At 43.3% G+C, this 144,179-nt stretch overlaps 1 protein-coding gene across 1 annotated transcript; it reads right to left on the bottom strand.

Moving 5' to 3' along the window:
• Positions 1-72,106: 72,106 nt before the first annotated feature.
• On the bottom strand, positions 72,107-128,215 carry LOC147465250 (uncharacterized). Its single transcript, XM_086519081.1, has 10 exons — positions 127,918-128,215; positions 75,396-75,828; positions 74,631-74,805; positions 74,424-74,534; positions 74,135-74,203; positions 73,252-73,885; positions 73,017-73,095; positions 72,766-72,947; positions 72,600-72,675; positions 72,107-72,529 (listed from the first exon to the last, which is right to left on the bottom strand). Exons 1-10 carry the CDS (start codon positions 128,041-128,043, stop codon positions 72,369-72,371), a joined length of 2,046 nt encoding a protein of 681 aa, XP_086375207.1. The 5' UTR covers positions 128,044-128,215; the 3' UTR covers positions 72,107-72,368.
• Between the last annotated feature and the right edge of the window lie 15,964 nt (positions 128,216-144,179).

The following is a 144,179-nucleotide window of genomic DNA, read 5'->3' as shown; positions in this document are numbered from 1 at the left end:
TGATGTGCTAAACTCACAGCTATTTTTACTTTTTGATTCTGACACCTATAGGTTGGTCAAATGATCAAGAATCTGTTCCAGAAGCCTGATGTCTGTTCTGATGAATTTCCAAGTCAAATCAGCTCCAAATTGGACCAAATTTGACTAGGAGGCTTATCTAAGGCTATATGACACCCTGCTATGTCCACAGTTTGAATTTGGACTCTAAATCATGCCTTAGACATCCTACGTGTAGGATGTCTAACTGCTCAAATTTGCCCCAAATTTGAACCACGGACTCTCCTTAAGGTGCTGATCACTGTGGTTTGCTCAAAATTAAGTTTGGAGTGCAAAATCACACATATGACATCCTACGCGTAGGATGTCTTTTTGGCCTGTTTGACCCCAGACTTGACCCAAAGCTTCCCCTTGATGTCAGCAATCTAGTGGTATGCTCAGATTTTGGTTTGGATTTCAAAAGACCCCAATTTTAGCTGTTATAGTCTTTTTCAGTCAAAAGTGCTAAAGTCTGCTTAGGACCCCCTTTTCTTCCCCAAATGAGATGAAAACTCTCTCAGTCACTCAATATATCATGCAGATCATGCTCCTGCAGCCATCCTATGGTTTTGGTCTTGGAATAATGCCTTGGCACAATTTGGGTAGGATGTTTGGCAATTTTCGTCTATTTGGCCTTATCCTGTCAAGATATGGTCAAGTTCACCCTTCCATGTGAAAGTAGGGTAAAACCTACCTTCTGAACACACTGGTCAACTCAGAATTTCAAAATTTCCACCAGATCACCCTGTAGACATCCTACGCGTAGGATGTCTTTTTTTCTCAGAATGGACTTCTGTTTCTACCCAAGGTGCTTCTTGATGCATATAACAAGATTATGTGATCACAGCAAATTTTGGATGTCCAAATTGCTCAGAATCACCACTTTTGGGAAAATATTTCTTTGAAAGAGTAACCTCCCCTTAACTCTCGGTCTATATGTCCAAATGACATGAGCTTTGGTGTGTGTGTCCAACACAACATGCAGAATATGGGTATGATGCCAAAACTTGATTTTTGCTTCCAGAATCACTCTCTAGACATCCTACGCGTAGGATGTCTACTCATGAAATTTGTGGCAGAATTCATCCACATGCATCCCCAAGTCTTGAGCACTACAAGCATTCCTACCAGTTTTTATGCAAAATTGTGCTCAGAATCTTAAGTTTCTTGTTTTCGCGTTTTTGACACTCCGTCTTTGGTCTTTTGGGTGTCAAGAGTTGGTCAAAACTTTAGTTTCAATGTATACTTAGGGTAAACCCCCCCTTTTGAACACACTGGTAACATCAGTTTTCCCAAATTCCCTGCCAAAAGTGCCCTAGAGACATCCTACGCGTAGGATGTCTACTGTTTTAAAATGCAGATTTTTTCTGGCAGTAGTACTCCCTATGCTCTGTAGAGCACTCAGCAATAATCACAGAAAATTTTGGACTCAAAATCAGCTTCCAAACACAACTTACAGTCTTTCCTACTTAGCATTTTCCACTTCTCTGATGAGCCTAACAGCAAATAAGACATGCATAAAGTACTCTAGATCAACAATCAAGATATCCTACTTACCCTACTCCTACTCATCAATGTGAGATGGTGATTTTGATGTCTTGGTTGCTTCCTGGCCTCACACGGACTCTCAAGTCAACCTACCACCACATCTACCACTCCAACTCCTACTCTCTACACCACTACCTACTACTACCTAAGACGAAGGATCTAGGCAAGATACACGCTCCCTAGACTCCCTCTAAGACCAAAAGAGTCCACCACTCTCCGATCCTATCTAAATGAATGAATATACTCTGGCAAGCCAGAGGGACCTCTATCCTCAAGGACTAGTCTCGGTCACCTACTTAGGGCTTTATTACCCCTCACGGCTCACAGACACCCCATCACCTACGACGGACGTGTATTATATATTTGGTAGAGTCAGGTACCGGGCTTGTCGGACCAATAGGAAAAGGGTAAGAGTGATCGCCGATGAGGGGCGCACTCTAACTGGGACATTCAAGGGATTAGTTGGCTAAGCATGGGCGCTCAAGTGTGAATGGGGTGAGCTCATATAAAAGCCAACTAAACCTAAAATTCACTCATTCTCTCATTTGTGCAATAGAAGAGTGCTCTTGCTCCATCTCCATCTCCATCTTCTTCTTCTTCACCTCCTCGTGTGTGTGTGTGTGTGTGTGTGTGTGTGTGTGTGTGTGTGTGTGTGTGTGTGTGTGTGTGTGTGTATGTGAGAGAGAGAGAGAGGGAGAGTGTGTGTGCGATCGAGCATTACGAAGGCACGACGGCGGCGAAGCGGTTGAGCGCGGCACGACTGCAGCTTCTTCTTCATCGCGGTGAGGAATCCTCCACGGCAGGAGCATAGAGCGGTGAGTGACACACCATTGCCTTCTTTTGAGCTTGCTAGATTAGTCTTGTTGTGTGCTTGGAGCCATTTGTGGCTCGCACACGGTGTATCGGCAAGTCCCTTGCTTCGACAGTGCGGCAAGGAGTGCACATTTTTGGCGCCGCTGCCGGGGAATCGCCCTGCACTAAGCCCAAGAGGCACTTTGTGCTTCTCCTATGAGTTGTTTGTAGTAGGAAAGAAGAGGAAGAGGAAGAGGAATGAGTTGTTTTTCTGTATGTTGTTAATTTCTGTGTTGTCTGAAAGTTCTGTGATTTCTGCATAATGTTGTATTTTCTGTTTGCACACAGTCTTTGCACAATTAGTAGTCGTTAGCTTGGTTGCAGTGAATGAATAAGCAGGAAGGCAGTTAGCAATTTCTGTTTGCACACAGTTTTCTGTCAAGGTTTGGCTGCACACAGTGTTTGCACAGCAAGTAGTGAGAGAGGAAGCAGGTGGACAGTTAGCTCACTGTCAGCAAGCAGTTAACAGATTAGTTAGTGGTTAGCAGCACAGTTAGTAAATAAATTAAATTAAAAAAAAACCCGAAAATATTTAAGCGTGAGTGACTGGGCGGCCACACTAAAATTTTGATCGGGATCGGGATCATTTGCCCAAGCCCAAGCCCAAGCCCAAGCCCAAGCCCAGGCCCAAGCCTCAGTCCTCAGTCTTATGACATATACTAGACTCACTCTTATATATATACCGTACTCCCTCAAGAGGGAATGAGAGCATGTGGGGCAAGTCCTCCACTCTCCTCCCTTCTCTTCCCACTTGCACCCTTAGACTTTCTAATACAGGCCTAGTTCCCTACTAGAAATTGACGGTTTTAGGGATTCCGAGGGCATAAAGTGACCAAACGGAGGGCTGTAACGCACGACACGTCCCTCTGACCGAGACGCTCATTTTGAGCTATCATACATTCTATTCTATAGCTGGGTCAGAAGAAAAGGACCAAAAAATCAAAAAATAAGAAAAGACTTGGGTTGCAAAACACCCAAAATTACTAGGTGAGCAGCCTTCACGAGCCCTCACTGACACTTCTAGGGGATTCAAGTCATATGAACCTATGCTCCGGACGAGTGTTAGAGCACGAGCATATTGGTAGTGCCTCCATTTACGCGGGCACCCATTATTCCTCCACCCTAGGTTCTGGACCTTCGGCCGGGACTCAAGGTAGCACGACCCAAGATCCTCATATCGCGTCTAGTGATTCTTCCTCTAACTACGAAGTCATGGAGGGGTATCCTACACCAAACCCTGATAGTTCAAGTCAAGACATGCATGCCATGGGCCCACAGCCCGGGTCCAGCGTGTTTAGCCGCTTAAAAGAGACCCTTAGTAGAGCTACTCGCTCCGAACATGCGGTTAATGAAATAAATGAAGGGAGTGGGGAAGTAAATTCGTCATTCATGCCTAAAATGGACCCTATGCTTCTTGAGAGTGTGCATGTGAATGTTCCATCCACTGCACCTCCTGATCCTTTAGGACTATCTTCCTCTGAGGTTTTACTACCCGACGGTAGGAGTCTTGCCGAAGTGCAAGAGATCGAACGCTATATGCAAGCAACAAGGGAGAGGGAAATTGAGAACCTACGAGGGCTAGAACAAAGTCGAGCCCTGAAAGCAAAGGCTCCTATGACAACAATCATGCCAGCCGAGCAACCGAGTGCTCCCAAGGTAGCAGTCACGGGGGGGCAAGCTATGGGGAGCAATAATGCTTCCACTTCCAGGGAAACCTCCAGCACGCCAGGCCTAGATGGGATATTCCTAAACAAAAATTGGGAGTATGACCTACAAGCAGAAGCTTTAACTGACCGGTACACAGGACACACCTATCATGTGGGTTGGTTAGATGTTCTACAATCCACATCGGGTGCTACTAGCATAGATGAGCAACAACAGAAACTCTGTGATGTCCTCCATAGGATTGTCGAGTTAGAAAGACAGAACACAGGGATCAACATGCCTTCAATAGGCCTAATGAGATTCTTGGATACGGGAAAGGCCAACCAACCAACCCTGTCACAAATGGAGACTCCCTCAGTGAGCCCCATTGATCCTCCATATGTTGTTTCGCCAGGAGCCTCAGTACAATCTGAGACCACAAGTGGCAGCTTTACCTTTCTAGATCTAGCTCATCTTTCTCTTAATGACACTACGGCTACCATGCATATCCCAATGGTGAGCATGACAAGAAGTACACCATGGAGTTCATTTGTTAACACTGCGTCGATGCCTAGTAGCACAGTGCCCCCAACTATACCTACATGTATGTATCAATCATGTGCACCTGTCGTACCTCAGCCTCATGTAGCTCCTACACCTCCGATTATTCCAAGAGCTTACAATCCACAATGGCATTATCCAAGCTCTTATACAAGTGGAGCCATGCCATTTAATAATAACATGCCATATCAGGCACCCCCTATGCCTAGGGCCACGCCTGTAAACTTTGGACCACCGTCTGGTACACCACCATATGAAATTTGGGACCCAAGAGCCGCGCGTATGCCTAGGCCAAGGCCAACTCCCATCTCACATGTGGTTCCAGGATCACATACACCCATTATACCTGCTCAAATAGGAGATTTGGCAGCATTTGCTCAAACTATCGGTCGCTCTATTGCGGAAAACATGCGTAGTGCACCTGATAGAGACCCTAGGAGCAAGGCAGTTCAAGTAGCTAAGCTCACACAGAAATTCAATGGAGACGGAGATGCTAGAAAGCATATGGAAGTCTTTGAACATGTGTGCGATTCCTTGGAAGAGCACAATGAGCTACATAAGTGTAAGGCTTTGAGTTTGACCCTAAGCGGAAAGGCTGGAGATTGGTATAGAACCTTAAGAGTAGAAGAAAAAACGATCTACTCTACTCTTAGGAGACTGTTCTTAAAAGAATACATACGAGAGGGAGTACTTTGGGGTGTAGCCTCTCAGCTCCAGAAAGCCCAACAAGAAGAAGGTGAATCCGTGAGAGACTTCATTAGTCGCCTAAAGAATTTGAATTCTCGATGCAATCCAAACGAGCGATTCAACAACAACCAATTGCTCGATAGATTCATTAGGGGACTACGACATGAAAGTATTTATAATGGCCTAGTCATTAGAGGTATCACTACTTGGGAAGCAGTCACCATGAATGCAATCCAATTGGAGGATAATTTAATGATTGCAGGAGAAAGAGTGTCTACCGAGCCGAAGTCGAGTAGCTCGCAAGCATCAGGGCATGAGCCAATGAAGATAAAGCCAATCGTGAAAGAGCAAACGATATCTGAGATGACTTTGGCAGATCTCACAAAGGCCATCCAAGAAAGCCTTAGGGGTAATCGTGCTCCACAGAACACTCATATGTATCCAAGAAGGGAGCAACAATGGTGCTCAATTTGCTTGGGCCCACATACTACGAGTGAATGCCCTACTTTCAGAGTAAAGTTTAACGGGACTTGTAACGCGTGTGGTAGGTATGGCCATCAAGCGAAGGATTGCCTAATGCTTAAACGCATCATGGAAAATAGACCGCCTATAGCTTGGGCAGACTCACCTTGAGTTCCTGCATTGATGCCTACCCCACCCATGGAGCAACAGTTGCCATTACAGCACATGGTCCCTAGAACCTAAAATGTGGTCCAAACCACACCGTTGCCACCTCCAGTGCTAGGACCGCAACCCCCTCATCCAAGAGTTACACCTATGAACCAAATAGATTGCGAGTCATCTAATACTTATGTAGATTGCGAAGAGGACATAGACTCTAGTATCACCTATGGAGTCGACATGCTTGAGGAGTGTCCCATGTACTATATGGAAGACCATTGGGGACAAATCAAACCGGTATATCAAGCTACTGCGCTAGCAACAAGAGGCCAAAACATTAATAGTTTTACCAAGAGACCACCTCTTCAGTGCTACGAATGTGGTGGACCACATCAAGTAGCTGAGTGCCCCATTAGAATGCAAAAGAATGCTGCACTAATGCAAACAAGTCAAGGGAATGCATTGGCAATGCCCATACTCACTTGTAATCGTTGTGGCATAGATCATTTGATCGCACAGTGTCCTAACAATCCAAACGCACCGAAAATCACACCATTGAACATAATAGAGATTGTTGATGGGACACCACCAACTATAAACATAGCACCAATGAATGCACTCACACAGTCGATGCTCCAAAAGCAAAATGACATCCTCGAAGAGAGAGATGCTGCATCCATTGGCCGAGTGAGAAAGAAGAAAACACAAAGAAAGAAATCCCTTAATGCTTCTAGCTCAAAACCTAGTTCAAAGACTAACATAGGGACAGGAGAGGATCCCGTGTATATGAATGACCCTGAGGATGACTCAGATTCGATAGAGACCACGGAGACCAAAACTGTTACTACAAAGGAAAAAGCCAGTGAGGAGGATCACAAGAGGAAATTACGACGAACACCAAAAGAGTATTCAAAGTTAAACTACCCAGTTGCGAACCCCCAAGATAAGCCACGAGAGACAAAAAATGAGGATTGCAAGAGAAAGATTGGAACCTATCCAAACCCAACAGTGGAAATTGAACGAGTCCAACAACTGAGGGGTTTGGTGGAAGAAACTCAACGAACATTAGAACCTAAACCCAAACATATCCAGATGTCGGACACAGTGTTTCCCACACAAGTTCAACCTCACAAGAACTACAGGCCGTTAGCTATACCCAATATCATTCGGGAAGAGAGTGAGGGTAGGACATCTGAAAGTGGACACACACCTTTCCTACTAGAGAGAATGTTTGGTGAGGGAATGCCCGACCCCCTTGAGGAAGTGGAGATTCCATCTTCACCATTCTCTTGTCAAGGTCCTACGTCCCACAAGATGCCATTAAATGTTGCCAAATTGCTGGATTTCATGTCTTCGGAAGTTAGAACCACCATCATGTCCAAACTATATAAAGACCCCGAGCTAGTCTCAGCTCTTCGAGCCTTCCTCAATGGAGAATTACAGGCTGGATTACCATAGTTTGCACATATGAACAAACCTGACTTGGTAATGAATGATGAGGAACATTTAGCACCACCATCTGACCTAGCGGGACATAAATCTGTAATTAAAGTACCCGTTAACAAGTTGGGGCAATACTTTGAAGGTGATGAATCTAATGCTACTCTGCCAATCACTACTAAAGGATTAAGTGTAAAGGGAGTCCTTGACGGTGGTGCGGGAGTCAGCATGGTGACAAAGAGTTGTTGGGAGTCTATGGGGCGACCTCACCTTGAAGCCACAAGCGTAGTGGTAAAAATGGCTAATGGATCTATTGTTACGCCTATTGGAATGCTAAAGGATCTCAGAATCAAGGTCTTGGGACACAAGGTAAGACAGACTTTCATTGTTATGGATTTTTCCAAGCATCCTATGTCATTTGAGATGATCTTAGGGCGTCCATTCATGAGGGAAGCAAAAATGGTGCATGACTGGTCCAAAAACCACGTCTACTTACAGTTCTAAGACTTTGTCATTCGAGTTGATCTTTTAAGTGGTCGAATGCATCCTCTAGGAAATAAATTCATCATTGATAATCGATCAGACACAACAATTCACTCAGCTCCATTACAGTATTGTTACACGTGTAACGAAGACACGGATATTGGGGAGAACTCTCCTTATATGGATATCCTACCCGGAATGGCTCAGTCAGACAATGTCGATTGGGTACACCTAGCGGAAACTATAGATACATGGGGAGCTAGAGGAACAAGCTGGGTAACACCAGATGGGGAAGAGATACCACACATTGCACCAGTAAACATGTTAGGTGTAGCGCATGTAACATCCGATGATAAGAAAGAGGCACACCTACCTGAGAGTGAAACCGATGATTCCTCAAAGGCTTCAGGCCAATACACATCCGAAACAGAATCTCAGGGAGAAATGGATTTAGAACCTGAGGAAACATCGAGTGAGCCAAGTATAGAAACTGAACACTCAAGGTCTAGTACGACCATCTATGGTAATTTATATGAGAGTGAAGAAGATACAAGCGAAGACCTATCAAGCTAGTCGAGTTCAAACATTTACCAAAATCAAAACCTTAACAAGAAACAAAGGTCATATAAGAGACGACGATATCAAGCAAATGTGAGAGCTAGGATAAACAAGGAAAGGTCTACTGCAGAATGGCTTAGCTATCTAGGGGCATGTGATGCTCATCGAAAGCTAGTAGACAATTGGGGTGAACATCTCCAGAGTGTCATGTGGTGCAGCCCGCGACCCATTGACCTCGCTCAATTGGAGGTTACAGAGCCGAAATTGAGTCGAACTATAAGAAGACATCAAAGCCGAGAGTTAGCACAACAACAAAAGGAGGCAGAACTAAAAGAAAGGTCTCCGTCAGGGCAAGAGCCTGCTGACTTACAGATGGCTCCTGAACATTTGAAATCTTATACCACGGGGGAGCGAAAGGTTGTGTATGCCAAAGCCCAACGAATACCTACCAATGGAAGCAGTGGAGTCTATGATGGTCCAGCTGTAGTTAAAGAGATAGAATTAGCAGAACCAGGTGAGGAGTCTAAACCAGTCTTTATTGCTCAAGACCTTACCAAAACTGAAGAGGCTGTACTTAAGGAGCTCCTCAAGGAATACAAGGATATCTTTGCTTGGACATATCATGACATGAAGGGCGTTCCACCTTCTGTGGTGCAACATACAATTCCCATGATCAACACTGCTAAACCCGTCGAGCAACGACCCTATCCAATGAATCCTAAGTACGCCAAAATTGTACAAGAGGAAATTGAAAAACTTATCCAATGTGGATTCATATACCCTATTGAGCACTCAGAATGGGTTTCTCCAATAGTCATTGTGCCAAAAAAGAATGGGAAACTAAGAGTGTGCGTGGACCTCAAGAAAGTTAATGCAGCTACTAGGAGAGATCATTATCCCTTGCCATATTCAGAACATGTGCTTGAAAGAGTTGCGGGAAAGGAAGCTTATAGCTTTTTAGATGGGTACTCTGGTTACAATCAAATCACAATTGCATTAAAGGACCAAGCTAAAACTGCTTTTATCACAGAGTTTGGAGTGTTTGCATCGTGTTATGGCTTTTGGCCTAACGAATGCCCCTGCTACATTCCAACGATTAATAAACACTGCGTTTAAAGAATTTCTAAGGGAGTTTTGTGAAGCTTTCATAGACGACCTTTGTGTTTATTCTTCTTGGGAGAAGCATTTGTTATATCTACGAAAAATATTTAAAAGGTGCAGATTTTATTGCATCTCATTGAACCCTTTCAAATGCCAATTTTGGGTTAAGCATGGAGTCATTCTAGGGCATATAGTGTCCAAGAACGGGATATCCACAAATGAGAGTAAGATTAAAGCCATTGCCGATTTGCCACCACCTACGAACTATAAAGGAGTTCAAAGATTTATGGGCCATGTTGGTTATTATCGAAGATTTATTTTAAAGGCTTTGCCGAGATAGCGCGTCCATTGTACAAGCTTCTTATCGAGTTTCACTGGACGGAAGAATGTCATCAATCTTATGAGTTATTAAAGAAGGCCCTAACAAGTGCTCCAATCCTGCGAACACCTGATTGGAATGTACCTTTTCATGTGCATATTGATGCATCAAATTTTGCTATTGGGTGTGTTCTAACTCAACCAGGAGAACATAAATTGGACTACCCTATTAGCTTTGCAAGTCACCAATTAAATGATGTCGAGATGAACTACACTACTACAGAGCGCGAAGGTCTAGCTATGATTTACGCAATAAAGAAATTTCGCTATTACCTTCTTGCTACCAAGTTTGTGTTTTATGTTGATCATCAAACATTGCTATATTTGGTAAACAAGCCGTGTTCCACAGGTCGAATTACACGATGGTTGTTAATTCTTCTTGAGTTTGACTTCACCGTTGTTGTGAGGCCTGGGAGGAAACATGTCATGGCGGATCATTTATCTCGTAACCCTAATGGCGAAGCTCCTACGGGGGTTGATGATGAATTGCCTGATACTCCTTTGTTCATTGTTGAGACAATGCCTGAATGGAGTGAAAAGATTGTTAACTTCTTAGTTAATGGTTTTCCACCCAAAGAGCTGCGAAAAGATATAGCTCGAAAATTAATCAAGGAATGCGAACCCTATTGCTTACTGGCTGGAACTCTCTATAAGAGAGGAAAAGATGATGTTCTTAGACGCTGTGCCCGCGAGGATGAGTATTTATATATTCTACAAGAGGCACACATGGGCGTAGCTGGTGGTCACTTTTCAGGAAACTTGACTGCCCGAAAGCTCTTACAGTCAGGCTATTGGTGGCCCACTCTGTTTAAGGATGCATCACTTTTTGCAAAGGGATGTGATGAATGCCAACGCTTCAACAAGCCACAAAGAAGGGATAGGATGCCTCTACATCCCATCAAGGTAACCCAACCATTTGAAAAGTGGGGCTTAGACTTTGTAGGACCGATTAGTCCGGCTGCACGTAACACGCAATCACGATATATCATTGTGGCTACCGACTATGTAACCAAATGGGCTGAAGCAAAAGCAACACGGAAGGCGGATGCAAAAACAACAGCTAAGTTCCTCTTTGAGAACATTATCACACGTTTTGGATGCCCCTTTGAACTTGTGAGTGACAATGGAACTCATTTTATAAATGAAGTAATAAAAGAACTCACATCAAACTTCATGATATCTCACCACAAGTCTACACCCTATTATCCCCAAGCAAATGGACAAGCTGAAAGTACCAACAAAACTCTCATTTCCATTTTGACAAAGACAGTTGAGGCTCATCGCACTGATTGGGACCTAAAGCTTACATCAGGTTTATGGGCTTATCGTACTGCGTATAAAGTTGCTATTAATTGCACACCGTTTAAGATGGTGTATGGCCAAGAAGCAGTTATGCCATGGGAGTTTGTCATTCCTAGTCTTCGAGTAGCTTCTCAAGAAGGTTGGGATGGTAACCCCTTAGTGGAGCAATTATATATCCTGGAAAGGCTAGATGAAGAAAGGCAATTAGCTGTGCGAAATGCTCTAGTGGAGAAGGATAGGAGAAAGAAGTGTTTTGATAGCCATTTAAAGGATAAAGACGTCAAGGTTGGTGATAAAGTTCTTATGTACGGGGTACGTCATGAAAAGAAGAAATTGAAATACGCTGGTAAGGGGCCATATCGAGTGTGTGAAATTACCCCGCAAGGTACCATTCGTGTGGAGACTCTAGATGGAGTTGAAACCATTGGATTCCTTAATGGGAGTAAATTCAAAAGATATTATGATCCTCTAAGCCAGGAAGAGTTGCAAGCCATCCATCAAAAGAAGGCTGCCAAGGAACAAGCAGAGCTTAAAAAAATCCAAGCAAGAGTTGAGGCTCGAGAACGACAACAACATCTTAGACGCCAACGAGAGGCTAATCTGGGAATCACGCAAGCATTTTTCGAGGACACAGATGACGACTCATTAGAATTTGAGCCACCCCTACGATACCCAATTGAGCTAAATAGCCCCTATGGGAAAGTACTATACAATGCCTTATTAGATACGGAAGCTAAACACAATTTGTTATCCTATGGAATTTGGTGTCAATTAGGGAAACCGACCCTATCCCCGAGTACGATGCAAGTCAAGGGCATTAATAAAAATAAAACTGCTATTCTTGGAGTCCTTCAGACCCCTATTGTCTATGACAATGGAAGCATAGTGAAGAGGTTTCTAGTGATGCCCGCGGGAGCTATGGAAGGCAACGTAAACCTGGGACGCACGTGGATGTTGGCAACCAAATGCACTATTGATTGAGATACTGTTAGTGTCACGGCGCGACCACCAACTCTTACCCCTATCATTCAAGCAAAGTCACCTACGTTGCAAACTCTAGCAAAGTTGAAGGATAGCCAACATTCACAAGCCAAGGTGGTTAACTCGTCTTTGCCTGCTACCCATGAACCTAGCACTTCAACACTTGTAGTTGCAGCAAGCAGTAATATTGCAAGTACTCATCCACGACCTAAGAGTACATATGATTGGGTCCCCAAGGCCTTACTTCCAACTACCTCAACCCTCCCATCCATTCCAAGAAAACATTTCCTGGGAAAACCAAGAGCGCGCCCTAGGAGAGTCAAGACCAAATCACGATGGATTCCAAAACAACTATTAGAAGCCCAAGGCTACTATGATGGAAATGAGAAAATTTGGGTACCTAAACGTAAAATGTGTCCTTCCCTATCGACAACAAACCCATATGAGTCGAACAGTGTAACGCTAAAGCCAATGGCAGACCGTGGGAAGGGAAAGATCATAGAATGCTACACACCTAGTCCAAAGCTAGTTTGGGCTCCAAGGCAAAACCAATTTATTCCACCTAGCTCAGGAATGGGGGGGTTCCATGAAGCTTCTAGCTCCTCATGTAATACATCCATAGAGGTAAAAGCTTCTACACAGCCTCCATCTATAGTAATGGACCTCCATGAAGCTACAAAAGAATCCACACCTCCCAGTGTTCAAGAATCACCTGATGAACCACTTCAAGTTCGATCCTAGGAGAGTACCTTACCACCCTTGCAACTTGACGAGGCACCTAGGGTAATAGAAAACTACTGGCAAAAATCCTCACCTATTACCAACTGGAACAATTGGTTTCAAAGGGTGACGACATCATTTCAAACGGTATGATCTACCCAAGGAAGGGGGGAGTGTTTGTGGACATCCATCATTCACTTGCTTCCCTCTCAACCTTTCTCCCTGACCTCTTAATCTCCGATCTTAGGGAATGTATATATAAAGCCTTATACTCACAAAAACAAGATAAAAAAGTAAAAGAGCAAGAGCCATAACACAAATCATAAAAACAAATTATGCACAAGAACACGACCCTTGTAATAATTGCACTCTAACCATCATCTATTTGCGTGTACAGATATGGCTAGTACGCTAGAGTCATCCACTCTTGCCTTGGGTGAGAGGTACCCTCGTTACTTTTCACAAATATTTCACATGGTCTTTCCAACGCTTGCATGTGAATGGGATTTGATAGGTACGCTAGCATGTGAGTGGAATTTTGAGGAGTTAGAATGGCTGATACGTCTCTTGACCACGTCTGATCCATACTTAGTAGAGAGCGTTTCTCCCATTGCACAAGCCTACCCTTTTGACCAAGATGACTATAGGCGTCTAGTGACCTTCTTAGTAAACATGGGCACCTATGATGAAGAAGAAAATTTACAGGACTACACGGATGGCACATATGGTCTCATGGATGATGACTTTGTTTATCTCGACGACGAGGATAGGGGTTTAGCCTTAGGGTTTCCCCCCAACCTCTACAATATCCTATTCCCTTGACTCTCTAGGGGGAGTGCAAATAATTAGGTTAGAATTCCTTATGTTTTTTGTTGTGTTCAATAAGTGTTGGTACCTTTTTCCACTAATGTGCCTCCTGGAGGTATTCCTTTTGTTTCCTAGTATGTACAGGAGCGTGTTGCTATTGGTAGGATTTGGACCTTCATGGAATCTTTATCTCGACTCACTCTTCAAATCAAGCGCGACCATCGACACAAACAGGTGTTTCTTGTCCATTAGCATTGCCCCTTATCTTTTTTGCATCTATGATTGTCTGCTTTAATTGTGATTGGTAGCCTAATATTCACCGCATTTGCTTAGTATCAAACATTTAATTCAATGTAATTTTTTGTCATAATCACTTGTCTAGGTTTAAAAATCAAGCAATCCGACTAAGCTAGTTTGCCCAAGTTAGGTGTTAGAAATCTTCTCTTAATACCATGGGGAATGCCTTCCTAATAATTAATGGTTACTTAGGTTCTTAATCCGATTTAGGCAGCATTGTGTGAAATGTACTAGGGCTTTCTAGTGGGCTTGACCCTATTGACCTTTAGCTTAAGTATTATAAAGGGAGTTTACTAGTGTGATGAGCCTGGGGAGGTGTATCAGTGTTATATGACCCCCCAAAGTTACAAAATTAAAATGCTGAAAATGAACAAACAAAAAATCAAAGTGCCACATTGTAAAATCTTAAGCTGGAAGAGAAATCTCAGCTTGATTTGGTACTTCACTCACATGTATTGCCTATGGTACTAGAGCCCTAGAGGTTCCCAATATGGGCGCTTTTACTTGAAAAGCAAAAAACCCAAGGCATACAAAATAAGCACACACATCAAAATTGAATCACTGTGAAAAGACTTTGGGGGGTCAAAGAAAAAGTAATCAGTCAGGCGATGATTTCATGAGAAATTCCTTTTATGGTAGCTTAACTACAAGGTCTTCTAGATATAGCCTCTACTCAGCCCTCGAACATGAATACTTGGCTCTCGCGATTAAACAACTTAATTGACCACAGAAAATTAAGAAGCTTACCCATGGTATTAATATTCGATCTCTAGTGCCTTTCGACCGTCAAATTAGCGACCCCAGACTTGTTTAATTTTTTACCTTTACATCTGTTTATGCATTTGATTACATTGCAATTTAATGTTCATTGCTGACAAATTGTTTGAAATTCTTTTACCAATCAATTTGTCTACCTAAAACTGCATATGCTTTTTAATCACTTAGGAGAATGCAATTATTGTGCCAATGTTGTTTGATTTTGTAGTGACTGAAGAAGGCTAAGGACATTCATCTCAAATGCTCTTCCACCTCGACGAACCAGCTTCCGAGGACGGAATCTACATTAGGAAGGGGGGCATGTTAACCCTCACGGCTCACGGACACCCCATCACCTACGACGGACGTGTATTATATATTTGGTAGAGTCAGGTACCGGGCTTGTCAGAGCAATAGGAAAAGGGTAAGAGTGATCGCCGATGAGGGGCGCACTCTAGCTGGGACATTCAAGGGATTAGTTGGCTAAGCATGGGCGCCCAAGTGTGAATGGGGTGAGCTCATATAAAAGCCAACTAAACCTAAAATTCACTCATTCTCTCATTTGTGCAATAGAAGAGTGCTCTTGCTCCATCTCCATCTCCATCTTCTTCTTCTTCACCTCCTCGTGTGTGTGTGTGTGTGTATGTGTGAGAGAGAGAGAGGGAGAGTGTGTGTGCGATCGAGCATTACGAAGGCACGACGGCGGCGAAGCGGTTGAGCGCGGCACGACTGTAGCTTCTTCTTCATCGCGGCGAGGAATCCTCCACGGCAGGAGCATAGAGCAGTGAGTGACACACCATTGCCCTCTTTTGAGCTTGCTAGATTAGTCTTGTTGTGTGCTTGGAGCCATTTGTGGCTCGCACACGGTGTATCGGCAAGTCCCTTGCTTCGACAGTGCGGCAAGGAGCGCACAGGCTCTCGTCTCCGGAAGCCGCGCCAATGTTGGACAGATACACCACGACGGACGTCAGCATAGCAAAAACTCACCTAACATATAATGTCAATTGAGGACGAAGCTCGACCCGCAGGCGCGTGGAAGCAAGCAAAGGGTGTCAACCTCTACTCGACCGACTAATGACTACTTCCTACAGAGATATCAACTCTACATGCCATCGGTTCTGTGAATGTGAGAGTCTCCTATGATGCTACCGCAAGCCAAAAGCCCATTAGACGTTCTCGAAACGTTAGGAAACTTGAGGAATATCCTACCAACACCAATAGGCCACTCTCCCTAAGGTCCGTGACCAAAAAACCTACTCAATACCCTCCGTGCAAAAAACGCATAGGATGTCTGGCCGGTTTTTACAGGTCGACGTTTCCAAAAACTAAAGTGCCTAATGTGTAGCTCTACTCGCTCTAATCGCGTGGATATGCTGAAATGCAAAAACGGACGATAGTTACTCACCGAAACTCCAAAAGTAGCTCGCGGGTGAATCTGCCAAAACACAGAAGAACGCGTGTGATGTAAGCATCAACGCGTAGCTCTCCTCATGGGCAACTCACTGCTGCTCTCCGTTTGCGATTCCGACCACCGCTGCTCCTGTAGCACACACACACTCTCTCACTCTCTCGCAGTCTCCCAATGACACAGAAGATCAGATTTATTAGAAGTCCCTTTACAATGCTTTAGGTTTTGGCTTATATACTAAGGAAATAAGCCTTAGAAAACCTAATGTCCGACCAAAATGACCTGATTTGTCCCTAGGCTTCTATAGAGCTTAATCACAACACCGTGAGCTGGCTTTGCTCATCCAACAAGCATCTCTGGCCAAAATACAATTGTCGACTTAAAATATGAAGTTCCTGTAAACATTACAAAAGTGGCCGTAATGGCTCAAAATAATAATAACGGGATATTGGATGATGTCCATGAGCTTGTATCTTCACATTACAGCATCCATCTTCGTCTTCATCACTTCATCAGCATCTTTATTTGGAATCTTTAGAGAATCTTTTAGGAATATTTATGGAATCTTTGTGGAAGCGTTGTTGAAAGATTGACCTTTCAACAATCATGTAGACTCAACTTCAAACCTGTTTCCATGTGAGTGGCAATAGGTTTGCAATCCTCAAGTCCAAACTTACATAGCAATGTCTCTATGTAACTTTTCTGACACAAGGCAATACCACCATCACACTGCTTAAACTGTATACCCAAATAATGATGCAACAGCCCCAAATCTTTCATCTTGAAAGTAGCATTCAAATCAGCCTTAAATTCATCAATATGTCTCTCATTTGGTCCAGTGATCAGCAAATCATCAACATAAAGAACCACAATGAGAAGTACATCACCCTCACGCTTTACATACAATGTGCTTTCTGTTGGACTATTACGAAAGCCTTGTTTGACCAAATGAGTGTCAACTTTCTCATACCAAGCACGAGGAGATTGCTTCAACCCATACAAAGCCTTGTTACATTTGCACACTTTGTCCTCTTGTCCTTTTATGACAAAACCGCGAGGCTGCGTTACATAAACTTCCTCAAATATGTCACCATTCAAGAATGCAGTAACAATGTCTGATTGATGTACATCCCAACCAAAATGAGCTGCCAATGCACATAGAGAACGCACAGTAGTCATACGACAAGTGGGAGCAAAAGTCTCTTCATAATCTATGCCTTTTTTTTGTGCATAACCGTTTGCAACAAGTCGAGCCTTATGGCGATCGATCTCACCATCCGGCTTGCGTTTCAACTTATAAACCCACTTCGTACCAATGGCCTTTTTGCCAGGAGGAAAATCACATAAAGTCCATGTGTCATTTTCTATAAGTGCATCATATTCTTATTGCATGGCATCCATCCAATTTTTTGAATTTTGTGCTTCATCAAAAGTCGGAGGCTCCTCAACATCATGTAAGCTAGACACAGCCAAAGCATAACAATCTGATGCATGGCGAGAGCCTGGACGAGTACGACTAGACAAAGGTGCATCCAATTTACTGTCACGCAAAGTGTGCACCAGCCATTTTGGCATACCTCTAGCCTGCTCCATTTTGAGGCGGTCCGGGGCAGGCAACAAGAGAGGCGGCCTCTAAACACCCCTCAAGGCTCCCGTGCTGCTCAATTGGGGCTAGGGCAACCACAAGCACAACACAACAACAAACCCACAGCCAAACCCAAACAAGATAGGGGCACCACCTAGTTATAGTATGTGAACTAGGACGCAAGAGAGATTTTGTCACAACCAAGAAGATACACCACACAACACACACAAGCAACCTCACACCAAGACACACACAAAATGGACCAGAGAGAGCTAGAGCAAAGGGAAGAGAGAGAGGAAAGGATCTTGCGTAATACCTTATTTGTGACTTGCAAATGGAGATGGTTCGTTATGATGCTATCGTAGAGCTTGTACAAAACTCGCACAATGCTTAGTGATTGCTAAACATTGCCAAAACACACACACACACACACTGTCTTAGGGTGTGGGAGACCTCTCACCACAATACCCTCTTACAATGGACAAAAAATTGGCAATGAAAAACACACTAAAACACTTTCTAAAATCAAGATCAACCGATAAAAACCCAAAATACCCAAGTCACCTTGAATTCACCAAACCGTATTGCACAAATGGAAGGACGAAGATTTGAACGTCGAATCACGCCTTTGATGCACCAAACCTCAATTTATTGATGATGAAGGAGCATATACAATAGTGGTTTTGAGATTTGTGGAACTCACGCTCTCTCACTTGCAATGTGTAGCTTGAAGGCTTCTCTCACACCAAGAGTGAAGCTCACAAGTGGTTGCTACACCTAAGTCTCTCCTCACGCATAGAGTGTTGGGGTGCTATGTGAGGTATTGGAGGTTGTTTTACAAGAAGGAAAGGGGCCTATTTATAGGTTGGAGACCCCTCATTAAGATTATTGGAAATCCTAATTTACAAGCTAACAAATCAGGATTATGATTTTTTTGAATATCAAAACATTGCGGGCCTTCTTTGTCTGCTTGAGTCATGGGTGTGGGCTCAAAAGAGAGCATTATTGATGGTAGATAAGGTGAAAGTAAGTAAAGAGAGAGAGAGAGAGAGAGAGAGAGAGAGAGAGAGAGAGAGAGAGAGAGAGAGAGTTACTATACACATGTCTTGAGGCGAGGTGTCTTTTATGGTTAGGTCAATGGCTATTTTGTGTTAGTATGTTAGTGGTTAGTAATCACTAGAAAGTTAATGTTACATTTACAATGGGTAGAATGAGGTGGATGGTTGAATGAAGTGAGCAAATCCTTGTGATGGTGAAGCTTGAAGATGTTTTGGACTTACTTGTGTAGGATCTCAAAATGACTATCGATCTTCTTCTTCGTCTTCTCTTCTTTACGCCACCGCCGCCAAGGTTGATTATCGTGATGAAAATGGTAATTTCGTTGATGAGATCTCTTGATTTGCAGAGGTTAATCATGGTACACATGCTGAATCTATGTATATATATAAGGGTTAAGATGGAATTGTACTTTGGAGATAATAGAGAGAGGCATAGAGATGGTGTATGTATGTAGAGGTTCATAAAAGAACTATAGGGATGAGAGAGAAGGGTAATGGTGAAGAGGGTGGGAGAAGCCATGGAAATTGCAGGTTTGAGTGAGGGAAGGAGAGGGAGGGATGTGTAAGAGTGAGTAGGTGTGTGGAAGGGTGAGAGAAGACTAAGGGCTACTTGTGAGAAAAGTGGGCAGATTGGGGTCCACTCAAAAAATCATAGCTCACCGCTGGTAGCTCCAAAAATCATGAAAAACTTTAAGGTGATTATTCAGAGAGTGGGATACATTTTCTCTTTTGACCACCGCTCCAAATTCGGAGTGGAGATAGGTGCCAAAATTCTCACCAAAAAGCCTGTTTTTAATGCCTGCAAAAGTCTTTTAGTGGCCCCCTCCTTTGTTGAATTTGTACAATGCATCCAAGAGTGAGCCCCTCCTTTGTCATATTATAATACAAAGCATCCAAGTTTCCCTTGACCCATGCATGGAGGAGGATTATTGGTGAATAAAGAAATATATACATGGTAGGACTAGTGTATGGACCATTCATGGACTTTAGCTCAATGAGCACATGGTGTTAGAATAATGAGTAAAAATAATAATAAAAATATGGAGGAGTTATGGATATGGAAAGATATTGGAATCATATGATATGGTCCCTCTTTGAATTATTTTGGGTGAAAGAGGAAAAGGTATGCAAGTAAATAATATAATAAACGTAACCAATGAGTAGAAATCAATTTTTGTTTTCACGAGGGTGAGGGTGAAAATGTGGGAGTGATTTGTATAAAGGAAAAATATGAGGTTAGAGTAAGTACATATTGGCAAAAAATATAATTATGGTGTAAGAGGATGAAAGAAGGTGTACATAGGTTTAATAAAACACACACCTAAGTAAAAATATTTAAATAAAATACCAAAATAATTATAAAAAATCCCTATATTTAGGCCATATATACAATGAAATATTTACACATAAAGAGGCCATAATATACTTTCTTTTTTTTTTTTTTTTTTTGGCTCAACTAGCCCAGTGACTAGCTAGCTGAGGGTTTTTAAGAAGATATGGGAAAAGCCCCCTAACTCACACACGCCTATGTACAGTGAAATGGTAGGGATAGCCATAGCGTTTGGGTGAATTTGGTAGGGTGGAGTAACTTAGTATGGCAATTATGGAGGGCCGAAAAACGGCTATCACTGTTAAGTACATAAGTGGCACACATAATGGCCTCAAGCCAAAAAGCATGCGGCAAAGCTTGACTTTTGACCATACATCGTGCCATTTCCGTCAGTGACCTGTTTTTCCTCTCAGCAACACCATTTTGGTGAGGTGTATAAGGCACTGTACATTGGTGTTTTATCCCACGACTAGCCAAAAATGCATTAAATTCATGAGACATATACTCCCCCCCTCGATCAGAACGGAGGGTGCCCATAGTACATTTTGAGACATTTTCAGCCATAGCCAGAAATTGTTTGAAGCACATAAAAACTTCGGACTTCACTTTAAGCGGAAATACCCATGCATGCCTGGAGTAATCATCTATGAAAGTCATGAAGTACAGGTAATTGCGAGAGAGGTAAACAATTCACGATGTGAGGTAATGTGCTTTGTAGCACCACTGTCAAAATACCACACATGTGAATCTGCAGCAAGTGACAAGCATGCATCATGGACAGCAAGATTGTAAGTGCACTCTGCACTAAACGCCCATTCTGCATCAACATCAGCAACACAGTCTCCTTTCACAGAAGACTCAACAATGGCTGCATTTGTAGTGGAACCAGCATTTGCAGTGGAACCACCCTCTTTCTTCTTAGCCTCTTTGGCCTTCAACTTAGGACACGACTTGATCAAGTGATCATTGGCTTTACAATAATGGCAACGCATATTATTTTTGCCCTTATCACCAAAATTTCTAGACAAAGTACTGCCAACAGAAGCATTAGGAACAGAATTTTTGCCACTCACAGCAGAACCATAAGAAGTGGCTGCATTGTTGTAACCACCCTTTCTTTGAGAAGCAATAAAAGCATGTTCAACTACACGTTGCCTAGTCCTGTTTCTTCTAGAAAGTGACTCTTGCAATAGCAATGTGCATAATGCATCAAACTTGACAACTTCAGGATTTCCTTGGGTCATCATTCTCCAAGTACTAGCAAAAGTCTGGTAGGAATCTGGTAAGGCATCAAGAACAATCTGCACAAGGGAACTGTCTGAAATGACTTCACCTGCAGAAGTAAGCTGCTCATTGATATCCTTGACACTAGCAAGGAAAGTGTCCATATCATCTTCCTCATGCATAATCTTCAATTCCAGCTCTTTACGCAGCAAAGCAATTTTAGCCTCATTGCGGCTTGCATAAAGACCTGCTAAAATATCCGAAGCCTGTTTTGTAGATTTTGCTGAACGGATGTGAGGAACAATGGTGCGCTTCACAAACAACGCAATCAATGCATGAGCCTGCGCATCCTTAACATCCCAATGAGCTTGTTCTGCCGTAGGCAAAACAACTCTAACAGCTACAATCCTTGCAGCAAGACCTGCAACATCCTCAACATCGCCTACATCCTCAGAACCAGGACGTACATCAATGCCCTGCACAATGTTCCAGACACCCTTTGACACAAGAACATGTTGCATCATATAAGCCCACATAGGGTAGTTATCCCCATCCAACCTGTCCTCAGCAGCAAACATCTTGAACACATCTGTGTTGTTGTCAGCCATGGTAAATGTTGCACCTAATGTGAAAACTGCCTGAAAATAGGAGAAACGGAGCGGGAACAACCTGTGATATATAGCACAAACCGTAGAAGACTATAAGGCACCTGTTATGCAGAAAACGGCACTGACAGAAATTCTACACAAAATGATGAAATAGCCTGTGCAGTACTGCTTGTAGTGGAAACGGAGGCTGAAATGAGCCCAAATCAAAATTCTGAGCAGACCAAGCTCTTTGAGTTCTCCCAAAATTTTTGTCGACCTACGAACGCTCGCCAAAGCTCACTAAAATCGAAGAAAGTGAGCAGACTTGTGCTGGAGCAACTGGCGACTAAGCCCGGGAGGACGTGAGCTGCTCTGATACCAATTGTTGGAATTAGGGTTGCAGAGAAAACACACACAGCTTGGAGAAGATGAAGGAAGCTCAAGGCACACAATATAGAGTGTGTTACTTAGTGTGCAATGGAAAGATAGATAGCCCTAGAGTGATGGGCGTATATACAATGCACAGGGGAAAAAACCTCCTAAAGAGGGAAAAAATGCCCCGGCGGTCCTAGTGTGTTCACACACATCACTACCACATGTATATGGTAACAGAAAGAAGTAGTTCCTCACTTATCATCACTCTTCTTGCTAGCATACATAATAGCATAGTAATGAAGATGGAGAAGATGGAAAGCTTAAGCAGTGAAGCATGGCTCTTGGTTGGATTTGCATTCCATAGCCAAGAGTGTTGGTGTAGGCCTCAACTTCTCACCAAGCTTAGAGAAGGAGATGGAGCTCTTGCACTTTGCACTTCACACAATGAGAGAGAGAGAGAGAGAGAGAGAGAGAGAGAGAGAGAGAGAGACTTCACACAATGAGAGAGAGAGAGAGAGGCAGAGTATACCCCCCAAACTAGCCCCTTCCTTCCTTGGTCGACCCCCTCTTCTAGCTCATGAAAGAAACTCATTGGACTTCTTCAAGCCTGACCAATCACATGCAGGGTGCATCTCAAGCAAGAATGATAGCCTTGGGATAAGTGTCCCCCTTTCCCCTTTGAGAGAGACGACTTGATAAATGCATAAACCATTAATTAATTTCACTAAATTATCATTGGACCCCTTGGGAGGAAAACCAATAGGCTTTAGGCACACCATGAGGGCAACATGAAGAGAATCTTGACAAGTGTCCTAGATGCTTTCTTTGTACCAAGTTTGCCTTGTGTGAGGGTGTGTGTGTTCTCTCTCTAGCCCCTATAATGAGGGCTTTCCACCCCTGTGTAGGGATATGCTTTGACTTTGAGCACACTTTGAGCACCTTACCTATAACATTTAATGGCCTACTAACTTGTGTGTAGCGGAAAATAGCATGAACATAGTGAGCATTTCATTAGAATAGATTCCTAATAAGCATAACAAGAGTGCTTGGGTGGAGAGAGCAACAAAAATCATAACACCCTGTTAGATAGGCATGAACAATACTTCAAAAGAGAGAGAAATTAAGCTATTGACAACAGTTGAGGACCGGATTTACATGGAGCCGGATTTACATGAGGATTGCATAGGCTTTGTATTATAGGTTTCCCCATCAAGAGAGACATTTTACAATGCAATTCTTTGTGTTTCTTCAATAACTAGTAGTGCAATGAGGATGTAAGCTTCAAAAACTAAGCAAAACACTTATAAAACACAACATCAATTCCCTCACGGTCTCAAACCCAAGACCTCACACACCTTTGAAGATGGTGAGAGAGCTAGCGGGGTATGAGAGTAGATTGAGAGGAAGAAGGAGTAGTCTTATGAGAAAGATGTACATATCCTCACATAATCACTCATATGAGCAAAGCATAGCTTAGTAATTAGCATGGTAAAGGAGATGAGCATGCACTGAATCTTGGCTCTTGGTTGGATTTGCATCACAAAGCCAAGAGTTGTTGGTGTAGGCCTCCCTTCTCACAAGCTTGGAGTAGGTGATAAGCTTTCCATTAAATCTTGAGAAGGAGAGAGAGAGAGAGAGTCTTCTTGCTTCACACTTGAACTAGTGTGAGTGTGTGTGGAATAATCCTTTCAAAAATCATCCCCCACTCTCTCTTGGTCGACCCCTCTTGCTAAATCCTCTTGTTGGCACCTCATTGGACCCCTCCAAGCTTAGCCAATAGGATTTAAGAAGCATAAGTGATAGTCTTGTGACAAGTGTCCCCCTTTCCCCTTTTGTGAGAGCTTTAGGTAATTAATTAATGTAATTAAACTCTCATTGGACCCCTTTGTCTTCTGGCCAATAGGAATCAGGCAAGCCATTGGGCTGTTGAATGCTCATTGGACCCCTTGGGAGACTGTCCAATAGTCTTCTAGAGATCTTAACTCTTATTGGTTCTTTTGTTAAGTGTTTTTAAATTAATTAAACTAGATTTACTCTAGCCTAATTCTTATTGGTCCACCTCCATGGCCATCCAATAGTATTTGAGTGCTCCTTGTGGGCATCTGGGCTAGGGAGCGGGAGCTCACATGTGTCCCTCATTCCCATTGTGTAAAGGAAGCTTGTGAGTGTGTGTGTGTGTGTCTGTGTGTGTGTGTGTGTGTGTGTGTGTGTGTGTGTGTGTGTGTGTGTGTTTTCCCTCTCATCCCCTACTTTTGAGGCTCGCCCCCTGCTATGTAGGATCCATGAATGAGCTAACATGTGTCCCTCATTCCCTTTGTGTAAAGGAAGATTGTGAGTGTGTGTGTGTGTGTGTGTGTGTGTGTTTCTCTCTCATCCCCTACTTCCAGGGCTCGCCCCCTCCTATGTAGGAGACATGAATACTTTTTTGTACACACACAAAGAATCCAATTTTTCTAAGATTAACCATTGGACTCAACCTTTGAATTTTGGAACCTTAGCATTTTGGAAGTCTTAATGGGTTGAACCTTAGGGTCTTTAAAGCCCATTGTTGCACATTGCTCTTTTGCAGCCGCCCCCCAACCCCCTTGGATCCCTATTTTCCCTCTCTTGGATCACTACTGTGGCCGGTCTGCTAGCTTAACCAATATTCTAGATTTTTCTCCCCTGGCACTTCCCCATATTAAATGATAAGCTTAACATGAGAAAATCATTTAGGAGAATTAGATATTAGTTATTATGACATTACCTCTCTCTTAAAATCATAGTCGTCCTCGACTATGGGGTAGAGAAGATAAAGCCTATTTATTAGTCCTTTTTCTAGCGGGTAGAGGATCCCTATCTCACCCTACGACATCGTTCCAGAATGGATGACTAGTCCATTTGGCACTTGAGAGCCTAAGCTTCCGCAAGCATGTCTACACATTAGTCCTATCAATCTTCCATAGTAGAGTGACAAGCTCTACTTGGTGTTTGGGAGACATCGTTGTCTCCGAAAACTCGATCTAAGCATCCATACTACTTAACATTTGTGCACAATAAAGAAAAAGAGAGTATTATAAAACAAAAAGTTTGTTCATTTTAAACATTTGTACATTTGCTTACTCTAGGGAAGCATTATAAGCATTGACAAGGTTTAGGTTATTGTTTTGAATTGTATGCCTTGCATCCATCTAGCATCTTCAAAAGGATAATTCTTAAACTTAATAAGATATTGTCAGATAGTCTTACCACCTCTTAATACCTTGTCTTCATGTCGGAGAATGGACTTGGGCTGCAGCACCTCTTCTTGGTCCTCGATCTCCGGTGGGTCTTCAATAATTGGTTTTTGAGGTGGCTCTCCTTTGTAAGTCTTTAGTAGATTCACATGAAAAGCATTGTGTATGAGCCAATGTCTGGGCAACTTGAGTTGATAGGCCATTTCATTGATTGGTGTAAGAATCTGGAAGGGACCATAATACCTTTTTGCTAACTTGGCATAGTACTTTTGGTGTCCCGTAGGATTCTTGCATGTCGTGTGCCTTAATCGAGCCTTGGGAAATTTAAGTAAGACCCAATAATATTCTTTAAAGGCTTGGGCTCTTTTGTGCTTATCAGCAGCAACCTTTTGCCTTTGCTATGAGATAGAGATAACACCCTTAATCTTTTGAAAATATTCTTGTAGGTCTCAGCTATACTCATCTAGCGAAGATCTTCCCATGTACCTTAAGTAGCAGGGGACTTTTTTTATCTTCCCTCAAAAGGTGATTTTCTTGTGGAAGTATGTACAGTGTTATTGTAAGCATACTCCACTAAGGGTAAGTACTTCTCCCATTGGGACCTTTGATCTATTTCCATTACGTAGGCTTTTAGTAGATCAAGGATTGTTAGGTTAGCTATTTCACTTTGGCCATCCATTTGCGGGTGATAGGCCAAAGAGAAATTTATCCTTGTCCCTAAATTCTCAAAGAGACCCTTCCAGAAATTACTGGTCATTCTAGGATCTATATCTAACACTATGGACATTGGCAAGCCATGGAACTTGAAAATTTGTGAACTGAAGAGGGTTGCCATTTGATGGGCTTTGATAGTCTTTTTGACAGGTATAAAATGAGCCTGTTTACTGAACCTGTCTACTATCGTCCATATTCCTGTATTCCTATGGATAGACTTAGGCAATCCAAAGATAAAATCCATGGATATGCTCTCCCATGGTGAATTAGGGATTGGCAAGGGTTGAAGTAATCCAGGTTGCTTCCCTCTATAAAACTTCATCTTTTGGCATACCACACATTTAGAAACATACTCTTGTATGTTTGCTTTCATGGTAGGTCAATAGAAATATGTTTCAATCCCTTTTAGGGTAGAATGAATCCCTCTATGCCCCGCATAAGGAGGACCATGAGATTCATACATTACTTTCTCATGTAGTGAGAAAGTAATGTATGAGCATGAGATTCATACAGTACTTTCTCACGTAATGAGCTAGTAACGCATAGTCTATTGCCATAGAGAAGATAACCATCTTGTAAGTTAAATGGTTCTTCTTTCTTCCCTAGTGCAAGGGCTGAAATCACATCTCTAAAATCGGGATCAATAGCATACTCATATATCATAGAAGATAGATCATTGTGAGTTGCTATGGAAACCGCATTCACTCTCGGCCATCTTGAGAGTGCATCGCCTACTTGATTATGCTTGCCAGCAATGTGAGCAATATGAAAATAAAATTGCGAAAGGAAATTTTCCCACCTCATTTGTTTGTCGGAGACCTTGGTCTACGTCATGAAGTACTTAAGGCTTTGGTGATCCGTCCAGAATGAAAGGAGTACCCAATAGATAGTGCTTCCATGAGTCTAAGGCATGTAGAACTGCGAGGAGTTCCTTTTCATATATGCCAAGAGCTTGCTCAATAGGGTCGAGCCTTAGACTTTCATAGGCTATGGTGTGCCTTTCTTGGAGCAAGACAACCCAAGGCAATCACCACAAGCGTCACATTGGACCTCAAATGGCTTTGAGAGATCCGCAAGTGTAAGCATATGTTGAGAGATAAGCTTTTTGAAAGCATTGTTCTCCTTGGCAGACCATGTATACCTAACATTTTTCTTTGTTATGTCATGTAATGGTCCTGCTATTTGTGAGAACTTTTCTATGAAGCTTCTATAGTATGCACACATACGTATAAAACTTCTTAGTTCATGAAGATTCCTTGGTTTAGGGCATCCTTTTATTAACTCTAACTTTGGTGGATCCATTTGGATGCCATCTTGAGAGATAATGTGACCTAAATACTAAATCTCTTGTAAGAAAAACTCAATTTTCTTTCGATTAACATAGAGTTTATTCTCTCTTAAGAGTTGAAATATTACCTAGAAGTGTTGCTTGTATTCGTCTAATGAATTAGAGTAGATGATGTTATAATCAAAGAACACTCCAGTAAAGGTTTGGTGAGGCTTGAATAGCTTCTCCATCAAGCGGTTGAATGTGGCTGGTGCATTGGTCAAGCCAAAAGACATGACAATGTATTCATAAAGACCAAACATAGTGTGAAATGCGGTCTCTGCAATGTCTTGATCAACTATCCTTATTTGATGATAGCCACTTTTTAGGTCAATCCTACTGAAGTAGGTGGACCCTTGTAGCTTATCACAAATAGGTCTTCTACCTGTGGAATGGGAAACCTATTCTTGATAGTGATCCTATTTAGTGCTCCATAGTCGACACACATACGATATGTGCCGTCTTTCTTTTGCACTAGTAACACGGGTGAGCAAAATGGAGATGAACTAGGCCTAACCATGCCCTTCTCGACTAACTCATGCACTTGTCGCATAATTTCCTCTTGTTGAGCTTGAGAAACTCTATAAGGAGGTTTATTAGGCGGTGAACTTCTTGTAAGAAGTTCAATTGCATGGTCCTCATTGCCTCGTTTAGGAGGTAGTTCACAAGGGATGTCGTAAATAAAGACATCTTCGAAGATGGTGAGAGCTAGTGGGGTATGAGAGTAGATTGAGAGGAAGGAGTAGTCTTACGAGCAAGATGTGCATCTCCTCATATAATCACTCATATTAGCATAGCATAGCTTAGTAATTAGCATGGTAGAGGAGACGAGCATGCATTGAAGTTTGGCTCTTGGTTATATTTGCATCACAAATCCAATAGTTGTTGGTGTAGGCCTCCCTTCTCACAAGCTTGGAGTACGTGATAAGCTTTCCATTAAAGCTTGAGAAGGAGAGAGAGAGTCTTCTTGCTTCACACATGAACTAGTGTGAGTGTGTGTGAAATAATACTTTCAAAAACCAGCCCCTCTCTCTCTTGGTCGACCCCTCTTGGTAAATCCTCTTGTTGGCACCTCATTGGACCCCTCCAAGCTTAGCCAATAGGATTAAGAAGCATAAGTGATAGTCTTGTGACAAGTGTCCCCCTTTCCCCTTTTGTGAGAGCTTTAGGTAATTAATTAATGCAACTAAACTCTCATTGGACCCCTTTGTCTTTTGGCCAATAGGAATCAGGCAAGCCATTGGGCTGCTGAATTCTCATTGGACCCCTTGGGAGACTGTCCAATAGTCTTCTAGAGAGCTTAATTATTATTAGTTCTTTTATTAAGTGTTTTTAAATTAATTAAACTAGATTTTCTTTAGCCTAATTCTTATTGGTCCCCCTCCATGGCCATCCAATAGGATTTGAGTGCACCTTGTGGGCATTTGGGCTAGGGAGCTACATGTGTCCCTCATTCCCTTTGTGTAAAGGAAGCTTTTGAGTGAGTGAGTGAGTGTGTGTGTGTGTGTGTGTGTGTGTGTGTGTGTGTGTGTGTGTGTGTGTGTGTGTGTGTGTGTGTGTGTGTGTGTGTGTGTGTGTGTGTTTCTCTCTCATCCCCTACTTCTAGGGCTCGCCCCCTCCTATGTAGGAGCCATGAATGAGCTGACATGTGTCCCTCATTCCCTTTGTATAAAGGAAGCTTGTGAGTGTGTGTGTGTGTGTGTGTGTGTGTGTGTGTGTGTGTGTGTGTGTTTCTCTCTCATGCCCTACTTCCAGGGCTCGCCCCCTCCTATGTAGGAGACATGAATACTTTTTTGTACACACACAAAGCATCCAATTTTTCTAAGCTTAACCATTGGACTCAACCTTTGAATTTTGGAACCTTAGCATTTTGGAAGTCTTAATGGATTGAACCTTAGGGTCTTTAAATCCCATTGTTGCACATTGCTCTTTTGCAGATGGCCCCCCCTTGGATCCCTATTTTCCCTCCTTTGGATCCCTACTATGGCCGGTCTACCACCTTAACGAATATTCTAGCTTTTTCTCCCCTGGCACTTCCCCAGATTAAATGATCAGTTTAACACGAGAAAATAATTTAGGAGAATTAGATATTAGTTATTATGACATTACCCCCCTCAAGCACCTTAATCATGGAGCACCTTAGCATCTTAGCACCTTAGTCATTAAGCACCTCAAGAACCTTAGTCAGTAAGCACGACAAGCACCTTAGTTAGAAAGCACGACAAGCACCTCAAGCTTGGGCCGGGTTCCCACCTAGGTTCCCACCTCAAGCACATCCCTAGCTTACCTAAGGTCAAAGGACTTTTAACAATAATGATTGGAGGTCTTTAATGAAGCTAACCCTAAGGTATTTAAGCTCCATTAACTAGCCTTGCTCTTTGAGAGACCATCTCTCATTTGGACCCCTTTACCATTGGCCCTGTGTTGAGATAGATCTGTAAGCACATGTCTATATTCTAACCCTTGTTTTCGTCTATTCTCCCACATGTCTATATTCTAACCCTTGTTTTCGTCTATTCTCCCACATTTAATGATCAATTTAATGTGAGAAAATCATTTGCGTTGGTTAGATATTAGATTTTATGACATTGGACACATGCACTCTCAACCAATCCCACTTTTGAACACATTAGAGCATTACACACACCATGAGGAAGCTACTCACCCAGTTTGGGCCAAAACATTCACAGTAGACATCATATGCGCATGATGTCTACTCTTCATAAATTGACTTATTGTTGAGATTTTGGAGTAGCCAGCACCTTGATCACATCGTCATAAGCCTTCCCACCAATTTTCATCCCATCTGAACCTCATTTGACCTATTTTTTCCCAAGTATGGAAAAAAGACGCACAAAACCCTTTCTTGGCCTCTCACACCCACATTCAATTTCAATTTCAATTCAAAAGCCACAAACACTATGTTTATGTTATAGACATCATACTCGGTGAATCTGGAGTCATTTTTTGATAAAAGACATCATATGCGTATGATGTCTCCAATGTCAAATTGGTCACCAACAGAGGTTTTGACCAAACCCATGTTTTGACTATGTGCCAATGAGTTCATTTACTAAGTGCCAAACCATTTGAATCTCATATCATCCAAATTTTCGATTTCAGAACCTCGATAAAGCCTATAAGCCAAAATTTAGCTCAATCTTGATTCAAATCTCAAACCAGGCATACATATGTGATATATAAGCTATGGGCTAGGCACATGACAAGTTTTACCTCCATCTAAGCACATAGACATCATACACGTATGATGCCTCACAGCATGAAAAGAGCACAAAATTGCAATTTTGTTCTTGTGGAAAGCAAGTGTATGTCCTAATTAGCTTGTGGTTCAACTTTGAAATCATTTGGGTAGCTAGAAGCTAAGTAAAATTTAGATTTTGTGAAAGGACGCTAACTTTGAACGTGGGTGCACTTAGGATCAACAAATCCCAACAAATCTCTAGCAAAGAAGAAAAGACCCGCCCTTAAGAACATCATAGTTGTAGCATAGCCATTCACCATCCCACCAAAAACCCTAAAGCCCACTAAGGCGTGAATGGATGATGCCACATTGGAAGTAAAAGGGATCAGCTTATATCAGGGAACTTTCAGAGATCCTCAAGGAAATACAGTTGATGTGCCCATGATCCCTAGAGAACTTAATGAATACGCCACCAAGGAGGACATCCTCAACCACATGGAAACAGCTAATCTATAAAACGTCTTCACGACTCCTCTAGCAGGAGTGGATATTCAAAGAGTATATGAAATAGCTAGCTCCATGGAGAAAGATGGCAAAACTGTGATTACAGCTCTTGATGGACAGAAGATAGAGGTGGTTATTATCCCTCAAATCATTGCCAATGCTTTGGGACTACAAAATGAAAGGAGCTCAGTCAGAGAGAGAAGAGACAAAGTCAAGGTTTATTCTCAAAAGAAGATTAATGAGACTTTTGAGGACTGTTAGCAGCAAGCTAACACGGACACCATTTTTCGGATTTCTCTTTGTAAAACAATTATTATTTTGATAACTCGGGAATATTGTAACTCCTATTTTCTCGGATAAACTTTGTAATTAATGAGCCGGGGCTACAAGCTTCCAGATTGTATCAGCCAGTCATTTCCCAGCTTTGGTAGAACTCCATATTATTAGTTTTGACTGCCCAAAAACCTTGGCTGAGGTATAAAAGCCAATTTTTGTAAGTTTTTATTTAGTTTTGGATAAGAAATACACAGCATGAGCAATCGACGCTCACTTCTCTCTGTCTCGAGCTTCCTACTCCCTCTCCGGTTGTCACATTGCGATTGTGTTTGTTGCATTCGAACCGCAGGTGAGAGCTCTACGCATTGACGTAAGCCATTCACAGTATTTTGTAGCTTTTGGCATCACTGACCCGCAGCCTAATTTCACCATAAGTAGGAATTTACACTTTTAAATCGAACACTAAGCATAGGCGGGATATTGGAGAATCATTGTTAAGCATTTAGATGCATTCTGGGTCGAAAACAACTAGGTCAAAAATCCATTGCTATTAATAATCGCGATTTTGGAGCTTGACCTAAAGTGGGGTTTGAGGCCATAGGCATGTGTGCTTAGGTCTTATAAACTTGTCCTAGAAGTTTTGTTACATTTGAATGTCATTTGATGCTGTAACGGATGTGAATTGTTTGCCGATGAGCGATTGGCTTTTGGTGATTTCAATCACTTGAGTGTAGCTTGAGTTAGATGCGAGTTGTTAGTTGTTTTCCAAGAGATTGACAACCTCTTGTAGCCTCTTTGCACTAGTCGAGTCAGCTTCGTCCCATGGTTTGACAAATTAACAGTGGTTCTCGCTAATACTACAATAAGATAGGATGGTGAGGTTAGACATGCGTCCCACATTTGGCGCCATTACCGGGGACCGAAGAGACCTAAACTAGGGAAAAACACAAGTGTCTTGTGTAGTTGTCCTTTAACTTCCTCTAGGTTCACCTAGAGTCAAAAACCTTTTTTTAGAAACCACATAGAGAGAATCATTAAAACTCAAACCATATCTATGGAATGACTTACAGAAAACCCTAGAGAAAGTGAGGATAACGGGATTAATCTCAAAGAATTTAGGAAAATTGAAAAATGAAATGGAAAACAAAGAGATTTGATCAGTTCTTATGAACAAATTCGGAGAATATTATGAAGGGGAAGAAGGAAACACCACCCTCCCAGTGAAATATAATGACATTGAAACCATGGCGATACTGGATAGTGGAGCTGGCATAGCCATAGCCACTAAAGTAGTATGGGAATCTTGGGGACAACCAGCCATTAGACAAACTCGAATGAAATTGCAGTTGGCTGACGGACACATTGAGAGACCCTTGGGGCTGTTTGAAAAAGTGATAGTCAATTCCTGTGGAATTAAATATCAACACACATTTGCCATAGTAGACTTTGGAAAAAAACTCAACTATGAAATCATATTGGGAATACCTTTCATGCGACAAGTACAGCTTATTCAAGATTGGGGAAACAACTATCTGTACTTGAAGCAAGTGGGATCTATAACAAGAGTCAATCTAAAAGATCACACTTATAGAGATGTCGTGAAAACACCCATCCAAGAGTTTGATTCAGTATCATCGGTTGAAACTAAACTCCCATCTTGGTTAAACAAAGACACTCCTATTTGGATGTGTGGAGCTTCAGAGAACGGAAGCCTAAGATGAGAAGAATATATCCTAGATAGGGACTGCACAGACGAAGCCTACGTACCTGAACCCTTTCCAGAGAATTTATTTGAGCCATTCGAGTGGACTCAAATTTTAGCGACAATGGATGTATGTGTGAATACATCTATACCTACTCAATTTTGCAATGAGGATGGTTACGACATAATTCCCATCCAAATGATTTCAATCCTCAACATTGAAAATGAAGATGAGGAACCCAAGTACTTAATGAAATCTCAACAAGTCTTTTCAAACCTCTATTACGATGCAACTGATGAGTTAGATGAACGCTCAGCTACCTCAGAAGATTCGGGGTCAGAAAAAGAGCATACGAGAGCTAAGTTACTCTTAAAGGGAGGGGGAAAAAAGTTTTTTGACTTTCCAAACCAGAAATTGAGAAGACATAGATGGAAGAGAAACATTGGAATTGTGAAAACACGACCTATGCCATCAGTCTCCAATAAAACACAATTCCTGATGCAGATAGATGCTAATGATTGTGTCAAGGACAAAATAACTGGTAGATATCCTTCAACCAAAAACTCAAAAATGTCTCAGGCATCGAGAAAAACTAGGAAGGGTACTCAAGAGAAATCACAGGAAAAGAACCCACTCATGACCAGAGTTAAGCGGAAAAAGAAATATCAAGAGTTGAAAAAAGCTCTAAAGGAGATATACACAACTGAAATGGAAACCACGAAAGAGGATGGTAAGGATGCAATGCATGTTCCATCCCATTACAAAAAGTATACTCTCCAAGATCGAAAAATCATAATTGAACAACCTGTTAGGGAACTACAAAAACAAGACGAGTCTTACGAAGGGCCTGAAAATGCTAAAAAGATAGACTTGGTTGAACCAGGAGAAGAGCCTAAGCCTGCTTACATTGCAAATGACCTAACAAAAGAAGAAGAAAAGCTTCTGCTGAGCTTGTTAAAGGAATATCAAAATATATTCGCTTGGTCTTATAAGGATATCAAGGGTGTTGATCCAGAAATCTGTCAACATACCATACCCATGAGAGATGATGTGAAACCAAGTAGACAAAGACCATATACGTATAACGAAACATTTGCCAGGAAGATCAAAGAAGAGATTGAAAAATGAAAGGAATCCAAATTCATTTACGAAATTGAACACACAGATTAGGTGTCTCCAATTGTGGTAGTACCCAAAAAGAATGGAAAATTACGAGTGTGTGTTAATCTCAAAAAGGTGAATGCAGCTACCATTACAGACAACTTTCCTCTTCCAATAACTGAGCATGGTTTAGAACAGGGAAAGAAGCTTACATCTTCTTAGACGGCTTTTCAGGATACAATCAACTTTTGGTTGATTGGAACAGATCAACATAAAACTGCTTTTGCAACAGAATGGGGTATATTTGCCTATCGGGTTATGCCATTTGGGTTGACTAATGCTCCAGCCACGTTCCAAAGGTTGATGAGCCATGCCTTCAAGGAATATCTTAGGAAATTCTTAGAGGTATATATGGATGATCTATGCGTACATTCATCAATTCGGGCTGACCATTTTGAACACCTCAAAAAGGCATTCGAAAAATGTAGACTTTATAGGATTTTCTTAAATCCTGAAAAATGCACATTCATGGGAAGACAAGGAAAAATTCTTGGAAATATAGTGTCTAAAAATGGCATAGCTACTGATATTAAGAAGATCCATGTCATTGCTGATTTGCCCAGACCAACAACAGTCAAGGAGATACAAGCCTTCATGGGACATTGTGGATATTATCGACGGTTCATCTACATGTACGCTATTATTGCAAAACCCATGTATAGCTTGATTATGCACTTTGAATGGACCGAGGGATGTGAAGAATCCTTCATGAAGCTTAAGCAAGCTCTCATCTCAGCTCCAATATTGAAAGCACCAGATTGGGATAAGGTATTCAACGTACATGTAGATGCTTCAAATTTTGCTATCGGTTGTATACTAGCTCAACCTAGAGATGGGAAAATTGACTTTCCTATTTCTCATGCTAGCCGACAATTGAACATGGCAGAAAATAATTACACCACCACCGAAAGAGAAGGACTAGCAATGATCTATGTCGTTAAAAAGTATAGACATTACCTGTTAGCCAACAAGTTTGTGTTCTTTGTGGACCACCAAGATTTGTTGTATTTGGTCAACAAGCCATGCATCACACGGAGAATAGTGAGATGGTTCATCATTCTCCTAGAATTTGATTTCACAGTGGTTGTAAAAAAAGGCACTACTCATCAACGAGCAGATCATTTGTCAAGGATTGTTTCAGGGGAATCACCCAAAGGGGTAGACGATGATCTACCAGATGCCTATTTGTTCTCCGTAGAAATGATACCTAGATGGTATGAAAACATTGTGTCATTAATGACAATAGCTCAAGTGGATTCACAAATACCACTTCCTATCACAATCGGATTAATCGAGCAATCGGCTATGTATCAATTACTAGCTGGTAGGCTATACAAAAGAAATTGGGACGGGATATTGCTCCTATGCATTAATCCTGAAGAGAAAAACCAATACCTAAGTCAAGCACATGTTACCATAGTTGGACTTCACTTTGCGGAAGACCAAACTATGCAAAGAGTCTTAAGACTTGGAGTATTTTGGCCGACTATGAGGAGGGATGTTCGGTCTTTTGTAAAGGATTTTCCTCAATGTCAAAAACAAACACCCATACCTCATGTAACATTGTTTCAAATGTCACTTGTTTCTAAGTGGAGTAATTATCTGGTTACTTACTTATCAAGCCGAACATTTCCACAGGATATGAGTAAACGCCGTCAAAGGGCAATAGAAACGGAAGCAAGAGACTATGCTCTTATTGGAAACCAATTATATCGGAGAGGTAAAGATCAACATTTGCATCTTTGCGCAAACAAAAACGAGTATATTCCGATTCTAGAACAAGCACATGCTGGATTAGCTGGAGGTCACTTTTCTAGTGAGACCACCGCAAGAGAAATCTTGATGGCAGGCATATGGTGGCCAACACTTTTTGCCGATGCCAAAGAATATGTTCGAAGGTGTGATGCTTGTCAACGAGCAAAAATGCCAACACGAGTAGATAGCATGCCCTTAAGACGAATGATGGAGGCTAGAGCTTTCGCAAAGTGGGGTATAGATTTTGTGGGACCAATACAACCATCTGCTTATAGAACCCAAGCTCAATATATCATTGTAGCTACGGACTATCTGACCAAGTGGGCCGAGGCTAAAGCAACTCAAAAGAATGATGTCAGAACCACTGTTGCATTCTTATATGAGTATGTATTTACAAGATATGGACTGCGAATCGAAATTGTTAGTGATCGGGGAACTCATTTCCTCACTGAGGTAGTAGAGGATTTTCTTAATGAGTTTATGGTCATCCATAACAAATCAGCTCCCTATCACCCATAAGCAAACGGACAAGCTGAGCATACGAATAAAATTCTTAGCTCGGTACTGACTAAATTGGTTAGTTCAAGAAGGACAGATTGGGAAATGAATCTCCATGCTGCTCTATGGGCTTATCAAGTTTCATTCAAAACAGCTCTAAATGCTACACCCTTTAACCTTGTTTATGGTCTTGACACCATACTCCCAATAGAATTTCTATTGCCGATATTAAGGGTAGCACAGAATCTTGAATGGACTAGACATGAATTGTCGGAACGACTCGAAGATTTGGAAAAACTAGACAAGCAAAGGCTAACTGTTGTAGCTCATATCTATACACAAAAGCGGAAACAAAAACAAGTTTTTGATTCCCACTTAATCACAAAGATCTTCAAGAAAGGGGACTTAGTTTTAGTCTATTCTCTTAAGCAACACATTCCCAAGAAAAAGGGAAATGGACCATTTATCATTGAAGATGTATCTCCAAGTGGAGTAGTAAAATTGTCAACCCTAGATGGTGAACCAATGGCTAATTGGATTAATGGATGTCATTTAAAGAAATACAATTTGCCACTAACCAATGACTTGCTAGAAAGAAAGATCAAATGACAGCAGGTTATTGATGAAGCCCAAGAGGAAGCTCGGCTTCGGGTACTCAAACAAAAAGCTGCTCTTAAGAATCAGCAGATGCCAATTCCCATTAACGCTCTCGAAATAGATACCCAACAATGGGAATTACCAAAAGACGCAGTTTCAACAGATGATGACTGGTTAGACGGAATGGATCTGCGCATCAAAGTACAACTCAACAATCATAGCACCAATACTTCCGTCGACACAGGAGCGAGAGTAAATGCAGTCAGTTATTCCACATACAAGAAGGCCACAAATCAAGCATTGATGGCAGGAATAGCAACAATCAAAGGATGCAACAAGAACCCAACTCCAACATTGGGAGTAGTCAACTTGAACGTGGTAGTACATGGATGTTCATGTCCTCATCAATTTGTATTCTTGCCAGATGAACACATGAATGAAACGATGATTCTTGGAATTCCCTCGATGCGAACATACAAAGCAGTACCAGATTGGGATACGAATCAACTAAAATTGTCACCTAAAGGAGGGCAACTCATTGTTCCAATTGCACCAAGCAAGGAGGAATGGAAAAGAAGTAATCCACAGACCAAACGAAGTAGTCAATCTACTCCATCCCCTAGACAATCAAATGTTGCAAGTAGCATGCAAGGAGCCATGCAAATTTGGGTACCAAAAGCACAGCTTAAGGATAAACCGATTCAGATATGGGTGCCTAAAACTTCACCGACAAAACAAAAAAAACATACCAAAGGTTAAAACACAGAGGCGAGCATCTCCGAGCAAGGAACCTAACATGAAGATGGTTTGGAAGAAAAAGGAGCACATATCTTCTCCACAAACCGCGAAACCAATCAAGCAATAGCGAGTTAAGTCTCAAAAGACTCCAACACACCATGTAGCCCCAAGCCAACCAAGCTACAAATGGATAGAAATAGCTCGACAACAGTCAAAAGTGCTACAAACATCTCAGTCAATCAATGTGCTAATGGTACAATCAAACAAAGAGCACACAAGCTACAAGAATTTCTCTTTGGAAGACATCAGCAGCAAACCTCGACATCGGAAACCCTTGAGTCAATTACTCAAGACCCAGCTCTTGCACAGCATATTGGTTTGAATTGCATTGATCTTCATAGCATGGTAGATCCAACCATGGCTATGAATAGACACGATCGTTCAACCCATGTACACAGTCGTTCCGGAGTACGCCATTTAGGAGGGGTGGAAGGGCACTAAGTACTACCGAATAATTAAGGGCAATGTTTGAAGAGGGAGGAAAAAGTTTGATGTTAACGTGTGATTTTTTTGCAAAATTACCTAATAATGCCCTTATAATTCATCATCAAGGGAAAATTCATTGATACCATCTTTCCGATGAATGTAAATAGTGTATATACTATCAAAAATAGCCCTTTTTGGGTATTTTTCATCATTTTTATAGATAATACGGCTTAAAAATAGAAAAATCCAACAAAAAAACATAAATCTGTGTTTTTTAAGGGATTTTCTTAATTATTGGATTTTTACTTTACTTTTTTAGAGCACTTTGCTATTTTCTTTGATTTTTTCAAATAAACAGGTCAAACATTAATAATAAATAGCATGAAAGCTCAGATGGAAAAACGGAACACACGATGGTGATCAAGAAGACAAGGTGGACAAGAAAAAAAAAATCAATGAAATCCGAAGATGAAAGCGGGAAGCCTAAATTGGGCGGCCATACCTACTTTTGCCGATTAAGAAAATTTTTGAGCCTAACATAGATTTCACGGCCTAGTAGGACTAACGAGGGAATCTGGGGAAATTTGGTTCGGGAAGTCCGAGTATAGATATCCAAGGTAGGTTAAAACCACCTTATTTCCACTTGGAGCCTTTGCAAAGAGAGATTTCGACCTCTTTCGCACGACTTTTCCAGACCCCACGGTTGACCATTTTCAGCGCCGTCTCACACAAGACATGAGGGGTAAGTTCTTTACTCAACAATGATCCATTTTGTACAGCCGGTAGCTAGTCTAAAGCCCTAGAAAAAACCCTAGAAACCGAGCAGTGCACGAAGACCTACAACCTAAAATTGACCATAGCGGCTTGCCAACTTGACCAAATCGGATGGGATTTGAACCATAGCATGCTCTAACATAATAGAACCCTTCTATACCATTAGATGACCATTCAACAAGGGTCGAGGGGGTCCCCAGTAGAAAAGTTAGGTTTTTTGGCAGATGTCAAAATTCTGTTGGAATTAGGGTTGCAGAGAAACACACACAGCTTGGAGAAGACGAAGGAAGCTCAAGGCACACAATAGAGAGTGTATTACTTAGTGTGCAATGGAAAGATAGATAGACCTAGAGTGATGGGCGTATATACAATGCTCAGGGGAAAAAACCTCCTAAAGAGGGAAAAAATGCCCCGGCGGTCCTAGTGTGTTCACACACATCACTACCACATGTATATGGTAACAAATCCCCCCAGGAGTGATGCGGTGAACGAGAGCTGGCACATGAGTAAAGGGAAGTGCCATGCCCTGAGGACATGATCAGTCCACAAAGGGGAGTAAGCCCAAAGCTTTGCGGAAAGCTTCAAGCTTCTCATGAGACAATGCCTTTGTGAAAAGATCTGCAAGGTTGTCCTGTGTTGGCACATAAGCCAAGTTGATCTCTCCTGCTGAGAGCCTCTCCCTGACATAGTGGTAATGGACCTCAATGTGCTTTGTGCGAGCATGAAAAATTGGGTTCCTTGCAACTGCCAATGCGCTCTGACTGTTAGTGTAGATAGTGTTGGCAGTGTCCTGTCCAACACCCAAATCAGCCATAAGGCGTCTGAGCCATACACACTCAACCGTAGCTGTGAAGACTGCCCTGTACTCAGCCTCACAACTCGAAGTGGCCACAGTAGGTTGCTTCTTGCTCAACCATGATATACATGAACTGCCAAGCATGAAACAAAAACCACTTGTGGACACTCGCGTGTCAAAACAACCAGCCCAATCTGAGTCCGAAAAAGCATGTAACTCTGGCGGCAATGATCCCCCCTTGGGATAAAACAAGCCAAGATGTAAAGTGCCACTAAGGTAGCCGAAAATTCTCTTGACAGCCTGCCAATGCTTAGACCCTGGGCTATGCATAAATCTGCTGACTTGTGAGACTGCAAACTGAATATTCGGCCTCGTGTTGCATACATAAATGAGGCAGCCAACAGCAGTTTGGTAAAGAGTGACATCAGCAGGATCGCCAGCATCATGTAGACTCAACTTCAAACCTGTTTCCATGGGAGTGGCAATAGGTTTGCAATCCTCAAGTCCAGACTTACATAGCAATGTCTCTATGTAACTTTTCTGACACAAGGCAATACCACCATCACACTGCTTAAACTGTATGCCCAAATAATGATGCAACAGCCCCAAATCTTTCATCTTGAAAGTAGCATTCAAATCAGCCTTAAATTCAGCAATATGTCTCTCATTTGGTCCAGTGATCAGCAAATCATCAACATAAAGAACCACGATGAAAAATACATCACCCTCACGCTTTACATACAATGTGCTTTCTGTTGGACTGTTACGAAAGCCTCGTTTGACCAAATGAGTGTCAGCTTTCTCATACCAAGCACGAGGAGATTGCTTCAACCCATACAAAGCCTTGTTGCATTTGCACACTTTGTCCTCTTGTCCTTTTATGACAAAACCGCGAGGCTGCGTTACATAAACTTCCTCAAATATGTCACCATTCAAGAATGCAGTAACAATGTCTGATTGATGTACATCCCAACCAAAATGAGCTGCCAATGCACATAGAAAACGCACAGTAGTCATACGACAAGTGGGAGCAAAAGTCTCTTCATAATCTATGCCTTTTTTCTGTGCATAACCGTTTGCAACAAGTCAAGACTTATGGCGATCGATCTCACCATCCGGCTTGCGTTTCAACTTGTAAACCCACTTCGTACCAATGGCCTTTTTGCCAGGAGGCAAATCACATAAAGTCCATGTTTCATTTTCTATAAGTGCATCATATTCTGATTGCATGGCAGCCATCCAATTTTCTGAATTCTGTGCTTCATCAAAAGATAGAGGCTCCTCAACATCATGTAAAGTAGACACAGCCAAAGCATAACAATCTGATGCATAAGATGAATGGCGAGAGCCTGAACGAGTACGACTAGACAAAGGTGCATCCAATTTACTGTCACGCAAAGTGTGCACCAGCCATTTTGGCATACCTCTAGCCTGCTCATTTTCAGCCCTTTCCTCACTAAGTACATCATGTACATCTGCATCAGTAATAGGCTGATCTAAAACATTTTCAGAAACCCCCATAGGCTGTACATTTGCCTCATTGGAACTTACATTCGTATTTCCACCACTGAAAAGAGGCAACAAAGTGTCATAAATGTCCTTTGAGCTTACATTACTGTCTCTAGTACATGACAGCAAGGGCTGAACAGAATCTTCCACAAACACTACATCCCGAGAAACCAGAATACGTTTTGTTTGCAGATGATACAACCTGTAACCTTTGCTTTCAGCACTATAACCAACAAAAATACATTTGACAGCCTTATCATCCAATTTTCTGCGCTGCACTTGTGGCACCAAAGCATATGCCAAACAGCCAAAAACACGCATGTGCTCAATAGAAGGTTTTCTATCATTCCATGCTTCATATGGAGTAATAGACTGCAAAGCTTTCGTAGGACACCTGTTAAGTACATAAGTGGCACACATAATGGCCTCAAGCCAAAAAGAATGCGGCAAAGCTTGACTTTTGACCATACATCGTGCCATTTCCGTCAGTGACCTGTTTTTCCTCTCAGCAACACTATTTTGGTGAGGTGTATAAGGCACTGTACATTGGTGTTTTATCCCACGACTAGCCAGAAATGCATTAAATTCATGAGACATGTACTCCCCCCCTCGATCGGAACGGAGGGTGCCCATAGTACATTTCGAGACATTTTCAGCCATAGCCAGAAATTGTTTGAAGCACATAAAAACTTCGGACTTCGCTTTAAGCGGAAATACCCATGCATGCCTGGAGTAATCATCAATGAAAGTCACGAAGTACAGGTAATTGCCCAAGGACGATTTTCCACGGGCCCACAAACATCACTATGCACAAGCTGCAACCTGCATGTGGCCCGAACTGAACCATCCTTTGGAAATTTAGAACGCAACCATATCAGATTTTTGCAAACGCAGCAAACTGGCAAAATTCAGATGACCAAAACGTGCATGCCAAAGTTTTGCATCTGAAATAGCCCTTGAATCTGCAACAGCATTTGCAAAGTTTTGTCCACACTTGTCATACAAAGTGAGCTTATACAGCCCACGGCACAAAAGCCCAGATGCAACAATTTCATCACCAAAACTGAGATCATGAACTGTACATCTGTCATCCACAATTTGACTACAAGTCCAAGTCTAGCAAGTGCGGATACAGACAAGAGATTCTTCTTGATCCCAGGTACATAAAGTGCATCAACAAGTGTGAAGGAACTGCCATTAGCAGCAATGAGCACAATCTTTCCAACTCCCTGAACTGGATAAGAGGCATTGTTGGCACAAGTGACTGAATTCCCATGAGGGACAGACTCAAGAGAGGTAAACAATTCACGATGTGAGGTAATGTGCTTTGTAGCACCACTGTCGAAATACCACACACGTGAATCTGCAGCAACGACTGACAAGCATGCATCATGGACAGCAAGATTATAAGTGCACTGTGCGCTAAAAGCCCATTCTGCATCAACATTAGCAACACAGTCTCCTTTCACAGAAGACTCAACAATGGCTGCATTTGTAGTGGAACCAGCATTTGCAGTGGAACCACCCTCTTTCTTCTTAGCCTCTTTGGCCTTCAACTTAGGACACGACTTGATCAAGTGATCATTGGTTTTACAATCATGGCAACGCATCTTCTTTTTGCCCTTATCACCTGAATTGCCAGACGAAGTACTGCCAGCAGAAGCATTAGGAACAGAATTTTTGCCACTCGCAGCAGAACCATAAGAAGTGGCTGCATTGCTGTTACCACCCTTTCTTTGAGAAGCAATAAAAGCCTGTTCAACTGCACGCTGCCTAGACCTGTTTTTTCTGGAAAGTGACTCTTGCAACAGCAATGTGCATAATGCATCAAACTTGACAACTTCAGGATTTCCTTGGGTCATCAGTCTCCAAGTACTAGTAAAAGTCTGGTAGGAATCTGGTAAGGCATCAAGAACAGTCTGCACAAGGGAACTGTCTGAAATGACTTCACCTGCAGAAGTAAGCTGCTCATTGATATCCCTGACACTAGCAAGGAAAGTGTCCATATCATCTTCCTCATGCATAATCTTCGACTCCAGCTCTTTACGCAGCAAAGCAATTTTAGCCTCATTGCGGCTTGCATAAAGACCTGCTAAAATATCCGAAGCCTGTTTTGCAGATTTTGTTGAACGGATGTGAGGAACAATGGTGCGCTTCACAGACAACGCAATCAATGTATGAGCCTGCGCATCCTTAACATCCCAACGAGATTGTTCTGCCGTAGGCAAAACAACTCTAACAGCTGCAATCCTTGCAGCAAGACCTGCAACATCCTCAACATCACCTACATCCTCAGAGCCAAGACGTACATCAATGCCCTGCACAATGTTCCAGACACCTTTTGACACAAGAACATGTTGCATCATATAAGCCCACATAGGGTAGTTGTCCCCATCCAACCTGTCCTCAGCAGCAAACATGTTGAACACATCTGTGTTGTTGTTGTCAGCCATGGTAAATGCTGCACCTGATGTGAAAACTGCCCAAAAATAGGAGAAACGGAGCGGGAACAACTTGTGCTATATAGCACAAACTGTAGAAGACTATAAGGCACCTGTTATGCAGAAAACTGCACTGACAGAAATTATGCACAAAATGACGAAATAGCCTGTGCAATACTGCCTGTAGTGGAAACGGAGGCCGAAATGAGCCCAAATCAAAATTCTGAGCAGACCGAGCTGTTTGAGCTCTCCCAAAATATTTGTCAACCTACGAACGCTCGCTAAAGCTCACTGAAATCGGAGAAAGTGAGCAGGCTTGTGCTGGAGCAACTGGCGACTAAGCCCGGGAGGACGTGACCTGCTCTGATACCAATTGTTGGAATTAGGGTTGCAGAGAAACACACACAGCTTGGAGAAGACGAAGGAAGCCCTCGAAAAGCAGAAAACGGCTCGAAGGTTACAAAGCGTCAAATTTGACATACGAGGCCAAACTGACTCCAAATGAGCCAGAATTGGACAGGTTGCTTCACGACTATGTTGCGGACAAGTCCAGGGCTTCAAAGTTGACCGACCAACCCAACAAGAAGAGTAGTCACAAAAAACAGTGATTTCAGAGTCGACAGAGCACAAAGTGATGATGGCATGACCAAACTTGACCAATTTCAATTTAGGACTTGTATTAGGTGTATTGAACGTGCCTAGGTCAAAATTTGTAGGTCTTGCAAAGTTTTTGTCACTGCTGTAAATAATCGCAATTATTTACTTTTGCATCAGTTTTTCTTGGAAATTGTCAAGTCATCTTCCCTATCATGTGGAAACAACTGTTACAAGCCAAAAATCAAGTATGAGCAAAAATGACCACCCATTACTTGTAAAATTGCCAAAAAAAACGCAAAGAAGTCTTTGCAAGCCAAAATTTGGGTTATGGACAACATTTTTTGATCCAAATCACTTCATATCTCATACCCAAGGTTTATACCATGCCAAGAACCAATTTGTACCAAAAAATGTCATTTTTGGAAGAAAAGTTAATAATCGCGATTATTTACTTTCTGGCCAAAATTGAGGAATTGGATATTTTGTCATCATACATCCAAAGTAGATGATGTGTTAAGCCCACTAGCCAATTTTGAATCAATTGGAGTTCAAAATCTCAAATTTCCTTTATATCTACTGTTTCAGAGACCTAAAGCCAAAATCTGGTACCATTTTTATCTTGTGCATCCAAATGAGCCCATATTCCACTCAGAGCATGTATTTGGTATCTACTTCAAGCCTATAAAGCCAAGTTTGCAAAAAGTTGAAAATTCTCCTCAGCTGTAAATAATCATGATTATTTACTTTGGTTGCAAATTTTTGTTTGACTATACAGTTTTGTTCCTTGCATGGTTTTATGCATCTTTGCTTGTTCCAAAAATTGATTTAAAGCAATTTGGACCAAATTGTCAGCATTTCAGTCTAAAAGGACATTTTAGAGAAATTCCGACAAATCTGCTAACTTTGCACTCTATTCACTGAACAGGAGCTATGCAAGCAGCGGAGAGGGCCAAGAAAAAGCTAAACCAAAAAGAGAAACTACAAAATTTACCTGCTTATCAGCTAGACACAGAGTCAATCAAAGCTGCAAAGGCATCATATCTCTCTAGAGAACAGCTGGAAGAGCACCACACTACAGTCTTCACTGGTAGATTTAAGAGTGAAGAAGGGCATCCAGTGGAGTTGCAAATCTTGCCCAAAGAAGTCTATGATGTGGCTGCCAAACTGGAAACCAAGGAAGCTAACCGCAGGCTAGGACTCAGGGATTTCTACGAACAGGAGCCTTGCAGAGTGGACTTTCATAAAGCTTACGAGCTTCTATCCACCATCAAAGAAGACGGAACCGCACGAATATCAGACACCCAAGGGAGCAAGGTCGAGGTAGTGATCACAAAAGAAATAGTGGCAGAGGCACTCAGATTGCCCACTGAGGGAATGACCATGCGGGCAAGAGACAGAAAAACTGCAGACACTTTTACCAAAGAGACAGCCACGGCTACATTCGCCGATCTTATCCACAAACGGGTGGAAGAGCCAGCCCGGTCGTACCATCAACACTTCCATTTTTGGCAAAGAGGCCACCAAGGTACACTACACCAAATCACGCCGTGGCCACCACTTTCACTCAGGTTCTTAAGTCAACAACAAGACAGCCTGTGGACCACACACAGTATGTCTTGACAACCTTGAAGGGCACCAAGAAGGAAGGTAAAATCACGTACTTGGGTGCGCCAGAGGTGTTGACGAGAATATCATATCATGCCATCAGCATGGCCGACAACATACTGCCTGCCCCTGATCAGTGCCCCTGATCAGAATACATGGATCTTGGCATCACAACCCTCTCCACGAGCTACAAGGTCAGGTAAAAGATCACACAAATCTGATGATGAGTCAACTGACAGATCGCTTGAACGGCACAGCAGCGAAATCTCTAACAACAAAGAAAAGAGAGCTCGGAGGGAAGAAATGAAAAGGAAAGTTGTGGTCGCACACCAAGAGGAGCCAGCTCAAAAACAAGCACGTTTTGAAAGAGAAAAACAGGCTTACCAGCGCAGTAGGCAAGCACAAGGCAAGGACCCGGAAAAGTGGGTACCTGCAGGATTTAAAGGCCCTCGAAGAAAGCATCATACGAGAAAAGAAACGGATGATCCTAAAGAGCAGTTGGAAAGACTGTACCAAGAGGCTGAAGCATTAAAGCTAAAGGAAGAAAAAGAAGCGGCAAGGAAATCCCAGTAAGTGGCTGAACAAGAGAAAAGTCATGAATCTCCCCGACCCACCTCGCCGCCTTCAGAACAACAAGACCATCCCATGACTAGTTCACCACCATCACCAGCAGGCAAAGACACCAATGAAGAGGAGCCTGACAAAGAGGAACAATATGAGTCCACCCAACAAAGAGAATCTACACAAGAAGCTGACCACCCTGACGGACGAAAAGACAAAGAAACCGAGCCAGAACCAGAGGCAGCTGAAGATACTCAAAATCTAGAAGAGGAACAGGCCAGTAGATCTGAAAAAGAGACTGATAAGGAAGCACATGCCAAAAAAGAGCCTATCACAACACATGCGAAAGAAATCGAGTCAGAGAAAGAAGAAAGGCCGGCACCTAAAGAGACAACAAGGGTTGAGACAACACCCAACATCTACTCAGCAAAAAATTGCCAAGGCATCAAAGCCTCAGGATGACCAAGAAAGAGACCAACCATTTACCTCCACACAAGAACCACCAGCAGCTACAACGCACCAAGAAACAACATATGAGGCTGCAAGCACATCTCAGCTGGCATGATAGGAGGAGTGGCAAATGAAGGAGTACGAGCGAAAGTGCGACGCGAGAGAGAGTGTGAGAAGAAGAGCACGACGATATGGTGAACTCGCTCTACTGTAATGTGTAGAGCATAGTGAGTTCTTATTAGCTTTTAACAAAAGAATATGTGTACATACCTGGCGGCCCGCCCACTTACCTGGGCGACCACATTGAGCTTTATACCCCAACAACCTCCCACTTAAAGTCCAATGTGGTACTTTAAGTGTGAGAGAAGCTACTATACAAGCTAATATACAAGAGATGTAGAGAAGTGATGTACTACCCTACACCTAACTGCTTGCGAAAAGGCGCAAAGCTCTCTGAGGGAAGTCCTTTTGTAAGTAGATCAACAAGATTTTCTATGGTGTGAACTTTGACAAGCTGAAGTTGCTTATCCTCGAGCATTTCCCTGATGAAATGATACTTCACATCCACATGCTTTGTCTTTGAGTGATAAACTGGATTGCGAGTCAATTGTATAGCACTTTGACTATCACAATATAACACAGGCATCTCTTCTTTGATTCCCAAATCTGTTACTAGTCGATTAAGCCAAATTGATTCTTTGCATGCCTCTGATGCTACAACATATTCAGCCTCTGTAGTAAACTGAGTAACACAATCTTGTAATCTAGAACGCCATGATACTGCTCCACCAGCCAATGTAAAGACATACCCTGACGTAGACCTTCGGTTGTCTAAGTCACCTGCATAATCCGAGTCTGTAAAACCCTTTACACTTAGCTCCTGACTCCCATAGCATATACGCATACTCTTTGTAGCTTTCAGGTATCTCAATATTCCTTTCACTGCCCCCCAATGTTTCTTGCCTGGGTTTGACATGTATCGACTTACTACTCCCACTACAAATGCAATGTCTGGGCGAGTAGCAATCATTGCATACATCAAACTACCCACTGCAGACGCATATGGAATCTTATCCATTTCAGCCTGTTCTTCCTCAAACACAGGACAATCTTGTTTGCTAAGTTTCACATATGGTGGCAATGGAACACTCAGTGCCTTTCCCTTCTCCATATTGAAACGTTGCAAAACCTTGTCAATATACTCTTTTTGAGATAACCAAATCAACTTCTTTGATCTGTCTCTCTCAATGCGCATACCAAGTATATGACTTGCCTCACCCATGTCGTTCATGTCAAACGATTTTGCCATCTTTGACTTCAAAGCTGAAATTTCTTCCAAGTGCTTGCCAGCAATCAACATGTCATCCACATACAAAATAAGTATCAGCCAACTACCATCCTTAGCCTTCTTTGTATATAGACAGTGATCGAACTCACTACGTTTGTAGCCTTGAGAAAGCATAAACTTGTGGAATTTATGGTACCATGCCCTCGGTGATTGTTTTAAGCCATAAAGACTCTTTAACAACTGGCATACCCAATCTTCCTTGCCTTTCTCAACAAACCCTTCTGGCTACTGCATGTAAATTTCCACATCTAAATCACCATGCAAGAACGCTGTCTTGACATCCATTTGGTGCAACACCAAATCTAATATGGCAACCAATGCAAGAAAGCATCTCAATGTAGTCATTTCGACCACCGGAGAGAAGACTTCATCAAAGTCAATGCCTTGTTCTTGCTTAAAGCCCTTGGCAACAAGCCTTGCTTTTGTACTTTGGCTGACTATCATGAGCGGTGATCTTATACCTGTAAACCCATTTACAGGGTAGATCCTTTTTGCCCCGTGGTAATTTAACTAGCTTCCATGTCTAGTTTTTATGCAAAGCTGTCATCTCTGACTGCATGGCCAATTGCCAATTCCCGGAGTCCTTCATTTGCACTGCTTCCTTGTAACATGAAGGCTCATTGCAATCAGTCAACATGACATAGTTCATAGATGGAACAAACCTATCAGGAGGTCGCATGACACGTCCAGATCTACGCACAATAGGTGGCTCAGGCTCAGCCACAACCTGTGGTTCCAATCTATCCTGTCCTTGCTCCTCTTGAGCCCTGACATTTTGTCTTGCACGTGCAGGTCCATCTTCTTGGAAGACAACTCTTCTAATCTCCTCAACTTTCTCTGGTTTAGAATGATATTTGGCTTCATTAAAGTGAACATCATTGCTGCGGATAACCTTTCTGGATTCGGGATCCCAAAGTCTGTACCCCATCTCACCAGAATTACCATAGCCTAGAAAGATGCACTTTCTACTCTTTGGCTCAAGTTTGTTCCTAAATTCCTTTGCAACGTGAGTATATGCCTCACAGCCAAAGACTCTGAGATGCTTGTATGAGGGCACCTTGCCTGACCATACCATCTCTGGCACTGAATCCTTCTGCAAAACCTTTCTAGGAGATCTATTTACAAGATGAACAGTTGTTGATACAGCTTCAGCCCAAAACCCATTTGGCAGTTGTGCATTAGACAACATACTTCTGACCTTCTCTTGTATGGTCCTATTCATCCTCTCAGCAACACCATTTTGAGGAGGATTGTAAGGAGCAGTAAGTTCACATTTTATACCTTTTGACTCACAAAAGTCCTGAAAGGCCTTTGAAACATACTCTCCACCATTGTCAGTGCGTAAACATTTAAGCTTCTTGCCACTCTGATTCTCCACAAGTGTCACAAACGTTTTGAAAACACTAAACGCTTCATCCTTGTGCTTGAGAAAGTAAACCCATACTTTCCTCGAGTAATCATCTATAAATGTCATAAAGTAAGAAGCTCCCCCTAGAGATAGGTTAGGCATAGGTCCACACAAATCACTATGAACAAGTGCCAACTGTGTATCTCTTCTACTGCTTCTATGCTTATGTGGCTGCTGTGTTTGCTTACCATACAGACAATCTTCACAGAATTCAAAATCATTAAATGAAAAGCCAGGCAAATAACCAGAACGAGACAAGATTTCCATTCCCTTCTTGGACATTGTCCTAACCGGCTATGCCACAAAGAAACGTTCGGCTACTTGGTTACATTGATTACATTTTTAGAGACATTTGATACATAAATCATGTAAAGTCCTCCAGACTTTACTCCATGTCTACTGTCATAGAACCCTTGGATATCTTCCACATGTTCTGTCGAAAAGTGGTGACACAGCCAGCATCATCAAGTAAACCTATGCTGATCAAGCTCTTTGTAATTGCGGGAACATGTCTCACATTCTTCAGCGTGAAAGAAGAGCCATTCTGAAACTTCAATTGAACATCTCCAACACCTAAGATCTCACATGTCTGCCCATTGCCTAGCCGAACATGATCTTTAGTGGTCACATAAGAAGTAAACCACTCCTTGTTTGGAGACACATGAAGTGATGCCCCTGAGTCTATAATCCAGTCACTCAGTGCATTTCCATCAGATGCTGTAAGAAGAGCTGAGTCCATTGTATTCTTCGAGAAGTAGATGTCTCCTGACACTAGACTGTCATCCTCTGCAACAGTGTTTGTCACATTTATTTCTTGAATCTTCACTGAGGACTTGTTCTTCTCACCATGGTCTTCAGCTTTCTCTTTTCCTTTTTCTGCTTTCCATTCTCTGCAGTCTCTTTTCATGTGACCCTTCTTGCCACAATGGTAGCATTCTATGTCACTCTTGCCTTTGGCACTACGGGACTTGCTACGAGACTGATTCCTCTTTCCACCTTTGTACTTTTCTTTGGTCCTTCCCCTGACAACTAAGGTTGTTCCTTTGCCTTTGTCCATTGTCTTTCTATTGGTTTCTTCAGTAAGCAGACTTCCTTCTACACCTGCTATGTTCAAACCATCTGGAGGTGCAGAATTACTCAAAGCTGTGCGAAAAGTGTCCCAACTTTCCGGCAATGTGATCAACAGGAACATAGCTCTAACAGGTTCATCAAACTTGACACCTTGAGCTGACAACTGACTGTAGATTGTGTTGAATTCATTCAGATGATTGGACATAGGTGTCCCTTCTTTCATCTTCAAGTCAACAAGCTTCTTAAGCCAGTATACCTGTGAAGCTGCACTCTGCTTCTCATAAAGATCACTCAGCTTTAACCATGCTTGATAAGCCGACATCTCGTCTGCTACATTGAAGTAAACGCTTTCTGCCAAAGTCAGCATAATGGTAGAAAGTGCCAATTCATCCATTTCGCTCCATTCATCTTCGTCCATATCTTCTGGTTTTATCCCCTTGAGCTTTATAGGTTTTATCTGCTTCTTTTGTACCAACACGTGCCAAATCTGCTTCTTCCACAATGGGAAATTGGTTCCATCCAGCTTCTTGATATTGTAAAGAGCAGTGTCCTGTGATACAGCCATAGCTACGCTTCACAGTGGTTTACTTTCCTGGGAAAAATTCGGCAGAGTTTCGCCTGTAAACTGACCTCTGAACCAATATCAACCTGTCAAATGAACCAAGAAAGCTTCAGATTCTGCATAAATTTTGGCAGAGTCTCCTTTGTAAAATGGCTCTGGTGTACTCAAAAACAGACCAAAAAACAGCTCAAAAAACATTGTCTCTCTGACACTGTAAGCTGCAGGTAAACCTGTCCTGCACCTGTACTGTCTCTCGTTGTCCTGTCACTGTCCTGTAAGCATAGACTGTGACAATGCCTCAATGGCAGTAAAGCAAAGATGCAATCCCAACTGTCTAACTCACAGTCAATACATCCTAGCTTCCTATCTAAGGGTGCTCGAGGGATCGCTCCAAGACCTGTATCACCGAAAGGATCTCAACATTCGAGAATCCCCCAGCTCAATAAAACCTCACTCGACCCTCAACAAAGGCTGCAGTAAATCTGACAGTACATAGACTTCCCACAAAGTCATACATCCACAAATTTCCCACTATATGTTGTAACCGTTGCGGCGGTTGTTTGCTGCGTGACTCACAGCCAGCAAACCCTCAACAAACATACATCATCTCTGACAATACATCCCATGTGGAAGTACCTGCAATGTCAGGATGAAATCTGGAATATCAAGCAGCAAACACAAGCTACCTGATGAACTAGTGGATGTCGCCTACAGTCTGTGTGTAGATGCGCCAGTGTCGTATGTGACACGCCTCCAAGAACTGTGAGCCGTCCTTCGATGTGTAGACAGCCACAAATCAACACTCTAGGAGTGTCGATATCCTCAGCACCTGCAGTCATAGGCCAAAAAAAGACCCCAAATTTGCAGAGTCAGATCTGCATCCGCTGAGACCACGTAGTCGAAAATGGCATGCGCAGAACTTTGTCGAAGCCGAACGGTGACCGAGATGACCTCAGAATGAAATTCTGAGCACACCAAGCCCTGCGGGTTCTCCCACAAGATTTGGGGCCATGTCTTTGCCTGTCGAATTTCACTCCAATCTGAGCTGGTGACTCTAGCCTCCTGCAGTGCTGCCCCGAGCCTCGATCTGAGCTCTGATACCAGTTGAAGGAGTACGAGCGGAAGTGCGACGCGAGAGAGAGTGCAAGAAGAAGAGCACGACGATATGGTGAACTCGCTTTACTGTAATGTGTAGAGCATAGTGAGTTCTTATTAGGTTTTAACAAAAGAATATGTGTACATACCTGGCGGCCCGCCCACTTACCTGGGCGACCACATTGGGCTTTATACCCCAACAGCAAACACATGATGAAGTAATAGTACATGTCAATAAATATGCATGGCAAATGTAGAAAATGACGAAGAGACTCCGTTCAGCATCTTTAAACCGTAGCACAAAGGCCAAGGAATTGGAAATGGTGATCGACGCTCTTCAAGGAGAGCTAGAAGACAGGATGACTGTCATCACTGATCTCCAAAGGCAGGTGAAAAAGCTGAAAGCAGAAGCAGGACAGCATCAGATAGCTAAAGATAAACAACAAAAAGAAATGGAGGAGTTAGGTGAGTTACTCACTAAATTATCTGATGCCTGCAAAGCAAAAGACGAGCAGCTAACAGAAGCTACGAATGAACTTCTTACCACCTCTTTGTCAGCTCAAAAAATTCAGGTGCAGTTAGATGTTGCCAATGCTTCTCTGCAATATTCTGAACAGAGAATTAATGAACATGCCATTTTCTTATGACAAATCAGAGAAAATCTAGCCATGGCCACAGTAGAGTCGAGTGGTGATGAAGACTTTCAGATTAACATAGCAGACAAAGACACAGTGCCAATGGTCCAGCTATCAAAACCTGAAGAAGACGCATTGAAGGAGAAGATCACCCTAGAGGTGGATGAGTAGTGGAAAGCTGCTATGGATTGGAATTTGAGAGTTTTACACTTTGTCAACGTCACTCAACTCACTCCCAATTAGATCAACGCTCAATGGCACCAACAATCCCTGTCATATCCACTCATCAAAGTAGAACTATTGTAGGTAAAAGAAAGGTTGTACAAGGATATGCAAGAAGATGGCACAGATAAAGACCACCCAAAGTGGAGGTTAAGCTGGCTGAACAAGAATCCAAGATACCTGATTTTGTTCACAAGAACACCTGCATCCCTACAAAGAGATCCAACATTCTGTCCTGTACTCAGAGTAAGGACATGGCAAGCGCATGAAGCACTGCAAAAGAAGAGGCCAACCTGGCTCAACTTCCCCAAGCTACCAGCTCCATAGAGAGGCCAAGCGACAAAGGAATACATGGTGAAAACCTTAATGGGCGCCATGTATTTCTTTAAGAGTCTGTCAAATCTCTCCTGTGCAATGTTATATAAGATCTGCAGGATGCTACTCACATGTATACAAGTTTTTCATGAGCTTGAGCAAACAGGATCCCCATGGCTCTCATTCTTGGAAGGAAACAAGGGCTTATGCTATGATCTGAGTGGGCAACCTTCGAAAGAGGTCCTTTACGGATTCTATGCCAGATGCATGTTCTTGCCATCGAGTAATATGATAGCTTTTGAAGAAGCATTCTACAGTGGATTCTTCACCTAGCGATCGAAGAAATTTGTGTCTGTGATCAGCAACCTAACATCCAGGTTTGTAGGGGCTACTCAACGGTGGAGCTGAAGAATAAAGTTACAATGCAATTTTTGCAAGTGCCCGACAAAGAACGAAGAATCAGATACCAGAAGGCACGCGCTCAAAGACCGCCTCGCCAGCCGTCAACCTGAAGACTATTTCAGTCCATAAAGCTGTGTCAAGGGATGACACAGACGAGGAGGGGGGGAATGTTAGCAGCAAGCTAACACGGACACCATTTTTCAGAGTTCTCTTTGTAAAAAAAATATTATTTTGATAAATCGAGAATATTGTAACTCCTATTTTTTCGGATAAACTTTGTAATTAATGAGCCGGGGCTACAAGCTTCCAGATTGTATCAACCAGTCATTTCCTAGCTTTGGTAGAACTCCATATTATTAGTTTTGGCCGCCCAAAAACCTTGGCTAAGGTATAAAAGCCAATTTTTGTAAGTTTTTATTAAGTTTTGGATAAGAAATACACAGCGTGAGCAAACGACGCTCACTTCTCTCCTTCTCGCGCTTCCTACTCCCTCTCCGGTTGTCACATTGCGATTGCGTTTGTTGCATTCGAACCGCAGGTAAGAGCTCTACGCATTGACGTAAGCCATTTACAGTATTTCGTAGCTTTTGGCCTCGCCAACCCACGCTTAATTTCATCATAACTAGGAATTTACACTTTTAAATTGAAAACTAAGCATAAGCGGGGTGTTGGGGCATCATTGCTAAGCATTTAGATGCATTCTGGGTCAAAAACGACTAGGTCAAAAATCCACTGCTGTTAATAATCACGATTTTGGAACTTGACCTAAAGTGGGGTTTGAGGCCATAGGCATGTGGGCTTAGGTCTTATAAACTTGTCCTAGAAGTTTCGTTACGTTTGGATGTCATTTGATGCTGTAACGGATGTGAATTATTTGCCGATGAGCGATTGGCTTTTGGTGATTTCAGTCACTTGAGTGTAGCTTGAGTTAGATGCGAGTTGTTAGTTGTTTTCCAAGAGATTGACAACCTCTTGTAGCCTCTACACTAGTCGAGTCAGCTTCGTCCCATGGTTTGACAAATTAATTGTGGTTCTCGCTAATACTGCAATAAGATAGGATGGTGAGGTTAGACATACGTCCCACAAGGACTTAACTGATCCAAGAGCAACTAAGATCTGTAGACTCTACAATCAATACTTTCATGTGTGCAATAAGCGGCCTCAAAAGTACACCACCCCGCCACATGTAGTATCCACCACCATCACCTGGGCATTGAAGAGTAGTGTACCCAAAGAAGTGAGCTATGCTCAGTATCTGCATGAACAAGTGGTCGGAATGGGGAACGACAACCCGAAGTACATTGGAGGTGGATCAATTCTAACAAAAATTGCATACGAATCCATTGGTACATGTGGAAGGTGACCAAAACCACCATCTCAAAATAAATGGTTAAAATTGAAAGAAGATGTAGAAGAGGAGCTCGTTGCGCGGCTGCAACCCGTGGAATTACAACTCGACCAAGGCGAAAGCTCGAGACGATTCCAAAAGACACTGAACAAGAGCCGCCACAAAGAAGAAAGGTAAAGCAAAGATGACAAATGAGGAAAATCCAAAGGAGACTAACAATCAAAAATGGCTCGCATCGAAAGATTGATCGAGCAATTCAAGGTTGAACGAGCGCTGAAGGCAATTGCAAAGAATACTAGGTGCCAGATCCAACCAAGATCAGAGGTAGCTCCTCAATGCCACTTGAGGACCAATTGGATCACTATATCCGGGCTTACAAATAATCCAAAGAGGTAATTGAACAACAAAGTCTAGAACCCTTCACTGTTGAAGAAATACAAAACATCAAGAAGAAACTAAAAGAATTGCCAGAAGTGAAAGAGGATCTTGAAAGAGAAAGAGGAGAAGACGGAGGAGACTAAAACAGAAGAAAAGACAGAAGTGCCACCATTGTCTCCTCCTATCACCATGAAAACTACACATAGCCCCCACCTCTCTACATCTCATCCTGAAAAAACATATGAACATGTGCCATTGACAGAAGAGGGAAGACAACAAATCTACAAGGATCTCCTTGAAGCGGGCTACACCCTTGCAGAACCCTCCCAAGCAGCATGTGGCACACCAATCCCATCATGAACAAAGAAAGAAGAAACAACGGATGAGAGATTTCAGGCCCGACTTGCCTTTACTAGAATACATGAATCAAATCTCTTACAGCTAGGAGTCCCTGAATGGAGACTGACTCTAGTAGTACCTCAAGGGAGAGCACTTGAAAGGCCATGGAAACCTCCTCCAGCAGGTGTCTTGCTGAGCATGGTCCACCAAATCCCTTTGGTTGGACCTCTGCAAGAGTCCACAACAAGGAGCATAGTGGCAAAAAATGAAGATGATGTGCGAGTGACACACCAACTCCTTAACAGAGTTTAAACACAAACCCTCTGCCAGCATAGGAATGGAAAGCCAAGCTACACAAGCCTTGGAATATTAAATAGAAACACTTCATTGGGAGTTGAGGTTGGTGGAGCGGAGACAAAGAGTGCATATGGCGGCAGGCTTCCTAGCAACAAAAGAAAGATTGAGTGAACAGCAACAGGTGCTAAAAAAAGAGAATGAGGAACTGACTAAGCAGCTAGAAACTCTGCAAGCACTTTTGTTGAACAATGCCGAGGAAGCAACACAAAGAGAGAACGAAGTGCAGAGGTAGTCTGAAAGACTTAGGCAACAAGTGGAGCATACTGAGCATCGACCAATAGATCCGGGTCCGAGTGACACTGGAGTCAATGTCCAACAAGAGCCATTTGGACTCCCAGAAGGAATTGAAGAGCAAATGCTGTTGGATGTTCCCCCACAACCTCGAGAAGTAGAGCGTGCACTCACAACTGAAGAAGAGGACCAATTAAAACAATTAATAGAAAAGACAACTAAAGAGAGTGACCGGGCAGTCATCTAGTAGGAAAAGAGGATGCTCCATTCTGTAGGAACCCTGAAAATCGACACAAATGTTATCAAGGAGGAATGGATGCAGCCATCGTGCCATACCCTCTCCTGCAATTTGAAGTATTAGCAATAAAGAAAAGGATATAAACAGAGGAGATGACACCACTTTTCGAAGGCGATATAAAAGATGAATCAGTTTCCAAAGAGATAGTCGACTCAAAACCGAGGTGGAGAAAAGGATGGTTAACAAAGTTCCCATCATACCTTGTATGTCTCGTTGAAGCACCAAAGACTATCATAGATGACTTCTCTTTTTCCCCAATTCCTAGAATGCAAAGATGGTAGGTTAATATAGAAACATCCTACATGGCTAAATTACCCCCATCTTCCAGCACCCAAGGCAGGAGAGAGAATAAGTGTGAAAACCCTAATGTGCACCATTAAGCTTTTCACTGGCTCTCCTAATTTGATATGTGTGATGCTCAAAAAATTTTGCAAGACCTTATCAGCTTGCATCAAAGTGTTTGCACCTTATAAAGCCTTTTTTGGAGCAGGAAATCTGGGGTAGTTCAACCAAGTTGGCCGCTTCTTCGTTAGTGCCTCATGCGCTTGCCAAGTCCTTACTCTTGGTACAGGACGGAAAGTAAGATCCTTTTGTAGGGCCGCAGGTGCTCTTGTGAACAAAATCAAATACCTTGGATTCTTGTTCAACCAGCTCTGCCTCCACTTTGGGTGGTCTTGATCTGCACCTTCTACCTGCATGTCTTTGTAAAGTCTCTCTTTGACTTGGAGTAACTCCACCTTTATCAAAGGATAGGGTAGGGATTGTTGGTGCCATTGCGCATTGTATTCGTCTCTGTTATTGGTAATTTAGATTCCTCCTCGCCACCTAGCTCTTTTGTTGGTTGTGTCTCCATCTTAGCGAATGAAACTGAGGGGATCTCTATCTATGGCTGCTCTGAAGTTCCTGCCTCTGCTTGTGTTTTTGGTCGTCCCTCTCTCAACAGTTGGTTGACTCTTTTATGTTCAGCTATTTCTTTCAGCAGCTCATCTTCTCTTTGCACCCGCATTAAAGCCAGGTCTCTACACTGAGACTACTCCAGTTTTAGCTCCAGCTCGAGGTCCTTGTTCTTTTTCTCTAATGCTTTGTAGACCTCGTATGTTTCTTTGATCAAGTCCACCGCGGGATTTTCTCATATTTGCCACAAGAAAATTGCTTGATCATTTATTCTTTGCTCTGAGTATTGTAGGGAGGCGTTGGCTACATCTAATTGTACTTGCATCTTCTGAACTGACAGAGTTGTAGTTAGAAGTTCATTTATAACTTATGTCAGCTGATCATATTTTGCTTTGCAAGCATCTGAAAACTTTGTAAGCAGATCACCAAGCTCCTCCATCTCTTTCTATTGTTTATCCCTTGCTAGCTGATGTTGTTCAGCTTCATTTTTCAACTCCTGCACTTGCCTTTGTAGATCGGTGATGACGTTTAATCTGTCATCGAACTCCCCTTGGAGTGTATCAATCACCATCTCTAATTCTTTGGCCCTTGTGCTACGGCTAAGTGCGGCTGTTCGGAGTCGTTCCGTCATGTCCTGCATTTGCTTGGCATACTCATTGACTTGTAGGATCACTTCATCGTTTGACTGCCACTCTTCGTTTTTGGCTAGCTGCCTAGATATTTTTGTTATCTCTTGTGTATCGTCTGGTTGCATCATGGAGGGTGGTTCTTGTTGCCCTTGAGGCTGCGGATGATCTTCTTCAATTGTGTCATCCTGAGGCTTCGTGGATACCTCGGCCTTTTCTTGCTGTGTTGAGGTAGAAGGTGTTTCCTCGGCCTCCTATTCTCTTGGTTGCTCAAACTTGGTGTTGTCCTCTGGTTTAGGACTTGTTGTCCTTTCTGGCTCTTTGTCTTGCTCTTTTTGTTGCTCTTGAAAGTTCCTGCCGTCTTTCTATCCCTTGCCCTCATTGTCATTCCCTCTGTTGAAAGTTTGAGTGCTTCTGCCACTATCTCTTTGGTAATCACCACTTCAACTTTATTACCTTACTGGTCAGATATTTGGGCGGTTCCATCTTCTTTGATCATGGATAAGAGCTCATAATATTTTTGGAATTCCACTCCAAATGGCTCCTACTTGTAGAAATCTCTGAGCCCCAGCCTTCGGTTGGCTTCTTTAGTCTCGAGCTTTGCGGCAACATCATAAACTTCTTTTGGTAGAAGTTGCAGTTCTACCTGATGTCCATCTTCGCTCTTGAATCTTCGAGTGAATGCGGTGGTGTTATGCTCTTCCAATTGTTCTCTTGACATATAGGTCGCTTTGGCAGTCTTGACCGAATCGGGGTCCAGTAAGTATGGTGGTAGCTCTTACAACTTCTCCTTTTGCGAGAGCTTCTTCTTGGCCCTCTCTATGGATTGCATGGCTCCTGTTGAATGAATAGAGTGTCAAAGGTAGCAAATTTGGCAGATTCTTCTCAGAATTGTCCTCCATTATGAAATGCGGACAAATTGAGTCCAATTTGCTTCAAATTAACTTTTGAACATGCATAGATGCATAAAAACATGTAAAGAACAAAATTATGAAGTCCAACAAAAAATTGCAACAAAAGTAAATAATCGCGATTATTTATAGTTGAGTAATTTTTTCAACTTTTTGTAAATTTGGCATTACAGGCTTGAAGTATATACCGAATAGATACTCTTAGTGAAATATGGGCTCATTTGGATGCACAAGATGAAAATGGTGACAGATTTTGTCTTTAGGTCTTTGAAATAGTAGATGTGAAGAAATTTTGAGATTTTGAGCTCCAAATTGGTTCAAACTTGGCTAGTGGGCTTCTAACATCATGTACTTTGGTCCCATGATGACAAAGATGCAAATTCCCCCCATTTTGGCCAAAAAGCAAATAATCGTGATTATTAACTTTTTCATCAAAATGAACATTTTTTTGGCACAACTTGGTTCTAGACATGGTATAGACCCTGTGTATGTGATATGAGGTGATTTGGATCAAAAATGTGGTTCATAACCCAGAAATTGGCTTTCAAGGACTTCTTTGCGTTTTTTTGGCAATTTCCCAAGTTATAGTTGATCATTTTGGCTCATACTTGAAATTTGGCATGTAATAGGTATGTACAAGTGATAGGTGACGTGATGATACAATTTTCAAGCCAAAATCTTGCAAAAGTAAATAATCGCGATTATTTGTTGTAGTCAATATTTTCTTGCAAAACTTGTAAATTTTGACCTAAACACATTCTATACACCTAAAACAAGTCCTAAATTGAATCTGGAAAATTTGGTCTTGTCGGCATCACTTCGTGCTTTGTCAACTCTGAAATCACTGATTTCTGTGACTACACTGCCTGTAAAGTTGGTTAGTCACTTTTAAGGCTTTGGACTTGTTCGTAACATAGTCGTGAAGCAACTCATCCAATTTGGAGTCAATTTGACCTTGTATGTAGAATTTGACGCTTTGTAACCTTCGAGCCATTTTTTGCTTTTTGAGGGCTTGGCTTGATTGATTTTATGAAACCAATCATATACATTGTGTATGGACCTCGTACGCAAGATGTCTCTGGAGTCAGAACAGAATTCTGGCATCTGCCAAAACCCTAGCTTTTCTACTTGGGACCCCCTCGACCCTTGCCGAATGGTCAACTGATGATATAGAAGTATTCTATTATGTTAGGACATGCTACATTTCAAATCTCATCCGATTTGGTTGAGCTGACATGCCGCTATGGTTGATTTTTTGTCGTAGGTCTTCGTGCACTGCTCGGTTTCTAGGGTTTAGACTAGCTACCGGCCGTACAAAATGGATCATTGATGAGTATAGAACTTATCCCTCATGTCTCGTGTGAGACGGCGTTGTAAACAGGTGACTGTGGACTCCAGAAATAGCTCGCGAAAGAGGTCGAAAATCTCTCTCTCCAAAGGCAACAAGTGGAAATGAAGTGATTTTAGCCTACCTTGAGTATCTATACTCGGACTTCCCGAACCATGTTTCCCCAAATTCCCCTATTAGTCCTACTAGGCCGTGAAATCTATGTTAGACTCAGAAATTTCCCCAACCGGATTCCTGTAGCTCAATCTGTTTGAATTCTGTAAAAGTAGGTATGGCCGCTTAATTTAGGCTTCCCGCTTCCATCTGCCGATTTGATTGGAAATTTTTTTGCCTATCTGTCTTGTCTTTCTGATCACCACTGTGTCTTCAATTTTTTCATCTGAGCTCATTTACTATTTATTATTAATTTTTGACATGTTTATTGGAAAAATCAAAGAAAATAACAAAACACGCGTCGAGGAGATATTATCAGTTAAATTCCCCTTTTGATGAATTATAAGGGCATTATTAGGTAATTTTGTAAAAAATCACACGTTAACATCAAACGTTTTCCTCCCTCTTCAACATTGCCCTTAATTAGTGTCCTTCCACCTCTCCTAGATGGCGTACTCCGGGACGACTGTGTGCATGGGTTGAACAATCGTGTCTTATGCATAGCCTTGGTTGGCTCTACCATGCGTTGAAGATCAATGCAGTTCAAACCAATATGTTGTGCAAGAGTTGGGTCTTGAGCAATTAACTCAAGGGTTTCTGATGTCGAGGCTTCCTGTTGCTGTCTCCCAAAGAGCAATTCTGATAGCTTGTGTGCTCTCTGCTTGATTGAACCATCAGGATGCTTTAGCATGCTAATTTTTTGGGCGGTTGGCATCACTTTTGACTGTTGTCAAGCTTTTACTCGCCATTGATACCTTGGTTTGCTCTATGTAGAATGGTGTGGTTGAATTTTCTGAGACTTAACTCTCCATTGCTTGATCGGTTTTCCATTTTGCAGAGAAGATAAGTGCTCCTTTTTCTTCCAAATCCATTTGGTGTTAGGTTTCTTGCTCGGAGATGCTCATCTCTGTGTTTTGACCTTTGGAACCGTCTTGGGTATTGTCGATGATGTTTTGGGCAACCAGATTTGAATCGGCTTGTCCTTAAGCTGTGCTTTCAGTATCCAAATTTGCCTGACTCCTTGCATGCTACTTGTAGCATTTTCTTCTCGAGAGGATGGAGAAGATTGATTGCTTCATGGTTTGCTCTGCTGATTGCTTTCTTTCCATTCCTCCTGGCTTGGTGCAATTGGAACAATGATTTGTCCACCTTTAGGTGATAGCTTGAGCTGATTCGTATCCCAATCTGGTACTACCTTGTATGTCCGCATCCAGGGAATTCCAAGAACCATTGTCTCCATGTGTTCATCTGGTAAGCATACAAACTGATGAGGACATTAACATCCATGTACTATTACATTTAAGTTTACTACTCCCAATGTTGGTGTTGGGTTCTTGTTGCATCCTTTGATAGTCGCTATTCCTGATGTCAATGCTTGACTTGTTGCTTTCTTGTACGTGGAATAACTGATTGCATTTACTCGAGCACTTGTGTCAACCAATGCATTTGTGCTATGATTGTTGAGTTGTACTTAGATGCAAAGGTCCATTCCATCGAGCCATTCCTCATCTGTTGACATGGCATCTTTCTGTAATTCCCATTGTCGATCATCTATCTCCAGAGTGTTGATGGGAATAGGTATCTGTTGTTTCATGAGAGCAGATTTTCTTTTGAGCACCCAAAGTCGAGCTTCCTCTTGGGCTTCATCAATAACCTGTTGTTGCTTTATCTTCCTTTGCATAGTTGCATGCATTCTTTCTAGCAATTCATCGGTTAGTGGCAAATTGTACTTCTTTAAACGACATCCACTAATCTAATTAGCCATTGGTTCACCATCTAGGGTGGACAACTTAACTGCTCCACTTGCAGATACATCTTCAATGATAAACGGTCCGTTCCCCTTTTTCTTAAACTTGGGAATGTGTTGCTTAAGGTAATAGACTAAAACTAAGTCCCCTTTTTTGAAGATTTTTATAATTAGGTGGGAATCAAAAAACTGTTTTTGTTTCTACTTTTGTGCATAGATATGAGCTACAGCAGTTAGCCTTTTCTCATCTAGCTTTTCTAAATCTTCAAGTCTTTCTGACAGTTCATGTCCAATCCACTCAAGATCCTTAACTACCCTTAGTGTCAGCAATAGAAATTCTATTGGCTGTATGGCATCAAGACCATAAACAAGGTTAAAGGGTGTAGCATTTAAAGCTGTTTTGAATGAAACTCGATAAGCCTATAGAGCAGCATGGAGATTCATTCCCAGTCTGCTCCCAGTCTGTCCTTCCTAAACTAACCACTTTAGTCAATACCAAGCTAAGAATTTTATTCGTATGCTCAGCTTGTCCATTTGCTTGTGGGTGATAGGGAGCTGATTTATTATGGATAACCATAAATTCATTAAGCAGATACTCGATTACCTCATTGAGGAAATGAGTTTCCCTATTACTGATAATTTCTATTGATAGTCCATATCTTGTGAATACATACTCATATAAGAATGCGGCGGTGGTTCTGGCATCATTCTTTTGAGTTGCTTTAGCCTCAGCCCACTTGGTCAAATAGTCCATAGCTACTATGATATATTGAGCTTTGGTTCTGTAAGTCGGTGGTTATATTGGCCCAACAAAGTCTATACCCCATTTTGCAAAAGCTCTAGCCTCCATCATTGGTCTTAAGGGCATGCTATCCATACGTGTTTGCATTTTTGCTCGTTGACAAGCATCACACCTTCGAACATACTCTTTGGCATCTTCCAAAAGTATTGGCCACCATATGTCTGCCATTAAGATTGCTCTTACGGTGGTCTCACTAGAAAAGTGACCTCCAGCTAATCCAGCATGTGCTTGTTCTATAATCAGAATATATTTGTCTTCATTCGCACAAAGATGCAAGTGTTGATCTTTACCTATCCGATAAAATTGGTTTCCAATAAGAGCATAGTCTCTTGCTTCAGTCTCAATTTCTCTTTGACGGTGTTTACTCATATCCTTAGGAAATGTTTGGCTCGATAAGTAAGTGACTAGATAGTTACTCCACTTAGGAACAGGTGACATTTGGAACAAAGTTACATGAGGTATGGGTGTTTGTTTTTTACATTGAGGACAATCCTTTACAAAAGAGCAAACATCACTCCTCATAGTTGGCCAATATACTCCAAGTCTCAAGATCCTTTGCATAGTTTGGTCTTCCGCAAAGTGAAGTCCAACTATGGTAATATATGCTTGACTTAGGTATTTGGTTTTCTCTTCAGGATTAATGCATAAGAGCAATATTCCATCTCGGTTTCTTTTGTATAGCCTAGCAGCTAGTAATTGATACATAGCCGTGATACATAGCCGATTACTCAATCAATCCGATTGTAATAGGAAGTGGTATTTGCGAATCCACTTGAGCTATGGTCATCAATGATACCATGGTTTCCGACCATCGAGGTATCATTTCCAAAGAGAACAAATAGGTATCTGGTAGATCATCGTCTACCCCTTTAGGTGATTCTCTTGAAACAATCCTTGACAAATGATCTGCTCTTTGATGAGTAGTGTCCTTTTTTACAACCACAGTGAAATCAAATTCCAGAAGAATGATGAACCATCTCACTATTCTTCCTGTGCTGCATGGCTTGTTGACCAAGTACAATAAAGCTTGGTGGTCCACAAAGAACACAAATTTGTTTGCTAATAGGTAATATATATACTTTTTTACGGCATAGATCATTCCTAATCCTTCCCTTTTGGTGGTGGTGCAGTTCTTTTCTGCCATGTTCAACTGTTGGCTAGCATAAGAAAAAGGAAAATCAATTTTCCGGTCTCCTAGTTGAGCTAGTATACATTCGATGGCAAAATTGGAAGCATCTACATGTATGTGCAATATCTTATTCCAATCTGGTGCACAGATGATGTTCTACTTCTTGTTGAAACTTGGGAGCATGATACACAAAGGATTAACGGGTTGGAAGATTATAATACACATTTATTGATGTTCAAAGAATCTCAAGCAACTAAGAGGACAAGGAGGGGTAGCATGTATGATTAATAAAGGACTAGAAGATTTTGTATCAATCATGAAATATGATAAGCACAAACATTATGTATGGTTTAAAATTATGACACCAAAAAGAGCACCCATTTTTGTAGCGGTTGCTACATTCCTCATCACAATTTCCCTTTTTATGCTTGCATGGATAGAGATCGACCATTTGTTGATTTAGAGGAGGAAATTTCTTATTTTAAAGGCAAAGGTGATATTATTGTCTTGGGGATATGAATGCTCACATAAAAACATTGCAACATGATACTCAACAATTTGATATGAAGGGAGTTGGAGAAATTTCACTTGTATGATCATACTTCAATGGATGAGAAAGAGCCATATCCCTATGAAAAGTTACTTTTATACATGTGTAATAGGTTGGGTATGCTCATTACCAATGGTGTACCTTTATGGAGTGGAACTGATGGTTTTAGATGTAGAAAACGCAATGGGGATAGTGTGATTAACTATATGCTACTCTCCGAAGCCATCACGTATCACATAAAGAATTTTATACTTGGCCAATGGACCCCAAAATTAGACCATCAGACCTTCTGCATTGACCTTACATGTGCAGAAACAGCTAAGCATGATAATCTCAGCCAAAGGAAAGAGAAGTTATCTCTTTGTATGAATTTCAAAAAGGAGCACCAATGTATGTTGAAATGGTTGAGAAAAAGTTATGGATGACAAAGCTTCAATATGACACCATTGGACACTAAATGGGAAGCTTTCAAGAAATTTATTTGTTCTTGTACTAAAGAATGTTTTGCCATATAGCACGTCCACGATATCAAAAAAGGTAGATCACACAAAAGGTGGTTTGATAAAGAATGTCAAGATTCCCGAAAGTCCTTGATAAAGCTAGATGCAACTACGGAAAAAGAGAACTATCAAATTCATTTTCATATATACAAGGCATTGATTCAAAAGAAGGAAAGAACACGGGAATTCAAGCATCAATTTTTTCGAGTCCAAGAAAAGGCATGTGCATGTGGAAGATTTTGGAGAAACTTGAAGGACAAGCGGGTTGAGATTTTTGGTAACTCGAGTTTTACGAATATATATACACATTGTAAGCAACTATATGAGCAACCAAATGTTAGAAATCTTCCATTTATGGTTCACTCTCATGTATGTCCTCTTTTTCTTACTATTGAGAAAGTGTGCGACGGGCTCGAAAGTTGGTCATTTGCAAAGCAGGAGACCTTCAATGTATCAAAACAGACTCATGATTAAATGGATGGGAGATTTTACACGTGATTGGATGTGTGATATGTTCAACCTTGAACTTCAACATGGCATGCCTTGTGATTGGAGTACTAACTAGATCAAGCCTTTGCTGCATAAAGGAGGAAAGAGAATCTCTTTCCTTACCTACGATGGCACCTTTGCTGCTACAGACAAAGTTGTGGCCTTTATCCAACAATTCGATGCGGCGTTTGGAAATGAGGGCTTCACGGAGTCCTCTAAGCTACGCCATGTAGCTATGCTCTTTCAAAAGTCCGCTAAGCAATGGTGGTCTAGCCTACGGGCAAACGGTGAAGCTCCACAAACATGGAAAGCTTTAAGAGCTTCCATTATGAAGCAGTTTTTGGCCATCGATGCCAAAGACAAAGTACTCACCGAATGACGAAGCTTAAAGCTCTCTCCCAATGAATCCATTCACAAATATGTAGACAAGTTTTGGGACTTACAACTCAAAGCCATTGTCTTCAAAAAGTTGGATTCTGGAGAGAAAAAGCAATAATTTTGTGCGGGCTTAACCGAAGAAATGGCGGAGTATGTCAACTCCCAAAGGCCACACACCATATCAACGGTTATACACCATACTATGGTGGCTACTCGAATCAATTTCCAAACGGGGGCTAAAAGAAATACTAAGCCCACAGAAAACAAGGGTTCCAACGAGCCTAAGGGGAAGGACAATGTCCAAAAGTCTCCTAAGGGCAACTCCAACAAAGCTAAGGAGAAGGGAGTTTACAAACGCAAAAACAAACTCTCTCCTGAAGAGCTTGAGCGTTATCGCAAGGATAACCATTGTTTCAAGAGCGGCGAGCAAGGCCATGCATACCGCGCTTGTCCCCAAAAGAACACCCACCATGAACCTCTTAGAGCTACCTTGGTCGAAATCCAAGAGGAGGAAACTCACCACAAAGGATCTCCTCTATGCCATGCTTGGGGAAAGGTAAGAGAACATGATGCGGTTCTACTCACAATTTCATATCCACATAGTTGGCCACCAAGCTAGGCATACAAGCTTACAAGATGGGAGATGACCTACCCGCAGACGGTGCTTTCAAGGGCCAAGAAGCTTCAGTCACTCCTTTAATCGGGAAATTGAGGCTCCATGTCCAAAGCTATGTGGACAAAGAGGCCTTCTTTATCTCTCCTCTCAAGCATGAGGATGTAATCCTAGGGGCACCATGGTTTGATTGCCTAGCTGCCAATGTTAAATTTCTCAATAAACCTCCTTATAGAGTTTCTCAAGCTCAACAAGAGGAGATTATGCGACAAGTGCATGACTTAGTTGAGAAGGGCATGGTTAGGCCTAGCTCATCTCCATTTTTCTCACCTGTGCTATTAGTGCAAAAGAAAGACGGCACATATCGTATGTGTGTCGACTATAGAGCACTAAATAGGATCACTATCAAGAATAGGTTTCCCATTCCACGGGTAGAAGACCTATTTGATAAGCTACAAGGATCGACCTACTTCAGTGGGATTGACTTAAAAAGTGGCTACCATCAAATAAGGATAGTTGATCAAGACATTGTAAAGACCGCATTTCGCACTACATTTGGTCTTTACGAATACATTTTCATGCCTTTTGGCTTGACTAATGTACCAGCCATATTCAACCGCTTGATGGAGAAGCTATTCAGGCCTCACTGAACCTTCATTGGAGTGTTCTATGATGATATCATCATCTACTCTAATTCATTAGACGAACACAAGCAACACCTCCAGGTAATATTTCAAGTTCTAAGAGAGAATAAACTTTGTGTTAATCGAAAGAAAAGTGAATTTTTCTTGCAAGAGATTTAGTATTTAGGTCATATTATCTCTCAAGATGGCATCCAAATGGATCCATCAAAGTTAGAGGTAATAAAAGAATAGCCTAAACCAAGGAATATTCATGAACTAAGAAGCTTTATAGGTATGTGTGCATACTATAGACGCTTCATAGAAAAGTTCTCACAAATTGCAGGACCATTACATGACCTAACAAAGAAAAGCGTTAGGTATACATGGTCTGCCAAGGAGAACAATGCTTTCGAAAAGCTTAAAGAAAAGCTTATCTCTCAACCTGTGCTTACACTATCGGATCTCTCAAAGCCATTTGAGGTCCAATGTGACGCTTGTGGTGATTGCCTTGGAGTTGTTTTGCTCCAAGAAGGGCACGCCATAGGCTATGAAAGTCGAAGGCTCAACCCTGTTGAGTAAGCTCTAGGCATATATGAAAAGGAACTCCTCGCAGTTCTACATGCCTTAGACTCATGGAAGCACTATTTATTGGGGACTCCTTTCATTTTGCAAACGGATCACCAAAGTCTTAAGTACTTCATGACGCAAACCAAACTCTCCGACAAACAAATGAGGTGGGAAAATTTCCTTTCGCGATTTCATTTTCATATTGCTCACATTGTTGGCAAGCATAATCAAGTAGCCGATGCACTCTCAAGACGACCGAGAGTGAATGCGGTTTCCATAGAACCTCACAATGATCTATCTTCAATGATAGATGAGTATGTTATTGATCCCGATTTTACAGATGTGATTTCAGCCCTTGCATTAGGGAAGAAAGAGGAACCATTTACTTTACAAGATGGTTATCTTCTCTATGGAAATAGACTATGCATTACTAACTCACTCCGTGAGAAAGTAATGTATGAATGTCATGCTCCTCCTTATGCGGGGCATAGAGGGATCCAATCTACCCTAAAAGGGATTGAAACATATTTCTATTGGCCTACCATGAAAGCAAACATACAAGGGTATGTTTCTAAATGTGTGGTATGCCAAAAGACAAAGTTTGATAGAGGGAAGCAACCTGGATTGCTTCAACCTTTGCCAATCCCTAATTCACCATGGGAGAGCATATCCATGGATTTTATCTTTGGATTGCCTAAGTCTATCCATGGAAATACGGGAATATGGACGATAGTAGACAGGTTTAGTAAACAAGCTCATTTTATACCTGTCAAAAAGACTATCAAAGCCCATCAAATGGCAACCCTCTTTATATCACAAATTTTCAAGTACCATGGCTTGCCAATGTCCATAGTGTCAAATAGAGATCCTAGAATGACCAGTAATTTTTGGAAGGGTCTCTTTGAGAATTTAGGGACAATGCTAAACTTCTCTTTGGCATATCATCCACAAACGGATGGCCAAAGTGAAATAGCTAACCTAACAATTCTTGATCTACTAAAAGCCTATGTAACGGAAGTAGATCAAAGATCCCAATGGGAGAAGTACTTACCCTTAGTGGAGTATGCCTACAATAACAATATATATACTTCCACGAGAAAAGCACCTTTTGAGGTAATTGAGGGAAGATCAAAAAGTCCCCTGGTACTTAAGGTACACGAGAAGATCTTCGCTACAGATGAGTATAGCCGAGACCTACAAGAATCTTTCCAAAAGATTAAGGATGCTATCTCTATCTCACAGCAAAGGCAAAAGGCTACTACTGATAAACACAGAAGAGCCCAAACCTTTAAAGAAAATGATTGGGTCTTACTTAAATTTCCCGAGGCTTGATTAAGACACACGACGGGCAAGAATCCTACGGGACACCAAAAGTACTATGCTAAGTTAGCAAAAAGGTACTATGGTTCCAAATTCTCAGGCCAATCAATAAGATGGTCTATCAACTCAAGTTGGCCAGCCATTGGCTCATACACAATGCTTTCTATGTGAGCCCACTAAAGCCTTACAAAGGAGAGCGACCTCAAGAACCAACTATTGAAGACCCACTGGAGATCGAGGACCAAGAAGAGGTGCTACAGCCCGAGTCCATTCTCCGACATGAAAACAAGGTACTAAGAGGCGATAAGACTATCCGACGATATCTTATTAAGTTTAAGAATTATCCTTTTGAAGATGCTAGATGGATGCAAGGCATACAATTAAAGGATAACCTAAACCTTGTCAATGCTTACAATGCTTCCCTAGAGTAAGCAAATGTACAAATGTTTACCCTAAGATGATGACGAAGTGCATCATAATCTCGCAAGGACTTCGTGCTCTTGGTGACCTTATGGATACAAACTTCTTGCCACCTATCACGGCATTGATGGGTCCAATCCAATTGAGGCCCAATAACACAAGTGCTCCTTCCCCTCTAGATGCATCAAAGGGTATGGGTGTCCCACCTTACACAAGGACACTATGCAACATGACCTATGAGTGGACATAACCCTTTTTAGCTCATGTTTGCAATACTGCCTAGGTATTCAAGGAGTCTGTAGACGGTGGGAGTAGTCCCTAAACGGAATTCAAATTGACAGCTATCAAGCCAATTATTCCGAAAATTGCATAGTGGATAGTCAATCAGGTACCCACTGTAATGCCTATAAATAGGGACCATTACTTCATTTGACTGGAGATTCTGGGGAGTGACGTGCTATTGTATTGTACACTTGAGTCTAGTGTCTTGGAGCTCACTGTGCTCTTGTACTCTTTTGTCCATAAGCTCACGTTGTACTTTGTTCCCATTGTACTGATTTGATCTGAATATAATTCAATTCCAATCTATGTGTTATTTTTATTTCAATTACTATTTCAAGTTCCATTTCAATGTCAGTGTCAACATCTTTGTCTTATGTGTTGTATGAAGTCTGTCTGTCTGAACTGACTTAACTAATTCTTAACCTAATCTGGAAGAGCTGTCTTCAGAGACCAACTCATTCCATTTTGGTGATCACGGTGACTCAAGCTAGTTCAAGATCCAACTTTTGATACTTACATATATTTTGGAGGTGATATGAGTCAATCCAAAAGACACCAAACAGTAGGAGCTGACAAGGGTGGTGAGTCAACTAGCTCTCGGAGAAGAGTTCCAAGTACAGTGAGGAATAAAGAAACGGTGTATACGAATATTGATGAAGATTTTCTGGATTAATTTCTTATCTGAACCATTTCAAAGGGAATTAGTCACTAAGGAAATTTGGTCATTTATATCAAGGCAAACTAGTGGAACTAAGAGTAACGCAATCCCAGTAGCAAAAACCAGGAGACTATTTGGGTTGGATTTCAAATCAAGCATTAGTGGAATTTGTAACAATAAATGACCAAATCACTAAGAGAATGACCCACGTCTCTTAGTGATTTGGTCACTTAGGAATTAGTCACTAAGGGAATTTGGTCATTTATATCCATTTCAAATCATCCGAGTCTTATCTTAGTGTTGATTCTACTATCAAGATTTCTAGTTTGCATAAGGTTGCAATCTCCACCGTTGCTGCCTTTGCCTTCCAACAAATGTGTGAGGGAAGCTCTCATTACAAGTTTTCCTTAGAGCCCTAATGTATATGATTAGATCCCAGATGATCCTTTAATTAGTCTCATGAGTATTAGTAATTTGTAATTATCCTATAGAGTTAGAGTTACATCCGTCATCACCTATAGATACGTATGCATCACCCACATATACTCAGTGCACCTATACACATACTCCAATTCAGTCCACTTTATTTTCTAGCATATTATTTTTAGCACTTGATCAATTTTTCTTGTGGATATCCAAAGGACACACACATGTACATCCTTCTATCTCACAGGCCTACTTCAGCCTCTAGAAGTGGTGTGTGTGGATTGGGGAAGGGGGGGGAGGGGGGGGGGTGGGGGGTGGGGAGTGTTGAATATATACATGTTTTACACAACCATTTATAAGAAAGCTTCACAGAACGAGCACACAGCACAACCTTAAGCTCACCTTTCTGGAACTGCAAAACAAATCAGAGCAAAATATATTTTCAAATCTATACGATTGAAGAGAATTTTCAACTTCGACGACCCTAGGTCTATATAAAGAGGCTTATCAAGAAATGACAGACATAGAATGATGCACTTGCTCTTACAAAAAATGAGACCCTAACGAGTTTAGTTCCTCCTTGGGAGCTTTTCACTTTTGCTATGGAAATCTTTACACAAGCAGCAGCAGTGCATGCTACATAAGCCACCTCCATGCACAAAGTACAGGTAATCTTCAGCCCATGCCATTGCGTGCTCTAAAACGATGAAGCGTACTCAGCATGTAAGCTGCGGCAGATAACTTCGCCTGCTTAGCTGTTTCGCTTGCTTCTCCACTTTCTGAGAGCTCAAAGTCATCGTTTCTAATCCTCACCTTCCCACTATACACATTATCTCCTGCAGGTAAAGCAACTCGGTGTAAAGAACAGCGCATAACAGTTACAGTAAATCCTGACTGCTGCTTTACCTTGGTTGTTTTTACGCATAAGGACCCCATAACTTGGCGTTGGCCACTCGTTCTTAGTGCACACTTCATTCAGCTCCTGCAGCAATGAAAGTAGACAGCCAAATCATGCTTGTGAAACCAAGTGTCAACATATATACTTCGATTTCAAGGCAGCAGGAGAGTGGACCTGTATGGAGCTTTTCAGCATTTGAAAAGGCCTTTTCTTGTTATTAGTCTCTGCCTTGTCTGTCTGTAAATGGGCCACATGAGCTTCCGTTTGTGAACAATCTATGCTTACATCTGAAGACGTCTGGTTCTCACAATCCTTCTTACACAGTTCAATGGCAAGCTGCAGCGCTGTTTTGCCACCTGTAAAGCTCTACCATGCTTAAGTATTAACTCTCTGGCCACAGTAGCTAGGCATGTTGTTAGACTTACCTGCCATCAGCGTCGCCAAGTCTGTATCGCACTCTGCCATTTGCTTATACAGCTCATCTGCTTGCAATATATGCTCTCTCTGCAAGAAGCATGGAAAGAGAGAAGCATGAAGAGCGTTTGTTACAAACCGATGAGAGAAGACCACTTTCACTAACACGTGCTAAGGGCCTTAATAAAACATTGACAATTCCAGACTCTTTGTGGGCTTTGAATGGACGTGTAAGAGCCAACTCACCAGTTTCTTTGACAAGGCCTTCCTCCTCTTTCTTACACTTCGATAAGCTGTTTTTAGGCTTAAAAGAGCCCCAGCTTTGTCCAAGATATGTTCTTCCTCTCTCTTTTTGATCTTTATTGATGACCGTGGACTGCCATTCGCTATTGCAATGACTGCTTGATTCACTTGCCTTGCTTTCTCCTCAATCTGCTTGTTGGAAAAGGCAGCTAATTCATTTGCACTTCCTCCGTTCCTCAATAATGCTGACGATTGAGGACTGGCAGTTGATACATCTGTTTCCATAACAACTGCATTAACCTTTACATTTGGTTGTTTTTGCTTGTCCTCTTCTTGCTTTTGAACGGAAGTAGAGCGTTCCTCGCTTCGCCCTGTGCTTGAAATCAACAGCTCTGTTTTTGCTTTTAATCTTGCTAATGATTCTGAACTCCCACCAGTTGGTACACATGAATGTGTCCTCAAGCCTACTGTTCCAACATTACCATTCAGCAGCTGTCCTTGCTCGTCACCCTCTAGCTCCTCATAAAACGTCACTTCAGAAATGCCTCCATTTTTTTGCAACAGTGTCTCTGCTTGGTCTTTAGAGTCAGGATCATTTGTATGCTTAAGTTGTCCAACATCTTTGACCTCCTGCTGCCTGCGAAAGAAAGAGTTGAGCAAATTTTGCTGTAAGTGCCTTGGGAGCATAATGGGGGCAGAGAGAGTTCCCTTCTATTTCTTGAAATGTACAGAATCTTCGAAGGCTATAGCATTTCCATGACGCTTCTTGAGATTCTAAGTCATAACTATAGCTTGTTTGGCAACAAAAAACACGCTACCAGACAGAGACTTCCTGATATCAAGATTCTCAAGCCAGAGAAAATATAGGAAAGATAGAAAAACTCACTGCATAGTCAGTACAGGCATCTTATCGACCCCATGTTTTGGTTGATCTAAGCTTTTCGCCTCTTTCTGCCTGCACAGTAAAAATCATGCTCAACAACCTGAAACTGAATCCAAACAGAAAATCTGCAAGAGAACCTTACAAAACAGAGATAGCAAGACAAAGGATTTAAGACTGGCTCAAATAACTTAGGTATTTCTTCATGTAAAGGTGCAAATCAAGTTCCAGCAGAACCCAAGGTACTACTCCATTGAGAATTGGCCTAAGATATTTAGCCATTGCAATTATTCACCTTATAAGCCAGCTCTCAAGTGACGGACAGAATGGACGAAGACGAAAGTATTGAACAGCTTGAGTGCTCCGCATAGTTAGGGCCAAGGTGTCAATGAGAGGCTCTCGTGCTCTGCAAGAAAAAGAACCTTCACCATCATGAAAAATATTCAAGCTTCATGAAATGCAAATTACAAAGGTAGCCCAAATCATATGATGCTCCCCATACTTTGAGAGAACAATATCAAGAGAAACCCATGCTATTTTTTCCAACTTTATCACAGAGGAAAGATCAAAAGTTCCACTGCACAACATGACGTAAAACTTTGTCCAGCCCCCAGCCTCACTGAGATCATCATTAATCAAGAAGGAATCTTGAAGTTGCAAGACATTACTCTTGATACCTGTAACAACAAGAGGCAACAAACCATAAATTTTAACAGGACGGATAGCTGAAAAGTTAGAACATTTTACGTGCTTGTTTTCTAACAAGCAACTCAAAAGGACTTTCGCTCACCAGAATGACTAATAACAGCACAGTGGTATTAAGAATTAAAGTAATCATCCAGTCACTTCAAGTTAAAAAAATTGCCACTGGTATCAAGAGATTCTGCTGTATAAACAATAAGTAAAACAAGTGGTGAGAGGACAGCCTAAGGGATAGAATAAACTCAACACATTCAGCTAGGTTGGATTGAGCGTTTTGCTTTCTTGATAAATAACTGTATAACTTGACTGTCTGTTTAGAGGCCACAAAAGCATGGGAGGGAAGTTTTGATTTATGGAGACAAATGTTTACTTTCCAAAGCATAAAGAAGGCACCCACAATTAAAGATTGGTGAGCCAAGACATCAGCTTCTAGCCTAAGAGATAAAATTATTTATACGAACATTCTATGTTATTTAATTTTGGAGCCCCTGTATCCAATAAGCAGCACCATTTCCTAAATAATTGAAAAAGCTAAGTATGAATTTATGAGAGAAAAGGTACCTGCCTGTCTGTTCTTCAACTGCTTGGAATGCCAACTCTTCATCCGAGAGCAATGCTGTACAGGAAGTGTCTTTAGTGGATTGCAAATGCCTGTTCTTCTCAATGAAGGACCAAATCCCCACTGTAGTTGCGCCAAGAACAAGCACACACTTGTCTTGCCTGAAATTAAGCAGGCACACACTGACTTTTGTCACTACGTTGGTTCCCCTCGCATTGCTTGAAACTCTCAAAGCTTTTGCTGCTTCGCAAGCATTTTTCACTTTCTGCTCTGTAAGAGTCAGAACTCGAGACCCAGCAACCCCTGAAGTGGCCATAAATTTTGATAGCCTTGACTGCCGAACAGAAGCCTTGTTGCAAACATCTTCCCAGCCTAAAGCTACAAGATTAGGAACCTCTTGGCATAGATAATGATTATACAGCCATGCGACAGCCTCCATCTGAAAATCATAATATTTCAGGATAATGCATAGCCTCATCATGCCCTCACAGTGTTATTGTATGAGTTACACGAAATAAAGAACTTATTCTCTTTCACAAGACTCCGCTTTTTTCTCCCTAGGAGTGAAGAGACCAAATGAGGAAACCAAGCAGAAATATGCAAACAATGAGCTATTCAGAGTACCCAGCAACAATCAATGGTCCAAGATTCGATTTCTACGGCACCACAAAGGCACAAACAGGCATGGTAAATCAACTAGTACACCTTGACAGTATATATGCTCCTTGCTGTGGCAATAAACTAGTCAAATAACTACTTTGCCAATGATATCAAACACGCACCCCAGTTGGTTAAAAGCAAAAACTTGATTGCAGGACGAAGTTCAGTGATATTGTCTCCCCCCTAGGCAATTGAATCCCATCAATTTAGGGTTTAGCCTTTTAAAGCAAAATATAACAAGGCATGAAACTATAACTGCCTGGTCAGACTCAGTTCCACCATATTTGACCACGACAACTATGGATGCAGCTAATATCAGGGACCGTCTCTTAAGGTTAGGTTGGGCAAAACTTTTGGCGAACCTTGGAATCCATTACTACATGAGAACCCCAATATACACTATTTCCAGAAATATTGATCAAATGGATAAATCAATACAGCTTCCTCACGCCCTAACGATGTTAATGTACATACAGACAAGACATACAGAAGTTGAACAGGAGCATTGTTAATTGTTTTTTTTGGCCAAGAGGCAAAGAGAAAAATGAGCAAACCAATGAGCTGTTCAGAGTGCCCAAAAAAATGAATGGTGCAGCCACAGTATTACAAATGCACAACCAGCAACAGCACGTTACCTACAAAACCACATTTCTAAAAAACAAGAAATTTGATACTACAAACTTTGTGATGAGGCAACAAACTAGCCAAAACAGCCAATTTGCCACGAGTATTAAATGCAAACCCCATTGGTTAAATTAAAACAACGCTTGCAAGAAAACATTCGGGCTCAGATAGTCAGCTTGGGCCTTTAATCTTTGGAGCCTGCCCTTGTAACAGTAAAATAGACAACCACTTAAGTGCATTCCCTTCAAAAAGAGGCACCTTTCCTTTTGAAGCTTCTGTAAATTTATTACTGAAAAAGCAGGCATCAATTTGCTGTAATCCTCTGATTGCCCAATGGAGTCAACCAGTCATATCGTGGGGGCCACAATAGTGTTCCCAGTTCTTCCAAAACAGATCCAAACAGTGAAGCAATCCACAAAAGCCCTTCACATTGCTACGTACGCCCTAGCTTGAAAACCCTGCATGCCCAGCATCCCACCAAAAACTCCTTGCTTGCATCCTGGCATGGCCCATGGAGACTCCCTTTGAATCCATGATAAAGAGAATCTCACCTTCAAATAGTGCTATACCGAGTATAAGCCACAGAAGTCAGTGAATTGTAACCCAGAGGAATTCCCTACACAAATATTGGCTTACTAGAGTTTGGAACCAACCGGCTTTATCATATGGCCTACAAACAATGAACTGCTGCATATCAAGGTGCACCTGCTGCTCCCCAGCCTAACATCAGCATACCATCCCCCCCCTCCCAAAACCGCCTCAACTCCCATCCCCCACCGCCAACAGCCCACCAAACACATATACATACACGCATACACACAGACAGCCATACACATCAAGAACACACATACATACACTCATCACCCTCAAGCACATATACACATCCTCCTCGAGGCACACTTACCAGAAGGGAAAATCGGAACACGCTACAGAAACAGGCATGAATTGGCATTCCCTGTTGTCACAAAGTGATGACGTGGCGGACAACAGAAACCCTAATTTCTGCCAGAAACCCTAAAATTCCTGCAAACCCTAATTTTTGCCAAAAACCCTAATTTCCGGAAATCGCGGAGGCGGATTATTATTATTAAAAAAAAAAAATTTGGGAAAATGATGAGCGACGCGAATTTTGCTTTTGCTTTTTTTTAAAAAAAAGAGAAAAGACTCTCTAAGAGAGAGAGAGAACTGATGCTTTTGATTTTAAAAGCTTTTGGGGCTCTGCTTTTGGGCATCCCTTGTAACCTTTAAATTAGTGGTGAGGGCCTCACTTCTCAGAGCATCTGGACGCAGAGTCTGAGAGTGAAACCCTAACCGCTCTCTTGTACTTTGTTGATTGATTAATACAAAAAGAAATACCGAAAGGGGCGCCAGTCTTTGGGGCCAATATCTCTAGGCACGGAACTCCGCCGGGCCAGTGCAAATCTATTGTGATCTGTGAATTGTTTTGAAGTGGTTATTTGGTGCTGTCGCGGTTGATTCTTGACTTGGAGTGTCCAAGTTTGTTACAGTGTCCAAGTCTGTTACAGTGGTATCAAAGCACGGCCCATTTCTCTTTTACGAGAAATCCGATCCCCGAAATTTTTTTTCCGTGGCACCTATGGCTTCAGGCAATGATCAGTCGACTCCCTCTACATCTGGAGATGCGGGCTGGGATCACAACGAAGATTCAGACAGAGAGTATGGCCCGTCTCGGCCTACTCAGGCGGAGCAAAGAGAGATGGAGCGTCGTCAATTGATTGGTGATGCAACAAAGATGATGCTCAATTTTGCCAAGGACCCGAAGATGGCAAAATATATGAACCAGGCCTCTTTGAAAGAGGTACAGATGGAGTGGTAGAGAACCACAACACCACTCCCGAAACCCGCTCTCAAGAAACCTTCTGCCTCCAAGAAATATACGGAGAAGGAACTGGAGAACGTGGTTGATGCACGGATTGCTCAGCTTTTCGACATGCAAAAGAAAGGCAAAAAGCACGGCAAAAAGCAGAACAAAGGTACTGACTTCCCGGGATATTTGGGTCGTCAGTCGACATTCGACAAAGCAAAGAAACGGAAGAAGCGTGTTCGATTTGAAGGAGTACCCAGTTCTTCTTCTTCTTCTTCTGACAGTTCTTCTAGCTCCTCGGATTAGAGCGAAGAAGACAGAAAAAAAGCAAAAAGCGAAGCAAGACACAAAGCTTCGGAACGGGCAAGAAAAAGGCAAAGAAGGCTACATCTCGCCCAGAGACTGACAGTTCTACTGAGGACTCGTCTACAGAAAGCTCAGATTCCGATGACGGAAAGTTTTATGCGAACAAGAAGAATTTTTACAAAGCAAACCACTATGACTTTCTCGAAGATAAAAGCAAGAAAGTCTGAGAGTTTAAGGAAGGTGGCCACTCGATCATGTTTGATACTTTTTCAGGATACTCAGATGCTTCGAAGGCTTTGTCTTTTATACAGCAGTTTGACATCGCTTTCGCAGGAGGACGCTATTCAGAGCACTCCAAGATTCGGAGAGCTGCCTCTTACTTTAAGGGGAATGCCCGTACTTGGTGGTCCACGCTTCTATTAAGCAAGATTGTGCCAGTTACATGGCTGAAATTCAAGAGGCTTTTTATTTCTTCTTGGTTGACTCAAGAGTTTGAGCGAGATATACGAGCTGCTTGGAACCATCTCCGGATGACCAAGAGCGATACAGTGAATTCTTATTGTGAAAGATTCTGGAGCTCTTTTCTACCCGCATCTTCATTCAAGAAGATCTCATTCAGAGAACAGATTGAGCGGTTTACCTTGGGTCTACCTACAGAGATCTGAGACCACTGCTTGGAACAGAAGTCAACTTCTATTCAGGAGTTGATGAGTCATGCGAAGCGGGGCTTTGCAATTCACTCTGGCAATCTGACCTACCCCACAGATGAGGCCATGACACAACGAGCCGAACAGACTTCTGGGAATGAAAGTAGAATGAAAAAGAGCAACCCAAAGAAAAAAAAAAAGGATGCACGACCCAAGCTTACTCCTGAGGAGAGAGCTCGCTTCATCAAAGAGGGGAAGTGCTTTGGATGCGGGGAACATGGACATATTTCCGCAAAGTGCCCTGATAAGGCACAGAAAGAACAGAATGATAAAGACAACGACAGGTCTGAGAGTTCGAGAGCAGCTGAGGAATGTGGCAGAAAAGGCAGATAGAAAAGCAGAACTGGTACCACATGGCGTGGGACCTGCACCGAATCTAATGAATGAAAGTACAAACTTTGCCGCTTTCGGGACAAAGTGAAGGATCAGGAAGCTCTTTTGAAGGAGCCAAGGCCAACTTCTTTTCACTTGGAATTGGCGGCTCAATTTGGAACTACGCCCGACAGACTGACACCACAAGCGGAGGTAGTTCGACTGGCACCCGGATGGGATGTTGCCATTACACCGAGCATTGGCAAACTTTGTTTGCAATGACAGGGGTGTTCAGGGCACGTGAGTGACGTTCTACTCGGGATCCCTTGGTACCACAAGAACTACGCCGTGGTTGACTACCGGGCCAAGAAAGCGACTTTGATAAATGAAGGGTTTAGAGATTGTACTTGATGAACTTCAGTTTTCTTACTCATTCTTTTGGGAGAACTAAACGATGGATAAAGGTTGAATATGTTTTGACCTGAAGAAAAGAACGCCAAGATTTTTTTTCTCCACGCTCATGCCGATTGCTTTTGAGAGGGCCTGAAGATCATACCATTGATCTGATATCTGGAAGCACGCCACCGAATCGGCCACCTTATCGTGTGAGCCGAGTACAGAATGAAAAGATTATGAACTCAGTGAAAGACCTCTTGGAAAAGGGTCTTGTCTAGCCTAGTACTTCACCGTATTGCTCTCCAGTGCTGTTGGTTTTGAAGAAAGACGGATCTTGGAGAATGTGTATCGATTATAGCACTCTCAACGAAATCACCATCAAGAACAGATTTCCGATTCCTAGGATCGATGATATACTCGACAGGTTACAGGGATCCTCATGCTTTAGCAGGATTGACTTGAAGAGTGGATATCATCAGATCAGGATAGCACCAGGAGATGTCTACAAGACAGCTTTTCGGACGACTTTTGGGTTATTTGAGTTTTTGGTGATGCCTTTTGGCTTAACCAATGCTCCTGCGACATTTAACCGGATGATGGACAGGATTTTTCGAGAGTACAGCCTATTTGTTGGCACTTTCTTTGACGACATCATTGTTTTCTCCAAGAATGAGGCAGAACACAGAGATCATCTGCTTCAAGTCTTTCAGGCATTACGAGATCACACGTTAGTGATTAATGCAAAGAAAAGTGAATTTTTCCTACGAGAGATACACTTTTTGGGACACATTGTGTCAGCAGCAGGAGTGCGAATGGACCCGGCCAAGATAGAGACTATCCATGATTGGCCCGATTTGAGGAATGTCCATGAAGTTAGAAGCTTCTTGGGACTGTGTTCGTACTACAGGCGGTTCATACGAAAGTTTGCAAAGGTTGCTTCCCCTTTGCATATCTTGACACAGAAAGGAGTACCTTTTTCGTGGGGACCCACAGAGGTGACTGCCTTTTAGACATTGAAAGAGAAATTCACTACAGGACCAGATTTGACTTTGCCGGACTTGCAGAAGTCATTTGAAGTATATTGTGATGCTTGTGGTCGTAGTTTGGGTGCGGTCTTGATGCAAGAAGGCCATGTCATAGCTTACGAGAGCCGTTTGTTCTCTAGGCCGCAAATGACAGCACAGATCTATGGGAAAGAGCTTTTGGCGGTTATCCATGCTCTTACTCAGTGGCGGCATTACCTACTCGGAGCGGATTTTACTGTCTTTACAGACCATCAGAGTTTGCGCTACTTCTTGTCACAGAAGCAGCTTTCGGAAAAGCAGATGCGGTGGGTGAACATCTTGTCACAGTTCCACTTCCAGATTGTCCATGTGCAGGGACAGAAGAATGTGGTGGCAGATGCTTTGTCTCGAAAACCGTTGGTTCTGGCTATTTCCGCGATACATCATAGGAGCTTCGAGGATATGGTCGATCAGTGTGCCACAGATACAGATTTTGCAGATATTTTCACACAGATACGGGATGGGGAGACAATAGCTGCATACTCCCTTCAGGAAGGCTACTTGATGAAAAAGACTATGTTGTGCGTTACACAGCCGTTGAGGAAAAAGGTTATGACCGATTGCCACTGTCCACCTTTTACGGGTCACCGCGGCATTGCTACCACCATGAAAGGGGTAGAGAGAGATTTCTTTTGGCGGAGACTGAAGAAGGATGTGGAAGAGTTTGTGCGCAGTTGCTTGGTATGCCAGAAGGTCAAGTTTGACAAGCATAAGGCACAGGGATTGTTACAGCCTTTACCCATACCCACCCGCCCCTGGGAAAATATTGAAATGGATTTCATTTTTTTATCTCCCGAGAATACAGAATGATCACGATGATTTTCCGATTACATGGCACGCCTGAGACGATTGTCTCCGATAGAGACCCCAGATTTATGAGTTTGTTTTGGAAGGCAATTTGGGAGAACATTGGCACGCGGTTGCAGTTCTCGTCATCGTTCCACTTGCAGACTGACGGGCAATTTAAGATTGCCAAGTCAGTGATTTTAGATTTATTGAAGTCTTGTATCTCGGATCAGAAGACTCAATGGGAAAAGAACTTACCTTTGGTGGAATTTGCCTACAATAACACGATACACTCTTCGACGGGGAAGATGCCATGTGAGATTGTTGAAACTGCTGCGAAGGTTCCATCCTTCCTGAGCACGAAAGATTAGATATTTGAAGCGGATGAATATTCGCGAGATTTGGATACGGCTTTTGCCAAGGTTCGCGAGACTTTGCAGGAGTCTCAAGAACGACAGAAAAAAGGCAGCGGATCGCCATCGTCGCGACTGGAAACTGAAGGAGGATGATTGGGTGCTCTTACTTTTGAGAAGGCACGCCTAAGAAAGAAACAGGGAAAGGAGAGGCTTTTTCCAAAGCTTAGTATGTGATACTACGGACCTTTCCAGATTACTGACAAGATAAATGATGTCTCCTTCCGATTGAAACTGCCAGATACTTGGAGGATTCACAATGCATTGCATGTGAGTCTCTTGAACCCTGTTAAGGGTGATGTGCCTGATGATGGGGAGCCTGATGAGCAACCCAAAGTGGAAGAAAACGAGGAGATCCTTGTTCCTGAACAGATTTTGGCACATAATGATACGAAGAAGGGTAAAGTCCGAAGGCGGTTCTTGGTTAAGTTCAAGAATTTTCCTGCATTTGATGCGAAGTGGATGGAGGAGGAGGACCTAGCAGATACTCCTCGGATTGTGAAACTTTACCTCGATGTTTTGGTTTAGCATAGTCTACTCCAAACGGAACCCAGAATTCAGCTTGGCCTGAGATCTGGTGCAGTGGGATGCACAAGAGGGGAGTCACTCCACTCCTTTGTCAACAGATGCCTCGATTTTGATACTAAAGTCACTGATGTCTCTTTGAGCTTCAGGGATACTGAGAGCTGACAGTATTCTGTTGGATGACTTTATGAAATGGAATTCCTGATTATGATACTGATTTGTTCTTGACTTCTTGTGAGTGCAGGAACTGATAGCCGAAATGACTGCAGCATTTTGGTCTTATTGATCTCGAATAGACATGGTTGCAATAGGGGTTAGTCAATCGGACATCGATGAGGTCCCGATTGGACCTAGATGTGATTGCTAGCTACATTGCCGATAAATCATGGTCTAAGATCCGAATGAATGTTGAATGTCATGTGATGTCCTGTGATGTCTGGTGATGTCCTGTGATGTCGTGTGATGTGACTGTCGATTTTGTACATGTGCTAGATGTGCGTTCCTAGTACGTAGGTACTAACAGTCAGTGTCTGCTAAGACGGTTTATGGCTTTTGTCGGTTTTGCAGGCGTAATCACGGTCGATTACAATGCTTTCAAGAGGGGGGTATGTCACAAAGTGATGACGTGGCGGACAGCAGAAACCCTAATTTCTGCCAGAAACCCTAAAATTCCTGCAAACCCTAATTTTTGCCAAAAACCCTAATTTCCGGAAATCGCGGAGGCGGATTATTATAAAAAAAAAAAATTTTGGGAAAATGATGAGCGACGCGAATTTTGCTTTTGCTTTTTTTTTTTTAAAAGAGAAAAGACTCTCTAAGAGAGAGAGAGAACTGATGCTTTTGATTTTAAAAGCTTTTGGGGCTCTGCTTTTGGGCATCCCTTGTAACCTTTAAATTAGTGGTGAGGGCCTCACTTCTCAGAGCATCTGGACGCAGAGTCTGAGAGTGAAACCCTAACCGCTCTCTTGTACTTTGATGATTGATTAATACAAAAAGAAATACCGAAAGGGGCGCCAGTCTTTGGGGCCAATATCTCTAGGCACGGAACTCCGCCGGGCCAGTGCAAATCTATTGTGATCTGTGAATTGTTTTGAAGAAGTTATTTGGTGCTGTCGCGGTTGATTATTGACTTGGAGTGTCCAAGTTTGTTACAGTGTCCAAGTCTGTTACACCTGTTACGAATGCTCACGTCTAGAACACCGAATGGGGATTCAGACAGGAAGTTGGAATGGGGACGGGGAACACAAGCTGAAAATGGCCATTCCCTGTAACTATGCCTCAAGGACATACTCCCGCCAAGGCACACATACACAAATCACCAAGTACACCAATATGAAGAGCACCCAACCATGGAAGGGTGCTTCTAGAATCCATCCGGACATCACACAAAGGCATGGCCTTGAAAGCATCCAACGTTGCCGACACCAAACTTCAGATCAGCAACGACAAGAAGGATGGATCGGGCCTCGGCTCTTTGGTTTTCTTCTTCTCAAGAGTTGATTCATATTGCTTCGTGGTGGGGTATTCACGAGGTGAGTAAGAGGGAGAAAACTCTCTTCAAGAGAGCGAGCACCAGATTTGGATTTCTTGAGGTGCCTTCTCCTTGTTGAATTAGAGGATCAGAAGGAACTTTTCTCTTCCTTGAGTCGGATTCTCAACTCTTTCTTTTCATGCCTCATGAAGAGATTCATGAAGAGCTCTAGCACTTTCCGAATTGTCTGATGGAGATGCAAGGGCTCCTTAACGTGCTTTGTCTTTGGCTATTTGAGACAACATTTGCTGCATTCTAGGCACAACACAAAGTGCTTGCATCTCTACTAGAGGCAACATTTTTTTTGCATGGTCCAAGGTTGCGTTACAAACTTTCCGAATTGTCTGATGGAGGTGCAAGAGCTCCTTAACATGCTTTGTACTTCCCTTTGGCTACTTGACACAACCATAGTTACCCAGAACGGGAACGGGAGGGTCCGGAACGGGATGGGAATGGGGAGGAGGAGGGGGGGGGCGGAACGGGAACGGGGCCAGAACGGTCCACCTAAAGTAAGTCTTGAATTTCCTCCATTCAGCTTAGTCCCAAATAAACTCCTAAACAACCACAAAACTGCCTGCCCTCAAACTGCACCAAATATGTTCCCCGAACAACCCCAAATCTACCCCCAAAAGCCCACTTTTTTCCCCCAAATGCCTACTTTTGCCTGTTCCGCCCTGCGTTTTGCCGTTCCGCCTCGTTCCCCCCATTCCGGAACACCGATCCGGTTACACCCCGTTCCGGAACGGCGTTCCATTCCCATCTCTGTTTCGGGAACAGGACTCGTCCAGAACGCCGTTTCGGAACATTTGGGCTGTGTTCCCCCCATTCCCTGTTACATTGGACACAACATTTGCTACATTTTAGGCACGGCACAAGGTGCTTGCATCTCTACTAGAGACCACATTTTCTTCTACCTGGTTCACATTCTTCCCATACTATACGATAAATACGTGTACTAGTATTTGTACTCAATGTATTGGTTGTTACTTATACGCACTCAACAATACACATACATGTGTGTATGCATGCATGTATATTAGGTTGTAGACATATGTATGTATATATGCATATGTGTACATGTATGTCAGTGTTGTAAGGTGCAGCGGAATGAATGTTTGAACTTTGCTCAAGATGAGTGCTCCGAACTGTGCTCAAGGTTCCTTTTAACTTACGGAAGGGAGAGCCTTCCGTTCCTTTAGTGAGAGAGTGCAATGGAAACAAACAAAGTGAATGGACACTGTGAATGGAAGTGTACGAGACTGAGAGATAGAGAAGAGAATACGACACTAGAGACGTAAAACCCTCCTCCGAAGGCCCCACTCTCTATGGCGAGAGCGGTCTACTTATGATTGCACAAATCTCTACAATGCTTGGACTTGCCGACGATGAGGACGACGACAAGACGGGCTGAAATCTGCAAATCTTTATCTGCTGAATTCTGACTCTATGCCGGTGACGATGTCGATGACGACGATGCAACGACGACGCGCTGAAAACGTAGATGCTGAAATCTGCATTTTCCGGGCTGAAACTGCAAAGTTCGCGGGATCTAACTGTGCGGCGAGGATCTACTGCAAAAAGGTGAGATCTGTGAGGTTTGGGGGTTCTACTGCGGAGTCTGACTGCTGAAAACTGAAACGCTGAGTCTAGGGCTGATTCCGTCGCGAAGATCTGCAAAAACGCTAAGCGGTTAGGCTGATGCAAAAACGCTAGGGCTGAAAATCTGTTGTCGCTGTGGATTCTGCTAACGCTAGGGCTGATATGCTATCTGCGGGGGAAACTGCTAACGCTAGGGCTGATCTGAGGTCGTACTGTCGTCAGGCTGCTGCAATGCAAAAACGCTGGCTGATCTGGGAGCACAGCAAAACGCTAGGTCAATGCTGTGGAGCAAAAACGCTAGGCCTGTTGTTGGGGGTCCTACTGAGAAGGTGCCTATTGAGCGTGTGCTCCTGCTGCCTCTTCTACCAGAAAGTGCTAACTTTGGTTTGCTTATATATTAACTTACCCAATTTGCCCTACTCAATTCCCAACAAAAGTCACTTAAAATATTAAGTGAAAAATGTCAAAAATAGGGAAAATAGGTTAAATGCACTGGAAAATTCCCCTGAAGGATTCTGATGAATTCTGATGGAAATGCTTATGATCATGTTGTGTGCAACCAGAGGATATGCATCTAATCTAAGTGATTGGTCATACACGGTCTGCGAACAGACTCACAAAAGTGCCAGATCACTTCCTATTCTAGACTGACTTGACGAAACTGAACCCTGGTCGTGTTGTAGCTTGTCCACGGACACATAGGGTTGGATGTGTCACGTGATAGGTGTGTAAGCATACATAGTTACATGTATGCAACCATGCATAAGTAGACATGTATGTCTATTTGTAATCAATACTTAGCGTATTTTTCGTACCGGTAGCGATTACCCATATTGTACAACATTTTTTATAGTTTTTTTGTGTACCATATTTATCGTACTTAACCACCTTGGCTTCGCCATTCTTCTTGCTGCTACTAAGATAATCACTTCCCACAGAAAGGAAAAGAGGACCTAGCCTTGATTCCACTAACAAAAGACAAAAAAGCGCAACTTTAATTCACTCATAATTATGTAATCCCGCTTCTTGAATGGAAAAGACAAAAGAAAGAAAATTCTAATTCCGTAATGGGAAAGATGGACCACTCCCCCCCTGTGAACATTTCTTCATATTGATTTGGGAGAAATCATTTACAAGCACATAGATATATATATATAAAGAGAGAGAGAGAGAGAGAGAGAGAGAGAGAGAGAGAGAGAGAGAGAGAGAGAATCTCTGGTCTCTTTCCGTCCTAATTCTTTTCTTTTGAAGGAAATGAGAAATTTCCCTCTTTCCTACTCTAAGAGAAAAAGACGTTATCTCCTTCAGAGTTATAAATTCTGAATCTTTCTCAAGAATTGTCTGCGATCCAAAAAAGAATCCAATTCCTCTATTTCATGTACTCAATTCATTGGGACCAAACTGGAAGATCCTTTCTAACATTTCTCACCTAAAGCTCCAAAATTGAGAATTCGGAGTGAATTCTTGCCTCGTTGATGCCAGTTTTTTTGTATGCATGGATCCTCTTGCTCTAGTTGGTTGATCGTAAGTCTTCTCTATTGAAATTGATTGCTTCACACACCTTCAAAGTGCTGAAATTTTACTGGATAGCAAGTTCTTTGCGTGCAAAAAAAGCCTTGATCGAGTCCCTCCTTAGCAAACTTCTTCTAGCAATTGAAAGACTCTGCGAAAGAAGGGCATTCCAATGCACTTCTTATGGGAGAGTGCACACACACAACCTCTCCGTCTTGTCCAATCAAATATTGTGGGAGAGTGCCGTGTCAGAGTGTGAGGATGCCCTCCCAGCTTCTACGGTAGAAGCCTTGCAATCTGTTTATATAAGAGACAGATTTTGTACAAAGAGCGGCCCATCAAAGAGGAGTCATTGGCTGAATTTTTTAGCCAGAGAAGAAGAAGAAGAAGAAGAGAATTTTAACGTCGTAGGAAACTATCCCAAGAGACCTTGAAGATCTATCCGACGAGGAGAGAAAATATATTTGGGTAAGGTATGGTCTGTATGTGCAAGGTAATGTTGCCATGTCATGGCAAGGGGTGGGGAGGACACGGACGAGAGAGAGAGAGAGAGAGAGAGAGAGAGAGAGAGAGAGAGAGAGAGAGAGAGAGAGAGAGAGAGAAATGACATGATATATTAATGTCTACAGAAGGCCAAAGCGACCCATGAGACCAAAAAAGTTACAAGTGGTGAATCTAGTACAATGTCTAAGTACAACTAAAAAAGCGGGGGAGGGGGGGGGTACGGGGTACTAACAGTCAATGTCTGCTAAGACGGTTTATGGCCTCTGTATGTTTTGCAGGAGTAATCAAGGGCGATTACAATGCTTTCAAGAGGGGGGTATGTCACAAAGTGATGACATGGCTACCAGAAACCCTAATTCTGCTAAACCCTAACCCTAAAACCAAAAACCCTAATTTTGTTGAAACCCTAACCCTAAAACCAGAAAACCTAATTCTGCTGAAACCCTAACCCTAAAATCAGAAACCCTAATTCTGCCCTAACCCTAACCCTGATTTTCTGGACATCAACGTGATTTACGGAAAGCTGGGCAGCTTTTTGGCGTTGTTTTTTCCTACGCTTTGGAGAGAGAGAGAGAGAGAGAGAGAGAGAGAGAGAGAGAGAGAGAGAGAGAGAGAGAGAGAGAGGGAAATGAAATGATATATTTACGTCTACAAAAGGCCAAAATGACCTATGAGACCATCACGGTTACAAAATGGTGCATCTGATACATTGTCTGTAGAACTGAAAAGATGAAAAAACTAGACTGAAAGCTGTAGTGACAAGCTGGGGGGGTGGGGTGGGGGGGGGGGGGGGGGGGGGGGGGGGGGGGGGGGCGCATTGACAAGAGACTCTCTAGCCAGTACAACAATCCAATGATACAAACTCATGCAAATGAAGAAGCTGAGGGTGAGGGAGCATCTGCACATCAGGGTCCCAAGATGTCCAGCATCGGCCGCTGGCGAATCTCATCAATGTCCTCCATAGTAAGCACTCTGGCTAGGCGTCTCCCATATCGTGCTAGAATGGTCCTGATCCTCTGATGAATCCTCCGTCGATGCAGTGATGATCCTCGCAATCGCGGGCGTCTAGATCTCCCAAGCTCCATGACCCTGTCAATCAGTATACCTCTAGTGCAGTTAGGTCCTGGAGGCTGCTCTTGATCCTGCTCCTCTGACTAGCGTGTCTCCACACGAAAGAAATCAGTGATCTCCCTCTGTGACTGTCTCCCTCTATCTGATCTCCTCAAGAGGCTCTCTCTGTGTCTGCGCAGCTCTAGCAAGAATAGCCCAAGGCATCTCTGATCCCGGTACCTCATAACTCAAGACAGTGGCCCAAAACCATCCCTAAAGAGGCAATGAAAACGGCCTCGTATCTCATAGTAAACTGGGCAATGGCATATATAGTGCAGCTCTGTCTCTGGCTCCAAATGGCATAACTGACATATCCTGGCCTCTGCCGGTACTCTGCTAAATCTACCCACCTCAATCTCCAACTGATGAGAAGATGTGTGTATCTGACCAATGGCACATTGTATGCCATATGACAGGTGTGTGTCCATGTAGCTAGGTCTAGTCACAAAACCGTCCTCTGTGAGCTGGAGAAGATGCTCCCTGTAGAAAGACATCTTCGTGCCTAGCTCATGGGTCGGCTCTATCCAAGTCCTCTTGGTATCCAGCTGAGTCACATCCTGTCTGATGAGTCTGCTAACCTCTGTCCGAGTAAGAGACAAGGAGGGTGCATCCAGCGAATATTGGAAGGGTGGTAGCCTGTCCATGCTAAAACCATGAATCTGGAACCAAGAGGTCATCTGTGCATACCAACATGCTGTATCTCCCTGTGAAGCCAGCTGCCGAGAAGACTCCAGTGCTAAACGTGCATACCTGTCTTTGGGGAGCTCCCAGATGCTATGTAAAAAGGAGACTGATCTAGTGAGTGCCTCTACCACCAGCGGGGGAGCAGCCAGCTCTGCGCGGATAATCTCATGTGGTACTGAGGCTTTGGCTCTAATCATCCGCGAAATCATGGAAACCAGAGGTCTCTCCATGCATCCCCACCCATCAGTACTACTAGAGCGACTGCTATGAGCCACAGAAGGGCCCCATATCTATACTCCATATAGCATGGCTGAAGTCACTAAGGTATCGAAGAGCAAAAGCTTTGTACGAGGTTCTTGAAATTGGATCTGTGAACACATCCTTCCTAATCTCCCCAAAGCTGCATGTGCTCTTGTCAGTCTCGTCTCTGCTGCTCTCCTCAAAGAAAACACTGGGCCGTTGAAGACCACCCCCAGGTATCTGTATATACTCCACTGTCTCATGGCCATAAGTAAATGCAGGAGCTGACCGTCTGACCCATTGTGGTGTGGTGTTAAACACCATAACCTTGGTCTTGCCAAGGTTTACAGACATACCACTATCGTGAGCAAAATTATGTAAAGCATCCAGATAACGCTGCATCCCGTCTGGAGAATCAGAAATCAAGACAATATCATCCCCATATAACAGCAAGGAAATCCATGTGCCTGCCAACTGTGCTCCGCTGTCGCCGTCCCTCTCTATGTAGTCTGAAACCTCATCAATGTACATCCCAAAGAGAGTAGGGGAGAGTGGGCATCCCTATTTCACCCCAATGGTGGAGTGAACTAGACCAGACATACCCTCTGGAGTGCGTACCTGTCCCACTACTGTCCTGTACAGGGCCATAATCCCCCAAATCAGCTCTGTGGGCACACCCAGCTCATGTAATCTGTGCATCAACCTGGCTCTAGGGACCGTGTCAAAGGCTTTGCAGAAATCCACAAAGCTACAATAGACCCTCCTGCCGTGCGCTCTACCCTCCTCAATGATAGCTCTGAGCGTCAATATATGATCAAGAGTAGAGAGTCCCTTCCTGAAGCCTGCCTGTCCTAAAGCCCCTATGATGGTACGGTAGTTCCTTGGCTCCGTAGGGTCTCCTGCCTTGAAGATAGGCACAATAGTGGATAAGCTCCAAGTGCTAGGAAATCCCTCACACATGGCTCGGTTGAACATCACTGCAATCAGCTCTGCAAGCATATCTCTAGCATGCATAAAGTGTTCGGCCACTAAACCATCATGGTCATAAGCTCTTCCAATCTTCATCCTGTCAAGGGATTTCTTTACCATCTCAGCAGTGAAGAAAGTGCAAGTTTGTGGACAAGGCTCTGGGGGATCAGGTAAGGACTGCTGCCCGTGAAAACGCCTCCACGCCTCCCCTGAGTCCTGGCTCAAGAAAAGCTGATATAACTCCTCGAGCTGAGCAAGATAAGCTCTCTTCTTTCGCCGTACTAGTCGTCGAAAGAGAACCTGCGACCATCTGTGTGTGATAATCCCTAAAAGTACCTCCCTCTGAAGTGTAGCTTGCATCTCTCTGCACTCATCATCATACCAGCTGTTCTGGGGCATACTCCCAGTGCGGTGGCTGGACTCACGCTGGGTGTGAGGGTATGCCTGGACTGTTGCAGCATGTAGTGTATCTGTCAAGATCTGAGTGAGCTCGTCTAGAGGGCGGCCTGGCTCCTCTGTACATAGGCGCCTGTAGATCCCATCCATATAAACTAAGTCAGTCTCTCATGTAAAGGTGTAACAGGCATGTGTGGGTGGCCGTGCCACAGATGCTGAACTGAAACGAAATGATATGGTGAGAGTCAGGAGTGCGTAGTCCACCGCTATACCAATAGGTTTGGAGCTGACCGTGAAGTCATGAATAGAAGATATGAAACTGGGCCGGGTCATAACATAGTCCACTGTATTGGCGCCATGCCTATGTGGGAAGCAAGTAAACCCCCCCCCTCCGCCTCTGGAAATCTCTGCAAGCCATTCAAAATGGCAAGACCATGTGAAGTTCCCATTTCTACTAAGAATCTCCCGTACTCTGTGTGCTCCAAGTCCTGTGAAGCCCTAGACAAGCCAAAGTCGCTGGTCTCCAACTCCCTCATCATCTCCTCTGAAGTATCATAGAAAGTTGTCTGCATCTGAGCTGTCCTAGCATTGAAGTCACCCAACAAGATAATGTCACCATCTCTAGAGAACTCCCAGATATCATCATCTAAGACCGAGAAGGGGGATTGCCCTCTGGGCGTAGCATAGGCTGAAGTACTAGGAGGAAAGTAGCATATGGCAATATAAAAAAATCGGCCAGTCTCTGCCCTCAGCCTCACCCACATATACCTGGCCTGCTCATCTCTGCGAACAATGTGTATGCGTGGTTGGAGCTCCTCCCTGAATAAGACTGCTACTCCTCCAGATCCCCGTCCTCTAAGCTCAGATCTAGTTTCTGCTCTGCATGTCGTCTCCCACCTATATCCGAATACATGTGGCATAAGCTGTCCCGGAGCCTGGTGTGTCTCTGAGTAAAAAACAATGTCTCTCCCAAAATAGCTGTCCTGAAACGCCCCACATCCAACCGAAATGATCCATTGCAGTTCCATGCTACCATATGAAGAGTGGTCCCATAGGTCTCGCATCGTCATGCAGAGCGGCGCTCTAAAATCACCACTCTCCCATCTCTATAGAAAGGAATCTTCCCCTTCTCTCTTGCCGCTTTTATCTCTGGCATGACCTCCTTCATGTGTGCGAGTTGTGCTAGCGTGAGGTCATCTCCAAGGAAGATACCTGTTTTCTTGAGAGTGGGTCTCTTCTTCAAAAATTCTTTCTTTGCCTCCATAGTTGGGAAGCGTAAAATGAGTGCTCTTTCCCTTGACGATTCTCCTCCTCCTCCACTTCTTTTGCCCACTCTCCAAGCTCGCGTATGCAAAGGAGAGAGAGAGAGAGAGAGAGAGAGAGAGAGAGAGAGAGAGACTGTTTGCTTTATTTTAGCAAGAGAGAGAGAAAGAGAAAGCCTCTCTGCTCTATTTATTAAAAGAAAGAGAGAGGAAGAACTTTTGCTTTATTTTCAAAGCTTTAACTTGAAGCTTTTGATTTTCAGCTTTCCCCCACAACAGCAGATCAGCCCTAGGGTTAGCAGATTTCCACCACAGAACCCCAAATCAGCCTAGCGTTTTTGGATCAGCCAGAGACCTAGCGTTTTTGCAGATCTTCGCGACAGAAGCAGCAATAGCACCAGCGTTTTCAGTTTTCAGCAGTCAGACTCCGCAGTAGAACCCCCAAACCTCGCAAATCTCACCTTCCTGCAGCAGATCCTCACCGCACGGTCAGATCCCACATAGTTTGCAGTTTCAGCCCGGAAAACGCAGATTTCAGCATCTGTGTTTTCAGCGCGTCGTCGTCGCATCGTCGCCATCGACATCGTCACCGACATAGAGTCAAAATTCAGCAGATAAAGATTTGCAGGTTTCAGCCCTTAGCATTTTCAGATTTCCGCCCGTCTCGTCATCCTCCTCATCGTCGTCGACATCGTCGGCAAGTCCAAGCATTGTAGAGATTTGTGCAATCATAAGTAGACCGCTCTCGCCATAGAGAGTGGGGCCTTTGGAGGAGGTTTGACAACTTCCCGGTGTCGTATTCTCTTCTCTCCATCTCTCAATCTCAGCACCTTCGCTCACAGTGTCCATTCACTTTGTTAGTGTCCATTGCACTCTCACATTAAAGAACGGAAGGCTCTCCCTTCCGTAAGTAAAAGGAACCTTGAGCACAGTTCGGAGCACTCATCTTGAGCAAAGTTCAACATTCATTCCGATGCACCTTACATTGGTATCAAAACTTTGGCAGTGTTCTGTACCACTCAAGGACAGAACCACAGAAATTTTTTTTGCTTGTTGAGGTCGCACGTAACCCAAGTCCTCTTGGGCATGTCGATTCCTAATCGCGTTTTTGAAGAGTGACAGGAAACCCAATAAAGAAGGACTTGTCCAGCCTCCCCTTGTGCCTCTTTTCACTCATTGAGAGCGGACCGTACACTTAGCGGCCGGCCAATCGATGTGAGGTGGGAAAAAGCAACCTTGGTGTGAGCGCAAGGCCACCAAGGGGTGCGCCCGCGGAAAAGAGCAGAACTTGGGTGAAGAGAAGATCCTTCTCTAACATAGATTGCAAGCAAAAGAAGAACCTCAAGAACTCAAGAACCCCAAGAACCAAGACCCACAAGAACCCAAGTTCCTTGTGAACTTAAGAGCCCAAGACCACAAGAACCCACGACTTCAATGGATGGTCATCACCCGAAGCGGAATGGATACTTCGCTTGGAGGTGATGAGCATGAGAGAGGCGAAGAAGAATTTTCCCCACCAAGAGGTTTTTCCGACCCTCTCCCTTCCCTATCTACGACAATGATTGCACTAGCTCCTATGGAGGCTTTCGACAAGAGGATGATGGACATGGAGTTAGAACGCAAAGCAAGAAACGCAGAAAGAATGGCAGCCATAGATCGTGAATCCGCAGAAAGAAGGGCAGCCACAGATCGTGAATACAAAGCAAGAATGGCATCCATAGAGTGTGAGCACGAGCAAGCACGCCTCGAAAGACAAGCAAAATTTGGTCGCGAGAACAAAGCAAGAAAAGAAAAGAGCGACCAACACATGAAAGAATTCTTGCGACTCTTTTCTCAAGTTCAAGCACAGATGCAAGAGATTCGGGAAAAGGAGCCTCTCTCAGTCTCGTTGAAACCGGCCTGTTCAATCCAAAAAGGGCGGTAGACTTTACTTCAAACCTTGATTTAGCTTTCACCCATTTAATTTGTCGTCCACTTTACCTGTACTTTCAAGACACAACAAAGGGGAGAGGGATACAGGCTGCTAGATTGCACCTGTATCAGTAGACCGATACCAGATTGGCCCCTAACTTAGGCGCCCCTTTCGGTATTTCTTTTTTGTTCAACAGAGGGAATAAACGTTGTGGATCCCTACAAGCTACCCCCCACAAGCTCGGCTGAATTTCAACTGTTCCAGCCCAATTTCGGCAACATAACTGTACTAGAACCCTTCACAGTCAGTATTCCCACGCATTGATTGACCTTCCCAACGCATACAGGCACTTTGCAAAACCTGGCGAGAATCTGCAGCACACTGAATTCTCTGTTTTCAGCCCCGAAAATGCGCCAGATCACCTGTACAGCGGTCCCCTCGCGTCCCCGAACCTCCTGGGGGTATTAGGGACCGTTTCGGGCCAAAACCCTAAACCTGCAAAAATACACAGCAGGCTGTAATTTACTGTTTCGGGCTCCGTTTCGCGTGCCGGTCGCATCCGTAGCAAGTCCTCGAGCTCCCGCACCTGTAGGGCTACTTGCCCTTTGAATCGGACGAGATTTCTGGCGTGAAACCTCTCCGAATTCACCTGTACCTGCGGGGGATTAGCCACTAGCTAATCCAGTACCTGTGCAAGAGGCTCTTGCCTCAGCAATCGCGCATGAACCCACACAACTGTACATTGGTCAAATGAAAAGCCCACTAGTGGGGCATAACATGCTGCCATAGGGGAGAGAGAGGGCAGTGCGTAGCGTGCAGGGCATCACTCCGGCACCGCATTGTACATAGGAGGGAAAGCAAGCACTCCACAGCTCTTAACCTGTGACAAAAGTTGAAATGAGCCTCTCCCAGCTTAAAAATCAGCGCCCCCTTCTCTTGCATGAGGAAAGTGCACCAGAAGGTGCCACTTGGCACATTTATAAGCATTTTCCCGTTTCGGGGTTGCCGCCTAAAAATCTCCCAACCGGTTGCCCAGTTGACTTCATGGCAGAGTAAGAAAATGTTCCCCTTGTCATTCCGGAGGTAATGACGCAAACACATTTTCAAGTCCCAAAATAGCAGTTCCCTAAATTTTAGGAGATGCTGCCATGGTATCTTTCTAGGTCATCTGACCCTCTTTGTACACCGCAACCACACCCAGAACTGAAATGTAGCCTCTGTAACAAAGGATTCCAGTTTGGCTAGTCAATGACCCCACTTGGCTAACCATAGTCTTTGTCCAACTTTAGTGCTCTCTTGCCGTCAGGCCTGGACTCCCTCTGGACAGTTCCACACTAGCTATGCAATGCAAGGCAGTTAGATTTCCCGAGGGGTGTTTCCAAAAAGTGAAAGTAAATAGATAATAAGAAAGAAATCAACAAAAAGGATACATAGTAGTCACACGCTGGTCACACTGGTCTTCTCCAAAGCATGATACACAGGATTTGCATGATGAATTGCATGATAATGATGAGCATGATTATTTGAATGACAATGATAAGCATGATGATTTGCATGATGATCAAGATGTGATTTCTCACAAGCATGATGATTTGCATGAAGATGAGCTGGTTGTTCACAAGGATGATGTGTTAGTTGAGGCTTTTTCTAGCGAAGCTAACCTCGTTACAGATTCGATCAATCACGAAGAATCGATCTGGGCTCTCGAGCCAAGGTCTACAGAACCCCCACAAGAAGATTCGATCAAACACGAAGAACCGATCTTGGCTCTCGAGCCTAGGTCCAACAAACCCTCACAAGAAGTACTATGTGTTCGAGTGATTAGTCAGCGCGCATTATTCGAGTGTTTCATTCGTGATCGTTTCCTGTATTTTAGTCAGCGTCTTTATGTGATCCCTTTTCCTAAGCATGACATATTGTACGTTGAGCACGATTCACTCATGAATGAGCACGGATGTATGCGGATTACTCATGAAAAGCTGAAAAGTATGCATTCAAGGGAGTCACATTTCCTGTCTCTTCCTTGGCACAGCACAGTTGTGGAAAGAGCACAAGAACGTATGAGCACCAAGCATGGGCATTTCCGTTGTGAATTACCACAGTTGATTGATTTAGATCAACAAGACAAGATTCGATCTCATTGTTTGCGTGTGTGTGGTGAACGGTTTGGCACTCCATCTATTTGTTCATCTACATTGCATGCACAGTCTTTTAGAAAAACGCGATTTTTTCCAGTCGCTTTCCATGGAATGGGTATGTTCATGTTTTTGTGTTGGAAGTGGCTTCAGGAATTTTCAGCAATGGAGATTCTTGAAGAAGGTGGACCTATGTCCAAAGACAAAGTTGAAGCATTGAAGGAGCTACCAATGACTGTCTCGCTTTCGGCGCAGCCCAAAGAAGCAAGCGTTGCAGACCTTTATGAAGTTCAAGTATCGCACGACCCACACATCAGAGTGGGCCGGCGAAGAGTCCCTTCCAAGATTCCGGATGCTATTGGCAATCTCCCCCGACGCCATACAGTTCGGTACCAGTACCTCACTTTGAAAAGGAGGGGATGTCACGTGACACATCCAACCCTATGTGTCCGTGGACAAGCTACAGCATGACCAGGGTTCAATCAGTCAAGTGAGTCTAGGATAGGAAGTGATCTGGCACTTTTGTGAGTCTGTTTGCAGACCGTGAATGCCCAGACACTTAGATGAGATGCATATCCTCCGGTTGCACACAATATGATCATAAGCATTCCCATCAAAATCCATCAGGGGAATTTTTCAGTGCATTTGATATATAAGCAAACCAAAGTTAGCACTTTCTGGCAGAAGAGGCAGCAGGAGCACCTTGCTCAACATGCAACTTCTCAGCAAGACCGACCCCGCAACAACTCTAGCGTTTTCAGCATTACAGAAGGCCTAGCATTTTTGCCACAGATCAGCCAGCGTTTTTGCACTTGCAGATTCACGGCGACAGTAGACACCAGATCAGCCCTAGCGTTCGTGGATTCCCCCACAACAGCAGATCAGCCCTAGAGTTAGCAGATTTCCACCGCAGAACCCCAAATCAGCCTAGCGTTTTTGGATCAGCCAAAGACCTAGCGTTTTTGCAGATCTTCGCGACAGAAGCAGCAATAGCACCAGCGTTTTCAGTTTTCAGCAGTCAGACTCCGCAGTAGAACCCCCAAACCTCGAAGATCTCACCTTCCTGCAGCAGATCCTCACCGCACGGTCAGATCCCACATAGTTTGCAGTTTCAGCCCGGAAAACGCAGATTTCAGCATCTGTGTTTTCAGCGCGTCGTCGTCGCATCGTCGCCATCGACATCGTCACCGACATAGAGTAAGAATTCAGCAGATAAAGATTTGCAGATTTCAGTCCTTAGCATTTTCAAATTTCAGCCCGTCTCGTCATCATCCTCATCGTCGTCGACATCGTCGGCAAGTCCAAGCATTGTAGAGATTTGTGCAATCATAAGTAGACCGCTCTCGCCATAGAGAGTGGGGCCTTTGGAGGAGGTTTGACAACTTCCCGGTGTCGTATTCTCTTCTCTCTATCTCTCAATCTCAGCACCTTCACTCACAGTGTCCATTCACTTTGTTAGTGTCCATTGCACTCTCTCATTAAAGAACGGAAGGCTCTCCCTTCCGTAAGTAAAAGGAACCTTGAGCACAGTTCGGAGCACTCATCTTGAGCAAAGTTCAACATTCATTCCGATGCACCTTACACCAGATCTCCCATGGTAGTCTACTGAGGGTCCCCATACCTGAACTCCATAGAGCATAGCTGGAGTCACTAGAGTGTCAAAAAGCCAAAGCTTTGTTCGCAGTTCCTGAAACTGAACCTGCGAACACATCCTCTCCAGTCCTCCCAAAGTTGCATATGCTCTCGTCAGTATAGTCTCTAATGCTCTCCTTAGTGAAAACACCAGTCCACCGAAGACTACCCCAAGATAAGTATATGCATCTGTGTACTCCACAGTCTCCTGGACATACGTAAATGTGGGTGCCAACCTCCTGACCCACTGTGGTGTGGTGTTGAACACCATAACCTTGGTTTTCCCCATATTGACAGACAATCCACTGTCACGAGCAAATGTATGCAAAGCATCCAAATGACGTTGCATCCCCTCTGGAGAGTCAGAAATCAGCACAATATCATCAGCATATAGTAACAGCGGAATTCATGTCCCTACTAGCTGAGCCCCCCTGTCCCCCCGACGCTCTACATAGTCCGAAAACTCATCCACATACATCCCAAAAAGAGTCGAGGATAGGGGGCATCCCTGCTTTACTGTCATGTATAGAGCCCGAATACCCCATATCAGCTCTATAGGCACACCCATGTCTTATAGTTTGCGTATAAGTCTGGCTCTCGGCACTGTGTCAAAAGCTTTGCAGAAATCCACAAAGCTACAATAGATCCTCTTGCCATGGTGTCTACCCTCCTCAATAATAGCTCTGTGTCAGAATCTGGTCAAGAGTGGAGAAACCTCTCCTAAAACCTGCTTGCCCTGGTGCTCTTATGCCCTCTCGCTCTGCCCATCTACTCAGCTCCTGCTCAAGAACGAATGCATACAACCTAGCTAATGTGTGACCAACCATGATGGTGCGATAATTCGCGGGAATCATGGGATCTCCTAACTTGAAAATAGGCACAATTGTAGACATACTCCAAGTCTCCGGGAAGCCTTCATACATGGCTCGATTAAACATCATAGCCAAGAGCTTTGCAAGCATATCTCTGGCATGGATGAAGTGCTCTGCTACCGGACCATCATGATCATGTGCTCTCCTTGTCTTCATTCTGTCAATGGCATTCCTTACCCTCTCGGTAGTAAAGAAAGAACATGTCTCCGGGCATGTCTCTAGTGGGTCCGACAGACAAGGAGAGATGTGGCATATTCCCCCCATATCTCAGTGGAGGTGACCGCTGGTGGTGGTGAATGCTCGTGGAATAGCCTCCATGCTTCGCCTGAGTCCTAACTTATAAATGACTAATACAGATCCCGCTCTAGCTGAGATAGATAAGCCCTTTTCTTTCGTCGCACAAGGCGGCGAAAGATAATCCGTGACTGTCTATGTGTGGTAATAACCATGAGCACTTCCCTCTGAAATTTGATCCTCGTCTCTCTACACTCCTTGTTGCTAAATTGGCTTTATCTGACATAAAAAATAATTCTAAATGAATTATTGGATTTATAAGTGAGAGGGTTTTCTCGCTTGGAACACCAAGGAAAAATAATTCTAAATGAATTACTGGAATTTTAAGTGAGAGGGTTTTTCTCACTAGAGACATCCGAGTACAGAGTATTCCTAGTGCGTCATTCAAAGTAATGATGGGAGCACTGTGAACGGGAATATCTGTAAGGCCACCAGGAACGGGTACTTCTGATGCGTCACATCGGATGGGTGACACGGAACATCAAGAAGAAGTATCCGACCATCCGGGAACGGACATCTCTGATGCGTCATAGGATGGGTGACATAGAGCATCGCGAAGGAGATTGTACCGTAAGTTCGGTAAGAAGTGACTAGGTGATGGGTATTCCTAATGCATCACAAGGTGGGTGACGGGTACATCGGAAAGGGGATATCCATAGTCGAGAGGAAATTCCAAACTGTGTTAGAATTGTGCACAAGGAAAGGCAAGCACTTGAATGAAGATGGGTTCAGAGGAAACTTTGAGGAAAAACGGATGCTTTTTGAGAAAGCGGAATTGCTTTTCAGGAAAGCAGATGCTTTCCCGCGAGGAAGTCTATGTCTGCATTGCAACTGTGTGTGTGATTGCATCCAGGGACGCCCGGCAAGTGCTGTGAAAGCATTGTTTTTAACTTATAAGGTTTTATTGAGTTTTTGGACAGATTTAGACCATTTTTAAAGGTGACCGATCGCCCACTTAATAAGTGGGCAGCCATCTGATAAATAAGGCAACAGATCAGCCAGCGTTTTCTCTCTCTTTTTGTGGCAGAACAACGAAATAATCATTATAAATTAAAAAAAAGATACTTGTATAGACTTCTCCTCAGTAATAAAGATACTATTACGAGGGGGGGACCAGCCCATCTTCTGGTCCCTAGTATTGTGTCAATCTTCTCACTCTCTATCTCTCTCTCTATATCCTCTGGCTTCAATAATAAGTGATAAATCCTATTTATCCGAATGTATTTTATATTATTATGCGCTCCCGTTTGTGACAGTGGTATCAGAGCATGGTCTCCTCTCTTTCTCTGTAAAGGACGACGACTCTGGGAAGATACGGGAAGAAGCCATGACAAGCCAAGAGAGAAGTAAGCAGGCGGAACCCTAAGTCCTGCAGGAAAAGTTCGCGGAGTTGGAAATTTTTTCTCTCTCTGCAAGAAGTCGACACAAGACTTGGGATTCTCTGAGAAGGCAACAAGAGCATGATGCTCAAGAACCTAGAGAATCCAAGGAGCGAAATGCTCAAGATCCTTCAGAATCCTGAAAATATCCATAAACATTAATCCAGAACCATAGCCATTAAATCCCGTCATTCCGGGAAGGATATGAAGAAGGTCTTTAGACCTCAGAACATTCCGGTCAAGTTTGATACTTTTGACGGAAGGAAAGATGTCCCGAAAGCTACCGCTGTCATTCGAGAGTTTGAAGTTGCCTTTGCAAACGGCAATTTCTGAGAAGCGTCGAAGATGAGGCATGTGACCAAACACCTCAAGGGGATTGCAAGTACTTGGTGGTATACCAAAGCTCTGCAAGGAACTTACAACAAGACTTGGATTCAATTCAAGGCTGAATTTTTGGACAAATTTTTTTTCCTCTACGCTTTGAGGAAGGCATCAAAGAACATTGGGATCGGTTTGCCCAATAGGAGCACGAGCGAGTCATGGATTATGTGAATCGGTATTCGTTCACTCTTTCCAAGGTGGCTCCATTCTTGAACCTCATTGAGGAAGAAACGATAATGAAGTTTAACGAAGGACTTTTGCCCGAATTTTTTTAAACGCATCCGCAATATACTTTGTAGCGGATGGTGGACTCAGCAATACAAGCTGAAAGTATACATTCAGTGTGCATAGAATCGAATCCCCATAGTGGGACGGGAACCATTGAACACAGAAACGATGAATTTTTGTTACCTCTCCTCGAAGGATACGTTGCTATCAGGAGAAAGTTTGGAGTAAGGGAATTCAATCTAACTCCCGAGTTTTTGAATAGACGACCCTCAAACTTCAAGTGAGAGGGCAGGTTTGATCAAAGTTAAATCTTTGAGGAATTCATAAACTGCGTATTGCTTTTATGCACGAGGTATGCATGTGTCTAACCAGAACAATCACTCTAGAGTGTTTATGAGAGTAGAATTGAGTTGAAATATTGCTTTATGCGATGGATTGGTTTGCTCAAATATCCGGAAGGTCAACTATTGATCTCGTATCCGATAGTTCACCAACAAATTACCTGCTATTGCGGGTAGGACTGCAGAAAGGAAGGAACCATTCCGAGATTTCAACTAAGAACAGCTTTCACTAAGCTTGAGTACCTTATGAACGAACACCCCCTACCCGATAAGGGAGGACATGGTAGTGCTTTTCGCACAAGTGAATGAACACTCCCTTTATGAGGGAAGGAACAAGCGACGACTACCGCCTGTGCTCGAGGAATCCAAGGATTGAAATCCTAGTTTATTTAATGAGCGGGTTTTGCTCTAAGATCGAGCCAAGGGATCGTCAGGTTGAGCCTCTTCACTCTAAGGATCTTATGAAGGGAAGGTAATTTCCAAGGTTCACCAAAACTCTAACACAGCTTAAGAATTATGTACACCTTTGGGTACATGGATAACACACGAAGATGCAGACCTATGCCAAGGTGAGTCATCTACTAGTTGAATTTTTTCTGCTAAACGGAATGAGATGAACCAACTTCCTTTTCAAGAGCTCGACGGGAGTTTGTTATACTCTCTTGAGCGCCTTTTTGCGCGCACAGATATTCCGACACGAGAATCTCTATTTGAGATGTGTTCAGTAGAAGGATTCTCTACGGAGAAGAGGTTTTCTGATGGTCGTTGATTATTGAGTACGCTATGTGCTTTTACCATTACAGTAGCAACTTTTGGTTGTGGTATATGTTTCTCCATGAGCAGGTCAAGTAGCATTTACACGCTGCTGGGAGAAATTCGAACTATTATGTTCGTAAGAGTAAAATTCGCCACCCGTTTTAAAATGGTAAGAATTACCTTAACCACATATGGGAGAACATCATTGAGATCTAAAGCGGGTTCGCCCTTAAGTGGGCCGAGTTTGAACTTATGTTCACAGAATGGTATGGCTAGAATTTTATCTGCCTAAGATTTTGCGAGGAGTCCTAGATGCTTGCAAGGATGGCCTCTGCAAGGAAGAGACGCTAATGGGCGTCAGGAAAACACTGCTGGTGGTAATAACTCGCAGGAGGAAAAGATTGGAAGGAAGTGCCGCCGTGCACAAGGAATCTTCGGATTGGAACCGTTCGCCTACGTTGAGCGACGGCCCGAAACAAGAACCTTCTTTAAGGTGATCGCAGACTTTGTTTGTGAAGGAAGATATCAAGATTAATACTCTTATGATTTGGGCATTCCCTATATGGGAGGACACAAGAGGTTTAATACCCTCTGAGCTAACAGCGCAGGATTATGCGCAAGGACAGATACCTAGATTGATTTCTAGGAGGATTATTCTTTGGATTGAGAAGGTGGATTTGAGTTGACAGATTCTCCGATGAGGAAACTTCCGATCTGTTGGAAAGACGCAAATGACGAGTTCTTAAATGGCTCGTAAGTTTGATTATTGGTGAAGGATATCCTCGAGGTACTGGAGGAAGGACATGAACCGGTAAGGTAAGTGCTGAATTTTTGAATTTTTTAATTTCTGTTTAATTTAATTTTTAAGTTCTCTTTTGAGAAAGGACTAGCTCAACTCACCATTGAGCAAGATTTGGAATTTTTCCGGTTTCTCCCCGCGTAGTTCAATTGGACCTCTACAGTTGAGGACAACTGTTTATAAGTGAGAGGGATGTTGCTAAATTGGCTTTATCTGACATAAAAAATAATTCTAAATGAATTATTGGATTTATAAGTGAGAGGGTTTTCTCGCTTGGAACACCAAGGAAAAATAATTCTAAATGAATTACTGGAATTTTAAGTGAGAGGGTTTTTCTCACTGGAGACATCCGAGTACAGAGTATTCCTAGTGCGTCGTTCAAAGTAATGACGGGAGCACTGTGAACGGGAATATCTGTAAGGCCACCAGGAACGGGTACTTCTGATGCGTCACATCGGATGGGTGACACGGAACATCAAGAAGAAGTATCCGACCATCCGGGAACGGACATCTCTGATGCGTCATAGGATGGGTGACATAGAGCATCGCGAAGGAGATTGTAACGTAAGTTCGGTAAGAAGTGACTAGGTGATGGGTATTCCTAATGCATCACAAGGTGGGTGACGGGTACATCGAAAAGGGGATATCCATAGTCGAGAGGAAATTCCAAACTGTGTTAGAATTGTGCACAAGGAAAGGCAAGCACTTGAATGAAGATGGGTTCAGAGAAAACTTTGAGGAAAAACGGATGCTTTTTGAGAAAGCGGAATTGCTTTTCAGGAAAGCAGATGCTTTCCCGCGAGGAAGTCTATGTCTGCATTGCACTCTGTGTGTGATTGCATCCAGGGACGCCTGGCAAGTGCTATGAAAGCATTGTTTTTAACTTATAAGGTTTTATTGAGTTTTTGGACAGATTTAAACCATTTTTAAAGGCGACCGGCCGCCCACTTTATAAGTGGGCAACCATCTGATAAATAAGGCAACAGATCAGCCAATGTTTTCTCTCTCTCTTTTTCTGGCGGAACAACGAAATATATTATTATTATTAATAATTTATTTAATTTAAAAAAAAAACGAAAAAACGGCCGCGATCTCTACGCGAGCAGCTATTCGTGCCCGTGCCGAGTGCTATAAAAGCATCTCATGCTCTCACTCAGAGGGGAGGATCAGTTTTTACAAGAAGGAGATGCTTCTGCAAAGTTCACCCGCAAAGAAGACGTTTGCCGGTGATGCCCATGGCTGTCCCAAGTGTACCCGATGTCGCCACGACCGAGTGCGCGAGTTCCCTCGCAAAGAAGTGCCTATGGAGAGTGTTTCCATCGCGACAAGCTGCTTTTTTTCTCTGTTTTCAGCTCATAAACGTCGTAGACGAGGCTGATTTACGAGAAGGAACCCAAGAACACACCTCTTTTGTGTGTAGGATTGGAAGAGAGGATTTTCTATGTAGAGATCTCTTCCGGGGAATTGCTTTTCGAGAATCGAGTTGCGTTTCGAGCGTTGAGACTTTGAAGGTAACGATTTTCATGTTATGATCTCTGAGTATTTGATTGCAGATGTACTTCCTCTTCGTGAGGGAGTAGGAGCAGAGGAAGGCACGAGTCTCTAGAGGAGAAAAGCGCGCTGAGGAACTAGAGCCAGATCAGCCCAAGGGTTTCGTTCCCGAGTTTGAGAAGTAGATCCACGGATCGGAGAGAGGTAGTCTCTCAAGTTGTGATCCGGAAGTTGGGATTCCCAAGTAAGGACTTCGTGTCCGGGAAAGCAGAGTTGTTCTGCGGGAAGAGGACTCTGGAAAGAGAGTTGGAAAAGAGTTGCAGGGATGCCATGCCCTGAGTCTGGAAGGTGAGATCCAGAGGCGAGAACCTTGATTCTCAAGGAATTGGAATAAGGAACGGAAGTTCCTTGGAATAGGGTTTTGCCCTAGGAATCGAAAGCTGAGGCTTCCGGGAACCATCAAGTCTTATTCTAGAACGAACGTGGTAATATGTTCGGTTCAAGTGCTTGTATAGACTTCTCCTCAATAATAAAGATACTATTACGGGGGGGACCAGCCCATCTTCTGGTCCCCAATACTGTGTCGATCTTCTCACTCTCTATCTCTCTCTCTATCTATTTCTCTCTATATCCTCTGGCTTCAGTAATAAGTGATAAATCCTATTTATCCGAATGTATTTTATATTGTTATGCGCTCCCGTTTGCGACACTCTTCATCATACCAACTAATCTGGGGCAAGCTCCCAGATCGTCTCTGTGTGGGCTGGTTGTGGGGATATGCCTCTGATGCTGCATCATGGAGCGTCTCTGTCAGTATCTGAGTGAGTTCATCCAGTGGCCATCCCGGCTCCTGGGTGCATAGCTGCCTGTATATCTCATCCATATACACAGAATACGTCTCCCTCATCCACTCACTTGTGGCATGGATTAACCCAGGTGCTTGATGTGTCTCAGAGTAGAAAATGATGTCTCTCCTCGTGAAGCTATCCTCAAAGGCCCCTACATCAAGACGGAGTGACCCATTACAATTCCAGGTTGCCATCTTTAGTGTGGTCCCATAGGTCTCGCACCGTCATGCGGGGCGTCTCTCCAATAGCACCACCTTTCCATCCCTTGAAAAAGCAATCTTCCCCTTTTTCCTTGCTGCTCTAATTTCCGACATTACTTCTTGCATATGAGCAATCTGCGAGAGGGTGAGGTTATAAAGAAAGATGCCAGTCTTCTTTAGAGTCGGTCTCTTCCTCAAGAAGTCCTTCTTCGCTTCCATGGAGGGGAAGCGGAGAATGAGTTCCCTTTCCTTCGAGGTTTCTCCGTTGTTCCCACTTTTCTTAGTGCCCACTCTCCAAGCCCTCGTATGCGTCTAATCGTTGACCCCCACTAGAGTCATGAGTTCTTTCACCTCTTTATCATTATCTTGGTCTCTGAGGCCACATATCCTTACGTTTAAGCCCTGCACACGTCTCCTTTGCTCCTCTTCTAGTGTCAAGTTGATAATGGTTGGTGTGGAGGTGAGAGTTATTTCCTTGCCTTTTCCTTTCTTGACAATCTCGATCCATTTTTCGGCCTTTTCTGCTTTTCGTTGGGTTTTTATGATGACAACTACCCACAAGGTCGTCATTTCTTTTTGTTGCTCCCCACCTTCTTTGATGGCCCGTACTTGTTCCTTAATCGTGTTAAGCTCTTCAATGACAGAGGGTAGAAACTCTCCCTCTTCGAGGACATTCTGCAATCGCACCTCTGCAAGCTCTTTCTTGAGTAGTGCGATTTCCTCATCTTGGGCCTTCACGCGATCCTCGAGTGTATGTATCGTGCTTTCATGTGCTGCCATGCATGTGTCTAGTCCGTTAATAGTACTTAGGAGGTGGCGATTGATCTTGCTGATGGACTCGCTCAATTCTTCTTTGCATTTTTGGATGGCATCCTCCACAGGATCATCCTTGCCATTCTGCTTTCTCATGATTGAAAGGCCACAACAGGAGAGGGAGAGGGGGTACAAGAGTGAAGAAGAGGCTTTTTTTTTTCTACGCGAGCAGACTCTCTCTCTACTCTCTCTCTCTCTCTACGCTACTCACATGTTCCCCTCTTTTTTTTTCCTACCCTCTTTCTCTCTCTACGCTCACGGGTTCTCTCTCTACGCCCCTTTTTTTTCCTCTCCCTACCCTCTTTCTCTCTCTACGCTCGCGGGTTCGCCCTCTCTACGTCCTTTTTTTTTAAATATAAAAATTTATAAACCCTCTCTCTCTCTCTCTCTCTCTCTCTCTCTCTCTCTCTCTCTCTCTCTCTCTCTCTCTCTCTCTCTCTCTCTCTCTCTCGCGACACATCCAACCCTATGTGTCCGTGGACAAGCTACAGCATGACCAGGGTTCAGTCCAGTCAAGTCAGTCTAGAATAGGAAGTGATCTGACACTTTTGTGAATCTGTTCGCAAACCATGCATGACCAGTCACTTAGATTAGATGCATATCCTCTGGTTAACTGCACACAGCATGATCATCAGCATTCCCATCAGAATCCATCAGGGAAATTTTCCAGTGCATTAAGCCTATTTTCCCTATTTTTTGACATTTTTCACTTATTTATTTATTGACTTTTGTTGGGAACTAGGTAGGGCAATTTTGCTAAGATAATATATAAGCAAACCACAGTTAGCACTTTCTGGCAGAAGAGGCAGCAAGAGCACCTTGCTCAACAGGCAACTTCTCAGCAAGACCAACCCCGCGACAACTCTAGCGTTTTCAGCATTGCAGAAGGCCTAGCGTTTTTGCCACAGATCAGCCAACGTTTTTGCACTTGCAGATTCACGGCGACAGTAGACAGCAGATCAGCCCTAGCGTTAGCAAAGACCTAGCGTTTTTTCAGATCTTTGCGACAGAAGCAGCAGTAGCACCAACGTTTTCAGTTTTCAGCAGTCAGACTCCGCAGTAGAACCCCCAAACCTCGCAGATCTCACCTTCCCGCAGCAGATCCTCACCACACGGTCAGATCCCGCGAAGTTTGCAATTTCGGCCCGGACAACGCAGATTTCAGCATCTGCGTTTTCAGCGCGTCGTCGTCGCATCGTCGTCATCAACATCGTCACCGACATAGAGTCAGAATTCAGCAGATAAAGATTTGGAGATTTCAGCCCTCGGCATTTTCAGATTTCAGCCCGTCTCGTCGTCCTCCTCATCATCCTCAGCAAGTCCAAGCATTGTAGAGATTTGTGCAATCATAAGTAGACCGCTCTCGCCATAGAGAGTGGGGCCTTCGGAGGAGGGTTTGACAACATCCCTGGTGTCGTATTCTCTTCTCTCTCTATCTCTCAGTCTCATGCACCTTCACGCACAGTGTCCATTCACTTTGTTTGTGTCCATTGCACTCTCTCATTAAAGAACGGAAGGCTCTCCCTTCCCTAAGTAAAAGGAACCTTGAGCACAGTTCGGAGCACTCATCTTGAGCAAAGTTCAACATTCACTTCCACTGCACCTTACATTGGTATCAGAGCTTTGGTAGTGTTCTGTATCACTCAAGCAAAGAACCGCAAGAACCACAAGAATTTTTTTTTGCTTGTTGCGATCGTACGTAACCCAAGACCTCTTGGGCGTGTCGATTCCTAATCGTGTTTTTGAAAAGTGACACGAAACCCAAGAAAGAAGGGCTTGTCGAACCTCCCCTTGTGTCTCTTTTCACTCATTGAGAGCGGACCGTGCACTTAGCGGCCAGCCAATCGACGTGAGGTGGGAAAAAGCAACCTTGGTGTGAGCGCAAGGCCGCCAAGGGGTGCGCCGGCGGGAAAGAGCAGAACTCGGGTGAAGAGAAGATCCTTCTCTAACACAGATTGGAAGCGAAAGAAGAACCTCAAGAACCTCAAGACCTCAAGACCCCCAAGAACCCAAGAACCCAAGAACCCAAGACCCACAAGAACCCAAGTTCCTCGTGAACTTAAGAACCCAAGACTTCAGTGGATGGTCATCACTCGAAGCGGAATGGATACTTCGCTTGGAGGTGGTGAGCATGGGTGTGGCGAAGAAGAGTTTTCCCCACCAGGAGGTTTTTCCGACCCTCCCCCTTTCCCATCTACGCCAAGGATTGGACTAACTCCTATGGAGGAGTTGAAGCAGTTGTTTATGGACAGGAAGTTAGAACGCGAAGAAAGCAACGCAGAAAGAAAAGCAGAAATGGATCGCAAGCACAAAGAAAGAAGAGCCGAAATGGAGCGCGAACACCGAGAAAGAAATGCAAAAATAGCCCGCGAACACAAAGAAAGAATGGCAACCATAGCCCGTGAAAACAAAGAAAGAATGGCACCCATAGAGCGTAAGCACAACATACGGAAAGCCGCCTTGTTGCGACTCTTTTCTCAAGTGCAGGCACAGATGCAAGAGATTCGGGAAAAGAAGACTCTCTCAGTCTCTTCTTCTCCAAAGCATGATACACAGGATTTGCATGATGATAAGCTTGATGAATTGCATGATAATGCTACACATGATGATTTAAAAGACAATGACAAGCATGATGATTTGCATGATGATCAAGATGTGTTTTCTCACAAGCATGATGATTTGTATCATCCAGACGTGATTGTTCACAAGGATGATGGTTTAGTTGATTCTTTTTCTAGCGAAGCTAACCTCGTTGTAGATTCGATCAATCACAAAGAACCGATCTTGGCTTTCGAGTCAAGGTCTACAGAACCCCCAAAAGAAGATTCGATAGATCCGGAAGAACCGATCTTGGCTCTCAAGCATAGGTCCAAAGAACCCTCACGGGAAGTACTATGTGTTCGTATGATTAGTCAACACGCATTGTTCGAGTGTTGCATTCGTGATGCTTTCCTGTATTTTAGTCATCGTCCTTATGTGATCCCTTTTCACAGGCATGACATATTGTTCGATCAGCACGATTCACTCATGAATGAACACGGATGTATGCTGATTGTTCATGAAAAGCTGAAAAGTATGCATTCAAGGGAGTCACATTTCATGTCTCTTTCTTGGCACAGCACAGTTGTGGAAAGAGCACAAGAACGTATGAGCACCAAGCATGGTCATTTCCGTTGTGAATTGCCACAGTTGATTGATTTAGATCAGAAAGACAAGATTCGATCTCATTGTTTGCGTGTGTGTGGTGAACGGTTTGGCACTCCGTATATTTGTTCATCTACATTGCATACACAGTCTATTAAGAAGATAAGATTTTTTCAAGTCACTTTCCATGGAATAGGTATGTTCATGTTTTTGTGTTGGAAGTGGTTTCAAGAATTTTCAGCCATGGAGATTCTTGAAGAAGGAAGAAGCACGACTCTAGACGAAGTTGAAGCATTGAAGGAGCCACAGAAGACTTTGTGTCGCTTTCAGCGCGGCCCAAAGAAGCAAGCGTTGCAGACCTTTATGAAGTTCAAGTATCGCACGACCCACACCTCAGAGTGGGCTGGCGAAGAGTCCTTTCGAGGATTCCGGATGTGGTTGGCGATCTCCCTCGACGCCATATAGGTCGGTACCAGTAACTCACTTTGAAAAGGAGGGGATGTCACGTGACACATCCAACCCTATGTGTCCGTGGACAAGCTACAGCATGACCACGGTTCAGTCCAATCAAGTCGGTTTAGAATAGGAAGTGATCTAGCACTTTTGTGAATCTGTTCGCAGACCGTGCATGACCAATCACTTAGATTAGATGCATAGCCTCCGGTTGCACACAGCATGATCATCAACATTCCCATCAAAATCCATCAGGGGAATTTTCCAATGCATTAAGTCTATTTTCCCTATTTTTTGACATTTTTCACTTATTTATTAAGTGACTTTTGTTAGGAACTAGGTAGGGCAATTTTGCTAAGATAATATATAAGCAAACCAGAGTTAGCACTTTCTGGCAGAAGAGGCAGCAGGAGCACCTTGCTCAAAAGGTAAGCTCTCAGTTAGACAAACCCCGCGGAAAAAAAAATTCGAGGATCGGATTTCCCGTAGAAGAGAAATCAGCCGTGCTCTGATACCACTGTAACAGACTTGGACACTCCAAGTCAAGAATCAACCGCGACAGCACCAAATAACTACTTCAAAACAATTCACAGATCACAATAGATTTGCACTGGCCCGGCAGAGTTCCGTGCCTAGAGATATTGGCCCCAAAGACTGGCGCCCCTTTCGGTATTTCTTTTTTTATTAATCAATCATCAAAGTACAAGAGAGCAGTTAGGGTTTCACTCTCAGACTCTACGTCCAGATGCCCTGAGAAGTGAGGCCCTCACCACTAATTTAAAGGTTACAAGGGATGCCCAAAAGCAGAGCCCCAAAAGCTTTTAAAATCAAAAGCATCAGTTCTCTCTCTCTTAGAGAGTCTTTTTCTCTTTTTTTATAAAAAAAATTCGCGTCGCTCTTCATTTTCCAAAAAAGAAAAATTATAATAGCCTCCGTGATTTCTGTTGTCCGCCACATCATCACTTTGTGACATACCTCCCTCTTGAAAGCATTTAATCGAACGCAATTACGCCTGCAAAACCGACAAAAGCCATAAACCGTCTTAGCAGACACTGACTGTTAGTACCTACGTACTAGGAACACACATCTAGCACATGTACAAAATCGACAGTCACATCACACGACATCACAGGACATCACCAAACATCATAGGACATCACATGACATTCAACATTCATTCGGATCTTAGACCATGATTTATCGGCAATGTAGCTAGCAATCACATCTAGGTCCAATCGGGACCTCATCGATGTCCGATTGACTAACCCCTATTGCAACCATGTCTATTCGAGATCAATCAGACCAAAATGCTGCAGTCATTTCGTCTATCAATTCCTGCACTCACAAGAAGTCAAGAACAAATCAGTATCATAATCAAGAATTCCATTTCATAAAGTCATCCAGCAGAATACTGTCAGCTCTCAATATCCCTGAAGCTCAAAGAGACAACAGTGACTTTAGTATCAAAATCGAGGCATCTGTTGACAAAGGAGCGGAGTAACTCCCCTCTTGTGCATCCCACTGCACCAGATCTTCGGCCAAGCTGAGTTTCTGGGTTCTGTTTGGAGTAGACTATGCTAAACCAAAACATCGAGGTAAAGTTTCAAAATCTGAGGAGTATCTGCTAGGTCCTCCTCCTCCATCCACTTCGCATCAAATGCAGGAAAGTTCTTGAACTAAACCAAGAACCGCCTTCGGACTTTACCTTTCTTCGTATCGTTATGTGCCAAAATCTGTTCAGGAACAAGGATCTCCTCGTTTTCTTCCACTTCGGGTTGCTCATCAGGCTCCCCATCATCAGGCACATCACCCTTAACAGGGTTCAAGAGACTCACATGCAATGCATTATGAATCCTCCAAGTATCTGGCAGTTTCAATCGAAAGGAGACATCATTTATCTTGTTAGTGATCTGGAAAGGTCCGTAGTATCGCATACTAAGCTTTGGAAAAAGCCTCTCCTTTCCCTTTTTCTTTCGTAGGCGTGCCTTCTCAAAAGTAAGAGCACCCAATCATCCTCCTTCAGTTTCAAGTCGCGACGATGGCGATCCGCTGCCTTTTTCTGTCGTTCTTGAGACTCCTGCAAAGTCTCGCGAACCTTGGCAAAAGCCGTATCCAAATCTCGCGAATATTCATCCGCTTCAAATATCTAATCTTTCGTGCTCAGGAAGGATGGAACCTTCGCAGCACTTTCAACAATCTCACATGGCGTTTTCCTCGTCGAAGAGTGTATCGTGTTATTGTAGGCAAATTCCACCAAAGGTAAGTTCTTTTCCCATTGAGTCTTCTGATCCGAGATACAAGACTTCAATAAATCTAAAATCACTGAATTGGCAATCTCAAATTGCCCGTCAATCTGCCAGTGGAACGATGATGAGAACTGCAACCGCGTGCCAATGTTCTCCCAAATTGCCTTCCAAAACAAACTCATAAATCTGGGGTCTCTGTCGGAGAGAATCGTCTCAGACGTGCCATGTAATCGGAAAATCATCATGATCATTCTGTGTTCTCGGGAGATCAAAAAAATGAAATCCATTTCAATATTTTCCCAGGGGCGGGTGGGTATGCGTAAAGGTTGTAACAATCCCTGTGCCTTATGCCTGTCAAACTTGATCTTCTGGCATACCAAGCAACTGCGCACAAACTCTTCCACATCCTTCTTGAGTCTCCGCCAAAAGAAATATCTCTCTACCCCTTTCATGGTGGTAGCAATGTCGCAGTGACCCGTAAAAGGTGGACAGTGGCATTCAGTCATAACCTTATCCCTCAACGGCTGTGTAACGCACAACATAGTCTTTTTCATCAAGTAGCCTTCCCGAAGGGAGCATCCAGCTACTGTCTCCACATCCCGTATCCGTGTGAAAATATCTGCAAAATCTGTATCTGTGGCATACCGATCGACCATATCCTCGAAACTCCTATAATGTATCGCGGAAACAGCCAGAACCAAAGGTTTCCGAGACAAAGCATCTGCCACCACATTCTGTTGTCCCTGCACATGGACAATTTGGAAGTGAAACTGTGACAAGATGTTCGCCTACCGCATCTGCTTTTCCGAAAGCTGCTTCTGTGACAAGAAGTAGCGCAAACTCTGATGGTCTGTAGAGACAGTAAAATCCGCTCCGAGTAGGTAATGCCGCCACTGAGTAAGAGCATGGATAACTGCCAAAAGCTCTTTCTCATAGATCTGTGCTGTCATCTCCGGCCTAGAGAACAAACGGCTCTCGTAAGCTATGACATGGCCTTCTTGCATCAAGACCGCACCCAGACTACGACCACAAGCATCACAATATACTTCAAATGACTTCTGTAAGTCCGGCAAAGTCAAAATAGGTCCCGTAGTCAATTTCTCTTTCAATGTCCGAAAGGCAGTCACCTCTGTGGGTCCCCACGAAAAAGGTACTCCTTTTTGTGTCAAGGTATGCAAAGGGGAAGCAACCTCTGCAAACTTTCGTATGAACCGCCTATAGTACGAACACAGTCCCAAGAAGCTTCTAACTTCATGGACATTCCTCAAATCGGACCAATCACAGATAGTCTCTATCTTGGCCAGGTCCATTTGCATTCCTGCTGCTGCTGACACAATGTGTCCCAAAAAGTGTATCTCTGGTAGGAAAAATTCACTTTTCTTTGCATTAATCACTAACGTGTGATCTCGTAATGCCTGAAAGACTTGAAGCAGATGATCTCTGTGTTCTGCCTCATTCTTGAAGAAAACAATGATGTCGTCAAAGAAAGTGCCAACAAATAGCCTGTACTCTCGAAAAAAAAATTCATGTCCATCATCCAATTAAATGTCGCAGGAGCATTAGTTAAGCCAAAAGGCATCACCAAAAACTCAAATAACCCAAAAGTCGTCCAAAAAGCTGTCTTGTAGACATCTCCTGGCGCTATCCTGATCTGATGATATCCACTCTTCAAGTCAATCCTGCTAAAGCACGAGGATCCCTGTAACCTGTCGAGTATATCATCGATCCTAGGAATCGGAAATCTGTTCTTGATGGTGATTTTGTTGAGAGCTCTATAATCAATGCACATTCTCCAAGATCCGTCTTTCTTCAAATCCAACAACAGTGGAGAGCAATACGGTGAAGTACTAGGCTGGACAAGACCCTTTTCTAAGAGGTCTTTCACTTGGTTCATAATCTTTTCATTCTGTACTCGGCTCACACGGTAAGGTGGCCGATTCGGTGGCGTGCTTCCAGGTATCAGATCAATGGTTTGATCTTCAGGCCCTCTGAAAAGCAATCGGCATGAGTGTGGAGAAAAATCTTGGCGTTCTTTTGATCAGGTCAAAACATATTCAACCTTTATCCAGCGTTCAGTTCTCTTCTAAAAGAATGAGTAAGAAACTAAAGTTCATCAAGTACAATCTCTAAGCCCTTCATTTATCAAAGTCGCTTTCTCAGCCCGATAGTCAACCACGGCGTAGTTCTTGTGGTACCAAGGGATCCTGAGTAGAACGTCACTCGCGTGCCCTGAACACCCCTGTCATTGCAAACAAAGTTTGCCAATGCTCGGTGTAATGGCAACATCCCATCCGGGTGCGAGTCGAACTACCTCTGCCTGTGGCATCAGTCTGTCGGGCGTAATTCCAAATCGAGCTGCCAATTCCAAGTGAAAAGAAGTTGGCCTTTGCTCCTTCAAAAGAGCTTCGTGATCCTTCACTTTGCCCCAAAAGCGGCAAAGTTTGTACTTTCATTCATTAGATTCGGTACAGGTCCCACGCCATGTGGTACCAGTTCTGCTTTTCTATCTGCCTTTTCTACCACATTCCTCAGCTGCTCTCGAACTCTCAGAACTGTCGTCGTCTTTATCATTCTATTCTTTCTGTGCCTTTTTAGGACACTTCACGGAGATATGTCCATGTTCCCCGCATCCAAAGCACTTCCCCTCTTTGATGAAGCGAGCTCTCTCCTCAGGAGTAAGCTTGGGTCGTGCATCCTTTTTCTCTGGGTTGCTCTTTTTCTTTCTACTTTCATTCCCAGAAGTCTGTTCGGCTCGTTGTGTCATGGCCTCATCCGTGGGGTAGGTCAGACTGCCAGAGTGAATGGCAAAGCCCCGCTTCGCATGACTCATCAACTCCTGAATAGAAGCTGACTTCTGTTCCAAGCAGTGATCTCGGATCTCTGTAGGTAGACCCAAGGTAAACCGCTCAATCTGTTCTCTGAACGAGATCTTCTTGAATGAAGAGGCGGGTAGAAAAGAGTTCCAAAATCTTTCACAATAAGCATTGATTGTGTCTTTCTTGGTTATCCGAAGATGGTTCCAAGCAGCTCGTATATCTCATTCATATTCTTGCGTCAACCAAGAAGAAATAAAAAGCTTTTCAAATTTCAGCCATTTAATTGCAAACTCTTGTTTTAAAAGAAGCGTGGACCACCAAGTACGAGCATTCCCCTTAAGGTAAGAGGTAGCTCTCCGAATCTTGGAGTGCTCTGAATAGCGTCCTCCCGCGAAAGCGATGTCAAACTGCTGTATAAAAGAGACAGCCTTCAAAGCATCTGAGTATCCTAAAAAGTATCAAACTTGATCGAGTGGCCACCTTCCTTAAACTCTCGGACTTTCTTGCTTTTATCTTCGAGAAAGTCATATTGGTTGGCTTTGTAAAAATTCTTCTTGTTCGCATAAAACTTTCCGTCATCGGAATCTGAGCTGTCTGTAGACGAGTCCTCAATAGAACTGTCAGTCTCTAGGCGAGATTTAGCCTTCTTTGCCTTTCTCTTGCCCTTTCCAAAGCGTTGCTTCTTGCTTCGCTTTTTACCTTTTTTGTCTTCTTCGCTCGAATCTGAGGAGCTAGAAGAACTGTCAGAAGAAGAAGAAGAAGAAGAACTACTGGGTACTCCTTCAAATCGAACACGCTTCTTCTGTTTCTTTGCCTTGTCAAATGTCGACCGACGACCCAAATATCCCGGGAAGTCAGTGCCTTTCATCTCCTTTTTGCCGTGCTTTTTGGCTTTCTTTTGCACGTCGAAAAGCTAAGCAATCCGTGCATCAACCACGTTCTATAGTTCCTTCTCCGTATATTTCTTGGAGGCAGAAGGTTTCTTGAGAGCGGGTTTCGGGAGTGGTGATGTGGTTCTCTGCCACTCCATCTGTACCTCTTCCAAAGAGGTCCGGTTCATATATTTTGTCATCTTCGGGTCCTTGACAAAATTGAGCATCATCTTTGTTGCATCGCCAATCAATTGACGACGCTCCATCTCTCTTTGCTCCGCCTGAGTAGGCCGAGGCGGGCCATACTCTCTGTCTGAATCTTCGTTGTGATCCTAGCCCGCATCTCCAGATGCAGAGGGAGTCGACTGATCATTGCCTAAAGCCATAGGTGCCGCGGAAAAAAAAAATTCGGGGATCGGATTTCCCGTAGAAGAGAAATCGGTCGTGCTCTGATACCACTGTAACAGACTTGGACACTCCAAGTCAAGAATCAACCGCGACAGCACCAAATAACTACTTCAAAACAATTCACAAATCACAATAGATTTGCACTGGCCCGGCGGAGTTCCGTGCCTAGAGATATTGGCCCCAAAGACTGGCGCCCCTTTCGGTATTTCTTTTTGTATTAATCAATCATCAAAGTACAAGAGAGCGGTTAGGGTTTCACTCTCAGACTCTGCGTCCAGATGCCCTGAGAAGTGAGGCCCTCACCACTAATTTAAAGGTTACAAGGGATGCCCAAAAGCAGAGCCCCAAAAGCTTTTAAAATCAAAAGCATCAGTTCTCTCTCTCTCTCTTAGAGTCTTTTTCTCTTTTTTTATAAAAAAAAAAGCAAAATTCGCGTCCCTCTTCATTTTCCAAAAAAAAAAATTATAATAGCCTCCGCGATTTCCGGAAATTAGGGTTTCTGGCAGAAATTAGGGTTTCTGTTGTCCGCCACGTCGTCACTTTGTGACAAGGAGACTCTCTCAGTCTCTTCTTCTCCAAAGCATGATACACAAGATTTGCATGATTGTGTGAAGCATGATGATGATTTGATTGACAATGATTTGCATGATGTTTTGAACGACAATGATAAGCATGATGATTTGTATGACAAGCATGATGATTTGAATGATATTGCTAAGCATGATGATTTGGATGATAATGATGAGCAAGATGATTTGCATGATCAAGATGTGATTTCTCACAAGCAAGATGAGTTGCATGACGATGATGTGATTGTTCAAAAGGACGATGTGTTAGTTGATGCTTTTTCTAGCGAAGCTAACCTCGTTGTAGATTCGATCAATCACAAAGGATCGATCTTGGCTCTTGAGCCTAGGTCAAAAGAACCCCTTCAGGAAGAATAGATCTTGGCTCTCAGGCCATTCACGCTTCTTTTAAACAAGAGTTTGCAGTTAAATGGCTGAAATTTGAAAAGCTTTTTATTTCTTCTTGGTTGACGCAAGAATATGAATGAGATATACGAGCTGCTTGGAACCATCTTCGGATAACCAAGAAAGACACAATCAATGGCAAAGCCCCGCTTCGCATGACTCATCAACTCCTGAATAGAAGCTGACTTCTGTTCCAAGCAGTGATCTCGGATCTCTGTAGGTAGACCCAAGGTAAACCGCTCAATCTGTTCTCTGAACGAGATCTTCTTGAATGAAGAGGCGGGTAGAAAAGAGTTCCAAAATCTTTCACAATAAGCATTGATTGTGTCTTTCTTGGTTATCCGAAGATGGTTCCAAGCAGCTCGTATATCTCATTCATATTCTTGCGTCAACCAAGAAGAAATAAAAAGCTTTTCAAATTTCAGCCATTTAACTGCAAACTCTTGTTTAAAAGAAGCGTGGACCACCAAGTACGAGCATTCCCCTTAAGGTAAGAGGTAGCTCTCCGAATCTTGGAGTGCTCTGAATAGCGTCCTCCCGCGAAAGCGATGTCAAACTGCTGTATAAAAGAGACAGCCTTCAAAGCATCTGAGTATCCTAAAAAGTATCAAACTTGATCGAGTGGCCACCTTCCTTAAACTCTCGGACTTTCTTGCTTTTATCTTCGAGAAAGTCATATTGGTTGGCTTTGTAAAAATTCTTCTTGTTCGCATAAAACTTTCCGTCATCGGAATCTGAGCTGTCTGTAGACGAGTCCTCAATAGAACTGTCAGTCTCTAGGCGAGATTTAGCCTTCTTTGCCTTTCTCTTGCCCTTTCCAAAGCGTTGCTTCTTGCTTCGCTTTTTACCTTTTTTGTCTTCTTCGCTCGAATCTGAGGAGCTAGAAGAATTGTCAGAAGAAGAAGAAGAAGAAGAACTACTGGGTACTCCTTCAAATCGAACACGCTTCTTCTGTTTCTTTGCCTTGTCAAATGTCGACCGACGACCCAAATATCCCAGGAAGTCAGTGCCTTTCATCTCCTTTTTGCCGTGCTTTTTGGCTTTCTTTTGCACGTCGAAAAGCTAAGCAATCCGTGCATCAACCACGTTCTATAGTTCCTTCTCCGTATATTTCTTGGAGGCAGAAGGTTTCTTGAGAGCGGGTTTCGGGAGTGGTGATGTGGTTCTCTGCCACTCCATCTGTACCTCTTCCAAAGAGGTCCGGTTCATATATTTTGTCATCTTCGGGTCCTTGACAAAATTGAGCATCATCTTTGTTGCATCGCCAATCAATTGACGACGCTCCATCTCTCTTTGCTCCGCCTGAGTAGGCCGAGGCGGGCCATACTCTCTGTCTGAATCTTCGTTGTGATCCTAGCCCACATCTCCAGATGCAGAGGGAGTCGACTGATCATTGCCTAAAGCCATAGGTGCCGCGGAAAAAAAAAAATTCGGGGATCGGATTTCCCGTAGAAGAGAAATCGGTCGTGCTCTGATACCACTGTAACAGACTTGGACACTCCAAGTCAAGAATCAACCGCGACAGCACCAAATAACTACTTCAAAACAATTCACAAATCACAATAGATTTGCACTGGCCCGGCGGAGTTCCGTGCCTAGAGATATTGGCCCCAAAGACTGGCGCCCCTTTCGGTATTTCTTTTTGTATTAATCAATCATCAAAGTACAAGAGAGCGGTTAGGGTTTCACTCTCAGACTCTGCGTCCAGATGCCCTGAGAAGTGAGGCCCTCACCACTAATTTAAAGGTTACAAGGGATGCCCAAAAGCAGAGCCCCAAAAGCTTTTAAAATCAAAAGCATCAGTTCTCTCTCTCTCTCTTAGAGTCTTTTTCTCTTTTTTTATAAAAAAAAAAGCAAAATTCGCGTCCCTCTTCATTTTCCAAAAAAAAAAATTATAATAGCCTCCGCGATTTCCGGAAATTAGGGTTTCTGGCAGAAATTAGGGTTTCTGTTGTCCGCCACGTCGTCACTTTGTGACAAGGAGACTCTCTCAGTCTCTTCTTCTCCAAAGCATGATACACAAGATTTGCATGATTGTGTGAAGCATGATGATGATTTGATTGACAATGATTTGCATGATGTTTTGAACGACAATGATAAGCATGATGATTTGTATGACAAGCATGATGATTTGAATGATATTGCTAAGCATGATGATTTGGATGATAATGATGAGCAAGATGATTTGCATGATCAAGATGTGATTTCTCACAAGCAAGATGAGTTGCATGACGATGATGTGATTGTTCAAAAGGACGATGTGTTAGTTGATGCTTTTTCTAGCGAAGCTAACCTCGTTGTAGATTCGATCAATCACAAAGGATCGATCTTGGCTCTTGAGCCTAGGTCAAAAGAACCCCTTCAGGAAGAATAGATCTTGGCTCTCAGGCCTAGGTCTCCAGAACCTTTACAGGAAGTATTATGTGTTCGCATGATTGATTCATACACAGTGATCGAGTGTTTCATTCGTGATCGTTTCCTGTATTTTAGTCGACGTCTTTATGTGATCCCTTTTCCTAGGCATGACATATTGTACGTTGAGCACGTTTCCATTTCCATCATGAATGAGCACGAATGTATGCTGATTTTTCATGAAAAGCTGAACAGTATGCATGTTAGGAAGTCACATTCCATGTCTCTTCCTTGGCACGACACAGTTGCAGAAAGAGGACATGAAAGTATGAGCACCAAGCATAGGCATTTCCATTATGAATTGCCTCATTTGATTGATTTAGATCAGAAACCCAAGATTCGATCTCATTGTTTGCGTGTATGGGATGAACGGTTTGGCACTCCGTCTATTTGTTCACACAGTCTTTTAGGAAGACACGATTTTTTCCATTCACTTTACATGGAATAGGTATGTTCATGTTTTTGTGTTGGAAGTGGTTTCAGGTATTTTCAGCCATGGAGATTCTTGAAGAAGAAAGAAGCACGACTCTACACGAAGTTGAAGCATAAAAGGAGCCACAGAAGACTTTGAGTCGCTTTCGGCGCGACCCAAAGAAGCAAACGTTGCAGACCTTTATGAAGTTCAAGTACCGCACGACCCACACATCAGAGTGGGCCGGCGAAGAGTCCCTTCCAGGATTGTGGATGCTATTGGCGATCTCCCTCGACGCCATACAGTTCGGTACCAATACCTCACTTTGAAAAGGAGGGGATGTCACGTGACACATCCCAACCCTATGTGTCCGTGGACAAGCTACACCATAGCAGGGTTCTCGTTAGTCAAGTCAGTTTAGATTAGCAGTGATCTGGCACTTTTTGTGAGTCTTCGTAGACCGTGCATGCCCAGTCACTTAGCAATAGATGCATATCCTCCGGTTGCACACAGCATGATCATCAGTATTCCCTTCAGAATCCATTAGAATCAGTTAAGGGATTTTTCAAGTGACTTTATCCCATTTTCCATATTTTTGACAATTTTCACTTATTTATTAAGTGATTTTTGTTGGGTACTCAGTAGGGCAAATTGGGTAAGTTAATATATAAGCAACCCAAAGCTAGCACTCAACAGCAGAAGAGGCAGCAGGAGCTTCCCGCTCAACAGGCAACTTCTCAGCAGTACCCCCCCCCCCCCCCCCCCTCAGCATTAGACCATCGCCATCTCCATTCCCTTGGCGTTTTTCCCTACAGCCCAGCATCGCCATCAAGTCCATTGTCTAGCGTTTTTTCCCTTAGCCACTTCAGCCCCTGCAGCGTTTTTGGCTCAGCAACATCAGCAGATTACTAACGCTAGCAGATCTGCATATTCCAGAGTTTTCCAGCCTGGGATTCCTTGCGTTTTCCAGCTTGGGATTCCTTGCAATTTCCAGCGTTTTCAGTATGCGACAATAGCCTGAAAACGCAGCCAAAAGGGTGCCACAGTTCAGCGTTTTTGGATCAGCCATCTCAGCGTTTTTGATCAGAAAATTCAGCCTTGAAAAACGCAAGTTTTCAGCAGATGAATCGCAGCAGAACCGACCCAGATTGGTTGCTGAAGTTCCCCCAACTTTAGCCAAGAAAACGCAGCCAAACCAGTCATTTTCAGTCACCGAAACAGTCCAAGAAATTCAGCAAATAGAAGATCCCAGATTTCAGCCCTAAGTCGTCGTCGTCATCACCGTCGTCGTCATCGGCATAGTCCCATTGCATCAATCCATTGCATACGCATTGTACACCTTTGTGCAATCAAAGTAGACCACTCTCGCCGACGAGAGTGAGGCCTTTGGAGGAGGGTTTTACAACCTCTCGGGTGTCTTATCTCTTCTCTCTCCTTCTCTCAGTCTCATTCACTTGCACGCACAGTATCCACTCACTTTGTTCGTGATCATAGCACTCTCCATAAGACAGAAGGCTCTCTCTTTCCCTAAGAACTAAAAGGAACCTTGAGCAATAAAGATCACTAATCTTGAGGAAATACAACATTCATTCCGCTGCACCTAACACTATCTCTCAATCTCATGCACCTTGACGCACACACTTTGTTTGTGTCCATTGCACTCTCTCATTAAAGAACGGAAGGCTCTCCCTTTCCTAAGTAAAAGGAACCTTGAGCACAGTTCGGAGCACTTAGCTTGAGCAAAGTTCAACATTCACTTCCGCTGCACCTTACACTCTCTCTCTCTCTACGCTAGCTTTCCCAGCCCTCTCTACGCCTAAAATCCATCCCCACTCTCTCTACGCTCGGGCCGGCAGAGGGGGGGGGGGGGGGGGGGGGTGTTGCAAGAGCGCGAAGAGGGGGGGCTGGGCTGGGGCGCGAGGGGAGGGCGGGGCTGCGGGGGGGAGTGGGGGGTTTGGGTGGGGGGGTTGGGGGGGGGGAGCGCGTGGGTAGCAGTGGGAGCGGGAGCGGGGGAGTCAGGAGCAGCGCAAGGCGGGAGCAGGAGGGCAGCGCGAGGACATGAGCAGGGGAGAGCACGAGGGGGAGCAGCGAGGCAGGGGGAGCAGCACGAGGCGGGAGCAGGCAGGGGAGAGCGCAAGGGGGAGCAGCGAGGCAGGGGGGCGGGAGGGGGAGGCAGGAGCAGGGGGAGCAGCGCAAGGTGGGAGCAGGCAGCAAGGGAGAGCACGGGGGAGAGCAGAGAGAGAGAGAGAGAGAGAGAGAGAGAGAGAGAGAGAGAGAGAGAGAGAGAGAGAGAGAGAGGTGAAATGATATATTAGCGTCTACAAAAGGCCAAAATGACCCATGAGACCAACAAGTTACAAACTGGTGAATCTAATACTGCATGTCGGGTCCCAACCACCCTCAAGGGCCCCCTTGCTCTGTTGCCAGAGCCAATACTTGCTTTTTATTACTTGCACAAATGCTGATACAATGACTAAATGCTGAGATGTTGAGATGCTAATGGGTACTTGATGCAGATGCTTGGTACTACTGAGATATTGAAGGATATTGCCTTAGATACTAAGGGGTAATGAAGCATAGTTACCCGGAACGGGAACGGGAACGGAACGGGACGGGAACAGGGAGGAGGGGGGGGCGGAACGGGAACGGGGCCGGAACGGTCCACCTCAAGTAAGACTTGAATTACCTCCATTCAGCTTAGTCCCAAATAAACTCCTAAACAACCCCAAAACTGCCCCCAAATCTGCCCCCTAACCTGCCCTCAAACTGCACCAAATATGTTCCCCGAACAGCCCCAAATCTGCCCCCCAAAAGCCCACTTTTTTTCCCCCATATGCCTACTGCTTTGTAAGTTGCTTTTAGCAACCAAGAGATACAAATGAGTCCCAGTGTGCCAGTTGTAATTCAAATGTTGAGACTCGAGAGAGGTCCCTCTGAGTAAGATAACAATTGTCCTCTATCTGCTTGATCAACAAGAAAAAAGAAATACCACCAAATGCGCCTCGTTCAAGGGCCAATCTGTGGTAAAGGGGTACATATAACATATGTGGAGGTGGCAAGCGCCGCGTTGCACTACTAGTGCTACAGCAATGCACAAGAAATGTGCACGTGGAACAGCAGCAAATCATGACTTAAAAATCAATAACAAAAGCCAAAATTTAGAGATCGCAAGCAAAAGCACAGCACAAACAGAAGCAAAGGCTTGCTTTTCAGGTTAACGCAAACTCAAAGCCAATCGGAAAGAGATTCAAACTGCTTTCTTCAGGAGCCCCGCTCTTTAGCTAAGATACCCCACATGTGCTCTTGGATTGCTTTTCATCAGAACCTGTAAGGAGGCCTAAGTACCACAATTGTATGTGAGGGTGAAGTGACTTTGTAGTTCACAAAGTGGAACTCAAGTCTTAGGTGAGCACTCTGTACTTGCACCTGGGGAGCATTGTGAAGGAATATAGCAATGAAGCAAGGGGTGCCATTTTCAGGGTTATTGCTTCTATCTGGGTGGTGAGCTTGCGGATTTGTTTCAGATGAAGTTTCTTCCTAGAGTGACGGTGGGGGGGGGGGGGGGGGGGGGGGGGAATGAAGGAGAGCGCGTGGGTAGCAGTGGGAGCGGGAGCGGGGGAGTCAGGAGCAGCGCAAGGCGGGGGGGGGGGGGGGGGAGGGAGAGCGCGTGGGTAGCAGTGGGAGCGGGAGCGAGAGCGGGGGAGTCAGGAGCAGCGCGAGGGCATGAGCAGGGGAGAGCGTGAGGGGGAGCAGCACGAGGGGGAGAGAGAGAGAGAGAGAGAGAGAGAGAGAGAGAGAGAGAGAGAGAGAGAGAGAGAGAGGTGAAATGATATATTAGCGTCTACAAAAGGCCAAAATGACCCATGAGACCAACAAGTTACAAACTGGTGAATCTAATACTGCATGTCGGGTCCCAACCACCCTCAAGGGCCCCCTTGCTCTGTTGCCAGAGCCAATACTTGCTTTTTATTACTTGCACAAATGCTGATACAATGACTAAATGCTGAGATGTTGAGATGCTAATGGGTACTTGATGCAGATGCTTGGTACTACTGAGATATCGAAGGATACTGCCTTAGATACTAAGGGGTAATGAAGCATAGTTACACGGAACGGGAACGGGAACGGAACGGGACGGGAACAGGGAGGAGGGGGGGGCGGAACGGGAACGGGGCCGGAACGGTCCACCTCAAGTAAGACTTGAATTACCTCCATTCAGCTTAGTCCCAAATAAACTCCTAAACAACCCCAAAACTGCCCCCAAATCTGCCCCCTAACCTGCCCTCAAACTGCACCAAATATGTTCCCCGAACAGCCCCAAATCTGCCCCCCAAAAGCCCACTTTTTTTGCCCCATATGCCTACTGCTTTGTAAGTTGCTTTTAGCAACCAAGAGATACAAATGAGTCCCAGTGTGCCAGTTGTAATTCAAATGTTGAGACTCGAGAGAGGTCCCTCTGAGTAAGATAACAATTGTCCTCTATCTGCTTGATCAACAAGAAAAAAGAAATACCACCAAATGCGCCTCGTTCAAGGGCCAATCTGTGGTAAAGGGGTACATATAACATATGTGGAGGTGGCAGGCGCCGCGTTGCACTACTAGTGCTACAGCAATGCACAAGAAATGTGCACGTGGAACAGCAGCAAATCATGACTTAAAAATCAATAACAAAAGCCAAAATTTAGAGATCGCAAGCAAAAGCACAGCACAAACAGAAGCAAAGGCTTGCTTTTCAGGTTAACGCAAACTCAAAGCCAGTCGGAAAGAGATTCAAACTGCTTTCTTCAGGAGCCCCGCTCTTTAGCTAAGATACCCCACATGTGCTCTTGGATTGCTTTTCATCAGAACCTGTAAGGAGGCCTAAGTACCACAATTGTATGTGAGGGTGAAGTGACTTTGTAGTTCACAAAGTGGAACTCAAGTCTTAGGTGAGCACTCGGTACTTGCACCTGGGGAGCATTGTGAAGGAATATAGCAATGAAGCAAGGGGTGCCATTTTCAGGGTTATTGCTTCTATCTGGGTGGTGAGCTTGCGGATTTGTTTCAGATGAAGTTTCTTCCTAGAGTGACGGTGGGGGGGGGGGGAGAGCGCGTGGGTAGCAGTGGGAGCGGGAGCGGGGGAGTCAGGAGCAGCGCAAGGCGGGAGCAGGAGGGCAGCGCAAGGCGGGGGGGGGGGGGGGGGGGGGGGGGGGGGGGAGGGAGAGCGCGTGGGTAGCAGTGGGAGCGGGAGCTGGGGAGTCAGGAGCAGCGCAAGGCGGGAGCGGGGGGGGGGGGGAGGGAGAGCGCGTGGGTAGCAGTGGGAGCGGGAGCGAGAGCGGGGGAGTCAGGAGCAGCGCGAGGGCATGAGCAGGGGAGAGCGTGAGGGGGAGCAGCACGAGGCGGGAGCAGGCAGGGGAGAGCGCAAGGGGGAGCAGCGAGGCAGGGGGGCGGGAGGGGGAGGCAGGAGCAGGGGGAGCAGCGCAAGGTGGGAGCAGGCAACAAGGGAGAGCACGAGGGGGAGCACAGAGAGAGAGAGAGAGAGAGAGAGAGAGAGAGAGAGAGAGAGAGAGAGAGAGGTGAAATGATATATTAGCGTCTACAAAAGGCCAAAATGACCCATGAGACCAACAAGTTTACAAACTGGTGAATCTAATACTGCATGTCGGGTCCCAACCACCCTCAAGGGCCCCCTTGCTCTGTTGCCAGAGCCAATACTTGCTTTTTATTACTTGCACAAATGCTGATACAATGACTAAATGCTGAGATGTTGAGATGCTAATGGGTACTTGATGCAGATGCTTGGTACTACTGAGATATCGAAGGATACTGCCTTAGATACTAAGGGGTAATGAAGCATAGTTACACGGAACGGGAACGGGAACGGAACGGGACGGGAACAGGGAGGAGGGGGGGGCGGAACGGGAATGGGGCCGGAACGGTCCACCTCAAGTAAGACTTGAATTACCTCCATTCAGCTTAGTCCCAAATAAACTCCTAAACAACCCCAAAACTGCCCCCTAACCTGCCCTCAAACTGCACCAAATATGTTCCCCGAACAGCCCCAAATCTGCCCCCCAAAAGCCCACTTTTTTTCCCCCATATGCCTACTGCTTTGTAAGTTGCTTTTAGCAACCAAGAGATACAAATGAGTCCCAGTGTGCCAGTTGTAATTCAAATGTTGAGACTCGAGAGAGGTCCCTCTGAGTAAGATAACAATTGTCCTCTATCTGCTTGATCAACAAGAAAAAAGAAATACCACCAAATGCGCCTCGTTCAAGGGCCAATCTGTGGTAAAGGGGTACATATAACATATGTGGAGGTGGCAGGCGCCGCGTTGCACTACTAGTGCTACAGCAATGCACAAATGTGCACGTGGAACAGCAGCAAATCATGACTTAAAAATCAATAACAAAAGCCAAAATTTAGAGATCGCAAGCAAAAGCACAGCACAAACAGAAGCAAAGGCTTGCTTTTCAGGTTAACGCAAACTCAAAGCCAGTCGGAAAGAGATTCAAACTGCTTTCTTCAGGAGCCCCGCTCTTTAGCTAAGATACCCCACATGTGCTCTTGGATTGCTTTTCATCAGAACCTGTAAGGAGGCCTAAGTACCACAATTGTATGTGAGGGTGAAGTGACTTTGTAGTTCACAAAGTGGAACTCAAGTCTTAGGTGAGCACTCTGTACTTGCACCTGGGGAGCATTGTGAAGGAATATAGCAATGAAGCAAGGGGTGACATTTTCAGGGTTATTGCTTCTATCTGGGTGGTGAGCTTGCGGATTTGTTTCAGATGAAGTTTCTTCCTAGAGTGACGTGTGTTTTGCATTGCATTGGCCGTATCCTACTCCTTGAGAACGAGATGGATCAGTATAAATTTGCACACTGATTGGGTCTGAAGGGCCTTGGCCCATGTAGACTCTCTTTACTCCCATAGAAAAGATAGCCTATCAAGGAGGATCAAGCAATATAATTTGCTCACTACTCTGCCAGGAGCATCAAGCAATATAATTTGCTCAATCCAAGAGTATGGACCTCATATATTTTCCCAAGGAAATATAGTTCCACCAGTTTGAAAGATTTAGGCTAAGGCATTGGAACAGATTGAAGCACTTTTCATTCCTAATTCAAAAAATGCAGAAATGTTGCATAGCTAAATGCATGAAATGCTAACGGTGGATGTGAATGTTGTAAACATATGAAATGTCAGCACCTAGCGTTCACGCAAAGAGCGGTCATGCACCATCAACTCTCACACAAAAAAAAAAACAACAAGCCACCGTCTGCAAGAAGAATTGGACAAAGAAAAGGAACCTGGTAAGAAATGCCCCGCTCAGCTGCTTTGGCGCCCCCATAGGGCCGAACCTTTGAAAGAACTGGGTTCACAAGACTATCAAGAAGGGCAGCTAGTACCTCCTCTGCAGTGATTAGCCTCGCCATGGCCTCTGTCGCTTTGCCTCAGTACCGAAAATTTAACATGGAAACCCTAATCCATGGCTACTGCATGACCGCAGAGACATGGTAGAATGTACGCCTGCTCTCGTCAAAATTCAAATTCCGTGAGCTTTCAGTACTACTTGGCACACTTGAAACCTCGAGTACGCACACAAGGAGAACTATTATTGCACACCGCACAAAGAATATATGCCCCCAAGACACACTATTAAAAGAAAGGAAAAAAAAAACGAAAGGGAATCTTTCAAGATGCTCTTGTGTTGTGAACTTGAAAGTCGTTGGAAGGAGAAACACAATAAACCCCTCGAATGTATCTAATATTGTGAAGTAACATGTCCTTTGCGTTGTGTGTGTGTGTGTGTGTGGAGATGGGGAGGGTATGGGAGAGGCAGGTGGAGTGTGGAATTGATATTGTAATACATTGCGCAAAAAAGTTTTTTTTTCATGTTCAGGAGGCTGTGGAATACACAAAATCAAGAGTTTAAGAATCCAACATAAGCTATATGCATCAGAGGCTTTAGTCAAAGGAAGGGGGGTTTGTGCTAATGTTTTCAAGAGTGGTCCATGGATAATCCCTTTCTTGTTGTGCTCTTGCTTCTAGGCTTAGCTGCAGTAAGCAAGGAAATGTCTCTTTGGTGTTTGCAACAGTCAGCAATGTCGGCATACACACCCTTGGCGCCGAAGTGTATCATTATGTTGCGAGCATGGCTGTGCAAAAATTTCAACGTTTGTAAGAGGGCATTAGTTATTGGTAAAATATTCTCAATAAACAACTCCAAAGATCCAGAGGTTTATTGGAACTCTCTTATAGCTGGTTTGCCCCCATCATGGTGGTATGCTTGTATCCACTGCTCTAGGTGACCACCGTTCCACATTCTGAAGATAAGCATTGGCTTCACACTATGATGCACAAGGGCTTTTGCAAGGATCATACCACGATGTTGAGTAGTCATTGCAGTGCCCTCTTCTAGTGCCATTTATGTAGGAGATTTTTTGTGAGGCGTGATCTTGTAAATATTGGATGCGTACGCTGCATCCTTGAATTTTGGATGTATCACTTTGACTGTTTCCCAACAGCAAAGCACCCTTCGTCGAGTTGGAGAGCTTGTAGGTGAAAAAGTGAAATTTCGCCAAGCAAGTGAAGGATTTGAGGGGGGGGGGGTTCATCCAGAGTAATTGCCTCTATGATAGAGGGACATGTAGAAGATGTGACTGTTCCTGTAGTTTGGGCTACAGATTCAACAAGTGCTTCATGAGCAGCTGGACCTTCCTCTTCAGTCCTTGGATGTTTGGAGGAGTCTTCATGTCTGCTTTTTCCCTTAAGCTTTGAATGTAGCTATGAAATTAGTTGCATTCGATCCAAAATCCTTGGGACAGTCTTAATCTCAGGACATTGAATGCTCTCGAATGTCCTGACAATCTGTCCTAGGAGTTGCTTGATTGTTACATGCATGACTCCATTTGTCAGCATGATCGGGACAAATTGCATCCAAGAAAATGAAGCCTCAATCTTGGTGAAACAATGTCTCACAAGCTCTGCAATGAAGTCCTCAAACTTTGACGCAAGCAGATTGAATGCTCGTCATAAATGATCCTCTATAGCATGATATAGATATAGTACTAGAGCGTCAATAACTGCTTTATGATGAAAACGTGACAGCTTTGTCTCTACCATGGGTGAAATTTTGAAAAGCACATTAGAGAAGTAAATATAAATGTTAATGCATGAAAATGTCATAAACATAAATGACATCAAGACATAAAGATAAAAAGATCTAAATGTCATAATAACCTGCATGAAAATGTCATAAACATAAATGATATCAAGACATAAACATAAAATACCTAAATTGCGGTAAGTAATTTAAAGTGAAAAGCTTAAAAGACATAACTCTCCTCACAGTGTGACCCGGAGGTCTGCAAGGTCAAGGACAAGGTGTATATTTAAACCACAGTCTTCCTTGCAGTGCAACACAGTGGTATGCACAGTCAGATATAACACAAACATATACACTTATTTGGACTATGAAGTAAAGTATGTGACCTTGTCCAAAATGATCGATCACAAACTCGCTAAAAAATAGAAGATGTGCACAAATGGCACACAACTTATATTCTCAATGATGTCGTAATGAATGGTTTTGGATATTATTAGTTATTTCACTGTGCGCAAATAACTGTCACTCTTTAAGCCCTCTTTGCACTGTGACACAGTGGTCTACATAGCCAAAGACAAAGCGTTTGTATTCAAGCCCTCCCTGTAGTGCAACACGGTGGTTTGCATAGTTAGAGACAAGGCGTTTTGTTATCTGAACTCTATAGTACATCACTTGTTCAGAATGAACGACTACAAATTTAATGAGAAATAGAAACGTGCACAAGTGTCACATCTATCATATTTGAATACAGGCATAAACATGCTTAAAGGGCACAAATTGCTATGCAAGCAGATGTGTGTACATAAATATGGTAGATGTGATGATAGTGCAATGTTTTTATTTCTCATTGAATTTGTAATGATTTGTAATGAACAAGTCATCAATTACTTCATTTTGCAGATAAGTTTATCATTTTTTACGCCATACGTACAGTGTGACACAATGGTCTACACAACTAGAGATAGAGTGATTATTGAACCCTAAACCCTCTCTAAAGTGCGACACAATGGTTTGCACAGCTAGAGATGAGGAATCTAGCTCTCTTTGTACTCTCCCTATAGTGCGATGTGATGGTCTGCACAGTCAAGAAGAAAGTGTCTAGTTTTCTAACCCTCTTGTAGTGTGACTGTTAAGGCGGTTACGCTGCTAGAGGAAGCTAAATAGCGAGAACTCAACCAACAACAGAATTTGTCAGACGAGGACGGAGCTTGACCCGCAGGCGCATGGAAACAACTAGGTGGGTGTCAAATCACCTACTCGACCTTCTAATGACAATCACTACTAAGGAAATCAAATCTAAGTTCTAAAATACGCAAGTGACTGAAATCCGTACTACGAACAAATGCTATACGAAACAGGATCTAGAATCATTGAATCAATCTCAAAATCAAGGGGAAGTCTATGCACTAGGTAAGAACAACACCCTAAAGACTTGAACTGCAAAATCAACCTATAATCACTCCGTGCGGTAAACGCGTATGAAAACAGGCCGAAAAATACAAGTGACCGAAACTTGACCCCGATGGTACTAATGTGTAGCTCTACTCGTTGTGGTTCTATAGATATGCTGCACACTCTATTCCGACACACGAGTTGGAAGAAAACTCACACCGAAGCTCGTAGGAACTTACCACACATAGAAGCCGATAGCGCGCACTCTTGGTATCCGTGCGTAGCTCTCGCCGTTGCTAACACAATGGCGGTGTCGCTTCTCCAATGGCGGCTCCGTAGCTCGCGTAGCAAGTAGATAAGACTCTCTCTCTCTCTCTCTCTCTCTCTCTCTCTCTCTCTCTCTCTTTCTCTCTGTGACACACTCACGGCGCTCAAAAACTCACTTTGATTAATAATCTGAATCCCCTTAGGTTACAAAAACTTTGGCTTATATACCTCAGCCTTGGAGGTGAGAACATCTCTAACTAATTACATCAGCAAGTGAAATTACTTCGGGATTACAAGCTGGAAACTCAATTGAGTCCCGTTACTTAATGAATGGCTCAATTCAAAATCAATGTCGGAAAGACATTTATTACAATCAATGGTTACAAAAATGATGAGTGTGAGCAAAAACGTGGGTGTGATCCTCTGCTGGCTCAACACTCCCCCCTTCCGCGTTCATGTCGTCCCTGACATGACTTTTATGCTTGGTCAATAAAGTCCTGTCGTCTTGAGCATCTGCAAATGTGATTCGTATCGTAGGTTGCCGATGGTCAAGGTTGGGCCAAATATTTTACTTTCGTGGGTGAAAAAGCCGGTGTAGAAAGCTTCTTCGAATGATTGCATGTGGAAGCTAGGCAAAAACATAATCCTCTGGTATAGGAGGTGCAACACTTTTGGAAAAGGCTACAATGAAAGGTCATACATCATATCAGTCACTGTGTCGGCCGTCGATAGTAGACTCGAGGTCGTGGCTTTATCTGGCGCGAACACTTCAATGCAAGCTAAGAGAGTCCTGCAAATTTTCTTGAGCATCTGACACGAAAGGTCAGGAGAGCCAGTAAAGAGCTTGATGGTGCCCGTTAGGGTTTTCACCATGTAGGCTTTACCTATTCTCTCTCCTGCCTTTGGTCCTGGCATCCTGGGGTAATTAAGCCAATTTGGCTTCTTTTCTGCAATCCTGCCATGCTCTTTCCAGCTTCTGACTCTTGGCACCGGGCAGAAGGTTGCATCCTCCCGAATCTCCTTTGGTGCCTCTACCAAGTAGATGAGGTAGGCTGGGTATTTGTTCAGCCAACCTTTCCTCCATCTAAGCTGCGAATCTACAATCTTCTTTGATTGTTCCTCTTTTGTGATGTCGCCTTCGTAAAGAGCGACATACTGCTCCTCCTCTATTCTCTTTTTCGTTTTTATCACTTCAAACTTCATCAAAGGGAAAGGCATGCTGGGTTGCATCCACTCTTCATGGAGCACTTTTGTGTCTAATCCCTGAAGTCTAATGGAGATTAGGAGTCTCCTCTCCCATTCCATTTCCGCCTTGGCACTCTCCTCTATTGACTTTTCTATTTGGTCATGGAGCCTTTGTTCTTCTTCTTCAGAGATTCCTGAAGTTGAGGCCACCTCTTGAACTGGGGCTGGATCTTCAATTGTGGTTGCCTCTCCAGTTTCTGGTAGCTCTATGGCTACTCCACCTGATCCTTCTTGTAGTGTCTCTGTCTCTCTTCTTTGTTGCTCTTGTAGATCTTGGAGCTGTTTGCGGAGGGTCTCATTCTTTGTTCTTAGTGTTTGATTTTCTAAAGTGAGCCTCTCCTCTGCTGCCAATGATCCCTCCGCAATGTGCAACCTTTGCACTTGCTCTAATCTTAGCTCTCTTTGTAAGCTTCGGACCTGGTCTTCCAAAGCTGGTACAAGAGCTCCCTCTTGTTCAGTTCCTGCTCTGCTAGCTCTAGGGGTAGTCCTGAGTCTAGTGATTGTTCTTTCTTGGAGCTCGACTCTTTCCCTTAGCTCAATGAGCTCATCTTTAGCCGCCTCCAAGTCGTCTTCCATCCGCTCCCTTGCTTCCTGTGCACTTGTTACTTCTCTTGAAGCCTCGGCTAGCTGGAGTATCAAGCCATCTCTCTCGTTTTCCGCATCGTAGAGTGATGCTTTATGACTTTCAGATTCAGTCATAGCATCCTCTAATTTCCTCGGCAACTCGGCTTCCCTTTGTTTGGCTGCCTCAATCTCCACTTCCTTTGCCTTGGATCTTTCTTTGATCTTGTTGAGCAGTTCATGCACCATGTGCATGTCTTTTTCATCTTCATCTGTCAACTCTAAAGCTTTTTCGGCCACCACCTCCACTGGCTTCGGCTCTTCTAGTACGTTCTGCTCGTCCAGTTTCTCATCACTTTCTTTTGTACTCTTTGTATTTTCCTCTGTCCCTCTCCGATCATCTCGTTTTTGTAGGGTGATCCCATAAACCGCCTCAAGGGCCTCTTCTTCGGTGTACCCTATCGCTACCAGATCCTCATAATCGTTTTTCTTTTGCTGAATTGGATCTATCTCCTTTTCCTTGGTCCCGGCCTCCGGCTTTTCCATACCATCCGTGTCCATCTCTACTGTGGTCTCTTCCACAATGATTTCCGTCTTCTTCGGGCTTGGTACATCAGTAAAGGAGGGCTGATTGTCCTCAGTCATCTTGGCTTTCCCTTTGTTTGTTTGCCCGTCTTTCTCTTGAGGTTCAGTAGACTCATCTACTTTCTTCTTCCCCTTGTCGTCCTTTTTCAGCTCAGCTTTTTAAAGTTGTACTTCCTCTTCAGTGTATGGCTCGACAGGTTGCTGCTCCAGTATAGCCTCCGACTCCTCATAAGCTCTAATATATTGATCATATTGATCAACATGTGGCCTGGCTGAGCTAGTTCCGACTTTAGTGGGGTCTGGCACCCACTTTTCTTCAAAGTCCCCCTTTAGAGCTCTTTCCGCTCTAAACTGCTCCACCAGTCTTTCCATTCTTGCCACTTTCTGACTTTTGGTTTGCTTGGGAGCAACCTTCTTCTTTGCTTTCTTCATAAGCAGTTCATCCACATTCTCTTCAGGTTCTGAAACTATTTCTAGTTTCCTGCGTGCTCTTGTGGACGCCCTCTTGGATACTTCAGGCTGTTCTTCCTCCTCATTGGCTTCTCTAAGCCACTCATTCTGGGAGGGAACCTTTGGCCATTGATCTCTGGCTCCAATAGCTTCATAAGCTATTCTTGACAGAACTTCAGCTCCTCCTATATACTTTGGCTTCTCGTTGTGCATGGCAATTACTTGCTCGTGGATGTGTTGAGCGTAATTCACCTCTTTTGGCATATTGCTCTTCAATGCCCATGTGATGGTAGTTGCAATGGCATGGGGTGGTGTCGTATACTTTTGCGGTAAATTACTGCAAATATGGAGAAACTGGTTGTACAGTCGGCAAAGGGTTGCCGCTCTTTGGTCTGCCATATCTCCATAAGTTGCATTCTGTTTCTTGGACCCATAAACCTCTATAGCCTCCCTTCTTTCCCTGACAGAGCTCCCTTTGTTGTGCAGCTTCAATGCATCTGCAATGAGCTGTGGAGTGATCTGTACCTCTACTTTCTCTCCATCTATTGCTGTCAATGTGGCTTTTCCATCCTTCTGAATGGAGGTTGCCAACTCATACACTCTTCTTGTATCTACACCTGATGGTCTCGAGGTGAAGAATCTGTGCAAGTCTGCCCTTTCCAGGTACCTGCTGATGTTCTCTGACCTGCTATAATCCACCAATTCTTGTGGGATCATCGGTATATCCACCGCTTGCCCTTGAGGATCTCTGAAAGTCCCCTGGTAGATCTTTATTCCCTCTTGTTCCAGTACTGCTTCCTCCACCCAAGTTTTGGTTGGCTTGAGGGTTTCTGCTGGAATGTCAAAGGGTTCTGCTTCTGCAAGAGCATCTTTGATTGTCGGTCTTTTTCTCTTTGTTGCTGATGACTTGGCGGAATCCATGGATCCTGTAACTCCAATTTCAGAAGTTAGCGTCTTTTTAGTACTGAAAGCCGAAATGAAGCTTTTAACTATTCAAATGACTTGAAAATTGAAACATGAGCTATTCAGGGCCTAAGGATGCAGGGTAGGTGAAAAAAATATGCAAACTGGGCTCAAAATCATGCTGGAGACATCATACGCGTATGATGTCTTTTGTGTCAAAATGACTTCATATTGGTTGTGCTTGTAGCTGATAGTGTATACATGAGTATCATATGCTTGGATTTGAGTTTGGATCCCATTTGGTCAAGTTTTGGCCAGTTTAGTCCAGTTCAGGCTCTTGGCAAAATTTTGAAAGGGAATTGGATTTTATGATCCAAATTGGATAAAACTTGGTGGTTCACCTTCAAATGGCATGTAGATCACTTCTGTTTGGTGGTTGAAGCCCTGAGGTGCCAAAATCACATAGTGAGACATCATACGCGTATGATGTTTTTAGTGTATTTTTGGACCAAATTTCTCTATAAGCTTGGATTTGGCTTTAGATAGGCTTATTCAGTGGATTTATGAAGTTTGGATAGATTTTGGGCTAAAAATGGCTCTGGAGACATCATACGCGTATGATGTCTTTTTCATCAATTTTTCATGGGATTGGTTCTGTGGACTCCCCATGTACTAGTGAAGGACTATATCTACTCAAATCTTGGTTTGGACTTGAGTATGTTGGATTTGGGCTAAAATAGGCTTTGGATGAAGGATTTTCCCTCAATTGGGCTAATGGGGTGATCCACTTGACCAAATGGTTCCAAACTTCATATGTAGCATGTATTAGATATATATAATGGATGTATGATGACAAATGAGCAGTTTTGGCTCTGTAAGTGCAAATAGACATCATACGCGTATGATGTCTTTTGTGTCAAAATGGTGCTTTTTGGTTCCAGATAGCTTGTAGATGTGTTAATCAACAATCCTACAAAGTTTCAATGAGTTTGGAGTTATTTTGACAAAATTAGGACCAAAAATCAATTTTATGGCCTACTTTGCGTCTTTTTGGTTTTCCTTGGGTTTTCTAACTCCAATTCTCATGATACTTGGTTCATAGGATGTGATTAACATGTGGAATGAGGCTATGCACTCAAATGTTGAAATGGATGTGAAATTCATGCTGTGAGACATCATACGCGTATGATGTCTTTTCTTGAAATGTTGGTCTTTTTGTGCAAAGAATGCTTTGTGCTAGTGCCCTAAGCCCTGCTAACTAGTTTTCAACTTAAAAAGTCATCAGTTTAGCTAAAAAGCCCCCTTATAGGCATTTCAGTCTCCGAAGTCGTCTTTTTGCCTTGGAGTTGAATTTCTTCAACTTTTCTTCTCGAGAGTTGCATTTCCAGCTCATTGGATATGTTGTGAAGCCACCTATTTGGTTGAACTTGACTTTGGCTCCCCGTTCTCCATCTTTCTCCATTTGGTTGCCCGAAAGCGTCTTTTTCACCATCGGTAAGTGAATCAGCTTTCTTTTGGGTTTTGCTTGCAAACATAAGTCATCCATGTATATTTGAAGCTGCTTGTGAAGTTTCATGTCATTTGGTCGTCAATTTTAGCCGTTATGCCAAAATGACGCTTTGTGTGTCCGCAGCCGAATCGGTTGTTCCGACCTACTTTTGGTGATCCAAACCCGGAGATACTCCATGGTTGCATTGCCCTCGATGTTGTTAAGCTTCCTGAGAAGTTTTGTGTCGTTTCGACAACTTTTTCCTGTTTGCCTCTTGCAGGCTCTGTTGACCTAGGGTTTTTCAAGTCGTTCTTTCTCGAGCTTTGAGTGTTAGAAACCCATCTTCTATGCTAGGGTAACCCACCTCTAAGTTCTTGCAAGGTTTGGTTAGGCGGTTGTGTCCCTACCTAGCGTTCTTCCCCATTCCCCGTCTGCTCTTGTTTCTTGGTTTTGGTCAGTTTTCGCGACAAAAGTTAACGATAAGCATCAAAAGCTTATGGCAGCGAGTCTACCTCTCATGTCTGGTGTCCTCTGAGCTCTCGTAGCAGTCGTAAAAGGCGGTAGAAGGTCGGATGCTCCTGTGTGCTCTTTGCTCTCTCCAAGAAGGTAATAGTGGAAATGAGCTTGAAAGTGATGTGAAAAATACTTAACTTCGGGCTTCCCGGATCACTTGTTACCAATTTGACATGTGCTCCTATCTCGTCGTGAAATGCACTTTAGGATTTGAAATGTCTCAATTTGGACTCCGTTTGACCTGTTTCTGAGAAATCTGTCCACTTTGCCAAAATTCTGTCATTTCGGGCTTTTCGCAACTTTTTCAGAATTGTACCCAATTTTTACCATGGGTTGCCCTTGTCATTAGGACCATCACCGTCTATTCTTTTCTTTTTTCCGATCTCATTTCACCTGCTTTTTTATTTTTCTTTTACTTTTATTAAGAAAATCATAAAAAATAAAGGAAAATAGCAAATTGAAGCCAAAAATTCCAAACATACACGATAAATAGCTGGTAACCCTGTGTATATGAATATACACTTATTTGTGATTTCTGGACTTGGATTACCACTTTTTAGCTCCAAAAACACTCTTATTTAGTGATATTTACACGTCTAGAGACCCAAATTCATCATTTGATCTCTTCTTGTTGCAAAACAAAGTATATAAGGGCATAAATATTATCAATATCCGCAATCAAACATAAAAATTGCAAAATCATGTAAGACACTGCCCTTGTAATATAATTTTTGTTTTTCTTTGTTTTTGGCGCTTGTAGCTGCTTTGTAACTCCTGTATACCTGTATACCTCCCCCCCTCCTAGTCTGAGTCCTCCCGGACGACTATGAAGTGTCTGTGGGCGAAGCATTGTAGTTGTTTTGGTCATAAGTTCCCAATGCAATTGCAGAGCGATGATACAACAGTCTTTCCAATAAAGCTGCTCTTTGTTTGATTGAAGGATTGGTGGTCGGGTTTTGGGTTGGTGATACTTCGGTAGTAGAATCAGTAGATGGATTCTTCTTTACCTTGTTGTTCTTTTCACAATCCAAATCTGCTTCCGCTTCTCTTGTGCTTGCCACAAACTCTTTGCGACCCAAACCTGCTTTGTCCTTTGTGTTGATTTCCTCGCCTTGAAATACCTAGGAGTTTCCGTTGATTGTACTGAAGGGAGTTCCTGTTTACAAATCTTTGGGATCCAAATTTGCTTGCTATAGCTTTGTGCCGTCATGAACTTCTTTGGAATCCAGATCTGTTTCACTGTCCTTGATTGTCTGGAATCACTCTGTTGTCTGGTATTGAAGACTCTGTTTTCCACCTTTGTGTTCTCTGGCACAACCTTTTTTGGTCTCCATACCAACTTTGACTCCGTTTTTTCCCAAGGTTGAGCTGTTATATTATTGCTTGTCTTCCTTATCCACTGTTGAGAATTCCTCGTCGAAGAGTAATCCGGTTGTATAGAAACTTTTGGTTGCCATTGCTTCTTCTTTTTCTCTGGTTGTTGTTTACCTTGTTCGTGGATTCTTCCTTTGGAGTTGGCTCTGCTCCTTTGGTGAACTTAACTGATTGACTTTCACCTTCGTATTTGATAAGCACTGATTTAGAACTCCAGTCAATCATTGCATTGTATTGCTTCTGCCATGGTTGTCCTAGCAATAATGGATGTTGTGTAGCTTGGTCTTCAACCACGTAAAACATATGAGGATACACATACTGGTTAATCTGTATATGTAAAACTGTGCATCCGACAGTTTTGATTGAATTCTCAGAGTAACTCTTTAACTCTTGCTTGGCAGTTTGTAGTTTAGTGTCATTTGTCAATTGTCTATACAAACTGAGTGAAAGTAGGTTAGCTTGAGCTCCTGAATCCAATAGTGCTCTGGCTTTGATTTGGTTGGTTCCTACTTTGCATTCAATGATGGGTTCTTCTTTGTCATTATCCATTTCTGTTATACTGACTGCGTTTATTCGTATTGCTCCTTCATTGCGCTGTTTCTGACGCAGTAGTCTTCTTTTCTCCATTTTTCCTTCGCCTCGGCTTGCGCTTCCTCCACAATCATTTTCTTTTTCTGGACACGCAGCTTTTCTTGATGTATTTTGAGAAGCATGTCTTGGGTTAGCGGCAAAAGATACTTTTTCACTCTGCATCCACTAATCCAATTGGGCATTTCTTCTCCGTCTAATGTAGCAAGCTTGACGGCTCCACTTGGTGATAGATCTTTAATCACCAGAGGTCCCATCCCTCGCTTTTTAAGCTTCTTAGCATGCTGTTTCAGAGTGTAAACTAGGACATAGTCCCCAACCTTAAACTCTTTAGTCCGCACATGCTTATCAAAAAATTCCTTTTGTCGCCTTTTTTGAGCGTAGATAGAAGCTACTGCTTTTAGGCGAAGCTCATCTAGCTTTTCCAGGTCATCTATTCTATCAGAAAGCTCGTGCCCTGTCCACTCTAGATCCTTAGCCACCCTTAAGGTTGAAATCAAGAATTCTATTGGTAAGATAGCATTTAGCCCAAAAACCATGTTATATGGGGTCGTTCCTATTGATGTTTTATATGCTACCCTATATGCCCATAATGTTGAATGCAACTTCTGGTCCCAGTCAGTTCTCGACTCAGATACAATCTTCGTAAGGACCGTGCATATGGTTTTGTTTGTTGCTTCAGCTTGTCCGTTTGCTTGTGGATGATACGGGGCTGATTTCCTATGGATTACCATGAATTCATCTAGAAGGATCTCTATCACTTCATTTATAAAATGTGTGCCTCGATCACTCACAATTTCTATTGGCAATCCATATCGTACAAAGACGTATTCATATAGAAATTGTGCCGTGGTCCTGGCATCTGCTTTTTGAGTTGCCTTTGCTTCGACCCACTTTGTTAGATAGTCTGTAGCCACAACGATGTATTGTGCATGAGTCTTATATGCAGGAGGTGAAATGGGTCCGACATAATCAATCCCCCATTTTGCAAAAGCTCTTGCCCCCATCATTGGTCTAAGCGGCATATCATCTCTTTTAAGTGGTACTTTGGTCCGCTGACAGTCATCGCACCGTTTAACGTATTCCTCAGCGTCCATATGTAATGTTGGCCACCATATTCCTGCGGCTAAGACAAGTTTTGCTGTCTTATCACCTGAGAAATGGCCTCCACCTACTCCTCCATGAGCTTGCTCTAGGATTATCACATACTCAGACTCTGATGCGCAAATCCTAAGCTGGTTGTCTTTACTCTCTTATAGAGTTGATCTCCTATTAAAGCGTAATCTCTAGCTTCTGTCTCTACAGATTTCTGACGAGCTTTTGACGTTCCTTCTGGGAAAGTTCTATTTGTGAGATATTCAACAATATACTGACTCCATTTCGGAGCGATCATTATCTGATATAATGTCGAATACTCTGCTGGCGGTTTTGATGAACATACAATACATACAGTGACATATTCATGTACGCTTTCTTTCATTCCTGGCCAATAGACTCCCAATTGTAACAAATTCCTATATGTGTTCCTTCTTGAACAATGAAATGCACATTCCTGAACATGTGCTTCGCACAGATATATATTATATTCCTCAGGATTGATGCATAGTCGTAAAACATGATCATTTCCCAATTGATACAACCTTCCTGCAATCAATTGAAGATTCTTGGATTGCTGAATAGCAATATGTTTCTGGTTGTATTCTCTTCTATCGAACTCTCCTCCATAGGTTAATAGATTAACGACATTTTGAGACCACTTCGGTATCATTTCTATGTTGAACAAGTACGCGTCTGGCATGTCGTCATCTACTCCTACAGGGTCTTCTCCATTCGTCAATCGTGAAAGATGATCAGCTCTAAGATGTGTTTTTCCTTTCTTTACTATTACCGTGAAGTCGAATTCCAGTAAGATAATGAACCATCTCACTATTCTCCCGCTATTGCATGGTTTATTCACTAGGTAGAGCAAGGCTTGGTGATCCGTAAAAAACACAAACTTGTTGGCTAGGAGATAATGCCGAAATTTCTTCACAGCATATATCATTCCTAATCCCTCTCGCTTTGTTGTGGTGTAATTCTTCTCTGCATTGTTGAGCTGTCGACTGGCGTAACAGATAGGAAAATCCATGTTTCCTTCTTCTGGCTGAGCCAGAATGCATCCTATTGCATATACCGAAGCATCTATGTGCACATGGAATATCTTCTCCCAATCTGGTGATTTCAAGACTGGAGCAGTAATGAGTGCCTCTTTCAATTTCTTGAACGATTCCTCACACTCCTCTGTCCATTCAAAGTTCACTATTATCCTGTAAAGTGGTTGGCCTATTATAGCGTACATGTAAATGAATCGTCTATAATATCCGCAATGTCCCAGCAATGTCCCATAAAGCTCTGTACTTGTTTCGCATTGGTTGGTCTAGGCATATCCACTATAACTTTTATCTTCTCTAAATCCGTGGATATTCCGTTTTGTGAGACAATATGTCCCAGAATTCTGCCCTGTCGGACCATAAACACACATTTCTCAGGATTGAGACAAATGCGATATGTCCTACATTTCTCAAATACTTTTCTTAGGTGTTCTAGATGCTCATCTCTCAGAAGAGAATGTATACATAAGTCATCCATGTATATTTCTAGAAACAACCTTAAGTATTCTTTGAAAGCATGCGTCATCAGCCTCTGGAAGGTTGCGGGAGCATTGGTTAGACCAAAAGGCATAACCCGATAAGCATAAATTCCCCACTCCGTTGCAAAAGCTGTTTTATGTTGATCTTCCAGTGCTATGGCTAGCTGGTTATATCCTGAAAAACCATCAAGAAAGGAGTATGCTGTTTTCCCTGATACACGCTCTAGAACATGATCAGTTATCGGCAGGGGATAATTGTCCCTGATTGTTGCAGCATTCACTTTCTTTAAGTTGACACACACTCGGAGTTTTCCGTTCTTCTTGGGTACTACCACAATCGGAGATACCCAATCGGTGTGTTCAATCTCGTATATGAATTCAGCTTCCATTAGCTTATCTATCTCTTCTTCGATTCGCTTAGCAAATGTATCATTATATGTGTATGGTCTCTGTCTGCTAGGCTTTGCGTCTTGTTTCAGTGGGATTGTGTGTTGGCATATCGATGGGTCAACTCCCTTTAAGTCCTTATAAGACCATGCAAACACATCCCTATACTCTCTGAGAAGACTCAAAAGTCTCTTTTCCTCGTCTGGAGACAAATCTGTGGCTATGTACACCGGTTTAGGTGGCTCACCTGGAGCTGCTAAATCAACTTTTTTTGCATCCTCCGGTCCGTCATAAGATTCGTTCTCCTTTCTCTCTCGAATATGTGGGGTTAATACCACCTTCCTATCCTCTATTGTGAATTTCCTATAGTGAGAGGGAACATCCATGTTTTCCTTGATTTTGGCATTTTCGTCCTCTCCACTCTCAAATTCTGTCGTCCAAACTTCTTTCAGAGTCTTCTTGAGCTCTCTGTACTTGTTTCTACGTTCTAGCTTGGACTCCGTGTGTTCTCTGTTGCGCTTGTTCTTTTCTGATTTTTCTGTTTCTGTTTTCGTTCCATTCCTTTGAACTTGATTTCTTGAGCCTCTTTTGTCTTTTCGTAAGCTCTTTTGATCATTGCCTCTCATTCTTCCAGAAACCTTGTCCTTAACACAATCTTCCGCCTTTACTAGCATTAGAAATTGATTTTTTCCTCTTATTCTAGGCATCGGATTGGTTCTAACCCCCTTTGTTTTTTTCTTTGCTCTATAGCGTTTCTGGCGTTGTTTAGTTTGGTTCGGAAAATCATAAAATCGGACATCCGTTATAGTTTCTTCCTTTCCGCTTGAATTGTCCGTTGACTCGTTGTCTGCTTCATTTCCCCACTCTGGATGATCGGGAATGTCGTGAAACACCTCCTCTTCATCTTCCTTTTCCAGTGTATCGTTCTTTTTAGTTTCTTTTTCGAGTACAGTTCTCAACATGAAGTACGGAACCACATCGTACCCGTCCTTGTCGTAAAATTTTGTTGTGGGACCATCCGGAATTGCACAAACATCTAGGGTTGCTAGAATGTGTGTCCATTCTAATGGTTCAAGTGTGTCCTCTGGAAAGGGTTCTCCTATATAAGTTTCGTCTTCGATAGCCCTTTCTAAAACACCTTCTTCTCGTTTCAGACTTCCACATTTCGAAGCTCCACACATCCATAACTCCTTGGGTTTACCTAACCAAGCTGGAAATTCGGATCCCGCCAAAGTAGCTGAATCAAACTCCTCCACCGGTGTTCAGTTCACATCTTTGTAGCTATGGTCTTTCAGGTTCACACATGTAGTGGTTTCCATATTTCTCAGGTATATGTGATCGTAGCCCCAATCCTGGACCATTTTCAATTGTCTCATGAATGGTCTTCCCAGTATGATATCATAGTTATTCTCCTTGCCAAAATCGACGATAGCAAAAGTATGTTCGTATTCAATGCCGCAAGAAGTCACTACGACTTTCTCTAATAACCCCATAGGTTTCTCCATGTGTCCATCTGCTAATTGGAGTTTCAACCTAGTCTTCCTTATTGCTGGTTTCCCCCATTTTTTCCAGATTTCTTTTGTAGCAATGGCTACCCCAGCTCCGCTGTCTAGTATTGCCATCGTGTTCACTCCTTGGAATTCAACTGGTAAGGTTGTATTCCCCTCTTCACCTTCGCAATACTCTCCGACCTTGTTTAAGGGTACAGGCTTAGCATTCTCTTGTGGTTTTCTCAGCTCATGTATACCCTTTTGCAGTCTCGATGTTGGGTCTTTTATCCCAAATTTCTCCAAGCATTTTCCTACAGTGGTCCACATATGTGGTCTTAGCCTCAAAAGCTCAGCTAGAGTGATAGTGCATGTTACTGGTGTTGACAAGACCTCTATCAATCCTTGCGAGTCCATGACTTTTTCTGATGAGATCCTTCGTGAGGGAAGTGCTCTAATCTCGGATTTTGCTTCATACTCTCCTAAGTATGAAGGTAAGGTATTCAGTGAATGAGGTTTGCTCTCCATCGTTCTAACAGAGCCCCCATCTCCCCAGTAAGATTGCAGATCCAAGTCCACTTGAGATCCTGCCT

The sequence above is a fragment of the Adiantum capillus-veneris genome, chromosome 1 (assembly GCF_014529385.1).
Source record: "Adiantum capillus-veneris isolate H3 chromosome 1, ASM1452938v2, whole genome shotgun sequence".
Taxonomy (NCBI): Eukaryota; Viridiplantae; Streptophyta; class Polypodiopsida; order Polypodiales; family Pteridaceae; genus Adiantum; species Adiantum capillus-veneris.
Note: the sequence above shows the minus strand (reverse complement) of the source record. Positions and strands in the feature narration are given on the sequence as shown.

Bases quoted from the DNA above. Each gene is read 5' to 3' on its own strand.
- LOC147465250 (XM_086519081.1), bottom strand. From the start codon at position 128,043: ATGGCGAGGCTAATCACTGCAGAGGAGGTACTAGCTGCCCTTCTTGAT. The intron at 74,204-74,423 runs GTGAATAATTGC...TTTACTGTGCAG, and splicing joins CTTGAGAGCTGGCTTATAAG to GCAGAAAGAGGCGAAAAGCT. The intron at 73,886-74,134 runs GTGAGTTTTTCT...TTTCTTTCGCAG, and splicing joins ATGCCTGTACTGACTATGCA to GCAGCAGGAGGTCAAAGATG.